General features: G+C 28.4%; 6 protein-coding genes and 1 long non-coding RNA gene across 14 annotated transcripts; 3 read left to right on the top strand and 4 right to left on the bottom strand.

Moving 5' to 3' along the window:
* Positions 1-16,523: 16,523 nt before the first annotated feature.
* On the bottom strand, positions 16,524-24,768 carry LOC112596267 (DALR anticodon-binding domain-containing protein 3-like). Of its 5 annotated transcripts, none has more exons than XM_025341792.1 (8): positions 24,662-24,768; positions 20,600-20,776; positions 20,341-20,517; positions 20,055-20,272; positions 19,821-19,987; positions 19,611-19,744; positions 19,091-19,258; positions 16,524-16,743 (listed from the first exon to the last, which is right to left on the bottom strand). In XM_025341792.1, exons 2-8 carry the CDS (start codon positions 20,729-20,731, stop codon positions 16,636-16,638), a joined length of 1,104 nt encoding a protein of 367 aa, XP_025197577.1. In that variant the 5' UTR covers positions 20,732-20,776; positions 24,662-24,768; the 3' UTR covers positions 16,524-16,635. The 5 variants fall into 5 exon arrangements, with proteins under 5 accessions (XP_025197577.1, XP_025197575.1, XP_025197576.1 ...); XM_025341790.1 differs by lacking the exon at positions 24,662-24,768 and adding an exon at positions 20,862-21,241; XM_025341791.1 differs by lacking the exon at positions 24,662-24,768 and adding an exon at positions 21,088-21,241.
* A 221-nt stretch (positions 24,769-24,989) lies between these two features.
* Positions 24,990-30,642, top strand: LOC112596266 (vacuole membrane protein 1-like). The gene is made up of 10 exons (XM_025341789.1): positions 24,990-25,193; positions 25,523-25,622; positions 26,719-26,873; positions 27,595-27,685; positions 27,749-27,939; positions 28,014-28,245; positions 28,312-28,392; positions 28,457-28,729; positions 28,795-28,969; positions 29,825-30,642. Exons 2-9 carry the CDS (start codon positions 25,524-25,526, stop codon positions 28,933-28,935), a joined length of 1,263 nt encoding a protein of 420 aa, XP_025197574.1. The 5' UTR covers positions 24,990-25,193; position 25,523; the 3' UTR covers positions 28,936-28,969; positions 29,825-30,642.
* A 1,810-nt stretch (positions 30,643-32,452) lies between these two features.
* Positions 32,453-33,371, bottom strand: LOC112596269 (UPF0184 protein C9orf16 homolog). 3 transcript variants are annotated; one of them, XM_025341796.1, is made up of 3 exons: positions 33,224-33,371; positions 32,945-33,158; positions 32,453-32,873 (listed from the first exon to the last, which is right to left on the bottom strand). In XM_025341796.1, exons 2-3 carry the CDS (start codon positions 33,033-33,035, stop codon positions 32,737-32,739), a joined length of 228 nt encoding a protein of 75 aa, XP_025197581.1. In that variant the 5' UTR covers positions 33,036-33,158; positions 33,224-33,371; the 3' UTR covers positions 32,453-32,736. The 3 variants fall into 3 exon arrangements, with proteins under 3 accessions (XP_025197581.1, XP_025197580.1, XP_025197582.1); XM_025341795.1 differs by having other exon boundaries at positions 32,945-33,107; XM_025341797.1 differs by having other exon boundaries at positions 32,945-33,075.
* A 3,117-nt stretch (positions 33,372-36,488) lies between these two features.
* Positions 36,489-40,204, top strand: LOC112596454. Its single transcript, XM_025342142.1, has 15 exons — positions 36,489-36,650; positions 37,115-37,224; positions 37,294-37,414; positions 37,504-37,571; positions 37,643-37,777; positions 37,907-38,196; positions 38,277-38,381; positions 38,522-38,570; positions 38,645-38,795; positions 38,881-38,957; positions 39,046-39,180; positions 39,303-39,592; positions 39,666-39,770; positions 39,953-40,001; positions 40,080-40,204. The coding sequence occupies exons 1-15, from the start codon at positions 36,571-36,573 to the stop codon at positions 40,202-40,204; spliced, it is 1,890 nt and encodes a 629-aa protein (XP_025197927.1). The 5' UTR covers positions 36,489-36,570.
* Positions 40,205-44,834: 4,630 nt separating this feature from the next.
* LOC112596453 (ATP synthase subunit b, mitochondrial-like) lies at positions 44,835-48,080 on the bottom strand. The gene is made up of 5 exons (XM_025342141.1): positions 48,053-48,080; positions 47,725-47,994; positions 45,352-45,518; positions 45,084-45,272; positions 44,835-45,017 (listed from the first exon to the last, which is right to left on the bottom strand). Exons 1-5 carry the CDS (start codon positions 48,078-48,080, stop codon positions 44,835-44,837), a joined length of 837 nt encoding a protein of 278 aa, XP_025197926.1.
* Positions 48,081-59,780: 11,700 nt separating this feature from the next.
* LOC112596399 lies at positions 59,781-70,714 on the top strand. Its single transcript, XR_003114769.1, has 3 exons — positions 59,781-60,047; positions 60,659-60,854; positions 69,776-70,714. It is a non-coding gene; the product is annotated as an uncharacterized LOC112596399 (long non-coding RNA).
* Positions 70,715-72,821: 2,107 nt separating this feature from the next.
* On the bottom strand, positions 72,822-129,768 carry LOC112596295 (RNA-binding protein Musashi homolog 2). 2 transcript variants are annotated; one of them, XM_025341888.1, is made up of 5 exons: positions 129,011-129,768; positions 96,593-96,693; positions 96,211-96,446; positions 74,471-75,035; positions 72,822-74,352 (listed from the first exon to the last, which is right to left on the bottom strand). In XM_025341888.1, exons 3-5 carry the CDS (start codon positions 96,237-96,239, stop codon positions 73,528-73,530), a joined length of 1,419 nt encoding a protein of 472 aa, XP_025197673.1. In that variant the 5' UTR covers positions 96,240-96,446; positions 96,593-96,693; positions 129,011-129,768; the 3' UTR covers positions 72,822-73,527. The 2 variants fall into 2 exon arrangements, with proteins under 2 accessions (XP_025197673.1, XP_025197674.1); XM_025341889.1 differs by lacking the exon at positions 96,211-96,446.
* Between the last annotated feature and the right edge of the window lie 14,411 nt (positions 129,769-144,179).

Below are 144,179 nucleotides of genomic sequence, written 5' to 3'. Positions count from 1 at the left end.
TATCCACGAATATTCAATTTTGAGTAACACAATAAAATAAAATTGATATTGTCAAAAATTGGATTTGCGTAAAAATTTGCATTTAATATTTGTTTGTTTTTTTCAGTTATAAAAATAACTTATCGAGAATATTTAATTTTTGTATCTTTAAAATACAAACTAGATTCGATTTTGTATCCAAAACTAACCCCATTTTTTTAAAATAGAAACATTTTGTCGATAATTTGTTGTTTACTCATCCATAAAAAAATACATCATAGTAAAGTTAATGAATGCATCGTTCTGTTGACAATCTAAAATAATAATAATAACCAATTATTTTTAAATATTATTTAATCGTGTAGATTTATAATTAACATTTTCTTATAAATTTCTCTAAATTCATTATTTTCTGATGTTTCAATAAACTTACAAAATCGGTATTAACTATAATATAACGACAATCAAATAAAACTTTAATCTAATTTTCAAAGGCAAAAAATGTAATCGCATTTACTTCTCCTTAGCTCTTACATTTTTTTCTCGCAGTAAAACCTTCAAGATTAAATTAAATATTGCAACTCAAATATAATCAAAGATTAAATAAATTATTGTACGAGTAGGTAATATACTTGTGCTAGATGAATGATACATGCAAGCACAGAAAAATAATAATTTTATAATTTTTGTAGAATTATGTTTTAGCTTTATACAAAAATACGTAATAAATAATGAATACAAATATAGTGATATTTTGATTTACAAGGGTATTGCATTTGTAAGCTATAACTCGAAAACGGATTTAAGATTAATAAAACAATTCAGTAAATTATAAAAACTTAATAAGAATAGCTATTCTTTTCAAAAAAAAAATATAATTAGCTATCAGATAAAAAAACTCGAGCAAAATTTAAATTTTGATTCTAATGTAAAACTAAACATAAAAACAATAATATAAAATGTATATAAGTATTTTAAACCCAAATAAAAATAGCATTAAATTTGACTCCTCGTTAAAATTGATGAGCATAATAAATTTGTTACTGTATTCGATATTTTCAGAATTCTAATATTTTTTTCCGTCACTTTATAGCTGACAGTTATATTCAAAATGATTCCACACGGTTTTTGCGATAAATGTCGTATAACCGTATAATGAGTTACGACTTTTCTCATATCTAGATATTCAAGTATAAAATTTCACTTGAAAAAAAACGTATATACTATTTGTAAACAAAAATATGGCATTTTGAAATAAAATTAATTTTTTATCATATTTGTTTCTTTATATATAATAAGAATGAAATGCGGTGTCGCGTAGTTAAGTCACGCCATATTTTTTGATATATGGATATATATTTCACGTGTACAATCAAAGACCGTACGTCTAAAGTATGACTTTTGAATAATTAAACAAATTGTTGATGTTAATTCATCGTTTTGAAATTATATAAAAATATTAAATTCTCCGTCGACCACCGTCGTCAAATATTCGTAGCCCTGGCAAAAATAAATCGTCTTTTTACGACATTCATTATTATAACACTATTATAATATTATATGTATAGTGCATCGGAATATGGAAAACATATATTCTTATATATAATGCATGTATTATACATCTCCTTTTACGTTTAAAATTCCGTTTGAAACGCTACATCATCGTTACATATTACGTTGTGAGACACACGCAGCAATCACCAATGTATATATATATATATTTATATATTTCACATGCATAAAAATATAATATTATAATTTTAAAACCAATGACTTAATTCTCGGCGGTGATAAGATTCTATTATAATAAAAAAATAATAATATTCCTTTATAATTATATAATACTGAGGTTCAAAGTGTATATTATCTACCGTGACCTAGGTATATATTGTATGATTTTAATTTTAATGGGAAATTCGCCGTAGTTACATTACAATATGACACACGGTAAATACTTATCTACTGGTTAACGTTTTATCGACTGCTGCAGGGGTTAACTTATTGCGGGTGTTTAAATACCGATTTCACATCAATGTGCTCGTAGTAAAGGTACGCGCGCGCATATGCCATCATTAATATTGTACTTTCGGATGAATAAATAATGGGAAACAAAAGTTTAAAAATCGCAGTTAAAGTACTTATACATATATATATATATATATATATTAGTAAGACACCACGCGGTGGTTCGAAGAGTGAGACGCAGCACTAGGGCGGGCGATAGTCGTAGTATATATATTTATTTGAAAACCGCGATAAATCATTGTATTTAATCGAAAAACGATTCCGAGTGTAACTCGATTTACACTGCTGCAACAATAACGATCAAAATTTCGTTAAAAACCGGTGATTGCTTCACAGTTCTGTTTTATTCTTTTTACATTCGGTGGTTTTCGCAAAAACTAACTTCACTTCGATACCCCTAAGTTTATATATATATATATATATATATATATATACATATACTGGTGCATTTTATATACTATGGTAGAAACGGTAGAAACTTGTATATATAGCATGTAACTAACTCTTTAAAAGGCGTCACGTCTGCAAAAGAATACTCGCGCATGTCTGGTACAATCGTACCAGATATATGTATATATAAATATACATTTGAACGTTTCGATACGAGACATTACTATATATATATATAAATATGTACATGTGTGTATGTGTCTATGTCTTTGTCAATCGTCGCCTCTTTTACTGTAGTGTCTATGATTATTATAAATGTGTATATCGTGTACATGATATAATATATATTATATACATTAAACGACTTTGGTAAAACATTAAAATAAAAAAAATATATATATATTATATAATAATATATATTTTTTTTATAACCATTTGTAATGTTTAGGGTAGCTTGATGGGTTAACCGACTATGTTTAAACATATATATATTTATGAGAGAATGAGACATTTTAGAGTCGACCCTGGCGCCGCCACTGATAACATCCACCATATAATGACTGAGGTGTACCTCTTCCCCTCTGCAAAACTGCCGCCACTAACCATTATACGAACCAACATCTAATTGCGTATATACCTATAGAGGTACAAAGTGGTCCACCATGTTCTGCCGTTAACCCGATACGTGAAAATGCCATTATATTATTACATGTAGGTATTATGTTGCATTATTGAATTTTATACTTTGAAGTTTAAAGCGATATTATCCATATTCGAAGGAGAAAATATTCGTCTAGACTGTACAGGCTATAACGTATTTATATTACGAATTATTCGGGTGATTCTGATTTTTACTTAGGTAATTTTTATTTAAAACCAATTAAATTGTATTGTTTCTATTAGCATTGTTAAAATTTTAACCACCTATATAATAAATACTCCTTTTAACCCATATAGGTTACTATAAAACAAAAAATGTAGACATTAAAAGATGTACAAAACTTCAACTTTTTCACATATAATAATAATATTTTATATAAGCTGATTTTAAGCTCAAAAGAAAAGGATACCAAATAAAATCATATAATAAAAATAATATGATCCCGAGAGAGGGCCAAAAATATTATGGATATTAACTGAAAACATGCCGCTATGATGCCATCTGACTTTGATATTCCCACTGGAACAATCCTCCTCTGTATAATGTGTGAAATATAATACAAACGAAATAATGTTGATTGTAAAACTAACGCGATTTACTGACAGGGAAAAAATCTTTTTGGACTACATAATATATTAATGCAATAAATATATTAATAAATAATAATGATATCTTAAAAGGTAGGTATAGGTGGTACCTATATTATGTTCAATAATAGCAAGCGTCAGAAACAGTGATTAAAAAATTGAAACCTGTCAAACCTTCCAGACTTTTCAATTATTAAATCAGATGAAAAATTTAATTCCTTGAGCTTAGAGAAGAGTTTGGTATAAAAAATTTAATTTTGGTCATAGATATTTAAGTAGATTAACTATACAATAAAAGTTTTATTTTCAGTGTCTCATTTCACAGAGCTTTATGTATATAACTCACTCATCTGAACGCTTAACCAACGACAGTGTCATGAAAATGTCCTTCTTTATTTTTTATTAAATTTATTATTTAATGCGCCACTTATTTTTTGTATTAACAGTCGACAATAGAAATCGGCATTCAATACCAATTAAACTATGCAATATTTTTATGTAAACCACTATTTTCCACATGTTGTTATTTTATTGAATTAATCAATACCCTTAAACATGAAAATACTTCAACAATACCGTTTGTGTAATAATTGACTAAAATGAATCATTTCGTAAAAATTAATGTTACAAAAAAATTTTCTTACGATTCCATTCAATTTTATATTTTTATGTTGGTACTTACCTAAATGTACGTGTGATAATATTTATAAAATAATGTATATAATATTATATACTAAATCAAATTTTTTTTTTTAATTTTTCATACCTATTAGTTTGATCACCTAAAAATTGAATATTTCATATTTATCTTATTTTTTTATTGGTATTAAAATATATTTATCGGTTAAATCCATCTGTCAACTTTTAATTTTTTAATCAAACATTATATAATTTTAGATTTCATAATATTAAGTACATTATGTATTTTTTAAAACTGCTAATTTACAAATTAATATTATTTCGAATATCGAGCTTAAAGATTAATTAATTACCTATTTAAAACCTATATATTATGTCCCTATGCATTGATTTAATATTAAAAGATTATTTAGTATTTAGTACTATTTACACCTATAAATTTTTGGTTATTATAGCAAAATCAAATTATAAATGTAAACATAGGTAATTAATAAATGATGCCTATAATACAGAATTATTAAATTTAGTGATTATAATGTAGTTTTATTTCGTTTTCATTGACATCTGAATAATATACTTTTATTTTTTAAATAGAAAATTAGATCTAGTGTGTACTTTAGAGAAATCAAAATTAAAAATTCACAGTACTTTTTCTATAATTGAGAAAAACAAACAAAATTAAGGAAAAACATGAATGTTTAGGCAAATCCAATTATTATTAATGAAATAACTGTTTTGTAGCCGTGGTTACCAAAATGTAGAAAAACATTACTCAGAAACGTTTTTCATCGTATACAATTGATTATCATTGAATTAAAATTTAATAAAATGCATTGGAGTAATTTAAATTTATAACTCGACACCTAAAGTGCAGCAAAGCGGTACTTGCCTACTTTTTCATAATTTTATGAACATTGTTTACAAAAATTCAAATTAAAAATTGTATTCAAAAAATAATAACTTAATAATTGTATATTGATATATAATGGAATATAATTATTAAACTTCAAACGCAAACAGCTAAAATTTATCTAATCTAGAGTTTGAAATTCTATAAATTAATACGAGTCAATCTATCTGGTTAAGTTAGTTTAATTTTATGGTTACTGGACACAAAAAAACTAAATTCTACATAATGAAATCAATAGGTATATCACCAAATTATAGAAACAAATAATTAAAATAATATTATTTACTCGTATATCTACAGTACGCGTTAATTTTTTTGTTGGTAATACCCTTCCAATATTTTTTCGTAATTTTTATAATTTTTAGTGCATTTTAGAAGTGCATTGTTTTAATTAGCTATGATATTTTCTTAGTATTTATTTGGCAATACATTTTCAACTTTTATTTTAAACTGCCGACTAGTAGCTTATTATCACAAAGTATATACTATATATATTAATATATTATTATATAGTTAAATACTACACTGCTTGACCAATATTATTTAGATGTATTGATTACAATTCTCATTCATAAAATTACGGTGTATGTACAGCGAGGGGAACGTATTGATAATAACAATGTTGGCGTTGGCATAGGACGCTCGTGTAAACATAATAATAATAATAATAATACATAAATATATTTATAAACGTACTCAGTCGTTCGTGTGTGCTTTACAACTCTCACTCTGCACAATATTAAATTAATTTAATTCGCGACAAAATATTACATACTGAAGCGTGTATGTTTATTTATAAGGCCAAAATGTATGCGTGCGTTAATTATATATAAATATAAGTATATGTAAATAAGTATTATTTTTTAATATTGTCGCTGTTCTTTGCAACATTCCATTTTTGTATCTTTGTAAACAAACAATATAATTTTGAAAATATTCTAAAGGTACATTTTTGAAAAATATGTTACTAGTATATATAAATCACCAAAATCAAATAAATACGATTCTAATTGATACTTAATTAACTATAGCAAAATGCTAAAAATATTAATATATATAATATATAGTGAACTATATTGTCTATATTATAGGAAGATAGAATTTTTTTTTAAAAAAAAAAATAATAAAAATAATTATAGATAATATATAATATTATCATTAAATATAAATAAAATTGTATTCAAATATCAAGTCGTACCAAATAGTTAATACGCAAAACTACAAAAACCATTAATGTAATCACAAAAAAAAAAAAAAAATGCCTTATAATTTTAAAAATGTATTATTATTCAAGCATTAATCTAAATAGTATAACTTGCTATTTGTAATATTCTTCATACTATAATATTTCAGTCATTGTATTATATTTCCAATTCATAAAATTATTTAAATGAAAAATTTGATTTTATCAGATGAGGGGGCTAATTTAAATGCTCCACGCATACGAAAATGAGTGCCATTCTCTTATAATATTACATAAACAAGGAAGCTAATAACTATTAAACATATAATATAAATTTCTATATTTTATATTAAATTTCTAAGTATTTTTCCAGCCTTTATCTCATAAATAGGTATACAAGCACTTAGATTATTATCTACATTTACGAACACCGCAGCTTCATCATGTGTCGTTTAACGAAATTACGATATTTAAAAATATCATTATATATTCCAAAGAAAAATATTCATAGTTTAGTCAAATAATTATATAATATTACACAGTCTGGATTATTAGGCATTTGTTTGGTTTGATTCGAATATTTATAATTACTATAATTACTAATTATTTATTTGGATATTATATTACAATAATAATACTATCTAGGTACATATTTTTTTATATATTGTATAATATTTATTTTTACAGACCACGTAAGTTACTTTAATATTCGAATTTATATGTATGCAGTTTTTAACTAAGATACTTTATATTACATTTTAATTTATAATGTATCTGAAAATTATTTTTGAGTATTTCGATAAAATTGGATGGAAGTGTCGACTTATAGCGGGTTGTCGGTATGAGGTAGGATAAGGATTTTTAAAATGCTTATAAATGCCACTGCCAGGGACGCTCGAAATGTTATATTATGCAAGCATGTATTATTAACCTACCGGAATACCGAAAATTTTCTGGTAGGTTCTTAACCACCGTACAGCCACTATAATTTACATATAGGTTGCTTCCCTCATTATACCCTCACAGTAAACCGTCGTGCATATTATTATTATTATTGTGGTTAATATAGTATCGAATAAGTTCACCATAATATTTAATAATAGATTTTATTTTTATAAATTTATAAGTTAGTTGCATAAAAAAGTACTCCGATCAATGTTTTTAATACATAGGTATTATATTCGTTCCCGTTATCATAACTATTAACTATTACCTTAGTGCAATAAATTATGCGCAATACATATAATTTATTTAAATAACTGGTAATAATAATGAAACATAATACGTAAAGTTAGAATGAGTAATGAAGTGCGTCACTAAAAAAAAGTTCAATTTTTTCTTTTAATTTATAATTTTGCTACGGGTATTATAATTTTCCTTAAGGTCTTAAGTTAAACTGATAGCTTTTGATAATACTTATATTCGGAATTAAATTGGCTTAACATTGAATTTATTGTAAATTTTGTTTTAAAAATATTCTTGATGACGTACTTTTTCCATAACTCGTGGTGGGGGCGTGGGGTATGTGCGTCATTTTATTTTATTTCTGACATTAAATGTTTAAGAAAAAAAAAGAAACACGAACATAAAAATACAAAAAATACACATAAATCGGTTTTTTCTAAAGTTAAAAGTCTTCATTATTATTTTTAATGTAAACATATTAAATTGAAACAAAAAATTATACATTTTATTAGTAATTAGTAAGTACGTAGACTACAATAAACAGATTTTATCAGTCGTGTATATTTTTAATCTTTTATCAAATTTTTAAATAAGTAGATATTTATTTATAATTTAAAATAATCAATAATAAACAATAATATTCATGTTATATTTGGAAAATTATACATCATAAAATGCTAGTTTAAATAAAAATGAATTTCTAATTTATATTTTAATAAACCTATTTCCATAAAATATTTCAGTGTAAAAATCAATTATGTTTTTAAAAGTTATTCACTAGTATCTACATTATCCAGAACTCTAAAAATAAGTTGCAATGTAGAACATCTAGAACTCATTTTATTTTATAAATATATCTAGGGTTGTTAGTACAAAAACACTAATATATATTGTATTGTATAAATCATGACCATATGCAAATTCTGCATGTATTTGCGTCACAGAAATTTGTTTATACTCAAGTAAAAATATATTAATACGTCATTACCTTTAATAACTTAATATTAAATAAAAATAGATGAAAATCTATACCATGAGTCAAATTTATCTATACATGAATATCTATCGAAAATAGTTAGCCTCCATGATATTTTCAAAACTTAATGTCTAGGTACCTAAAGTAACATTACTGAATGCTTTCCAAATTATTTTGTTCCCCTCATCCATTTATATTATCAAAATTACTTACCTATTGTACTTTTTCTTTAGTATAAATTGTGTTGTATTTTTTAGTATTTATTTTAAAAATAGTAAAACTATAAATTGAAAAGGAGGCTTTATAAAAGTTTAAAACTTAAAGAAAAAAATGTGTGAATAGACCTTTAACTACTCTTAGAATTATGTTAGCGTATGGCAGCTGTAATGATAAATCTATGGATAAATCTTTAAGATTCTATAATACATATCATTAAACGGGGTACACAAATTTCTAAAAAAAAAAATATTTTATAATTTTATAAGCTTTAAATTTGTCTATTTGTATACATATTATTATATTATACACGTGTATCTTTAATGTAAAAAGCATTTTTTAATAAGTAAAGACACATAAAAAAAAAATTCCATTAAATTAGTTGACTTGTACAGAAAATAAAACCAATCAAAAATGTTTATTTCACTTGCAGATACAAAAATACTTGTCATCATTGGCTTAGTGTTTTTGATAAATAAATACTGTCATAAAATTAAACCCATAATTAAAAATTTTAATTAAATAAAGCTACTAATACATTTTTTAAATGTTCTTCATTTTTCGCTACATAGGTATTTCTAATATCTCATCATAGTATAATAAAAGTGATGATCGACTTCATTATTTTTTGAGTGATGCCCATTGAAAACTATTATAATGCGAACTTTCAAATAAATCAAAGATCTTTTTGCCAATGGATATTAAAAAATAAATTTGAACTTTGGAACGCAATAATCATAATCATAAATATCCTAATTTAATATTAAGAAATGTGAAAAATAAAGGGCGGTGGTCGTTTGGGCTGAGGTAATAAGTTTATTATACACTTACGTACTATAAAAAATACAAGAATTCTAAATGTACCTCTCCCCTATTTAAGAATTCTCAAATTAGATTTCATAAAGACATTTTTGCTTATACTCTATAGTTTACACTTTAAATGCTTTAAATGTTTCTTATACTTAAACCAAATATTAATATTAATATTTATTTAGCAAAAATGTTAAAATCTGTAAACAAATTTTTTAAATAATTTTCTTAACTTAGAATAGATATTTGTACCATCAACATTTTTCTAAGACTCAGTTTTAAAAATTGGATATTTTAAATTTTTCAAAAATCAAATGAATCAACTTTTTTTCATTTTTTTTTTTTAAAAAAAATAAAAACTGTTTTACTATTTTTCATGTACGAATATGTATAGATTTTTCATATAGATAATTTTTCATAAATTATCTATAAAAATACATTTTAAAATACTTATTTGAACAAAAGTTATTTCATTTATTAGTTAGTTATTTCTGTAATAATACCATTTATTATACATTTACGAATTATTATTTAGTAAATTACTTACGTATAGGTTATAAACGTATAAATGTTTTAAAATAACGTACTTATCTTATCTAACTATATTTTAATAATGACAAAACTTAAAATTTATGTTCAAAATGTTGATGTGATATCTAAATTAAATAAAATTCAAACAAATTAATGTTTATATTATTGAATTGAAATAGAGGGACGGGTCAATAAAAAAAAAAAATAAAAAACATTGATTACACAAATATAATTCAATGTTTATAAACTATGTGAAAAAAAAATGATATCAATAAACCATAACTCAACCTTGGAGCTTAGGAATTATATTTTAAGGCTTAACCCTAAGGTTACCTAACCTAATCTTAATATACCTTATGGAGATAGTATCACACAATTTGTAGACGGTAGATTAATAAACGGCGATATTATGTATTATATTATGAATTATAACAAATAATAATATATTTCGATACATAATATCGGTTTCCACAAACGTGTTATGACATGCGATTGGCGTATAAGTGCATATAATATACCTAATAATATTTCGAGTGCAGAAAATATAACATATTATCCGCGTCGGTCGACGTTCAGCTATCGTTCGTGATCATTGCGAATGCGCACGCACGAGGTCACGCGACGCGATGACGAGAACTATTCGTTTATTACGTGGTGAAGAATGAAGGATACGTTTGACTAAAATAATATATTTTATATATTTTAGTTTTTGCGCGAGAATAATAGTTTTAATGTAAAATTACGAAGCTTTATCGTACCGTTTACATTTATGTTATTTTTATTTTTTGTAAAGAAAAAATATATTATCTACGGAGTAATCCATTTAACGACACCAATTAAATTAGAAACATCGAACATTTTTGAAAATATTTTTTTAACATAATTTTAATTCGTTATAAATAACATTTTTAGGAAACAAATTATATATTTCAAGTTTTTCACTTTTTTGAAAGACATGATACAGTTTTAATTTCATACTCTGAAGCCGAATATTATTCAAAGCTTATATAAAAATCAAATTTCGAACCAGCTGTTTATTAGTTATAAACTTATAAGTATTAAAAGTTTAGATGAGCAGAGTAATGAACCAACATTTTGCGGGATACCCATGTGCCATTTCCCTCCTCTCGTCATAACTTTAAACACTTATATTCCATAAACTACGAAATTCGACTTTTATACATCAAAGTACTTCAAAAAAGAATTTTTCTAAGAGATTAAGAATTAAAAACTTGTGTTCTCATTAAGTTTAAAAAAGTCAAACATTTTAACAATAAAAAATAGTATAAAAATATATTATTTTAAACAACTTAAAATTATTTAAAAGTATATAGTTTTAAAACATTAATAAGTAATTTTTGAAATAACAAGTATCTTATGACGTCAAATGAATCATTCGGTATACATAAATTATTATGTATACGATAAGCACAATATGTAAAAAATATTGGCATTTCGTGTGCAGATAATGTTTAAGAAACTATGGTATATGTATAGGTACTAAAACATAAATAAACAGGGTAATTCATCAGGCGTACTTTCCCAATTTTTTTTTTTTTTTAATTTATTTGAAATCAAGTTTTCTGAATTTTAGGTTTTGAGAGAAGCGTATACAGTATTGAATTTATAAATTGTTTTATAAAACAATCTGAATTTATTTATTTATTTTTTGATTTAATGTGCCATTATTATGCGAGGCAGTAAAAATAATTCAATTTTCAAATTTAAGATTGGTATCTGATAGCAAATTAGGTCAAGGTTATACTTTGTAGGGTTTAAAGTGAAATTTCTAATGCTTTTTTAAATACGTGTGCAAAGAAAAAATTAGGATAAGCCAAAATGTTTACACAAATCCAGTTTTTGATAAAATCAATTTTGTTTTTTTTATGTAACTCAAAAACGAATGAGCATTTTAAATTTTTAATCGAATAATATAAATATCTATAGCAAAATTTTCACTAAGACAAAAAAACAGCTTTAATATATTTAATACAAAATTCAGTTGTTAATATACCAATAAAAGATAAATAAAAACAAAAACAAAAATACATAATCACAATAATTTTTATGAACGTTTTACATAAGTTAAAACTTTCAAATCATGTTATGGTTAGGAATTCATAAAAAAAATTCTTTTTATATTTAATATTTGAAAATTTAATACAAAAATTCTCATAAGCTTCCCACCCACAATAAAAAAAAGTTTACTGAAAAGTCACATTAATTTTTATGACATTGGATATTCAACCAAAAAATAACTAAATATTTCTCCTCAACCGATTTTTAATATTTTGTTTACAACAAAAGAATATAGGTACTTAAAATGTTTACCAAAAAATGTTATTTTATTATTTCCTACACATGGTAAAATTTATTAAATATTTTAATTTTTTTTTTTTTATCTACTTAATATTTATAGACAATTAACATTATTAACTTATCCTATCTATGTTTCTATAAATGCCAATAATTAATTTTTCACTAGATTAAAAAGCTTGAAAATGCGATACAAAGATTTTCATAAGTTATAATTATAAATTTAAATATATATACAAACTATTTTGTTTATAAGCATTTTAAGGTTAAATTTTGACAAAATCACGAAAATTTGTAAATAATTTTTTTGTTAAATTTATATTATGTTCCAATTTTAAATTTAAGGATTGAAATTTAATACAATGTTTTAGTTAAGTCACTGTAATGGACAGTGTTTGAATGACGAGGACGGAGACCTTTTTCTTTATATTTAAATTTACGCGTAGGTACCCCTTTCAATTATCTTAATCAATCTCCTCTAATTATAAACATAATACTAGTTTGGATAGAAATAAAAAAATACTTGAAAATTTTTATATTTAAAAGAAGTCTTTGATTCTTTATAATTTTTATTGAAAAATTAGAACTCTGTGGCTATAGAGGGAAATTAAAAAATTGTTAGACGATAATTTGATAAAATTTTATATTTTAAATAAGATCTAGGTTATCTAACCTACAACCTACTTATTTTCAAATGTAACATTTAATATTATAAAACCATTAATTATTCATGAATTTAACTATTCACGCAGTCAGATAATTATTAATACATATACATTCAAAATGTAAATTTAATTAAGTATTTGGGCGTTATGTCATTATATTATATAGTTGATGAAAAATTTAAATGGGCTTATCATGTACAGCATATATAATTAGAAAACTTCTCTATGTTAATAAAAATCAAAGACAAATTCTGAATTTCTCGTTAAACGATCAATAATTAGTTATAGACAGTTTATAGCTCATCTTGTGAACTTATAACTAGGTATTATAATTATGCGTTGGTTAATAAAAATAATTATGTACAAGCCTAGAGACTAGGTTATATCCTAAAATTAGCTTGCGTAGTGAACTTATAGTTGATTTAAAAACCCTTTATTATATAAAGAAATTGTATTAGATTTATGTAAAAATATTTGAACTACTACATAAAACTACATAGTATATGCTTATAATGCTCGATTAAAACTGAAAATGATCTAAATTAAATAAACGTAAACAAAAGTTTTGAAAAATTTTATACTGTTAATATAAAAAATTAAAGATTGATATTACCAGATTTAAAATTAAATCAATGTTTATTATTTATGTACAATGCACTTTCGATTTAAATAATGTTGATTTAAAGTAGGTTATAATTAACATTAAGAAAATAGTGAATAAAAAACAGGCAAAAAGAAAAAATTATAATTTTAAATACTAACTATATAGTTTGTATTTAGTATTTATTTGTACCTATTTAATGTTATTTCTTCTCTTCCATAATTAGTTACTAATCAGTTATAAACTGTAGTTTAAGCTTGACTTTTTGAAGTGGAGAGAGCGTCATTATTTTGGCATAATATTTATACTATGTATGTATTTAAATAACGTAATGTATTTTTATTTTCATTATTATTAATATCATCAATAATAAGACATTTAAATATTTAAGTAGGTGTACCGTGCACACTTTTTTTTTTACATAAATTATTATTTCATCTAATTGTTTTACTAACACTAGTAATAGACACTATATTCAAATAAAAATCAATGATAAATCTTTGCGATTTTAAAACAATCCTGGACGGAAACAGGATGAATAGGTTCACTATTTTCTAAGAATATTTTATCATAAAATTATTTTAATAGAAGTTTAAATACAGTAGAATGTAGATTATAATTTTTACCAAAATCATTGTACAAACAAAATATAATAATTATTATATTTTTGTTTCTAACTTATATAAGTTAATTAGAAATCAAATTATAAATAAGCTAACTCCAAATTTTTTCAGAAAAAAAATTTTATCAATATAAGCTGAAAAAATTAAAACGTACATTTGTAATTGTAAATTGAAATGTCTATAAATAGTTCAAAAGACCCAGAACATTTTAAAAATTCTATTATTTCTAAAATATGCTAATATAAATTAATCTGTAAAAATTCCAAAGATCTAAACATAAATCAATTTTTATTTACAACAAAATAACTATTAAATCCAAGCTAATAACTTTTAAAATTAAACTAAAAAAGTACCAACTAAACAACAACTACAGATTTAATTTTCTACCAGAAATAGGGTGGCCAGATTAAATTTTAAGAAATCTGGGACACCAAAAATATAAATTATTATTTATGTATAATAATAAAACTGTTTATGTAAACTGTACATTAAAATTGTCAGTAGACTAAAGTTTTGCAAAAAAGTGGGAAATCATTTTGCAACTTCTCATTAAAATGTCTTTTAGACAGCATAATATAGTCACTACGTAAAAAAACGTACTAAATAAAATTACGACACTATAAAGTATAAATACGTACAAAAACTGTTAATACATACATATCACACTTGCACACGACTCGTAATTTCGAAAAATAAACGCAAACCTACTCGTGTATAAACTAATAAACTATACTCGTACATTATATTAAGTACATATTAATATTATCTTTCGTAATTGCAGTTCTCGAAATTCAAATATCATGGTTTTTACCCGAATGCAAATTAATAGTAGTTAGAAGTTAAAGGCAGTAAGTTCGCTAAATTTAGAAAGCGATTATTACTGTCATTAGCACACGTTTCGACGTTCATTATCAAATATTGTTATAATAAGTAATAACTACTAATAAGTAGTAACTTCTAATAAGTAATAACTAATATTTACGAATTTACGATTAGGTTTTGTTCAAAATAATACCGATAATCGAGTACCTAAGTAAAAAAATTATGAAAAAAATTCCAAATTCATTACTATGTAACAGTTCAAAATCAGCACAAATCAGTATCCCAAGAAATTTTGTCTGGGACGCCAGGATCATGGGTCCTGATCGGTAACGTCTCAGATTTCCCGGGACGAATATGGCAACCCTACTGGACCAGAGACCACACTCAAAATTGAAGCATATTAACTACTCCGAAATGCGAAAACAGAGGAACACATAAAATCACCGTAAATCCAAATTTTATTAAAATTGAATAGGTAGAATGTTCTGTTCAGAATTCAAAATTAAGTTTTATTTTGTTACTTAAAATATTGTACCAACGATGCAGTATATTTAATTTACTTGATACCTACCTATATTTTTTGTACGACGTCTACGTTAAACTTAGAATCCAAAGTTTAATTAATTCCTAGGTACTTTGATGTACAACTGTACCTATCTATCGGTTTATCAATCATGCATGTATACATAATACGGTATAATTATAATACTGTATAATATCACCTAACTATTATATTAATATAAGAATATTGTCAAATTACTCACATTTGTGTAGAATTTTGATTTCCAATCATTATCTTCGAATACTTGTCGTTCGTATATCGAGCAGCTAAACGCGAACAAACTTTAAACTTGGTTTATTGTTTTATCTAACCGGCGAACACTTAAATTGAAACAAGTTTACAGAAGTAATGGTTGCAACAACTTTTGATAGTCAATAGGTTTTAGAAATGTAAAAGACCAAAAAAATAATAGAGAAAAAGGTCTCGCTCTCGCACAAACTTACATTCTTATGTAGCAGACAATGCTGTTATCTCAACGTTTTGAACATGTGTTTTTGAAAAATACGGTCGGCGGAGTTCTAAAAGTCAAGACTGGGGAAAAAGTTTGTCAGTTTATTATTGTCTCGATTCTCGGTATCTCCAATATTATATACATACATTTTTTTTCCAACTACACGTATGACGCGTGTAGAATTTATAGAAAAAGACGTACACACCGTCTGGTGGATGGTGTGTCATGATTTTTGATTTACTTTTCCAGATGATTAATAAATACCAAACAATAAATAAATAAAAAAAAAATAAGACATTTGAATTATATGAAACGATTTCATATTATTTAATATTTTTAGGCATATGTAACATAAAAAAATTTAGTAAAAAAATCATTACAATACAACGTAGGTATAGGTTAATTAAAAAAAAAAAAAAAAAAAAAAAAACAATATTATTTTACGTCGATATTGATCAACATTGGCATTCGCCTTCCATAACGCCTTTGTCTATTAGTACCATTTACATTTCACGTACAGCTTTAATGCCCAATAATTGGAAAACATTTTCATACACCTGTATTGACGTTTTGACTAAATATATTCGAGCGTTCATCAACGGCAATGGACTCTGAGAATAAATATTAAATGCATTAATATTCAATATGAAATTTAACAAATAATATTTAGTTGAAGTATATTTAATTATATTTATATAAATTTATTATGTACACATATGCTAAACATTTGTTAAACAACATAGTATAATTAAATACAAATGTCAAATATTTATCACTTATCAGTGATTGGATACCATATGAGTACATTTACAAATTATAACAAGTAAGGTATAAACTTAAAATAATTCAACAAAAGAATTTAAAAACAATTCAATTTTTAAATTTTATATTATCAACATTAAGTTATTGAATTTTATTGCATTTTATTAGTATTAAAATATCATGAAAAATAATAGCAACTAACAATAGTATGATATTATATTTATAAACAAACTATAAAACTCAATAGATTATAAATTGTATACCATACTAAATTAGTATATACCTGCTAATTTGATTGTTATTCAATTAATTTATTATAAGTATGTAAAAAAAAAGAAGTAATATTTTTAAGTATAATATTAAATTTATTAGTTATTAAATGATTACTTCATTTAATATTCAAAAAGAATATTATTTTTAGTCGTGTAGGTGCTTTTTTATCATAACATTTATTATTTATGTTTTTATAAACTCAAGTAGAAATTGTCTACATATTTTATTACTTAACAATTATTTATATATTGAAATATGAAAATATAACAAAAGAAAATATGGTTAGATATTAACACAAATAATGACAAATTTCATTAACAAGTAATAGGTAAACATCATTATGAATCTATCATTTGTTAGTTTTCATTAGTCTATGCTTATGAAATATGTATGTTAAGTTTTAATTTATTTAATGGTTTGAACTTATGTATTTTTTATCTGTGTACAATATATAAATACTATCCATTCATTTACCTAATTACCTACCTTTTTATACTTTACACATTAACAAAACACACACTATTGTTTTTAGTCTTTTAAAATTTAAATTAACAATATTTTCATTGTTACAGATACATTTTTATAAAATAAAATATATTATAAATATATTTAATAAATTATAAAATTTAGTTTTCAGAATTTTATCAAATATCAAATCTTTTAAGTAATGAGAAAAAATATTTCTTATTTAAATCTAGGTATAAATACATATAACTTAATGATAATAGGTAAAAAATAAAAATACTACTAAAAGTGGATAATTTATGTTTTACTTAAACATTGTTATTTTAACATAATACTCTACCAAACAAAATGTATTAAAGTATTGCACTATAAGAAACCAACATTTAACTTAAAAACTATAAAAAATGTTCTTAAAAATAATACAGAAGGATGAATAATAATAATTTTAAGAAAAAAAAATATTAGTTATAAAATAATAAAAAAGTAACAATGACAATAAATACCAACACATTCAACATTTAATTAAAATTAAATATGAAAAAATATTAATGAATGTGTTGTTAGGATAAATAAAATTATAAAATTATAAACTGAGTGTTAATACTTTATAAATAAATTACAACTCTTTATTTCATCTTTAAAAATATTAGAATATTCATAAAAAATATATTACACCCACACATGTTGTATCTGTTTAATACAGATATAACAAAAAATCTGTTAATTTTAAGTTAATATTAAAGCAAATTTACTAAGCAAAATTCTAAAATTCAAAAACAAAAAAAAATACACCTTGAATTAACTTGCCATCTACAGTTAAAAAAATATTCATATCCATAATTTTCACATTAAAATTAAAAAGTATTTAGGTAATTTTGATTGTATATAATTAATCAATATTTAATTTTAATAATGTACTAAACTATATAAAATATACATTTTGAATGTTATCATGATAGTATAATGTATTATATATTAATCAAATAAATTTTATTTTGATATAAAAATAAATATAAATTATATAATTGTATGTAACAACCATGCGTTGATTATCAAAGTATAAAACAGATTCACAATTACTTGGTTGGGTTGATGAAATTTAAAATAGTTAGTTTAATATCTAATGAATTAGTAATTATGAAAAGTTTGGTAACTTAATATTATAACTTTACATGAAAAATATATGCTTTAGTAGGTAATTAAGTAATAATTTATATACTTAAGGTTTAAAATTATTTACTTTAAAATAAAAGAATTTTGGTTTCAATGAGTTCTGTGCTAGTGCAAAACCTGTTAATATAACTCAATATATTTTATTACTATTTTTTTTAATAATTTATAGCATTGTATAAAATTAAAATGTTATTTTATGCAACACAAAATTTATAGTTACCAATTTGTTTGAAAAGTTGACATAAAAAAAAAAACTACTGTTGCACTTTTCAACAGTATACTTACTGATAAAATATGATACCTATGATAAAATAGGCTAACTGCTGATGACATTTCCATTAAAAACTTGCACAATCTATGGATATCCACATTGGCTGACATCAAGTGTTTGACAGATTGTTGAATAACCAAAGGATACATTGATAAATAGTTGAAAATTAAAATCCATTCTTCCTAGATGATACATATAATAATAAAATATTATTCATTGTAATTTAATTTCCCAACAATATTAAACCAATGATAGCAACATTAGAAAACATGTAATGAATCTGTCAGATGTCAATAGCCTTTTATTTTTTTGATTTTCTATCAATGAAAATATAAATAATATGCATAACAAATAAATTAAATATTTTATAATTTTTATTATATTATTATACATATGTTTTATTTGGATAGAAACACAAAAAAAAAATAATATTTTTATAAATGACAAATTATTTACATTCCAGGTAAGCCAAATATGTAACTAAAATATTTTAAGATACATTAATGGCACTATAATTTAAACAATAAAACTCACATTACTAGTCAACAATCCAAAGTTAACAGAATCAATGTCTGGTAAATAATCATGGTAATTGCCAATAACATCTTGTTGATATGCTTTCCATATTTGACATAGTCTAGAGTAATTATACATTATGAAAATACCACCTAAAAAAAAAAAAAATGCAGAAATAAATTTAAATTGTACATGTTAATAAGCATAAAAATAGTTATTTTAACAAACTGTCTTTATTTGATGTATCACATTCTGTATTAATAACTTTATTGTGGCGGACACTTAATAATTCATAGACGATTGATGCATGACATAATTTTGAAATTATATCGACCGGATATTCATTAGACTCAATACGATTAGCTGACATTTTAGTAATAGAGTCTTGTTTTTGCCTGAAAATCCAATAAAGTATAATTTTTTTATGAATATATTTAATTAATAAATTCATTATAGACTCACTGTTTATATTCTTTGACTGGCATATTACAAACAACATTACCACACAATATAAGATTTCTATTAGTGGGATTGTTTTTTTTTGACACCAATAAATTCAATCCATCATTTCCTATTATAAAGCCATTCATTTTGGCCAAATTTTGAATCGCCTCTTTCAACAGTACAATGCGCAAGCATGTAACTGAATCATTAGACTCATCAGAACTGACTGAGACTGCCTATATTTACAAAAAACAAATTTTAGAAACTCACTCATGTTTTTGAGATTTGAGATTATATACTTTACAGTGTCTTTGTGATCATCATTGCTACCATATTTACAGCCAGACATTAATATCTCTTTCATCACTGTGGATGCCCATACTTCTTTTTTTAACCATATTGATAAATAATTTGAAGACCAAGAGCAACATTCAACGATTATCAAGTCCTCCACTAACTTTTCAACAAGATTTTGTAAATTCTAGAAAATAAAAATGGATTTATTTTTAAAATAAACGCAAATTTCAAACTTTTAGCAAATTTATATGTTTGATGTGACTCACTTTAGTTGAATAGAAACGGATGTGCCCATTAATGTGGTGTTTTGACGTTGGAAATTTAATATCTATGTCTAGCTCCGCATGGGTTTGGACAAACAATCTTAATGCTTTGAAGAAATCATTCAAAATGTACATGGTCAAACTTTAAATCAGCAGCTGAACTAGATTTGAATGATTCAACTGTTTTATAAAAAAAATAATAATATTATATTTATATTGTAGAAGTTATATTCAGCCAGTTAGAACTAAAATAAAGATTAACTACCTTTTAAATACCTTATTATTAGGTAGTGTACTTTTTTTTTTCTAGTATATGATACAATGCATGTAACTATAATAAGTATTTAGTAATTGAATAGTGTATTTGTATTTACATCATTTTTAACAAGCAAAAAACTAAAAGCACCAATTAAATACGATACATTATTGTACCTATTTTAATAACACGTATATTTTATTATTATACAGCTACTATGCGAATCAATGCTTACTTCAATGAATGTTAATATAATATAATATTATTTTATTTAAATTAACACAAAGCAGCATCTCAGCAGTCAGTAGTCACCTGTCAGAGGCACTTGTAAGTCGTACAGTCTAATTCTCTAATTCATCAACCGTCAAGTCTAAAAACTTATCACAGAACTGATAAAAATACAAAAAAAAATAAATACATATTGATAAAATGATATCATACTATCACATCGGAGTACTCACAATGATAACTCGATATTCTAAATATTACACTATGCATTATGCATTTAAGACTAAGATAGAGGGCGCTTGTGAGTTATAAATATCATAAAATATTCAATATTTTCTAACTTCTAAAACCACATATTTTTAACATGAACTCTAAATACTCTAAATCTACTAAATCATATAGAATTTAGTAGTTTTAAAGTATTTATTATCGCAAACAGTGCTCGATAATAATCATATATTATCTATTGTTCTATATCATCACATTTAGCGTTTAGTGTCTTTATACAAATAATCATTTATGATTATGAATAATAACAAACAAAATTTATTTTATTTACTTAAAAACTTAAAAACTGGTGTTAAGTGAAAATTCTGGTTTTTCCTTAATTTTCTTAATTATTAAAAAAAGTATTGTACATTTTTACTTTTGACTCACCAAAGTATCAACTAATTTCTTTTATTTATTAATGAAAATTTTTAAGTCTTAGATATAAAAAAAAAAAATAAAAATTTCAAACATAATTTAAAATTTTTCTAGATTTTCCTTAATTATTTTAAAAATAACTGGGCATTTTCAGTTTTGAGCTTTTCGAAGTATAAGTTAGATCTAATCTATCAAAAACCATCCTTAACGTTAAAATCGAGTATACATAGTAAAATCAATAAATTCGTTCAGAGTTATAGGAAGGTCCATTAGTGTGCTTCTAGCCATTTAACATATTTCCGCTCTTGTACATTTTCTCCCCCCACCATGTTTTTACTTGGTTTTAAATAAAATATAAATGTTTAAATAGTAATTCAAATTTTTTTTTATGTGTTAACAAACTAAATTTAATAAATGTTTTTACATTATTTGAATTCAAATTTATTCAATAAAAAAAGAAAAACAAACAAACAAACAAACAAATAGTAATAATGACTTCTTAAATACCTATTAGAAATTTTTATTTTTAAATATAATTATCTTATTAAAACCTAAATAAAAACTTATGTTTATAAAATAAATTCGTTTTTTAACGAATGAATTTTTATTAATTCATTTTTTTTTTTTATAGTGACAATCGTAAAATTTCTTTTAGAATTTTTTTTTTGTGAATTTATAAAATATAAATTGAGTAAGTATTGAAATATAAATAGGCATTTATCAATAAATATGAATATACCTATATAGACAGGAATTGAAATTTAAATCTTTTTTTTAACTTTAGCACGTATCAATGTATCTTAATATATTTAATAAATATTTTGATTTCTATTTATCTTTTTAAGTTATATTTTCATTTTTTATTACTCTAATCGATGTTTTTAATAATGATCGTTAATAAAATATTTTACTTATATCTTATGATTTTACTTTTTATTTATTCAATTTTCATCATAAATATTTTATATTTTTTAAAATATGATTTTTAATCGTTTTTCTAAAAATTATTTTATGCTTTTTTTTTAAATTTTATAGAACTTAACTTACCACTAATGGCACTAATATAGATTTTTAGTAAATTTTTAAAAATGTATCATATGTATTATACTTTATTTTAAATTATTCTTGTTTTTTATGATTATTTTTTCGTTTTTTCAATTATTATGAAAAATACTAATGACCAGCAAATTTGACCAACTATAGGTAAAATTTTCTTTTAGAATCACCCTCAAAATTGAAAATTTTACTGATTCTAAGATGACGTCAGATATTGCCATATTGGAGAATATAAAAATTTTCAATCTTGTTATGGCAGGGTAACAAAAAAAAAAAAAAATAAGTTTGAATAGGACACTATATGAGACACGAGTATTCTAATATATTATAGATTATTTACATCATACATGACTAATAAGTAATGAGAAATGACTAAACATAAAAATATGATTTTATTAACTTGTCATCATCTTATAATATTATATAAGGCGATGAGTAGAATGAAATTATTGTATAGATTTAATATATTTATTATAATCAAATAAACAACGATAACCTTTTTAACTACATGGGTTATTACGTCTTAATTTTATTTGATCAATTTACAAAATATTTAAAGCAGAATGAATACAATATAAAAAATGAATAATAAAGTTATTGGTAATATTAAAATTAATTATATATTAATATATGCAAATTTAGGAACCTTTCAAAACATTATTTTACTCTAAAAATAAATAGGTTCTAGTCGATTTATAAATAACTCTATGTAAGGAATTTTAAAAATAAAAGTTATTAGGTATATTCAAAAATGTTTTTACCACTTATTACTTAGCATTGAGTTTGGATCTGGATCTGGTATTGCTATACCATAGATCAGAAAAGCATATGATTTTTATTTAAAACTCTTAACACCCTAACCTGAGTAGAGCAATAAATGCCTTAATTTTACAATGATGTGTGATTTTTTTTTTTTTGACTGTTAATTGTCATCCTTTTTTTCGGTGGATTAAAAATGCTTCGGTTTTCAAATTTGAAAGTGGTTTCTGGTAATAAAGTAGATCAAGTTGACTATTGAGAGGTCAAAGTAAACAAAAGTCAAGGAAGTACAAAATAAAAAAAAATTAAGGAAAAACTGGAATTATAACGCAAATCTCGTTTTTGACAAAAACGATTTTATTATTTTCTTTTTACTCAAAAATGAATAATTGTAGAGATTTGTTATTGTTACTGAATTATCTGAAATATATTAGCATATTTTATTATTTTTATTAGATATGAAATAATATTTAAAATGACTTTGTCCGTGCTATTGGTATAGGTAGGTATTTTAAATTTTTGACTATTTAATTTATAATATTGTATTTTAATGAATGATGATGCTTTTGTTTTTGAACAAAAAGCTTGAATATTTAATAAAATAACAAGGTTTCTTATAAGTTTTACATATATACAAATACTTATATAGAATATGCATATAGGTAGGTAGTCATAATATTTTTGTATAAACATTTTAAGTTCCAATTATTAGAAAATAAGGTTTAAGACAAGGTTCCGTGTTAGCTTTTCTTATAAAAATTGTGTAAAAAAAAGTTCCACTAATATTGTTTCTTATGAGCGTGGAGCGCCTGATAACTTTAAATATTGACTAATGAGTAATAAGTAACTAATATGGATACTATGGATACTGTAGGGAACATAAGAATAAAAACGATACCTACATTCTAATGTGTTTACTTTTTTTTTTTTAGACAGGTTAAACAAGGGTGACGACGCGTCATGACTCATGGGAGTACCTGTAAGCATTTACGGGATTGCTCAAAAACTGTATATTCCACTCCCCCTCCACCAAAAAAATAAAAATTTAAAACTTATAAATTAATTTGTGCCTATGCACCCCTCAAATAAGTTACTAATTCTATTGTTTAATATTTAAATACTTCTTATTTCGATCGTGTCGGATGGATGACGGCAATCGAACAGCTACCTCCCTTTCTCACAACGGATACGGACCCCGCCGATCACCAGCTGACCGACCACCGACTACGGCGGCCAATACAGTACGTTGTAGCACTACCGGTCGGACACGCGGAGGTTCCACGGCGACGGCACTATCTATGTGGATCCACGTGGTTTATCATCGGGCGGCGCTTATCAACGGCGGCGGTTGATAACGAATAACGAGGCGGCGGCGACGGCACAGGGGCTGATAACAGGCCTACGTCACAGTGCGTCAGTGCAATTATTATAATTTGTGAGTGTGGTACAGCGACTCGCTGCCGGTCCACAGTCGTTCTGCGTTTAAAGGCGTCGATCAGTCAGTCTGATCGCCGGTCTTTCGCACGTCGTCCGTTTCCGCCGCCCACTGCCTCCGTGGCCACGATGCGCACCTAAGGGCGTTGGGCTTCCACCAGCGATCGATACACGTGATCCACCGTCGGGGACGCACACGGAACCGCAAATCCGAGCAAGGTACGTCCAGCCGAACGCCGTTTCCGGGAGGCACTGCCGCCGAACGCACGGCAGCCCCCCACCCCTCAAATCAAGGCTTCCCCTGGCCGTTCGCGAGCCCCCTACTTTTTCTCCTGATTCCAACACATACGTGTATCAATGTTGTAATATTTTCCTGTTTGCAAATTTTGATATGACCGTGTATGAGTAATAGTAAAAATAATAATGCAAGTGTGGTCTGATTGAGAAACGAGCGATCGGTTGTGCATGTCAGTTTTCATTAGAGATATTTCATAAATTTTAATTCCGTTGTCCGTTTTATGTTCTATGTCATGATGTTCTCCACAAAGGATGCCTCACAAAGACCGGACTGTGACGACAATGGCTTCACGCAACCGTCTGCCGACTGATTCTAGGTCCAATAAATCAAGACCGAAGAAAATAGACAAAGTAAGGCACCTGGACGACGGCAGTGCTGTCGTGCGTGTTACTCACCCGCTCGATGTCTTTATTACTGTGCAAACAGTGGCTTTTATGGTTTTATTAGTAGACATATTGCATAACACGAGGAACACACGTTGGTGCATTTTAGACTTGCCATTATCTCTGTCAAATATTTGTGCCAACACAATTTTTGCTTTTTTTTTGTTCTACAAACAATAATGTTGTAAATCTATGTCATGTGTTTGTGATAAAATAACTGCATCCCTATTGTTATCTCTGTAGTCAAGATCTCTATCTAAATTTCTCTATTAATTTTTTTTTTTTTTGTTGGACAATTATGCTTTATAAGTACTTAGTAATTCTTTTTACCTTGAGCGGTTATGACACAAATGGTAGGAAGCTACATGTATCACAAAACTGTGTGTCAATAAACATTTTTCTTTGTATTTTATTATTGCTCAATTAATTTTTATCATTATGATTATCCAATAATATTATTTTTGTGTAGTTAGTGTCTTACTAAGTGCTTGGATATTCATTTGTTTAGATATTTCTCCATTATTGAATTACTATGATTAGTATTAATAATATTTTATATTAATAATTGTTATATCAGCTGGTAATAAAGTAAGACAAATTTATCTATTTCACTTTCATAGTTTTACACATTTGAAAATGTAATAACGTCTAACTAAAATATCTACCTAGTTATAGAAAAAATATTTTATTCATTAAAAGTATGTCAATGGATGTAATAGTCTTCATTGATTTATTAAAACTTACTATAATATTTAAAAAAAATGAACCAATAAATTAAAAACATTTTTAATCAACCTTACTAAAGGATACTTTTTTTGAATATTAATAACTCACAATATGTACCTAACTCTTTATTTTTTGTATTTAACTACTTGTTAGTTATAAATATGTATTTTCTTAGTAATATTACTTCCTAAATTAATTTTTACAAGTACATTGTTGTTTAATTAATGCTGAATTATTTTTTCTTACTAATTTAACATTTTATGTATTGATTAATGTTAATGTTAACCAGTTTTAATCATTGTTTTAGTATACTGCTTTCACCTAACATTTTTTTTAGGTATCACAAAACGGCCAGAGTAATTCTAAATTCAAACAACTTAAAAAATCATCAAAAATGGATGCCCATTCAATTGTGATATGGAAACATCCCATTTTAACTTTAGATTATTTCTTTAAAGAAGTAGTTTGTTTATCCAAATCATTTGTTAAAAAGTAAGTTACATTTAAAACTGTTTTATAATTTTTAATTATAAAGAATTTAAAATTTTTTTTTTTATTAAACAAATTTCCATTGTGTTCACCAAAAAGTAATTATCATAAAATTGTTTTCAATCTCACATAGTTTTATAATTTTTTTTTTATTTACCTACATTAAGCTATGCCTCTTTGGCTGTGATTTTAGGAATTGATTTTTAAATATTAAAAAATAAATTATATAATTCTACATATGTGATCCTAAATATTTTTCCAAACTTGGTAAATTAATATTCCTTTTTTCTCATAGAAATTTTTTTTTTAAATTTTATTATTTAAACCGTAAAAATAATTGAACAGAACTTGTTTTATATTAAAATATATTTATCAATTACATATTCAAATTTAATATAATGTTGTACAATTAGTGAAATTAATTATTTATTTTGTTATCAATAATATTTTATATCAGTAATGATTATTAACTATCTTTTTATTGCTTTTCCAATTATATGCAGTTAGTTGTCTAGTAATTTTGTTTTATTTTAACTTTTATTTAAATAACACTATAATTTCAGATAATTCTTAAACACATTTTGTTATGTTATTATTTATTTTATAAGAACTCATATGATTTTTAAATTGCATTAAATTATTTTAGTAATATATTCACTAAATGTCATTAATTTGAATAATATTTAATAGTAAGACTAATTGTATTCATTTTTTTATTTTTCAGATTAATTTGTTATAAGTTATATGTGCTTCTGGCACTTTTAGTAATTATTACTCCAATTATTTTACTGTATATTGAAGGTCCTCATTTATCAGTAAGTTATATAGTTATAATTAAAATAAGCTAACGTAAATTAATTAAATTATTGACATTTTAGATATTAATATGGGCAAAATCAAAAATTGTATGGTGTCTCTACTGGTTAGGTTTAGGAGTTTTATCATCTGTTGGTTTTGGTACTGGCCTTCATACATTCCTTCTCTATTTGGGCCCGCACATTACTTCTGTTACTTTGGCTGCCTATGAATGCGGAGGACTTAACTTCCCTGAGCCTCCATATCCAGAACAGTAAGTTATACACATGTTTTAATTTATTCATTTAGTCATACTTAATTAATTTTATTAAATTTATATATTTTCAGAATTATTTGCCCAGATGAGGTTGACAGCGCTTGGGTAGCTAGTTTGTGGAACATCATGTTGAAAGTACGAGTTGAAGCCATGATGTGGGGTGCAGGTACTGCGCTTGGTGAATTGCCACCATACTTTATGGCTCGTGCTGCTAGACTTTCTGGTAGACCACCCGATGAAGACAAAGAAGATTTAATAGAATTTGAAGAACTACTAAAGAAAGAAAAGCATCCTGAAACAATGGTACAGTTTTAAATCTTAATTTATTGTATTAAAATGTTTGGTACCTAATTCATATTTCTATTTTAGACTCTAGTTGACAAGTCAAAATTATTTGTTGAGCGATTAGTGAAAAAAGTTGGTTTCTTTGGAATTTTAGCCTGTGCTTCTGTAAGTTAATATTTTATTCTATATAATAAATCATACTGGATTTTGAACAGTGAACATATTTTAGATTCCAAATCCATTATTTGATCTTGCTGGGATTACATGCGGACACTTTTTAATACCGTTCTGGACGTTTTTTGGAGCTACTCTTTTGGGTAAAGCTGCCATTAAAATGAGCATACAAGTGTTATTTGTTGTGGTAGCTTTTAATGAAACTCTGATTGAAAGTGTACTTGATGTTGTTGGCAAAATCCCAGGAGTTGGAAAAAAATTGCAAGCACCTATTACAACGTTTTTAATTAACCAAAAACAAAGGTTACATGCCAAAAAAGACTCAAAGGTAATTAGTGATATTGATTTTTAAAATTTATATACTTTATTACTAACATTTATATACTTATATAGGGTACAAATATTGCTGTGAAATTGTTTGATCTATTTGTTCTATCAATGGTTCTATATTTCATTGTGTCATTAATCAACTCTATGGCACAAAATTACTATAAGCGAAACCATAAGACTTCAAAAAAACGATTAAGTGACTGACATACGGTTGTCAACCGTTTGAAAAATTCTTATCGTAAGTCCAAACGGCATTGAATAATTATTACTCATTCATTCAATTATTTTCATATAACTTAAAAATTATTATTTCTTGATACACAATAATAAGTCTTACATTATATATTTATTATAAAATAATAAATATTACAGGGTTTTGATTTATGACTATTATATAAAAGTAAATAAAAAATTAAATATTTATAAACTTAATATTACTGTATTAGTATGCTGCTCAATAAACTAAATGAAAATTGTTACTATTGTAAAATATGGTATATTAATATTTTAAAATGTATTAGTTTGAACGGTAATTTTGAGCAGCTAAAAATTTTTCATTTGTATTTTTATTAAGTTAAAAATAATAATTTTTTGTCCGTATGGTATATTTTATATTAAATACATTATTTTGCTCAGCAAAATAAATTTATTGTAAAAATATTTTTAATATATATTTGTAATCCACGAGTGTTACCAATATTTAATTTAAGGTGTAATTATTATAAACCATACGGGAAAGACTTTATTATACAGTTTTAAAATTGTTTTGTTAATTTAAAATTAAACATTTTTAGCATTGTTTTTTTTTTTTTTTTTTTAATTTCAATTTATGTTTAAGCAAAAATAAACATTTGCCTAAAACAATATTATGTATGTCTGTTAAAAATAATTAGGGCGATTATCAAAACATGTCGTTAAGAATTACACATATACCCAATCAAAAAAATTTTTTTTAGATTGATTTTGTAAATTATGTTTATATGTTTTTAACAATAAACTATTATTGTTGAAAAATAAAAATAATGTTATTTGATAGTCGCCATACAACTGTGGAAGCTTGTGTAAATCCTTAAAATGTTTGTGATTTTTATAGGTATTGATAGTGTAATATGTGTTAAATTTAGTGGTAGAAGACTGTTCCTCTTCTGAAAATTTGTTCATTCCTGTTTTGAAAAGTAAAATCTAAATAATTATAATTACATGAAAGAATGTTTTAAATAAATAGTATTATTATAATTTTTTATTCTTTGTCAATAGTTTTGTTAACAAACAACATGTTTAATTGTTCATTTGTGTATTCTGTGAGCGTGCCAGAAATTATGTATCTTTGGCAATAATTAATTCAATATTCCATTTCGTGTGTTTTAGTAATTTGATGTAGTGTTAAAGACTATTTTTGTTTTCATAATATACTTAAATGTTTTTCTGATATTGTGTAAAATTATTGTTATTACTCATTAGATTCTTGAAAAAATAATATTGTAGTGTTTAGGATGTAATGTATGTATTGCATTTTAATAATAAATGGTTCAATGGACTTGCAGTAATACAATTGTCCTCGAAATGCATTGTAGGAATGTATATGTATCTCATGTAATATTATTATTAATTATTTTATTTTTTTTTCAATTTATGACGCAATACTTATTTGTGTTATATGTTGCATTGGTCGACAACCAAATTTATTTTTGCCAACATAATTGTATGCATAGACTTGTATTGTGTATACCTATTGTGAGCTCCTGTATGGGCGTGTTGAGGTTTTAAATATTATTATTTACATGTACACGTATACACATACATATAATATGCAAAATATATTGGATGTGTGTATTCTTACTTTCAAATGAATTATTTGTTTAATGTATTTATTTGAAATGAAAACCAATAAAATTATGCTATGTTGTTTTACTCCTTGTTGTTATCACTTTTTGTTGTACATAGTGTTATAATAGCATTAATGTGTTTAAAAACAAACACAATTATAAATTATTGTCATTATAGCCGACAATTTTTATTATATTTTTCAATGGGAAAATAAACTTGTTTAAACATATCAATAGCTATTAATTTATATTTTGATTTAGCGTTTATATGTGACAATGAAGGAGGTTAATTAAACATCATAATCAATATTCTATTGTAAAATATATGTTTTTTTTTATTATTATTAGTTATATAACTAATTGATTAGTATTAGTAATTGAATATATTTAATTTGTTCCTCATAGATTATACTTGCGACTAATCTCAAGTAATATGCATAATTTATTGATTAATATTTAATATATCTCCTATATTCTGAATTTGACAAATGTATTATTATTATTATTAACTCAACCATAGATTTTAATGTTTTTTGAAAATACATCATACTTTAGATTACGTTAAATCACAATCGAAGAATAAACTGCTTCTGTCGATCACACTTTTAGAAAAGACCAACATATTTTGTGTCATATTAGACATCAAATTAGCATGTTATTATGCATTTTAAAATATTTTATGTTATTTATGATAAAAATATGGGTGGGTTTTTTTTCTTTTGGTAAATACTTTTCATTAGACTATTAGCTTATACTTTATAGAATAGACTTGTTGAAAACAAAACTTGTATTACTTTATCTTATAATAAAATATTGGCGAGTAACCTGTTTTTACGCACATATTCATATTGTAATACTCAAATTTATCTAGACTAAATACAGAATAAATATGTTATCATTTCTTTTTTCTCTCATTCATTTCATATTCCAGTCATTTAAATTAAAAAATGTTCAATTGTATATTTTACATTTTATATAGATTATTTTTACCAATTATCCATTAATTATTATTGTTGAAAAATAATTTTAAGCCGATACATTTTTGGCGTTTAATATCTATAGACACCATATTATTATCAAGGGTATCTAATGTATTTTGTAATACCTACGACAATTTTATTTTGAGTTAATATAGTAGTGTACTAGTGTGTATTAAACATTAGTATATAGCATAGCTTAATGAATGACTAATGAGTAGGTACTTAATACTCAATATTATAATTAAAAACATTTTATCACGCTAAATCCATTGCCCAGCACACCATTGACCTGAGTAATAAAAACATTACATAAAAAATAGGTAGCTACAAATACAATACAATAAAAAAAAATTAAAAAAAATGTCAAAATAGATCATTAAATAATAATAGGAACTATGTTGTTAATTCCTTGTTATTTTACTTTAAATAACTATTGTTTGACGTTTGTTTCCTGATGAAATAAAAAGTCGTAATCTTATTGATTAAAAATAAAAAAATGTATTGTATGGAATGCAATTTTATTACACATAAATTTCTATAACATCATAAAAAGAAATTTTAAAAAGATATTGGAAACTATAAATTCATTATAACATAGATATATTTATAGATATATCAAAATAAACATAAGATTTAAATTCAATTATTACGGTAAAATTTTTATCTTAAGTCTAGACAAAAGTATTATAAGTATACTAAAAGTAAGGATACATTATTTATTTAACAATTATAAGTTGTATAACTCCGCTATCAAATTGCTCTTGTAAACAATATGTATAGAATGATTATTGAATATTCATTATTTTCAAATTTTTAAAACAATATTTTTTTATTTATATTTAGGTACCTACTTACCTAACTATAATCAAGCAATACTTAAAATGTATTTATTTTATTAAATTATCAAATTCTACTATAGGAATCACATAAAATAATACTACCACAAAAACAACTTTAAAATATTAAATATCAATGAGCGCAAATATTGTACTATCACATTCATGTACGACAGAAAACTAATATTATTAGTGATAACTAAATAACAAAAATTGACTATTTACAGGTATTTTTTGAAAATGAGTCAAAATATAGCAAATTTATAAGAATGAAAAAAGGCCTATGATTTTACACGACAGAATAAAAAGTAATTTTTCCTAATATTAATAACGCAGCACTTCTTTGTCAGCCATACCACTGACTTATTCTTCTTCAGGTTTATTATTTTGAAAAGACGCTAGCAACTGTTCAATTCGCGAATAAATGTCACCGTTCTTGCGCTCCAAATGGTCGAGCACCAAGTTTAAGTTGTCGATTTCTTCGTGTAACTTGTACACAACTACAAGAACACATAAACATTTCATTGTCATTTTAACCAAAATAAAATCGCACACAACATTATTTACTAACCGGTATTATCTTCATCGTTCTCCCCTTGAGCCGAGTCCATGGACGGATCAGTAGTCTCTTCTAGGTCTATCCCGTTGACTTCGTCCGCCATATTTTCAGGAATCTTGTAGAGAGTGAATGAACTTTGTTAACTGACCACAAAAATAATGATTTCGTTGTAAGACTAAAGCAAATACCCAAGACACAACATCAAGTAGGTATTAGGAATCGAGAACTGGGCGTACATAAAATTAATTTATTTCATAAACTATTATTTTAATTATTAAACGTGTAGCTTACCAGCAGAGTGACGGTAACGCGAAATCTGAATATCCAATTTAATTCCGATTTGAACAAAAATAGCAGAATAGAACGAAATAAGCCAAACTAAGGCGTCTCTATACGACTATCTAGGCTAAAACTGTGAAGTGTAATCCGCGGCCTTGAAAACAATATCAATTGTTAATATTTACTAACTGATAACAGTTGTACTGTTATCATTTTATTTCTGTTAATTATCACCGTGTATAATAATACATATGACGTATCGTAGCTGCTCCGTCATACAAAAATACAAAATAAATCGGTAGGCATGTTTTTTGTTTAGATCAGCGGTTCTAACTTCTTAAGTCTTAACCTTTTATAGATCACGCCGATCACGGACCACTGATCAAAGGTATTTAGGAATCTCGTACTCGCTTAGGTACCAATTTTTTTCGAATATTTTTTTTTTTTACAAAAAAATCTCATGTTATCGTAACCAAATTCATGATAATTTTTGTTACCTACACTTAATTTTTCATAAAAAAAGTAATATAAATAAAATAAAATATGCATATCTTTTTACATGATGAGATATAGTATACGTGAAAAAAAATAAGAATCCAACAAAATTGTAATAATGAACTAATTATTGACGTGTGTTATGTGTTAAGGTTGTCGATGACCCCCCGACATGGATATCACGGACTCTTGGAGAGCTGCGGACGACAGGTTAAGAATCGCAGTTTTAAATCATGAGAACATCGTGCAGTACAATATTATGACTATAGTCTATACTCTATAGACATCTTAGGAGTAAGAATGTAGGTACTTAAATACTTAAAATCTTTGTTGCAGTTCATGTCAAGTATAAAACGTGCTTATATTAAGCGTGTTTTCGTGGAGTTGTCGAGAGGAAACGATTTATTAAAAACCATTTTGTCGATATTTTAATGTCAAAACTATTTAATTATTTAATAGGCACTATATTTAACTAGGTATAGAATGTTTATTTCTATAAAATTCTTATTACCAACCGACTTTTTCAACAGTTTATTAGCGTAGGTACATACAAATCTCTTTTCGGTTCGTTTTGTTGACGAACAAACGTCATGTTGAGTAGTAACAATTGGAAAATCGTTTACTTATGTTACTTCTGCAAAAAATACACTTTTTGTTTTCTACGAGACAGCGTAGGTAATAAAAATATGTCCACAATCGACTTGTTTTATCCCACCCACACGCCATCCAATTTATTATTTTATGCAGTATACTTACTAGTATACAAATATTTAAGTGGTCATTACCATAGATAAAGAAATCGTAAAAATCGAAATGATTTATGAAACTTTTAAGTAGTCAGTAGGTAGGTAATACTTAAACGGGAAAAATCACTGTAGTAAAAAAATCAAATAATCATAAGCACAGTTTATGACTTTTAGCCAATTGTGACTTGATCATATTTTTTTCATTAAAATTAACTTCAAAATCAGTATAATTTTGTTAATATTGATATACTTACTGACCAGTTGTAACGTTTATTGTTATATTATGATTACTGTCATAACTGAATTTATGATTATTATAAACAAAAAAAATTACAATGTACAAATTTAAATTAGAAAATTTGTTTTTTTTTTTTGTCTTTCTGCAGTAATATAATTATCAAAATCAACAATTATTTTGTTTTGGATTAGACTCTGAGCGGAGTGAGATTATATTAATTTTCTAATAATAATTATGAAAAGATAGAAAAGTGTGTACCACTCATGGCTCAGCTGTAGGTACCTATATCAGGTACCGAGTAGCTCACTGATATATGAATGTGTTAAATTAAAATTAAATGATGTACGGGAAAAACAATTCTAAGCGGACACAATTTTTAAGACTATATCACTTAGTATATTTCATTATATATATATTTTTTTATTTAACTATTGGAGTTATTATTACAATAGGATGATATAATTTTTCTGAAAATATTGAATTTCTTAAGTTATCAGTATTTCATTATTTTAATGATTTATATTTATACCATATTATATCAATAATATAAAACTAAATAACATCATTTTGTAAATACTATAAAACAATAAAAATAGACTTAAGTAATTAGTTATAGTGGTCACTAATGTTCCCTGAGAACGATTATTTAGCAAAGCTGGAACAATCATATGCAAGAAAAGAAATAGATTATCTCCTGAGCGTCTCAATCAACTGTTATTTTTGAATTCATAATTCAAATCGAACCCAAGTTCTGAAGCATTGATAAAAAAACAGCTTGAAGAATAAATGTTTTGATTAAATACATTGGATAACTTTCAGTTAGTACAAAATAATTTATTGAAGTTCATAAAATTTAATATGATATATATTCTATACTTTTAATATGCTTTCAATAAACTAAATTATATAAAATGTAACTTATTGTTATGATGTTATTTAAATCGATAATTAAAAATATATTTTTGGCTAACACTACTAATTATACATTTGGTATAAGAAATATAATTTAGTTTGAAGCGCTGGAAGGCAAGTACCCCCTCTTGTCAACCCTTGCAACACCATATACGCGGTTACTAATTATTATCATATTATTCATATCACATCGATATTATCGATTAAGTGCATAATATAATCTAACAAATGATGGCAATTCAGATTAATATGCAATGAGGTCTTGTCATTTGTCATCAATCATTGTGATTATATTTCGGAGTTCAAACAGTAATCATAAGCGGAATCCAATAATCAAAACATGCATGTCGGTGTGGCTTTAAAAAAGGAAACCGGTACAACTGCACGAACTGTACTAATGTAAGAAGAAACAAAAAATAAATAAATAATATGACGTTTGTAACCTGTAGGAGTGTACAAAATCATTATACTATGCATTTTATAATACATTTTTCAAATTTACTTGAATATTTTGGATATGTCTAAAGTCGTAAAAAATTTTGTTATATAGGTACCTAATACTTAAATAGTTAAATACTTCAATGTATGTTATACATATTATAACTGTCCAGTGGCGGATTTAACGAAGTCCCCCCCCCCCCAATCCTCTATTAGCCTAAGATTGGTTAATTTAATGTAATAGTCAATATAGACACCTAAGTAATTGAGTGTGTGAAAAAATTATACTTCTATCTGGTAGTCGTGGGTTGTTTCTAAAAAACCAGATTTTATAGCCTCTAAAAAAAGTTCTAATATTGTTATCGTGTAAATAATTTTTTTCTATATACATCATTTTTTTCATGGATTGATTTTCATATTTCTAGAAATAAGTATTAATCTGGCTAAAGTAACTTAATTACATAATACACATGATTATTTTCATATGGTAACCACCACGAGTTGTTAAATAAACATTTAGTTAGTCAAAGATGTTTAAGAGGAGTAAGGATCGTTACGAGAACGCTGAAATTGATATACAAATGGAACCACCGTTGCTTACTAAATCCAAGTAATCATCTAGTTTTAACATTATTTTGTATTGTAATAAGGAGTAATAGAGTAGAAAAATATTTTAAATATTCACCACATAACATTATATTCATGCTTGCAATCAGTGGCGTAGCCAGAATTATTGAATGTGGGGGAGGGGGTTTAAGGTGGTTTAGGTATATACCAGGGACTACACAAAATATGCATTTTAATTAGAACTATTTTGATTATATTGTAAAAGTATTTGAACTTCATTACATAAACTATAATCTACTTGCTTTGATTGATAATTTACTTAATAATTAAAAATATTAAAATAATTAAATTAAGATGGATGAGGGAAGTTACAACACCCGAAACCCCCATGGCTACGCCACAGTTTGCAATCCTATGATTACGTGTATTTTACTGGAATAACCATGCCATAACACTCAAAAAGATCAGGTTTCTTAAAATAACTGCTTGTAATATTCCATTTTATAGATGCAGTCACAAACAACTAAAACGATCATCTATTCTTGGCATATTTAGGAATGCCCTAAAATGTCAAGTGTGTCATCGTTTTCGTTTCAAAATCGCTAGAAAATGTTTGGGTATACACCAATTGAAAATTAATTATATTAGAGGATTAAATAATAATAACTTGGTTTCGTTTTTAACAGATTGTAACATCATAATCCATAAAAAATGTCTACCGTTGTTACCATCAGTGTCGAAGGAGGATAAAACAGCAAACTCCACCAAATCATTCTCGTCAAACACAGTTGTTACACTCTCAACGCTGTAAGTACCAACAAGTTAAATAAGTGATTACCTATTATGGATCAATATTGCATTTTTCTAATTAACATATTATTTAATTGTCTAACTAGTGATGACACGTACAAGGCGAGGATGAATCAATTTGATAGGTTTAATGACGGAAACGTTTTGGACGAGGGTAAATTTAATTTAATATATAATTACACATATATATTATAATATTATATTTGTATGTCATATTTTTTGTAGAAAGTTTTAACTCGGTGTTTCCAGAAATTATTAGTCAACACATTGCAAAGCAATGTATGGGAATGAAAGTGGTTTTAGATCCATTTTGTGGAGCAGGTAGAAATGTTATTCAACTTGCTAGAGTTTGCGATTCAGGTACTATAAAATATATCATTATTTTTTAAGTGTAGATTTCTTAACTAAGAAATCGAATATAGAATATTATGCTTTTTCCTGAAAAAGTAATAATTTAATAATAGTTATTAAAATCTTTATTCGATTTAGTTATAGCAATCGATATCGACCCGGCGAAAATTCAATTAGCAAAAAATAACGCGAAAGTTTATAATGTCTATCATAAAATAACGTTCATTGTCGACGACTTTTTTAAAATTGCTCAACGACTAAAACCCGTAGATTGTATTGTAACATCGCCGCCTTGGGGTGGTTCTAATTACGAAAATAGCCAATCAATTGGTGCAACCAATATTTTAATCGAAAAAATTTTGGAATTAGGAATGAAGGTGGCACCAAAGATTTTATTACACGTGCCGAAAAACCTAAACACAAACGAAGTATATACATTATAATAAACTGTCCTCGATATAAAATAATGACGTTATATGAATTGCTTGACTTTAATTTATTTCTATAGTGCATCTTGATTGGAAAACGGCATAGAGTAAGAACTTTCAAAGAAGAAATTATTACAATTAACTGCGATCAGAATTCCAAATTATTGTATTTCAATAAATTGAAAGTAAGTAGTCGTAGCTAGTGTATCATAATATGTTAATTGATGACGAAAAAATAATTTATATTTTAATAAAAAATAAAAACTATTTTTACATAACATTATCAGAATAAATTAATCATTTTATACCTGTTTAAATTTGTTAGAGCGATGGAAATGATCATACAAATTATACAATGGTAAATTTCCATCGATGTAAGTTGAAATAAGCGCACACCATAAATTTATTATACGATTTACAAATATTACGATGATTTCGTTTTCAACAGATTTCAATATTAAAATAAATGACGACTGTCGGCCAGTCATCACAAAAAATCCGATAAATGTGGTGGCTGAAGACGAAGTCGTAAAACCGAATAAAACAGTAAACTCCGCCAAATCATTCTCGTCAAACACAGTTGTTACACTCTCAACGATGTAAGTACCTATAAGTTAAATAAGTGATTGTTATCGAACAGAATTGCATCATTCTAATTAATGTATTATCTTATTGTCTAACTAGTGATGACACGTACAAATATTGGAAAATAAGAAGGACTCTATTTGATAAGTTTAACGACGGTATCCTTTTGGACGAGGGTAAATTAAAATTAATATATATTATTACAATCACGTATTTTTGATAAGTATATGTTTATTTTATTTGTATATGTAATATTTTTTGTAGAAAGTTTTTACTCAGTGTGTCCAGAAGTTATTTGTAAACATATCGCAGACCAATGCATAGGAATGAAAGTGGTTTTAGACCCATTTTGTGGAGCAGGTGGAAACATTATTCAACTTGCCAGGGTTTGCGATTCGGGTATTTTAAAAATATATCATTATTTTCTTAGAGTAAATTTCATTGTGTTCTTTCTTTTCGAAATAGAATTCCTAAACAAGTAATAATTTAATACTAATTATTAAAATCTTTGTACAATTTAGTTATAGCAATCGATATCGACCCGGCGAAAATTCAATTAGCAAAGAACAACGCGAAAGTTTATAATGTCTATCATAAAATAACGTTCATTGTGGGCGACTTTTTTAAAATTGCTCACCGACTACGACCCGTAGATTGCATTGTAACATCGCCGCCTTGGGGTGGTCCTATCTATAAACAACAGCTATTATTTAGTCCTAAAAATATTTTAGTCGACAAAATTTTGAAGTTGGGGATAAAGCTGGCACCAAAGATCTTATTACACATGCCGAAAAATCTAAACACAACCGAAGTACCTATATACATTATTTATAGTTAGTCTTGTTTTATATAAATTGCTTGACATATTTAATTTGTTTGTATAGTGCATTTGGATTGGAAAAAATTACAAAATAAGGACCTACAAAGAAGAGACAATAAAAATTAACTACTATCGTAATTGCAAATTACTGTATTTCAATTTACTAAAAGTAAGTCATAGGTGTATTTTATTTTGGTAATTTATGACGAAAAAATAAACTATGATTAATCAATATAATATTAAATATAAACTACATTCAATATATTATAAATATAATTCATGTATAAAAACTACATTTATATTACATAATTTTATTGGTATAAATTCATCATACCTGTTCACATTTTTTAGGATAATGGAAAAAAGCATACAATTTACTCAATCAAAAATTTCAAGCAATGTAAGTCGAAATAAGTGCATACCATAACATTAGTATACAATTATGTGTGAATTTATCTTTTGAATTATTTTTCTTTAGCTGTCCACTTTGATACTTTTGACTCCAAAAAAGTTTACAGTAATTACCTTAAAAAAGTTGGCTACGTTTTGGATCGTTTCCATAAAAACCAGCGTGAGATGTGGAATGGCAGTTATTATGCTTAAGGAAGATTAAAAAACCAAAATTCAAATACCCGTTCCTGATCCTGCCTACTCTCTGCTCCTGCCACCACCACTACCTCTGCCCACTTCCTTCCTCACCCTTGCAATTCTCTCTACCACCCATATATATAGTATTTTACTATATCGTTTTGTGAATATTTACAATATGTTACATCGTTTAGTGATGAAAACCTATTTACTATAAAATTGTTAAATACTATTATAAAATTTAATAAACCTGTTTTTTTCTTTTTGTATTTATTTTATTTTGCTACTAATATTAACTATGATAGCTCAACAATTACATTTTTAACAAATAGTTTAAATTACATCATACATCAGGGGTGATCAGCAAAAAGAGACTGGTGAGCTGCTCGGTATGTGAATAAATATGGAAGAGCCAAAATGAAAAAAAAAACCATATTAATGTATATATATATATATGATTATCGTAAAGAAGATAATTAGTTATAAATTTTAATAAAATGCGAAACAATATATCTATAGGGTAATAATCAATAATTAAAAATAATAATAATAAACATATTTAAATATTATATCAAAAACACTATATTTTTTGTACTCTTGCATAGATTTAAAATTTTTGAAAATCTACTGTTTGGTCGTCCATATTTCTGTGTCTACTATGATCGACATAATATCTTTAATTATGTATTTATTGTTGACTCAAGTACGCATTGTACGTCTAAGATAACCTAAGACATTATGACTTGTCTGTATAATAAGTTTAATAGTATTGAGATGACTTAGTATATTAGGAATTTTTTTTTAATATCGTCTATACTTTCTTTGGTATATTGTAATGGTGCTTCGCCTTTTCGATATTTGAAATAATTCTATTTGTTTCATCAGACTTATACTACCTAACACGTTCACGTCTATAATTTGACCGAAGTTATTTTCTAATGACATGTATATTTATCCAACTATTGTGATTGCTATCAAGCCAAACCATTTAACAAAAAATTGTTTCCTCTTTCAATGTATAATTTTCTCTACCTAATATAGTTGTTTGAGTTATTTGTTTTTAATAGTTCTTCAGAATAAAAGCAACCGGCAATCGGTTTACCGATGTAATTATGCAATTGATAATTAGTGGATAAACCTCTCGTTTATTTAAAAAAAATTAAATATTTTTGTAGACCAGCTCGGTAAATATCCTTTTGGAAACACACCATTTTGTATATTAATACGAACGTTATCACCACTTTTAAATTTAATTTTTCCATTAAAAAGTTTTCGTTATTTTATTACTACTGCAGATAATGGATTGTATCAGCTTGCAACAGTGTCATGTCTATTTTTATGTTTTGAATTATTATATTTGTTTATCAATGATGGTAAGTAGAAACCTATTCGTACGATCTTCGTGCTGTAAACCCTCTATTATGTTTTTTCTTTTAATATACAGTTGAAACGTTGTACTATACAATACTTCATGATACTGTACGTTGAATATTTATGTACCTATGTTGTATTTAGACATTAACGCGTCAAATGTTGAATTGTAAAATTCTTTACCATTGTCGAGCTGCAATAGTTTTTGGTGACTGTTTGAGTAATAATTTAGAACAATAGGTACATTATTTGAAACATTTTAGTAGCTCTAGATTTTAATGCTGTTGCCTACTTCAGTAGTGTAGCTGAATTGCCTGTTCAATACGCCGTGTGATCAGAATATTATTGTTTGATTTATTAATTATTATTTATTAAAAATAAACTTTAAAAAGATGGATAAGTTATGATTCTGAGCGGAAGCTATCAGTCTGTATCAGTGTGTTCTTTTTTTCCCCCACCAAGTTTTGTAATTTAAATAATATCAACCCTACATAGACTATTATCAATATCAGGCATGTAAAACACAATGTCAAAATCAAAGAACTGTCTGATCCAAACAATTAGAATGAATTTCTAATAATAATATAAATTATGCGGCCTCGTAAAAAAAAAAACATCAAATTCTAAAGTTTTATTTTTTATGATGGTATTATTTTATTATATATCTCGAATTCATTTTTATACCAATCACTAATCAGTATGTTATATAACTATATTTTTAATCTAAAATATAAATAATCACAATTAAATCTATTTTTGCGAGCATTGAAGACTTTAACTATTTAAAAATCTTAAACTATGGCGAGGTATACTCGACAATCGACGCACATTATAATACCAATCTAAGTGCAAAGAATATAAATTACATTATAATATCAAGAGTGGTCAGCAAAAAGAGACTTGCGTGCCGCTCAAGGTTAGGTATATACATATTTTTTAATTATGTTACAAACATTAAACATTAAACTTGAAGATGATTAAAATGTTAAAACAAATTCAAAAATAGACCTGAAAATAGAATTTGGATATCAAAATGTCATTTAAAAAATAATAGATTTTTGTTGGATTATAAAATAGCACAAAATTTATAGGTTAAACTTTATTTTAATAAAATGACTTATAATAATGATTAATAGTTTAGTCTATTTAAAACTAATATTTTTATATAATAATAAGTTTAGAAATTATATACACATAAAACACTAATAATAATAATGATAATAATGATCAGGTAATATATTGTCATTATGATTGCAAAAAGGTGTCTTTTTCAACATATACATATACATATTATTAAAATTTTGGAATATATATGTTAACAAGTTTGTATAAAAGAAATGTGGGGAATTAAAAAATACAAATAATTAATAATAGTTATCATAATAATAATAGTTTTTTATTATTATTATTATTATTATTATTTATTATGATAACATATACGAGTTAAAAAAGGTAAAAAAAAAAAAATAATAATAAAAAATAAAAAATAATTAGTTTTTGTTCGATTCATCTAAATGTTAAAAGGCATTCTATTCTAGTATGCATACAAAAATACAAAACATTAAATAACAAATTTTGAATGTTTTTCAAGTGTAAATACGCATGATGAGAACAAATAATATTTACAATTTTTTTTTTTTAATATTATTTATTTATTAGTATAACCGATAAAAATATTGAAATCCAGCGTGACGGGTAGTGGCGCGAAGCTATAAGTAAAAAAAAAAAAATTTCTTAGTAATCACTAATGTATAATATCAAGAAACCGTGACGTATGTGTCCCCAGCCCCTTCCCCTACGGTATTTCTTACTTTTCGTTAGTATGAAATTAGTTTGTACGAAATTTGCATGGTTTTTAATTAAGTATGGTATCAAAAAATAGGTGAGGGGCTGTAGACACGTGTCTCCGATCCCCTCTCTCCACAAGCACATCAAAATCACTTATTTTCAATTTTTTTTTTAAGTCAATAATTAGCATATAATAAGCATATATTTGGACGATTGATTCCGCAACTCTATCGTCATCCGTTGATTCGCAAAATCCTTTTTCCTTATTCGCACGTGTCCCCCCTCCCACTACATGAAATTCTTGATCATAAAATCCTAATTGAGGTTCCATAAAAAGCTGAAGTTGGGGAACCCATATGATCTTGGTTCAAATCTTATCTATCTAAAAAGTAGTTGTGTGCAAGTTTCCTCACCACCTTAGTACATTTAACGACATCATTAGATGCCGTTTAAAAACATGAGGTATTGCACATGGCGCGTTTTTTTTACCGTGGTATCCCCGTTAAGGCCTAGTCCACGCGTACAAATAAAGTGTAATTCATATCATAAAATCCGATTCAAAAATCGGATACTAATCGAATATTAGGAAAAAATAATATAATGTAGGTATAATATTATTTACTATCACTACAATAAGACAAATGTAATCGTCGAGATAAAATTGCAGGATAGGTACTGATCTTAGTCTGAGGTAATTTCCAAGTTTTAAGTTATCGATATAATGGTTGACAAGAAATTATAAGAAATTAACTAGTGTGAAATCAGTAAAAATGAGGAAAAGTGAACTAAAAATATCAAAAAATGACTTAAAAAATAATAATCACCAAAAAAATGCAAAATAAAAATTAGTGCGTGTATTGTTTATTAATATTAATGTATCATTTTTCGAGCTCTACTTAAAATAGAATAGATCCAATAATTTTTTAAACTATATTATAATTAAGTAGATTTAAATTTACACTTTATTTGCACTTAAGTCCTTTTAGACGAATAGAAACATTAGAGGTTTTATAACTAAATATTTAAAAATAAAAAAGTAAAAGTGAAAAAAGATTTTTTTTTTTTGGTGGAACGTAAATTCATCGCGCGTCAGTTCATCGTAGTCAATTTATCGGCTGGTCAACTCAATATAAATTGACAGACGATGAATTGACGTATATCCTCTTCTATAACTATTTATATTATAACTGAACGGACTCACATTTTAGAAGACTGATAGGACTACTGATAGGCATTGAACTTGACTTCGCAAACTTCGTATTCGGCAACAGGAACGTTGATGTGGCATTGTACCTCGTACTTCGCATAGGGATGAGCTAGCAGGATGAATGGTAGGCGCTTTCTTTTCCATATTACTGACGTGATCGATTGTTTAAGGTTAGGCGTTTGAGGTAGGTGTGGGTTGCCCAAACTAGTCGGCGATCTAGGTGCAGATCCAGATATCGGACGTTTGGAGCAAATGAGGGGGACGTTATTGGGATAAATGTTAGATTTTTTCTTTTGCAGCTAATGCTTCTAAACTAGCCATGCAGTTTTTAAAATTTTGCTTTTCTTGTTCATTTGTTAATGGCTTATGAACATTTTCAATGATCCAGTTCACCATGTGCCTTTGTTGTACTGAACGTGTCAAGTTAGTCAACTCCACTTGGTAATCCAAATGTGTTTTTATCTATAAATAAATAAATAAAACATTATAGATACTGGTAAAATACTTGTGTACTATTAAAAATGGTACTCGGTTGTATTTTTTTTGAGCTCGTTCACGGTACACAGCTTCTAACTGAATGGCTATGTTTTCTCGTTTTGCAAGTATTAAATGTTTTTGAGCTTCAGTTCTCCATATTTCTCGTTTTTGCCGTTCAATGCATTTATTTAAATTGTCAACTTCATTTTGACGACTATCATTACATGATTTTTCGTATTCCTACATAAAATAAAATATTTTATTAGAATACTATATTATTAAATAACTAATTTTCAATAAATTAAAAAAAAATAATTACATCAATTTCTCTATCGAGAAAATTAGCTATAGAAGATCCAATTTTTTTTTTCCATCCCATATAAAATAGGCCTATGGTTGCAAATACATAAGAGAACTCATGGTCCACTACCCAAATCTCTTTGCTGAGTAAAAAAGTAGTCACACCAGCAGCTAAAACATATGGACCTAAAAAAATTTTGTTTTCATCAAAACATAATATAATTTTAAAAATTTAATAATAATTAAAAATTATTACTTAACAATTAGGTAAGTATTAAAAAATAAATAGTTATAAGACAATTTAAAATGTTTAGTTAAATAATAAGTTATTAAATATTATAAATTAATATTGAATAATAACTTTGTTTAGTATGATTGTTTTGTTATAGAATATTTAATATACCTCACCCCTCCCTGATAATTTATTTTAATCTTTAACTACACGCACAATTTTTCTTTCAATAATTACACACTCAGAGTATTTTGTACACAAATTTGATTTACATAGAAATCAACGTTGTATTATATATATTAACTTTATTTATTTATTTGACTATATATTATATAAGAAAAGGTTAGATTAGGAAAATAATTGAAAACAATTATTATAAACCAACATAGATCAAAATAAATAAAAATACTGGTATATAGAGTACACCAGCGTTTAGGTTAAACGCTGGTGGTTTTTTTAGGTTAAATTCATTAAAAAACTCATAATATCATTATTTAGTTTAGATTTATAATTATCTATCTGCTTGTATATTTATATTCAGCCATATGCTGTGAACACGTTAATGTTTATGAATAATTAGTATGGGATAGTAATGCAAATTTATTAAAATTATTAAATATTATTTTAAAAATAACTTCAGCTATATTGGAATTACTATAGAACATAGAAATGTTTTCACAAGTTTTGTAGTAAAAAAAAAAAAAACCACTAAACACCTACTGTACAGCTAAGTGGTTATCTACATGAATATTTTTTATTATATTTTTAAGCTACTATTTTTGTTTTTCAACTATTATATTTTTCTAGCATATTACTTTAAAAGAGCAGTTTTTACATAGACATAATATACAAAACATTGATTTTCTTCTCTTATATCTAGAGGATGTCAACCTGCTGTTTTTGTCTAACGTGGCTAATTTGCATTAAGCAGAAACAATTTCATAATTTTAGCTTTAATTCAATTTAAAACAAATATTTAATTGACCAATTATCAAACTTAAATTAAAGATTATTATTTGTTTTAAATTGTTAATGATATTTTTATTATTAAATGAGTTATACATTTAGTAAATATATAAAATATTAAAATTCAAAAATTTTCTTAGATCGTTTAAACTTTAACAATTTATAAAATATTGACCAGCAAATACAGTTGATATTTTTACTTTGAACTTTAGTATTAGATTAATATACTTTAATATTTAAGCTAGCAATATAAATTTACTGGGTAAAACATATATTGTTGTAATATCCTTTAAATAAAATAATTTTTTTTATAAGTATTACTTCTTGTATATTATCCAATAAAGATTTAAAATTATTAAAATAATTAGTCATAAGAAGCATGACAAGCGAGTAAATAAAAACTGCGGGTCTAAAAAGTAAAAAAATGTTATAACTATGGCTCAGAAATTGTAAGAATTGTATATTGTTCTGTATGCTCTGAACTTATATTAGACCAAGTTAGAAATCTGAACTATACAATGGATAGTTAAAAAATTGAAAATTGAAAATTCATATTTTGTTAATTTTAGCTAAAAAAAAGTGTATATTTCATTGATTTTATACGCATATTATGCATACCTATTTTATACTTTTCTAGAAAAATTGATTTTTTTCTTTCTTGACCTGTATATTTCAATTAATATTGAATATAAAACTCGAAATTTTAACCAAGGTATTTATTGTTATCGTCACAGTCAACAATTAAATAAATAGCAACACACTGCAAGAACTTAATATGTAATAGAAAACATTTTTTTTCTTGATTTCAAAAATACTGGAAAAATATTTTTAATTATATCTTTAGCACAATAATATTTCAAAATGCCAACTATCTCTAAATTTTTTTTTTCGATTATAAACAGTTTTCATGTTTATTATTACTTTATTAATTTATTAACAACATCTAATGTATTTTTTTTTTTTTGAAATTCAAAATAATTTTTTTGTATATTTTATATCATTTTAATGCATATTTTGTAATTTTTTCGTGTATATTTTAAATTTTTTTTAGCTCTTACAGCTCCGAGCCCTAGTTATAACCGTACTATAGAAAACTCAGTTTTGGATAGTATATGTTTTAAAATATTTATTTAATTAGTTTGAAAGTTTACTGGAAAAATAATATAAAAAAAAACGTAGGTTAAATATCCTTACCGGTAACTCCGGTTTTTTTATAGAAATATTCAAACCATCCTTCCGGTACAAAAAGATATCTTGTTTTGGCAGGTTCTTCTAACCTCACCATTCTAGGGAAATTCTCAAGATCACGTTCCGGTCCGTCATAGGGATTCTGTTGAGGATGTCCATTGGGTTTAGGAAACCCTGATACTATGATTGACTTATTCAACTTGGTAGGGACTGCTTGTTTGGTTAGGTTACCTAACCTAACCCTATTATAAATTGGTGCTGCTACTCGGAATAGTTCTGTAAAAACCACATTTCAATCAAAACTATTAAGATATGTAATGTAAAGTAAAATTACTTGAATGTAGAGCAAATCTGGATAACATGATTTATAGTTAGCGGAAACAATGATAACAGATGAAAATTATGTACGTTTGAAATGGTACAAGAAATGTTGCTAAGGTCAACAACGATACGATGTTACAGCTGTTTAAAATTTAAGCCAGCAATAAAATTCTGAGATCATTACAAATGTTGCCAATGTGAGGTGGTAATTTTTATTATTAATTATTAAATATAAGGAGGTTCCATGGAGCAATATTTTATATTAGTCTGTACGGCGTATTATTATTATTATTTCAAGTAGTGTGGCGCGCAAGCAAACAGTCCGCCCTTGCTGATCGGTGTCAAAAAAAAAATTATTACTGTATGGTATAAAGTATATTATTATGTTTTGTCATTAGTAATAAAATAGTCAATTCTAATTTTGTAATCAATGGTCTTGTACAACTTTTTAAAGGCATTATATAGTTAAAATAGCATTTTTTGGTAGTTTTTAGAATCTCTAAATGCAGACTCTAATTTTATTATCTTATGATTGTCAATTAACTTTATGCTACAAATTGTTTTCAGTTTTTTTGTACCAGCGGTTTTTCCCATAATTTAAGAGTAATTTTGAGACAAAATATAATATACCTCAGTATATATAATGAAGATTAGAATCACCTCAACCACTTAAATATAATATAATTAGTAGCAGAACTTATGTAAGTGTGTTTGTTAATGGTGAGTTAGTGTTTACCCAATTATTTTTGAAGTTTTTTCGTTTTTGAAATACAAAAATCATTCACACTTATCTTTAATTTTAATGTTTGTTTTTATTTCATATAATAGTTTGATACTAATCTATACAATGTAAGCTCTAAATTTATATTTTATTTTTGATTAAAAATTTAAATAAAATACGGATTATAATAATTAATATTATACATGAACTTCCATATGTTTTAGGATTAGATCAAATCGTATCATGATAACATCCGGGTAATAAAAAAATTACACTATTTTTTTTAGAGTTTTAACATTACAATGATAAGAAATAATAATGTAAATATTGTAAATACAACTGTAGCTAATGACCTATAAGAGAAAAAATAGCTGTTAAAGCCATAATCTTAAATTTAAAATAAATCATGAGGAAATATTATGTTTCTTTGACAATTTAGTATTATTTGAAACGGTCAATTAAAAAAAAAAAAAAACTCGTCTACGTACTTTAATATAATCATCTGTATGTACTCATAGACCAGACTCCACGGTACGTTTCCTCTAAGCACACACAGATGACACGAACACCACAGACCAGCGCTGTAAAATGAGTTTATTTAATTTAATTATCTCATAGTTTGTAGTAGTAATACTTAAAATCCGTAAGTAATAAAATATATTCTGCGTGTATTTATTATCATACGTAAAAAACAAACAATTGTTGAATACGTTTGTTAGTTCGAACATAATTGATTTAAATTATATTTATTATGATTTATATCATTACTTGGTTCTATTTAGACCCTCTTTTTTTTCTACTTCGACAATTATTGCTTACATGTTGATTACAAGTTATTATTATTTTCCTACCACCACATTATATGTTTCTATATCTGAGTTAGGTGTTATAATTTTTAAGTCCACCAATTTTAATTTTTTTTTTAAGTTTTCTCAGATCAGAATAGCATTTTTAGATTTTCAGGGAGCGATGAATATTGATTTTATCGTGATGCGTTATATTTATTTTTGAACGTGTGTATGGGTACAATATAATTTGTCGATAAAATGTTTCGATTTTAAAAGATGATAAGACGTAGTTTTAGATATCAAATTATATCTAGTTTGTGTTAAACCTGAAACTTTTATGTATTTTATATTATTATAAATTATTTTACAATAGGAAAAAACATTTTTAATTAATTTTAAAGTGTTATTTATTTAAAAGTACCATTACTGATTTTGAAATATATTATATAATCTGTTATAATATATCCCAAAATCGGTGGTACTATGAATCTACTTTCTAAAAAAAATTTGAAAGTTTTATTGTAGGGGAAGGGGCGGGGACACATACGTCACGGTTTCTTGATATTATAGGTTAGTGATTACTACGAATTTTTTTTTTTTTTACTTATAACTTCGCACCACTATCCGTCACGTTGGATTTCAATATCTATATCGGTTATACTAATAAATAAATAATATTAAAAAAAAAAATTGTAAATTTAATTTGTTCTCATCATGCGTTTTTATAAATTAATAAGAAAAAAATATATTTTGATTCGTTTGGCGATAGCAATCCTCCAAAAGAAGTTGTTAATTATTTAGGGAAAGATAATTTATTTTTTACTACTGATAGATTTCAAAATTTCAATTACCCTCCTCCCCCTATATGTGGTCATTTGTGTTTAGATTTTGTTAAAAATTATAAAAAATATTGTTAAAGTTTTTATCTATTAAATGGAAAGTATTTTTAGAAAATATGATAACGTTATTATCCGAAAGAAAGATAAAGCATATAGACCTAATTCTATATCAAATCTTAATTCTGTTAATTAAACTACAACTTTTAATATAAAAGAAGAGAATAGTTTTTTAAATAATAAAAAATCAAAGTATCAAATTTAGTCAATAAAGTTACAAATCAATTCAAATTCAAGAGGAACAAAAGAAAAAGTTAGAATAAACGTGTATTGAAATTATAGAGCATTTATGAAAAGAGGCGAAGCATCATTACAATATATTAAAGAAAGTTATAGACGATAATAAAAAAAAATTCCTACTATACTAAGTCATCTCAATACAATTAAAACTTATTATAAAGACAAGTCATAATGTCTTAGGTTATCTTAGACATACAATGCGTACTTTAGTCAACAATAAATACATAATTAAAGAGATGTCTATTATAGTAGACACAGAAACATGGACGACCAAATACTAGATTTTCAAAAATTCTAAATCTATGCAATAGTACAAAAAATATAGTGTTTTTGATATAATATTTAAATATGTATATATTTTTATCTTTAATTATTGATTATTATCATATAGATATATTATTTCGCATTTTATACATTTTATTAAAATTTATAACTAATTATCTTCTTTACGATAATCATATACATTATAGTAATATGAGTTTTTTTTCATTTTAACTCTTCCATATTTATTCACATATTGAGCGGCTAGGTTAGGGTATTAAAATGCATATTTTGTATAGTCCCTGGTATATACCTAAACCACCTTAAACCCCCTCCCCCTCATTCAATAATTCTGGCTACGCCACTGATTGCAAGCATGAATATAATGTTATGTGGTGAATATTTAAAATATTTTTCTACTGTATTACTCCTTATTACCATACAAAATAATGTTAATACTAGATGATTACTTGGATTTAGTAAGCAACGGTGGTTCCATTTGTATATCAATTTCAGCGTTGTCGCAACGATCCTTACTCCTCTTAAACATCTTTGACTTTTTAACTAATTACGTCATAATATTGTCTATAGTTACTGTGAGTTATTAACAATGGATAGGAAAAAAATAACTAGAGTCTTCTCTTTAACGTTCTAGAGCTAACTAAATGTGTATTTAATATAATTTTATTTAACAACTCGTGGTGGTTTAGGTGGTTATCATAAGAAAATAATTTTGTGTATTATGTAATTAAGTTACTTTAGCCAGATTAATACTTATTTCCAGAAATATGAAAACCAATTCATGAAGAAATAAATCTATATAGAAACATAATTATTTACACGATAATAATATTAGACCTTTTTTTGATAAGCTATTTTGAGAAACAACCCACAATTACCAGATAGAAATATAATATTTTCACACACTCAATTACTTAGGTATCTATATATTTACTAATACATTAATTAAACCAAACTTAGGCTAATAGTGGGTGGGTGCCAAGGAGTTAGGACTAGAATGGCATCCTGACGTGCCACATGTAATTGGCATTTTAACCCACTTAGTGCCCCTTACTTCAATGGATTATGGAAGGCAGTAGACCATTCCACTAAATAACTCTTAGTACGAGTTATCGGTAATCATATTTTAACTTTTGAAGAATTTTAGACAATTTTGGTACGCGTCAAAGCCGTACCCAATTCGCGTTCCTTTATATCCACCTATACTGACCCGCACGACCTTGACTGACTGACGCCGGAACATTTTTTAATCGACAAACTTTTGTTAACCGTCCCACCCAAGTCAGATCTTGCGTCCGTTCGTGATATAACAAACCGGTGGAAAATATTAGATCAATGCCATCAAAGCTTTTGGCACCGCTGGTCGTCGGAATACCTAACCACCTTTCAGAAAAGATCTAAGTGAACCTCTGATGCTCCGAACTTCAGTGTAAATAACATAATCATAGTTATAGACAACCAGAGTCATCTTTTGTCCAGGCGACTCAGTCGTGTAATACAATTGTTAACAGTGACCGACGGTCGGGTCTGAAATTGTGGGTGTGTGCTGATTTAAGCTGGAGAAATTATTCGTCCCATGGTTAAATAAATATAAATCCATTATAACTTAAATAATCCATTATCTAGGCAATACCTATTTATAATAGAATAACATACAGTATATAACATATTTAATATTAATTTATACGGGTCAAGTTGTTTTTAAAAATATTTTAAATAATGATTGCTATAAACATTTTATGGCTTTAAATATAGTTATGAATATTTTATTAAATAGCAATATGGCCAATTATATAATATATGCTCAAAATTTATTAAACTACTTTGTTCAAACTTTTGAAACTTTATATGGACGACACTTTATGTCTTTAAATATTCATGGGTTAGTTCATATTAGTGATGACTATAAACGATTTGGACCATTAGATAACATTGCAGCTTTCCCTTTTGAAAATGTTTTAAAAAGTTTAAAAAAAATGATACGTAAACACGATAAGCCACTTCAACAAATTATAAGGCGATGTAATGAGAGAAATTTTATCGAGGGAAAAATACCTGACCAAAATTTGAAAACTGTGAACAATTAAAACATAAACATACTGATGGACCACTTTTAGAAAATCTCATAGGAGTTCAATATAAAAAGTTATACTTCAAAAATATTAAAATTAAGGTTGGAGACAATTCTAACTCATTTATAATAAATGATTCTAATGATATCATCAAAGTTGAAAATATAATAAGTCTAAACAAAACAAATGAGATTTTTATTATTGGAAAAGTATTTGAAGTGAAAAAAGCTTTTTATGAAAAACCTATTCCATCAACTTTATTAAACATTTATGTAGTTAATAACTTGTCAGTAACTCATAAATACTGGTCTTATAATCGTATTAAAAATTAAATTATGTTACTGGAATTAAATGAACAAAAAATAGCCATTCCAGTTATTCATGATATTGATGGACAGTAATAGAAAATATTTTTGTAAGTTGAATAAATTTATAGCAAAACTATTTAAGTACTTTATAAATTGAAATTTGTTTTATATTTTTAGATTAATTTTAGAATTTTATTTTATTGTAACTGGCAAAATTTATTTTAAATTATACTAATCATTTAATAATTAACTAAAACTTATGATAATACCTTACCCTAATAACATATAATTTTTTTTCGACAATTGATTAGGTACTTAGTTGGCTAGTATATTGAATAATAAATCTAATTATTAGACAATATAGTCTCAAATGTAGGTACATTTCTTTGTTAAATGTTTAATTTATTTTATTTTAAATAAAACTATATAGCATATTACTTGTGAATAAATTTTTAAATGTAAATTTATATTTTTCAGATTTGTAAATATTCTAAATGTTTTAACAAGTTTTTAAGTTATTATGTGGATTATTATTTGCTTTGAAGAGGAAAACTGTGTTGAAGTAGTGCCTAATTATTGGTTCAAAAATAGTTATTGTGCTTGGCCAAAAAAAAAGTATAAAAAATTATAAGAAATATATTGATCGCCGTATTAAACCTAATGAAATAGATTTTGATTATTTCAAAGCAAGGGCTATGTCCCGTAATATCGGTAAAGCCTATACTATTTATTTACCTGATTTCACTTTTTTTAATGTTGATATTATTAATATTTTAGTTAATTTAAATGATGCACGCTCCAAACTAAAAATTGCTGAAGAAACTTCAGAATTATCAACTTTTGAAAATGAAAAATCTACTCGAAGTGAACGGCATCGTGTACCTGACTACTCTTATAGCATTAAAAAAAACTAAATTGCCAAATTATAGCAGAAATCATAATGATTCTTCAGGAATCATTGAAGATCCTCCTCTACTTGGCATTAGTGATGATAATAATACATTTTATATTTTAATTTGCTTCTTAAATGTTTGATACATTATTTATAGTTTGATAGAAAAGTTTGTGAATGAATATGTCATAATTATGTAAATAATATTTTAAATTATTTTATTCTTCTAAAAATTTGTTATTTCAATTTCATAATTTATAGTGATACATTGTAATGAAGAGAACGTTGCAGGTGACTATGATGATAGTGATGCAGACAAAAGTTATGTTCCTGATAATAATCAAAAAAATCTTTATTCAGGTATAAAATCAAATGTATAGTACAAAACTATGTTGTTTTTATTATTCTTCAATGAATTGGAAATGGGCTTATTATTATAAAACACATTTCTTAAGAGAGGTACATGTTCATCTCAATCGTTTTCATTAAAAATGAATTATAAATAATCAATATCTGTGAGTGTACATTAGTTATTTTGCTGTTATACTCAATAATAAATATTCTTTGTAATTAAGATGGTTATAGGATTAATTGGTTGTCACAATTATACAACTTCAGTTTGGACTATATAATTCACAGTTTTTTTTAGTTCTTTTTAGTGCCAGATAACTAGGGGGGCAGTAATGTGTAGACCACACCCTTTTGGAGTTTTCGACTATTGGGAGAAGGCGTAAGTTGAACCCTATAAACAGAGTAGGAGGGAGGTTTTTTCACCTTTGAAAATGAAATTTGCCCCTCTCCAAAACTTTGAGATATAATCGCTACTGGTTCTATTAGTATATTGTTTATATTATTATAAATAGTAAATAAAAAAGTTATAATTGAAATAATTTTTTTAATATATATGTATATTTTTTAAATATAGGTGATATGGATGATGATATTATATTAAATTCTCTATCAGGGAAAATTTTTTGAAGAAAAGTTGTCTTCTGATAATATATTTTGTAAAAAAATGGTAAACAATTATAGTATAACATATAAAATAACTAATAAAATAAAAATAAAAATATCTTTTATATTTTTATGCAAAGCTGGTTAATTTTGTAAACTAATTAAAATTAAGTTATTTTGGTATTTCTTAACTTAGGTAATTAAAAGTTAGTTTGTTGAAAATAGTAAATTGAGATAGAGTAGAAAAGATACTATCTAACTAGTTAGTGTCCAGCTTTGTTTTTATGTTACATCAATTTTTATTTTAATATTTATATTTATAATCATATTTCTATGGCTTCTTAATCAATAAAATATAAAATATATATTAATGCTGAGACGAAAAACATTTTTTTAATCAATAGTTGACAAATGATTTCTTAAAAATGGCTATTTGTTCCATATTAAATGTTAATGAACTATTATAAATTAATCGACATGTTTTACAATTTATTATATGAAGTTCTTAATGCACATAAAAACATTTAAATAAATAATATAGGTACTTATAAAATATTTATTTTCTAATATTCTTATTTATATAGATCAGTGAATTGGCAAGATTAGAAAGATCGGCTATTTCAGAAACAACAAGACAAATCATGTACAAATTCTTGTATAATCGATGTAAGTATATAATATTGTTATGTTTTTCCAGTTATTTGTAACTGGAAATAATATTGTTAATAACAATTTGTTACGTATTTTTTTTTTTAGATTGAAGATAATTATACCGTAGATGTTAAAACAAAAAAAATGAACATGAAATTCATTATATTAGTTTTATTTATTTTTTTTTTTTTTATTTAGTTGACCCGCGGCTACTAAGGCCATTGGGTTTTTTTAAGTAAGGTTGGTTCGGTAGGTTGTATTTTTTTTTACGATTGATACGGTTGATAGCACACGTGTATGTGTGGCAAGGTTTTTAACCACTATGATCCCGAATGGTCACCCATCCGAGAGCTAGTAGCTGTGGCCGTCACTTACTCCCAGTGGCATTCCGCAACTGAAAGCAGCCAACGCGCTACGCCAAGCCACATTAGTTTTATTATAATTTAGTTTAGCTGGTAATGTATATTCAATTGCGAAATTAGTAAGCACTAAGTTTAGAATGTATAAAAATTATTATAATTTTTAATTTTTTTTTTTTTTTAACGAATCCAAGAATAAAACGACTGTAGAAATTAACAAAGTAATTTTAAAAGAAATTGATGGGCTGAAGAAAACAATTAATGAATTGGAAAAACAACCCTTATCAACTATAGAAACTAAAAACTATGCCAGCATTTTATTGCCCTTACTGAAGGGTACTCCTTAATTTCCAAATTGTATCATGCCAATGGACAAAATATTCCGAAACACAAAGAACGTTCTAATATAACAAAAATTCCAATGGATCAGGTAATATTATTAACAATTATTGACATTATTGTTAACAGTACAATTCATCTTAATAAAATAAGTCCATAATAACCGCTGTTCATGAGCCACGCCGTTTAGTGAGTTCCTAAACCCAACAAGCATCGCCAATCCACGTCAGTGCTCAGTAATATGTTTTAGTATGTTCTGGATCCCCCGCAAAACCGGTGAATCCGACTATCCTGCCAAGCCCACAGTTGTATGTTATCATAACGTACGTACCCGGCCATGCTTAGTTTGGCCCGGCCCCTCCCCCCCCCTCCAATTCATGTCTATCACTTACGTGCTCGACTGTGCCCCCCCCTTTCCACCCATTAAATCGTGTGGTATCCATCCTTCTAAGTACAGTTGTATTAATAACTTATGTGAAATAAAGACATGATATACATAAAAATTATTTTTTATTCATTGAAAATAATATTAAGTTTTAGTGTTTTACAATAAATATTTACATTGTTCTTACTTCGCCATTAAATGGGTTATAAGTAAGATAAAATATGTTCTTAATAATATTATTAAATTCACCCAAACATATTTATATGCAGTAATGAAAAAATATACAAGACACTATGTAAAATTAAAAAAAAAGTTTCCTGGATACTCGTATAACCCATTTCTGAACAAGTACAAACAAAATAATGTTTTTAATGTGCTTAAAATGTTTTTAATGACTTAATTATAAATAATGTTTAGATACTTTTTAACTTATAACTGTTGTTAAATAATTGTATTTTATCCTGCAGTCATACCATGTCCATTAGTTATTTATATTTTTAAAGTTATCTCGGGTAAAAAGTCTAACTTACCTAACAATTTACAATAATTATTTATTTGTTGATTTTTTATCTGCCATGGAGCTGTTATACAAAGTATAATTATATTGTTATTTACTTGGTGACGACGAACAAAAAAGTAATCTTATTACATAATATGAAAAAAAAAACGTGTATAATTTAATGCAGTTAAAACAGACCTCAGTGGAAAAGTGACACAGTTATTTAAATCAAGGATTATTTATAATTTATAGTCAATGCCAATAAACACTATAATGCCTGTTATGAATTCATTAAAAATAAACAATTATATCGATAAAGCAAAAATTAAGGGATCTAACTGATTTTTTTGGAAATTATATTATCTCAAACTATTCCACATTTTTTGGAGTTAATTATTCTGTTTTTAAATAATTTTAAGTTTAAAACATGTTCAATGAAATACCCTACTCAGTATTGATGGTCATATTGCCGCCTTGTACGAATGCGCTGCTCGCACATGCCTTTAACTAGTCTTGGCGTTGGGAACTTCTTATATTACATTGATGTGGAGTGGAAGGATATGACGACATATATACAAATTGTTCACATCTAAAAATTGTGAAATATAATATATTCATACACCAAAAGACAAAAGTGTCCCAACCAATCAATCGTCGCAATGATATTTGTAAAAAAAAAAAAATAGTAACATAATAGTGATAAGAAATATTATTAATTATAATATTTATTTCTTATTTCTATAAATATAGTATTAATTATTAAATAATGTTACAGAGTTGAGTGTGTAGTTTTGTCAGAAATATAAATATAATTATTATATGAAATATATAGGTTAAATATTATATTAATTTAATTTTAATATTATTAACTATAGAAAAATCAGTTGGGGGATACAATATTATTCTTATTAAATTAACAAGTCGACTAAAAATAATTAAATTAATTACAATTAACAGCTGTTAACGGGATACTTTGTATATTGAGCAGATTTTTTCTTTCCTACTTATTCTAGGCTATAATGTAGGTAGAGTTATCGATATTATTTTACTCAAATGCACTTGATCTGGGCCTAGATATGAATTGTTTTTAGTGCAGAAATAGGACCGATGATATTTAATATAATATGTATATATGTAGCTTCACATATCGTGTAACCCGCAAATGTTGATTCCTACTGTCGATCAATCTGATTAATGATTAAACTGAAATGTGTATTAAATAATTTTTAATATCGCATTATTATATTCACATCAATACTATACCACTATGCTATTATGTATCTAGTAAAAACTTATAATTAATATTAAATTATTACTTTATCGTATAGATCATATTAAATTTTAATAATAATTTATTGACCATTTAAATAATCACATTAATGATGTGTGATATTATAGTCCGTGAAAGGATCTTATCCTCTTATCGGCGAAGTTATGAATACTATTAAAAATAAAATAAAAATGTTTAAATATTATTTTCTGTAGATAGTATATGACGTTAAAATACAGCAAAAAAATATTTATTTTATAGTAATTATATCAACTTGCAATGTATACATTACTAGTTTTCCTAATCTAACATCTCATAACAATATATTATCTGACGTTATATATATATATATTTGTATAATACAATTTAACATGATATAATATTGCAACTTGCAAGCTTAGCAAAATATAATATATACGAGTAGGTATAAAGTATGTATTAAATACGCGTGCAGTTCACAATGCCCGTCGTGCGATGTATATAACATGAGAAGGGGCCTGAGCTTGCAGCAGTACCCCGCAGGGATTCCGCCGGCAAAATATCACCCGACGAAATCTCGCCCTCCCCTCGCCACGTCGGAAAAATTAATTATGAATAATGGAAGGGACGGCCTCTAACACCGCCGATGACGACGACGACGACGGAAAGTGCCCACGGTACAGTCATAATATTTTCATTCACGCCGAGTGCCCGCAACAGTGGAACGAGAGACTCGGCAGTGGCGGTAGCGGCGGCTACGATCGTAAAGCGGAGGGGTGGGTTTATTCGTCGAGGGGAGGGTGGTGGCGGGGTGCGTGTGTACGAGGGTCGCGTGTGTCCGAAGGGTGTGGCCGCCCTATCTACTACGGCTAACCCTCCCTCGCACCCGCACGCCACGACGACTCGCCCGGCGGCGGGGAAATAAAAGGGAAAAGTACCACCACCGCCGCCGCCGCCGTCTTCACCGCCGCCATTTCCACCCCTTAGAGTTCGGCTATTGATTCCACCTGCAGCGGCGTTGCTGGGGCGGTGGTGGCGGAAAGCGGTGTGCGAATTGTGCGTTGCAACGCGGCGGCCCTCGCACACGCATCCGCCGCGCCCGCCCCGAAGGGCGCGAACGACGAGCGACGGCGACGGCGACCGGGCACGACATCTCATCCGCGGTGAACCAACACACACACACACGTCGGTCCGCGAGTTTCCCTTTGCAAACGTTTTCAGTGCGACTCGAACAACGGCCGCGGATGCAGGGACGGCGGACTGCTGGTGCGCCGCACAAGCCAAAGAGACGAATGTAAGCCGACGACCGGACTCCGAAACAACTCTGCACCTCGTCGGTTCGACGTCTACGCGAACACCACATTCGAGATCAAGTACGTATTATGATAAAACGTTTTTTTAGTCGTGCGTTAAAAAAACGCCTCACTGTGATCGAATAGTAAGTATATAATATTTTGGGAGCCCTTGTTGTTTCGTTTTGTGTCGTATAGCACGCGTGCCGCACCCGACGCACCCGCGATACCCAAGCATTGCGTTTACCTATACAGTCATAGTAAATTACGCCACAACGTAATTCAATAGACGAAGACAACTTCTTGGCAACCGCCGCCGACCGATGACGACTGACCGTCGTACACAAACGTCACCTGCATAATATCATACGCGTAAATGAACGCGTCCTATAATACCTATTTAATGCTCGCGACGTGACTCGTGCAGTTCCTGTAACGGTCGCACGACTTCAATAATTATCGTTATTATTTACAATAATTATCGTGTCGTGCGATTAGCCGGCAACGATCCCGACGATTCGTGTAATATCACAACAAATTATCGCGCTTAGTATACACTTATTATGTTACGAGACAGGCGTCGGCAGTCGCGCGGTCAATGCCAGACGACTGCAGCGAGATATAGCCAATGTAGTTACTGTACGCACTCATAGCGTAGACAAAATTGTACAGCGTGAGAAATTTCATTTCAGGAACTTGACGCGTATTGGACATACCGTCGTTTCACGATCCAAGTACATCTCACGGATGCGGCGCCGACTTATCACATAGTGTCATAGCAGCGGTTCAACAGCGGTATACGCGGTACCTTAGGTATATTGACCTATACTCGTCCGCATTCGATCGAGGCCCCGAGTATACACGCCGCATTCAAACCTCAGGTGGAAGGTAAAAACGATTTACGAAAAAATATACAATCGGTCTCCTGACGCGCTTTCACAGCGTGGAAATGCTTTGACGGAAATGGCGATAAATAGGACGCTTGTTGGGAGCGAAGGGTTCACTTTTGGGGGGTGGGGGGCCGACTTACGACTGTACCGGCGACCGCGAACTTTTCCAACACACGTACAGGTCCGGCCACCTGTTTTCAAAAATATAATATTATTTTTCCTTATTCCTCCAATCGTATATTATACTTATCGCGTACTTACCTATACATAATAATATGTAAGTATATAATATATAATATAAATAGGTATTATTTATATGAGTGCGACGAATTAGGGTAATGAAAAAACCTTGTTTTCCCTATCTCCTGCGGCCGACCAGGTCACACCCTTTTGTCGTATTATTTATTATTTATTTTCTGTTTCACACTCGTAAAACTCACAACGGGCGTCGGTCGAGAGGACTTGTTAAAAGCCGTTTCACAATTGCACCGCGTAGTCTTTCGAAAGAGGTCATTGGAGGTTATAAAACTTATATTTATATCAACAGAGTGCTTTCCATCGGTGGCTTTTTTTTTTATTTTCCAAATTAATTTGATCGCACAATTAAAACACCAGGAAAATCCATAACTCTTTGCTTCACACAGGAAATCGTTTTGCACGCAATTTACGCCTTTATTATTATTATTTTTTTTTTAAATTAATAAAATTGATCGCATACGACATAATACTATTCATGCTTATACCATTACCACGAGTCGTTTAGTGTATTACGGGTGTACAGGGCGAATGACTATTAATAATAAACTTAAGAGAGAACACAACTTTTATACTTTTATTTTCCTCATTAGGCTTTCGTTTTTGATCAATAAATCGGCATTTAATTGCTTTTCCAAGCGTAGATTTTTACACAAGAGTAGACCTAAAAATATAAATCTGCACTTCCACTGCTTTCGCACAGGAATTATGGTGGTTTGTTTCAACGCGTTGAATTGGAAACCCATATTTAACCAGATATACGAGTTTGTTCGTATATATTTGAGATTTAAAGTTGACTTGCTTTCGTTGGAGGTAAAGTGAAACAATACAATCACATTTGCGTGATATTTTTCGAATAATGTAAAACGACAGGTACAATGGGCACACATAATAATAACGCTCTGTCTCAGTCACACAGTTTAAAACTCGTAGATAGGTACCGATTGCACATAAGTCACGTTCACCGTGACTCTTTATGCCTATCAAGCAGTATTTTGACGAGTAAAACGTTAATAACGCACTATACGCGATATTATTTAAAAATTAATGAGCGTACACAGTAATCCGTCCAACGTTGAACAGCATTCGTTTTACTGGTTTATTTTTGTGATTTCTACAAGTAGGTTACCTACCTAATAAGTAATACGTTGGTATTAAAAATCTGTACATCAACAATAGTTTAATCAATACCTTTCATAAAAAAAATGTCATGACAAATTCTAATTTTCATTGTAGCACACTAGCGCAGGATGTTTTAATTATTATCGGGGTTTTCAATAAAAAAAAAAATATATATAAGACCGCAATGTAACTGTTGAGAATAATAGAAAAAAAGTAATTAATGCCATTCATATTACGGTACTCTACTCATTTAATATTAGTTTTTCGAAATCATTCGAAGACATGGTCTTGTAGGCACGTGCAACCAACTGATCGCTTTGTATGAGACTGCCGACTCTTCCGAGCTGGCGTCGAGGAATTCCTTTTAAAATTTAATTTCTCTTTTTCGACGGACGCACAAGGCTCAACGTACAGCTTAATATAAAATAATGATAATATTAATAGTAGTGCGCCGCCCGCCTCGGTGAACCCTTAATCGCGGACTAAGGCTAACGACCCCGCAGCAGGATTCGAAGTTGCATTTAGTTGTGGTCTGTGGACGATATAGGGGTGCGATATAGCAGCCCCGGCGGCGGATGGGTGGGAGAAAAACTCGACGATTTGAGGGGTTAGTTCGCAGCCTCGTACGGCTTGTACGCGATTTTCACCGTCAGAACTGCTACACATACGCATAATATACCGGAACACGTACACACACAGCCATACGGGGGCATGGTTGAGGTTGATCACAGTCTTTGAAGTATACACAGGCTGTATATACAGAGTGATTCACCAAGTATAGTCATCTCTAATTTTTCAGTTTGTAATAAATTTATTCGAATTCTGACTTGATTGGTATAATGTTTAAATACACTCAAATATCATGTTTTAAAATTCTTGAGATTTCTGTACCTACTTATAAGGAGTGTCCCGTATCGATAAAAACTTCGGTTTTTTCAAATCGTAATCCTCTTTTTTCGCTGTAAATTATTTAGCGAACAATTGTTTTGAATTGATTTTGATTTTGACGGTTTAAAATTTTCAGAAAAAAACGATTCGCCGTAAATAGTTAAGGCACAGTAGAAAATAGAGGTTCTCGTTTGAAGAAAATGAGTCTATATAACACCGCACACAACGCTCCTTGCGAGTAGTACGAAAGGTCTCTGCGAAAATTCGGAAATTTCGTCTGCAAAAATGTAGGTATACAAATTTTCCAATAATCGGATTTCGAATAACTGCCTCATCGAAGAAGAAAAACGGGGAGGAGTGCACGCTCAGTGAATCACCCTGTATGCACATCATGTACATGTGCGTATTTTGCGGCGTTACGTCGCCGGGAAATCCATTTGTGACGGAATAGGGACCGCGCGACGAGAGTTACCGGCGGCGTTGTCGTGACGACCGTTGTAGCCCCAATCGCTGGCCGCGTACAAACCGTGTATTTAGCATTATATAGTATATAACATAACGCACGTCGTGTTGGTGGTGGCCGGGGTTCGGTTTTAGTTGTGATCGACACAAGAACCGTGCCGGATAATTTTCAGACTTGAGGTAAAACTACCATTTAACCACCTACAGCTTTTGATTTACATTTTTTTTTTTTTTTTCATTCAATAGTAGGGTACAAATATCATTATCAAAAATATTTTATCGCACTAAAACCCCGTTGCCCGGTACCCACGTATCCGTTTTGGTCTTTAGGAAATCACCTCAAAAAAAGGTTACTTCAGCACGTAACCGATCAACAATAATGTTAGGTATTTAAATTTTAAATACATATTATTATTTATTTATAAATATATATCATATTATATAAAATCGTATACCTATATATGTATATATATTTTCAACACATTAAATTATCGATTTTTTACACCATACTAGGCACGGGTATAGGCACGTTAATTCCCGAGAATATCAAAATATCATAAATCGTAATACCTAGATCATCTTAAAAAATTTAATATTTTGTACCTACCACTGGATTCGGAGCTATATTATTTTGATTTACGTTTCATGAAATAACACGGTTATAGTTTTAATTGCACGCGATTAGTTTGCGCACTGTATAACGTTACACGCCAATCAATAAGAGTAAAGTCGCACGTTCTATGTATCGATAAAAATCGATTTTCTTCCAACGACCTAATCAAATTTAAAACGGACGTGCGTTGATAAATACAATCTACCTCGGCCTATCACAGCGATTTCCCAACCACTACAGCTCGCTCAAATCGATGATATCGTTGCACGCAAAACAACACATCGTCTCCACGATAATGCACATACTCCATAATGATATTATGATATGATAGGTTCACCCCGGTTCGTCGGCCGATGTCCGTTATAGGTAGGTACTGAATATATAGTTTGGGTCAACGCCACCGCGTCAGACGCAGCAGCAGGCGCCGGCGGAGATCGCGTGCCCCGCGGCTGTTCAAAATTCGTATTTTCATTTTGACCCTTTGACTTGCCAACTTCAGCCGTTCACAAAACCCCCGAAGTCTGGTCGTGTCTGCGTGCCGGAATTTCGTTATAATATGGAGTTATCATTTAAATGGTTTTTTTTTTCTTCGGCAAACTGCAGCTCATACGTTTTTAATAATCACGTTGACGGCCGTGCAATTTTTAACAGCTTTGACGGATATACATATTATGCAACAATGTGCGAGACGACGTCCGGATACTGTTGCAGGTGTAATATATTATAAAATATTCTATCTTCCTACACAAGTCAGAGTAAACTAGTCAAATATTTATTTATTTCGCTTTTTAGATGGTTTAGGTTTACGATTTCATTTTTTTTTTTTTTTTTTTTTTTTATATCGTTACCATCGATCACTATAAGTACACATTATTGGGTACCTTATTATTACCTTCTTTTCGTATTGTGTTTGTTGTTGTCGCACGTATACAGACGTACAGGCGTACCGATGTCAATTGGATTTCCGTACCATATACCTATTTATGTACATTAAATGTATTGTCATTTATCACGTAGACTTACACAAACAAAGTCCATATTGCATATTTGCAACGTTGTATTTGTGACTCGTATTATCTATATAGGTACCTATCTACACGCTTTCAAGTCTCGCTATCTGCAGTCACTTCACCTCCGTGTTCAGAAATGTATAGGTATACCCACTTCTGTTTACAATACAAATAGAAATATATTATACATTAAATTTGTATACGGATTTAATGACGAACGAACGAACAAATAACTCGACAGTAACTTAAATTTATATTTTCTTCGCATTCAATTCGTATCATCGTTCTTATTAGTGTTTTGGCCGACGCATAGGAAGTTTTTCTTCCTGCAGTAGAAGTAATTTTAATATTTACCCACATACAATTTAATGTGCTATCTAGTTCGTGCATAAATCGATTTTAAAAGGGATATCATGGTATACTTAGATGAAGGTTAAAATTTAACGTTGCATACGAAAATAAAAATTTTATTTTAGACTTTAATAATTTAATACACCGTAGTAGAAAACAATCAATTTTCACAGCCCCCAGAAACGATGTGCCTTTTATTATATATTGATACCTTTTACAAGCATATATCTAGTTTAGAGCTAAAACGTATAAAACGAATATATTTTATCGGTTTATAATACATTTTTTCGGTAAAATTAATCCTAATATTTCTGAGGAACTCTGCAGACTTGACCTCGTAATAAGTGTAGATCGTTTTAGTTTAAACACATTTAGGACGCATCGCGTGTGACCATGTACAGGCAGAAGAAACGGTGCACATGTCTGTAATGTCTGTATACATATTTTATATACCACTGGGAAATACCTTTTTTTTGTTTTTTTTCAGCTGTTATCAATATTTGAATTTAATTAATCTTTTTTTTAAAAAAAAAAACAATTATTATAAAGAATAATAATATTATCGTTTTGGGAATTTCGTTCGAAATTATAAACGACTAGATAGCATGTCAAAAGTTAACTAGTTAGAGGGAGGGGTTATAATATATGTGTCTATTATTTTGAATTTATAAGTTTTAATTAAATTATAAAATAAATATAAATATAAATTATATTGAGTTTTTAAGCATGATTACTTAGTGGGGTAGGTAGGAACTAGCTTTATAATATAACGTGAACTATATCCAACCGCAATCGTAGTAATATCATTAAATAATTTCATTCTGTAGCAACTCTCAAGATAGGCGAAACTGTCCATGATTATTCGTATTATTATTGTATTTTATGAGTTTAGAAGAAAATTTCAAAGCGATTAGATTTGTTGTTTGTATCCAATACAATTTGCCGTTTGAAGTATTTATCTACGACGATAAAAAGAGATTTTACGTTTAAGACGACGATGCCTACCTTTGTTGTAAATTGTTTAATCGACCGCATGATTTCGGTTCGGTAAGTAGGTACATAGTCGTTTAAAATAACATAATTAAGTTTACATTTTATAAAAAAACGTTTCATTTCATGAATTCTTAAGTAGCCTGAACAATAATATTATTGCAGACTAGGATTTTAAACTTAATAATATAATATAATATAATTAAGCGTTTTGTACGTTTGCAGAGTCATAAGTATAAAGAGCCGAAATGCGTTTTAATATATATTTAGTATTTCAAAAGATCAATTTATTTAAAAAAAAAAAAATATGACATGTATCGAAAGTATTATGAGAACTGTTTTCTTCGTTCCTTTGGGTTTAACGGCGACCACTATTATGCATACGTAAAAGACCCTGAAAAATTCATAAAAAAGAAATGCACAACAATACAAAATAGTATCAATGAAAAAATATTTAGTTATAAAAGTGTAACAGCATTAATATAATTTATTTACTTAATGATAATTTTACGTGTATACTAAAAAACTGATTTCTCGTCGATTGAACGCAATTCTGGAATAAAGATCATTCTATTATAAAATTTATTTCATATTAGTCACACTTTTATAAAAACTCGTTGGTCTTATTCGTTATGTTGGTCTGCAGCAAGGTAAAAAGTATCCGGTTACAATAACGTTTTCTTGAACTTACCATTCATATTGTTGGATGTTAGACATACATAAAAATGTTTAGGTACATCGTACATCACATTATCATATTAAATAAAATATAATATCATTAAAAAAACGCAAACAGATATTATGTAGGAAACATTAATGTATAGATGAGTACGTTTTTTTGAAATGTTAGCTAATAATCTAAAAGTATAAGGTAAGATGTAGCACACAATATTATAATTGCAATAAAAAAACCACGTTTATGTTTATTTTTTATGGGGTAAAAAATGTATTTTAAAGTAATTTTTTCGAACTAACAGAAAAAAATAGTAATAATAATAATAATAATAATAATAATAATAAATACAAACGCTAATCACATCATCTACGCCTAAGCTAACCACAAATACGAATATATATATGTATATATATATTTTATATATTTATTGATTCTAGGCGACTAACCAAACATGACTAGACCTAGCCTAAAAAAAATTGTTGTACAAAATTTACACAAGTTATATTGATTAAATACACGTCTAAATATATATCTTGTTATATAAAAAATAACATATTGATTTACATTGTTTAGACAGTCATGGTTTAGGTGCTACTCGTATACTCACTAATGATGTTTCGTATTAATTTATTATTACAAAGGAAGACTTACAAACGACGAATATTAAGTTTGAATAATATGTCACGACATTTGATATATTAATTAAATCCGTAAATAATTAGTAAAATATATATACTGATTAAAAATAAGACTAGATCAAAAAACGACTAGTACAAGGTTCAAATATCACAAATTTTACATATTTCAAAGATCGTATTAATAATAATAATAATAATAATAATAATGATAATAGTAAAAAAAAATTGTTATATATATAAATAATAATATGTATAATACATATATATATATATAAATATATAACTAGGTAAATATCTTACAATTCGTATTATTGCAGTGAAGATATTTACACACATATATATATACATATATAGATATATATTATACGTATTATAAATATGCCTAAATTTTTAAGATTGCTATAAAAATTACACATTGAACGAGAAAAAATTCTAAAATATTACTTCCGTCCATTACATTATATATAAATATATATATATTAGGTACGTAAATTAAATAAATTAATGTTTTAAACTAAATAGGTTTCTGTACGCTATGCCACTAGTTTGGCATTAATAGTAACTAAGTGTTTATATATACATACATACATATTTATATATATATATATATATTTTTTTTTGTATAAATATATAATATGTAAAAAAAATGGTACACCTAAATATTAATTAATTACACGCTAAACTATTTGAGCAATATATAATAATATAATAATTATGATGATAATAATAATTATAATAGTAATAATAATAATAATAATAATAATAATAATAATATATAATATATAATATAACATGATTTTATCCATTTTTTTCTCAGATATAATGGGAAAGGACGTGAATAGTGATTTCCCCCCGAAATATTACAATATACACGAGTGAAATTGAATAAAATTCATAATACTAAAAGCGCACAGAAAAGAATGTGAAAATAAAACTGGCACATAACTAAATATATTATAATGATAAAACGAAATAAATACGAGACCCGTTGTTAGACTATATTAACATAAATAATTATTATTTTGGTGTTAGTTTATAATATGTAGGTATATAATATATGTCATGTCTACTTAAAAACTACTTCCAACAATGGTGGAAACACATGCAATCGGCATCAACTACGACTTTTTAAGAGCTACGGATATAGTTTAGTATAGTATAATAATAGTAGTATATTAAATTAGGCCGGTTTTTGAAAGAAAAAAAATTTCTAAAATTTTTCAATTATTTTTGATTAACAGTGCTCGTCACTTTTCACTTTATTTTTTTTTTTTTTTATTATTATTATTTATAATTATATGTACAAGCGATGTACCGCTTCGCCAACGAATCTGTTGAACAGAGTTAAGGTTTCATCGCGGTTTCAAAGACGATCGTCGTAATGCGTTATGTTAAAAATACCTCTCCATAATTTATATCGTTTTACGGTGGTATAACAATGTTATTGCGCTGTCCGGTCCTGTTGTCTGTAAGAAAAAAAAAATGTATACACCATACTTACCTATGGCACACACGTTTATAAACTTTATATATCTGAGCAGGGGAACCAAAATCGGCGGTAGCTGCTGTCGCGGTCGGAGTTGTCTTCGTAAGTAGTTGAACCGTCGTAGAACTAAACACAAAATCGTAAACGTACACACACACACACACACACATCCATCATGAACACTAAAATATTTAATAATGAAGAAAATCGGTAGCAATTTGACTTTTTTCCGTTTTTCGTATTTTGCCAAATTCGCAGTAATATAATATTATTATACGCAGCAGATAATATGTATATTATTGTGATACGAGTCTACAAAAAGCGTCGACTAACGATGATAATAATAATAATAATAATAATAATATTATGTGTATTACAATTATTATGTACTGCAAACGTTATTAATGTTATTTTTTTCTGTTCTACAGGTGAAACGTGGGCCCCGTCGATGTCGTATCTCCGGAGAGCCGTTCGGACATCGTCGGTCGTGTGTTCCACGCGGAAATCATAAGTAATAATAATACGAATAACGACGATCAGTAATATTGAGATATTACGAACCGTCGTTATTATAATATTATTGTTATTACTCATCACCTGCAGTCAGTCGTGCGGGCCGCATAGAATTTAAGGCGACAACAACACAACAGTAATAATTATTAATTTCTACGCAACACATCATCAGAATCCGTTACCGCAAACGCAACAGTTATAATATAGTGAGTAAAAACAAAAACAAATTTAAAAAAAAAAAAATCTCTAGTACCGTACCAGCCGAAAGAGTAATTATTGATATAATCATTAATTGTATCATATTATATTATATTAAATGTGTGTGTGTAATGTGTATATATAAAACTATAATTTTTTTTTTGTCGTTCTCGTCAGTTGTGTGACCCGAGCGCGACACCACTGTCGAAAATAGGCGAAGGTATACAAAATATGTGTATAAATATTATTAAAAAATTATTTTTACTTAATATTGTTGTATATGCGTGAAAAAAATTAAACTTTTCGTTCAACACGTTCTGTTAAAACCAAAATGTCGTTTTCATTTTTTTTTTTCTTTTTGTTTTCGTTTGCTCGCAGCACATTACACGTCATAATAATAGTGTAATAATACGCTGCATAACGGCCACGAAAAATAATGCATATTAATAATAATACACGAATACTGCATTATCGATAATAATGTAACAACCACAACGATAATACGACTACGTATTAATAATATAATGTTATATACGTGTATAATATATATATATATATGGTCCGGGATTAATTTCAGCGGCACGTAATTATTATACTATTTAATATTACGACACAAATATTGTATAAGTCCATATTATTATTATACTGAGCAGTCGTTTACGTATTATATACTATATATATATTATATATGATATACATGTTAGGTATATTTAAATATATTGTATTCTTCTAATGGGTTAGTAATATTTTTAACTACTTCAAACAACAACAAAAAAACAACAACAATAACAACAGCAACAACAACGGTTATAGGGTTAATAATGATAATAATATGTAATATCACTCTACTGTCTAAATTTTAATATTATTATGTAGCTGGTGTTGATGTACAACAGATGGCTTCTATGGTATAATAGAATAATTGTATATGTTTAGTGTGTAACGTACACACAAATACTCAATTGATGCTGAAATCAGGAGAGGTTGAGGGAAAGAGAGAGAGAGAGAGAGACAGAGAGACAGAGAGACAGAGAGACAGAGTGAGAGAGAGACTAATCTCACCCCACGTGGAACGCGGACGGACCGTACACGGCGATATATACCTACATATCACTCGTACGGTCATACGCATGCAATATATTATAATAATAATAATAATAATAATATATGTATAATAAAATTTAGTATTAGTACATAGGTAATAGTATACATATATCTATATAAAAATATATATGTATATAGATAGATATTGGTAGTACAACAACAATACGGTAGTGTGGTGTTAGGATGAGAGTATAGTAAGATTGTTTTTTTTTTCATATACGATTATTTCCTTAACTCGAATACATAAATGTGTGTGTATATACACACACATGTATGTATATGGATTAAATAATAATGATCTAAAAAAAAAAACAAATCTAAAATTAAATTAAATAACCAAAAGCGGATCGGTCGGATTTTCTACTGACAAATACTACTTTTATTTATTTCCGTTTTATAATGTAAACAACACAGCATTTTTAAACATTTAACTACTAGAGTGCGTAAAGAACTAAATTGTTAATAAAAAATAATAATAATAATGATAATAATTGTAAATAATAAAAGATACGAAGGATCCACGTATATAGAGGTATCTAAAACTACTGTTAATAATTTTTTTTTTACGATTTTTTTTCTATATGTAGGACTACACACGAATATATTATAGTAGAGAATGTCTACACAGAAACTAAATAAATTAATAATAATAATAATAATAATAATAATAATAATAAAAAAAAAAATGTCAAAAAGTGTACACTTAAATACTCTTACAGCTATATATATATATATTTAATAATAAATAGTAGTTAATAATATTACGCTACAAAAAAAAGTACTAAACTAAAAAATACTGTTAAAATACACACCAAGTCTAAATGACTTCGACATTAAAAATATACACCTATAATAGGTTTTTAAATGTACTAAAAAGTCTAGGTCTAGGATACGACACAAAACCGGAGTATGTAAAAGCATCGCTAACCCTCTTTCGTATAATTGCTTTGTCTTCCTTTTTATTAACTCTCAAAATATTACAAAAATAGAGGGCTTACCACTAGAGTAAAACTATACTAAAAAAAGATTTAAAAAAAAAAATATATATAAATAAACAAAGAGATCAATAACCATTTAAGTATTATTGCTTTACATACATATAATAATGTTCTAATTAGTATTGTCCAGTCGAATCAGTGCTTTTCGTAACTTTTACTTGTTTAATTCTAACAAACTAAAAACTAAAACGCGCTGAAAAATTAAATTATTGTATTCATAGTAGATAATATTATACGTTTTAACTCTTTTAGTGTCTAACTAAATATTGAACTCGTGAGATTTTCATTACTTAGACAATAAAAAAAAAAAAAAAAAAAAAAAAAAAAAAAAAAAACAATGTACGATTGATCACTAAGGCGGACAGCTAAAATTAAATTGTTGAACAACTCCAATGTCTTGTTTTCTACTGATTTAAGTATACAATAAGTAGTGAGAAAATAAACAAAAAAATATATATACATATTATAAGAATTATTGTTTTTGTTATACATTTTCGTACTTTATGATATCTCTCTAAGTTAAACTACTATAAAACTAGAGCAAGTTAGTAAATCTGATTTTAAAAAAGCATTTGATATAAGAAGCGAAAGATTTATAATTATCATGTATATGCATGTATACACATATTATATACAATATTTAAATATACGTATACATGCATAATGAGAGAGAGAGAATGAAATATATAGAGAAAAAAAGAATATAATTTATGAAATGGTATTTAAAAAAAATTGTCATGATGTATGCTTGTGAGCTTTGGTCCTTAATGGAATGTATTTTCTCTACTGATCATTGGAATTTTTTTTTATTAAAGAGCAAAATAATACATTAACTAATTAATTAATTACACGTTATTTAGACACTAACCACACTACTATTAGAAAGTTGAGAATTATTAAAAATTAATAATAATTATTGATAGTAATAATAATACATAAAAAATAATAATAATTAATTAATATTAATGATAACTCTGACTAGAAATCGTTAGTTTTATCCGATGAAAAAATAACTCACGACAATGAGGCAGTGGTATGGCACACGCGCGGATTGATCTCCGAAGATCTGGCTGACAGCCTCGTCGATTTTGAATAAAAAAAAAAAAAAAAAAAAAAGATAATGAAACGCGGTTGGGTTTGGGCTGGGATGAGGAGGATTCAGATGGGGGATTTTTTTTTTAGATTTTTTTTTTGGTTGAATATTAAAAAAATAATTTCAATGATAGAATGTATCTGAGCAACAAGAGAATGTTTTTTCGTTTTTATTTTTATTTGTTCGGTTTTCTCATTTACGCGAAAAAAATTGACCTGACCAACACACAACATACAAACAGCACAGGACGCGCGCAATAAGGGTTGAAACGGACCTAAACGTACATGCCACCCATGCCATACATGGACGACCAGTCGATGCCTTGGAAGCCACTCATGTCGATGCCGGACAGGCTGTACGCCGGATATGCGGCCTGCGTGGCCGCGGCAGCTGTGGGCACCGGTTGCGGGGCGGCGGCTGCTGGCTGCGGGGCCGCGGCTGCGGACACCGGAACTGGATACGGGGCGTAACGGTAGCTGGCCAGTCCTGGGTACGTGGCGAACAGCTTGTTGTAGTTGTGCGCGGCCACCGCGGCCGCGGCGGCTTGAGCCTGGGCCTGGGCCTGTGCCTGAGCCTGTTGCACGGCCGCCAACTGGTGGCTGGCCTGTGTCACTGGAGCGGCGGCCACACGGACGCCGAGCGGTCCACCGACCAACACGGGGCGCTTGCCCAGCAACAGGCCTGCGGCGGCCGCGGCCGCTGGCTGCACTAGCTCCTTGGGCTGTGCCTTCTTGCACTCCACCTTCTTGTTCTTGATCGTGTGGAAGTGAATCTCGCATATTGTGTCCACTATGTCGTCGTTCTCGAACGTGACAAACCCGAAGCCGCGGTGACGCTTGGTGTGTTGGTCCATCAGCATCACTGTTTCCTCCACCTTGCCGAATTGGCTGAAGTACGCCTTCACCTCGTCAGCGGTGGTGTCCTGGCTGACGCCGCCTACGAATATCTTTTTGGTCTTGCTGCCAGCCTTCGGGCGATTCTTGGGCGTCGCGTGCTTGGGATCGATCTTCTTGCCGTCCAACGTGTGTATGGGCACGGCCAACACCTTTTCCACAGTCTCAGCGTCCGAGAACGTGATGAATCCGAAACCGCGACTCCTCTGCGAGAAACAAACAAACGAAAACAAAAAAAATTTTAAAAAATACTCATAAAGACAACAATACTTCCGTCACGTTATCCTGTGGCGGGACAGAGATATAATGACAAGTCGTCCTCACCTGCGTGATGGGATCCTTCATGATGAGCACGTTGGTCACGTCACCGAACATGCCAAAGTACTGTTTGAGCTTGTCGGCCGACGTCTGCCAACTGAGACCACCGACGAACAGTTTGGCCGACGTGCCCTCTGTACTGCTGTTTGGCGTGGACCGGCCGCTGGGCGAAGGCGCCGAAACCATCTGCTCGACCGGCACAGCGCCGTTTTGCTTGCCGCCGCCGATGATGGCCTGCTGCTGCTGCTGCTGCAGTTGCTGTTGCTGTTGCTGTTGCTGTTGTTGCTGTTGCTGTTGCGCGGCCACCACGGCCGCTACGTCTTGAGCCGACTGGTTGCCGTTTTGCAGCGGCGAACCCGCTTTGTTGGCCGCCGACACGGCCGTCGGTTGTGGCTGAGCGATTTTTACAAGGCCCGGCAACGGGCCGCGCACCGACTGATGGTGCGGGTGCAAGGCGAGCGGCACTGGGGCGGCGGTCATCGGCTGCGGCATGCCCATGCCGCTCGCGGCCAACATGCCGCTGAAGTCAGCCGCGTGTTCGGCCAACGTAGCCATTTGATCCACTCCCAAACTATACACACGAAAAAAATATATAATGTTAGAACGTTGCGTTGAACGACACACGAAAATAATTGTATACGCGCTAAATATAATATATTATTCTTTTTCGTTATTATTATTATTATATTATTAATAATACATTTTTTTTTTTTACGTAGGTCTACGAGTGAAGAATTGCGATCGTAATATCGATTACATAATCATATCAACGCAAGATGTACGCGATGATAGACAGCAACATTACGGCGACATATACAATCATAACCAACAACAGCTACGTCAAAACAACAACAGCATAAATGGTAAGTCTACAAAAACTTTGCTCTAATAATATGTAAATAATAAAAAATGTATAATAATAATTATAATAATAAAAACCATCTAAAAATCGTTTATTACAACAATATATGATATAATATCACGTATGCGTGTTTCGCAGGGTTTCGCAGACTACAAAATGGCGCACAAAGCGACACGGCTCGGAGAGACGTTCGACAGCGAAATACTCATTACGACGACAACGTTTAATGGATATCACTCCGATATTGTCCTGTCACAGCAGTAATGTCACGTATCCGAATCGTACTGCTGTCGCGGGACATTTTCGGAGCTGTCATCCGCGTGAGCAACATTAATCTGTCAATGACGCATATCCACAAGAACGAACAACACCGTAATCGCAACAACGGAATTCACAGTAGAAGAAAATAAATAATAAACATTTTCTTTTTTTTTTTATATTAAATTTTTTCGTTATTTCTTTATTATTATTGAAATCGCAATGAAAACCAAACAAATGTATATTATTAAGTATCTATTATTAATGTGTACAATAATTGTATCGTGTTTTGATAAAATGATTTTTTTTACATTAAAATGAAGTTTTACTCTACCTACCAAATCAAAATACAAATTTATTTTCGTCCAGGTTTATACGAATAACGTTTAAGTTTATGTATAGATGAAGAAGTACAATATTTTTAGAAACGCTTGATTACAATATTTTCACTTATCATTCGAACTTATACACTCATTCATTGACCGTACTTGGCTCTTAAGCTTTTAAATATATTAAACTATATTTTATAGATATTTCGATTATTATTAATCAACGACGGAGTTCATCTATCACGATTATTTTGGTTTATAAGTGTTTATAAATTATTGATTATTAATATACATTTATTGAAATTTTGTACCACAAATAAATTTGTTATAACTATAATTTGTACACTTTCTTTAATTTCAGGGGTGAGGTAGCAAAGCCCTCTTAAGGGTTTATTTACTAACGAAATATTAGATTACTAAAAAATAAAAATAATTTTGAATGTATTTATATTTTATTATTTCAGTTTTTTTATGTTCAAAGTTTTAACTCGAATGTAACAAAAAACAACAATGACTTTTGGAATAAATATTTAAAAATTTGTAACTTTTTTTTTGTTGTTTGATACAATAAAATAGTTGTGTTGGCTTTTTTATTCAATCTCAATCATGTATTTTAAGAATTAGGTAAATTTATGAATCGTGATTTAAAAATATGAGTTATTTTAATAAAAGTACATAAGAAATAATATAAAGTAGTATTAAGTTTTCTGAATTATATTAACAGTACATTATATATAGTTTTTCAATGTATAAATAGCTGTACATATATTTAAACAACTGTAGGTAAGGTATATTGCATATGTATAATATAGTTGAATCTTAACATTATGTAGCACACGAAGTTGTCATGAATATTGATTAAATATTAACTATGTTAGGTATTTAACAATATGTAGGTATACAAAATAATGTATTTTAAAAATTCACGTACAGGATAATGTACTTAAAACCTAAATATTACTTTTTGAAATTCCTCGAATTATGATAGTATGTTAAGATTAAGTATTTTTTATAACTAAATGAGAAATGAGATGTCATATAAAATAATTTTAATTTTCACGAAGTTTTTATAATTATTTTATGTCGTTAAAACATTTTAATTTTTTATAGAATAACAAAATAAGTGTTAAATCATAATTAATACTTTTGCACATTCTGTGGATAATTTAATAACAGTAAAATATCTGAAAATAAAATGTTAACAGTTTGTTTAATATTTATATGGCGTTGTGGTGCATGAATGAACATCATATGAAATGACGGTACAAAACACATACAATAATTCTCTTTTAATATTGTCGGTCATTAAATGTTCTAATAAAATGTACATAACTGTAAACTTTCTGTAGAACTGTATAAATAATGAATTAGCGTAAGTTGAATAACAATGTAGCTAAAATGTATATCTGAACATATTTACGACTATTAATAATAAGACATGTAAAGTAATAGTACTATAACGATACCATATATTTGTACTATACACATAGAAGTAAACTACAATAATAATTTTAAATTATTTACGTTTGCAAGTAAAATTAAGTACAAGGATTAAATTTAATGCTAACGATTAAAATTTAGTTTAAGCAATGAATCATATTAAATATTAAGTAAATTTGGCTGTGTAATTAGGCATATTATATAGTCAATAGAAATATGTTATACATTATTTTTTTTCACAAAGTTTATGTAAAAAAAAATTATTACTCAAGTTGATCATACATAAATGACTGAGTTAATGTTTTTATTGTATTTATAACTATATGACGTGAGATTTTATTTTTAAATGTCTTATACGACGCTATTACAACACGAGTCGAGCGGATACACGATATCGTTTATTATCTTTTTACGTCTAAAAGCAGAACATAAATTGATAACATTTAGTTGTAGACACTCTCTTTTGGCATACATTAATCATTTTGATGTATTATATTTATTACTTAAATGTCCCTTTCCTTAGCATCCATCTATTCGGTACTTGGCCAAAGCACCTATACACAACTTTGCAATAAAGCAAAAATGTATTAATCATCCGTCAGTCAATGTTAACCTTAATAGACACTCTAGTATACTATTGTGCTTCACGAATTAATTACCTATCACGATTACAACGATACAACTTGAAGGAAAAAAGAAAATCAATAATTTGATGATGACACGTCAGATCAGACCATTCAAACCTTTTTAAGTTTATCACCAGGTCGTACTTAATAAATTATTACAAAAACGTATTCTATAATTATTTTATATAATATATACATAAAATATAATACAAAATTATTACTCTTATTTTTTTGTCACGTTCAAACTGTACAGTTTTTCAATTAACTTAGTCGTCACTCGTCACGTAGAGTAATGAATGGAAAAAAAAATTCTATACAGCCATTTTTATAAAGGCTAAAAAAAATTTAATTTAATCGACAACAAAAAAAAAAAAAAACACTTTGACCGAGAAAAAGAAACGGAAATGGCAAACGCATTTTGACGTTGAAAAGGAAATATAGTTCAAAATTATTAATACTTCAATACGTTCCAACAAACCTCAAACGTCAATGATTCCGTTTAAATCATATGAAACCGAGATAAAAAAAAAAATGAACATTTTATTTTTTACACTTTAAAATCGATAAATGTTATTCAGTATGCAGAGCTGACAGTGAATAAGGGAGGGAGGGGAGATGCATTCTGTATTCAAGATAGTACATCAAAGAAAAAACCAAACTAACTACAAGCTAAAGGATGATAGATATACGAACCAGTTTTAGACTGGTTAGTGTTTTTTTTTTCAAATAAAATTACGACGATTTATCATATTTCTATTCAATAAAATTCATTGTATAGTTTTTATTTATATAACAATAACATATTTTTATTATTTCTTATTAACTGTTACATTCTTAAAAGTGCTATAAGTCTTGAAATATTTTGTATATTATAATATATTTTATATAAATATATGAATGCTTTAGCCAAGACAGAAATAAAAATAAAAGTAATTATCAATTTGAATTATTTAATCATAAAAAACAATTGTTTCTCATGAAAAACACTCAATACAGCAGTTCAAATTAATTTGTTGACATTTAAGTTTGATGAATTAGTATATATATATTATATATACATATTATTTACATATAATATTATTATATTAATTGCAAAGGTTACTTCTCACATTAGTATATGTATAATTAGAAATAAAATATTAAGGGTGTACGTTGTATTGATAAAAGCTAGAATAAAATTTAAATGAAAATAGAATTTTTTAATATTTTAAAAAGGGAGTGTTTAAAAAAAGTTTTAATTTTGTCATTGTTGTAAGATGTAGTAATATTTATAAAATATTTTTGAACCCATCAAGTTTTATTTAAAAGTTGTATATTATTATAGTAATATGAACAGAAAAAAAAATAATATTTTATCACGAAATGATAGAATTCAAACCTACGATGACTACTAAAGTATATATTTCCCTACAAAAGTGTATAATACAAGTTAAAATTATATTTATAAAGTATCCCTTTCAAATTAAATTGAAAAGGTAAATTTTTTTTTTAACCTTCAAATGTCAGGAATACTTGGCCATGCATATAGTCTAGTGTTAAAAGCGATGCTGACTCTATTTCATGAATAATTTATTTTTAATAAGAAAAAACAAAAATATTTGTATATCTGCTAACTAAAATATAGCCTTTCAAAATAATACTTTTGGTGTAATGACTAGTTAATACCCGAGTTAATACCTTACTACTTTTAAATGGAATATCATATACTAACAAAACTATCCACGCAAGTATATCATATTAATTAATAACTGATGTAGAAGTATAACCGATGTTATACGTCACACAATTGATCGATCTTTATCGACTCTGGAGGTAATTAAAAATAAAATACAAATAAAGTACACTTAAAAGTTAAAATACAATGTTGCAAGTTTTTGCGTTTTAGTTAATTATCGTTTTGACGTAGTGCATAGAAATTTATAGATACAAAATTGCAGTTAAAACACACATTATTACTTGAGATTTGTCATATAAAAAGACGTATAATGTGTAACAACATGTTAAATATTGATAATAGTTCTCCAGTGCATAATTCTACTCTATCTGCTACTATCGCGGATCAAACGATTAGGTATAAACGTTTCCTAAGTCAAAGATGACCAGTAGCGACGTAATAATTTTTTGGGAAATCTGTTCAATATCGACGTCAACGACACGTGCCCAACCCACGCCATGATCACGGGGGCATCTACGTCTCCCCGATTGATTGGTGGCGTGCTGCGTCGTATTTCGCAGTGACGGCAGAGTTTAAGTGCGCATTTTCACCCTTGTTCGACTTGGTTTGGAAGGGATGAGTAAATACGGTTGGGTGAATAAGAGTTATAGGCGGAGCTTACAAACTAATATAAGGGGATACAATTTACACATTAATTTGTCAATTTACTGCGTTTACCAATATTATATCACCTTCGTACATAATTAATAATAATAAATATAAAAATGTACCAATATTTGTAGTGTAGGTATCTACTTATTAGAGAATATGCTTAACAGAGCTACGTAAGAATATGTATATTTTGCTTTCTGAAACGCTTGGCAATGCTTTTATTATATTAAAAACGTCGAATAGAAGTTACACTATTATTTGAAAGATACGTGCGTCACCTCATACTCGTCTATGTAAAAGTGGTATGAACTTGGATCGCGAGAAAACGGGGATGGTATGGAAAAAACGTTCTGGAAAAGGGTGCGCAGTAGCTTTAGAACAATAAGCGATGAGGAGAACTACTGTTGGCAATGAAGAGAAGGGAGCACGAATAAAACAAGGCTCATTGAAAAATAGTTGCTGACATAGTCATGAGTGCTTAAGACCATCTTGTCATCTCCGGTAAAAAGCCCATCGACCAACGATCGGAGTTGTTATCGGAAACTATCTTCTGATCACGTCTTCGTTTAATAATACTTAGTAAAAATTATATAGACTACGTGTACGAGTAGATATTATCGCACGTACTGAAAATTAAAGGGGCTCGAGTGCATGCGCCAGTTAAGGTTTTAGAAACCGCAAAGAAAACAAATAGTAAAATGAAATGAAGGTTTATAATAATTTTAGAGGTCCGAAGATGAGACATATTATTATTGTTGTTGTAGTTGTACATAATATAAACTGTGGCGTGGGTATAAAAACGAAAAACCCAGATAAGAGCTGACAATAACGCGTTGTATATTATTATGGTTTTTTTCTTACACAGTCCCTTTTTCTTATGCTTCTTTTCGCCACTATGTTACCATGGTCGTAAAATGAGATAAAATTCCCGTGTACAAAATAAAAAAAGAACTTAGCTACCTACTATTAGGTATAATAACTATAGCAGTAGACTGCTGCTGGGTCATCGCTGGAATAAAAATTAATATTGGGTAGTCGGGATGACGATCACGATAATAATATTATGTACTTTGTCGTTTAAAATTGCTAACAACACGCACGGCTTACTAATTGTTTGCGTTATTTAACTAAATTATACACGTGTTGTACGAACACCGTTTCACGAGATAAAAATTTGAAAATGCATAATATTCTATAATAAATATGAGGTAATCGTTTAATATCTATCCCTAAACGTATGTATAATTAAATTTTTTAACGCCCTGTTACAAATACGACCCTAAAAAAAAAAAAAAAACTATAAAAACTATAAAATTAAAAATCGTCATTTTGATGAACGATATAATAGAGTTGATAGTATGCAAATTTAGAGCACGCGCACATAACATCATGCATACATCACTCACGCTCAGTATTACCTATTCGATTTACGCTTGGTATACGTACCTAAATAGTAAATAATAATTTATACCGAACGCCCGATAAAATCGCAAGTTTCAAATTGTTCAAACAGTCGGTTGTTATTTTTCGTAATATTACGTAATTTGATTTTTCGCACCTTAACCGCGTATTATACAGTCTCAACGAATATGATATTTGTACGATGATATACCTACTATACTATATTAATTGAAAACGTGCCGAGAACGTCGCAGCGACTGTGTTTACAGATTGCGGCGAAAACGAGCAACGAATCATAATACACGCGATACACCGTCTAGGCGAGGGCGGAGCGCTACTTTATTTTCCGTAAAATGTTACAACAGGAACGGTACAACACGAAAATCGTACCAAAGTTAAACGCACTGTTATTACTGTCGTAATTTTTTACCACATAAAATATTTATGTGTTCTGTGATTAAAGTAGTCGCGTTTTTATTATATTATTAGGTAGTTATATTATGATGATTACATCGAACATAAGGTTAGGTTACTCACATATTTTCGAACATCGAACGGCGAATAATCAATCAAGTTCGTAAGGACCGATGGTGGTTTGACGATCGTCCAAAAAAAAAAAACGACGGCGATCGCGATCGGATCAATAATAATTATTGTGAAAAGGAAACGACGAAAACGTCAAAACGAAATTATATTTATGCACTATTAATTGTTGAACAGTCGGAGCGCACTGTGCGGGAGGGGCAGCGGCGGTGACGGTGGACGGGACGGACTGTTGAAGACAACGATGACAATTACACAATTACGGACGAGCGGCAGACGATGGATCTGCGACGTACGCAGAACCGAACCTCTTTGACGAGAGGAACCGCGGTTGTGGCGAGAAAAACCGAACGCGGTCGGGTCGGGTTTGCGTTTTACTGCAGCTCCCGTTGACGTAAAAATCGCATTAAACCATACTCACAATTATTGTAATATTTATAAGTTTTAGTAACACGGTTTATATGGTATCGGTGGCCACGACATCCCACCATTAAGTAAATTGCCTTTAGATCCTATTTATATTTCATTATTATTATTTTTTTTTTTTATTTTTTAGACGCGAAATTCCCCGTAGGCGCGTTAAGAATAAAATTATTTATCCGAATGGCGCGGCCAAAAAAACATCGTGATATTGCGGTACACTACGGTTTCGATTTATTTCAGAGGATTTCAACGAACTTACATATATATATCAGTATATTACAGTAACTTATTGCGTTGTTCTTGGCTGCCGTAACGGCGAGGGATAGGAGGGGGACAGGATTTCGAACAGTTTTTCCGGCGAGAGGATTACCAGAACTGGCGTGGATTTTATGCGGTGGTATACAGTGTGCACTTAATTATATTTGCGGCCTTTTAAACGTCTATGAAACACAATATAGCCGTAAAGATTAACCAAAAAAAGCGCCAATTCTACACACACACACGTAATATTATTCTACACCACGGCAACCGAATTACTCGTGTATGCGATCAAAACAAATAGAGGCAATTAATTTAATTGCATACCGTATAATAATTTTTAATATTATTATTATTTTTTATATTATATTATTACTTAAATGGCGTTTTTGTAATTAATTTAAACATATTAATATATATTTTTATTATTATTATTATTATTTTTTTTATCAGAATTTAACTGCGCCGTATAACTTGTGAACGATTCGAACGATGCAGCAGCAGTATAAACTGCTTACCATCTCCTATAGCGTAATTAGGATACTCGGGTTGAAATTAAAATACAAACAAGTATATACTTTATAAGAATTATAACTTAGATACTTTGAACGGAATTTGTATGACTTTTGTGTAATTATACACAAATGAGTACACAAAATGTACCTACCAGATGGCAATATATTTATTTACAATTTTTTTTTTTTTTTAATTTAACAAATCATTTTAATAATTGGCGTGAACAAATTTATGTGTGCATCGAACAATCGTACATGGGCTAATCCTAAATAACCGGTACCACCTGGGAATTTCTTTTATTTACGCAACTACGAATTATTGCATATGGTAATGTGCACACGCAAATGACGGACTCGAACTACGTTTTGGTACGCAAAACATATTATCGTATCCTGCATTAAACCTAATTCATATATACGCGCACTTTACAATTATTGAACAATATCCGTCTATTGTACGACTAGCAAAAAATAAAAATACATACCTACTGCGAGTAGTTAGTATTGTGATGTACTTAAGTGCAGATGTTTAGATTTTGCGGAAGCAGCGAAAATTGTCAGAGAGTTAGATATGTTTTAAGGATAATGGGAGGACGATATATTATGCTTATACGTAGGTATTATAAAACGCGCAACAAAACGAAAAAAAATTCTGTGTACATTATAGGGCCCGAGTACCTATTATTCAGTAATAATAGACTTCGGTGAAGTACCTACTACGTCGATTATTTATATGTGCCGTGTAAATACGATACAGCTTTATTTACACACTGCAGCTGATATCCAAGCGTACTTGCACATTATAATGTATGTAAGGACAACGGGAAAACTGTGAGGTTTTAATTTTTATCGTTTTTGACGGGCCCAGTTTTGTCGATGGAAAAAAAAAAAAAAAAATTCAAACAAAACAAATCACAGACGTCGTAATCTGGACTTATTGTTCTTGTAGGTACACTCTAGCGTCTAGCAGTACGAAAAACGTTCAATAATAATAACAACAACAACAACAACAACAACGATAATAACGATATAACGACATGAGGCCCGTGACGCATCGGGTCTGGCACGAAATCTATGTAGGGCCAAATCTATAGCGTGCGCAGGAAAATGTTATCAATGCGTAACACGCGGCGGCGGCAGTAACAGTGGGTACACTGTACGCATTATGCATGAATATAGTATTACGCTACTATGGAAGCTATAAAATTGCGGAAGTATACATAATATAGGTATATTTATATTACATAAGTTGTACGTACATAAATTAATCTAGGCATGCGTTAAATTTCACGTCAGGTGCAGCAACAATATTTAACCGGCCAATATTCCGTTACACGAACGGTCCACAATAATAAATTGTTATATTTATTCGTAATTAACCGCATCATTTACAAATTAATATAATGAATAATGAGCCGCCACAATAACTCTTTGTAACATCTGAATCGTTATAGGTAATGTTTTCGGGGTCCTGCCGCCCAACCAGTATTAATTGACCGATATCAAAAAAAAAAAAAAAAAAAATGAATAAAAAAATAAAGGTCAATCGTAATAAAAATAAATTATGTCTGATACACGCCGTTGATGGTCGTGAGTATTATTTGCGTTACGTAATACACAGTACCTACGTATAATTTCAAGTGTCAAAAGTGAATTATCCTGATCCACTGCAGATCTGCAGGTAACTGACTCGAGTATGTGCCTTCTATCGGAGTCAGAATGGCAAGACTAAGCCCGCCGCTGCTGCAGCAGCAGTTGCCTGTGCGGATATCTTATAATAATAATTATGAATTATACGTATCTATAATATTAAGACGTAGTACGTACTACAGAAACAGAGCAACCATCGATGGCGTTATATCATTGATATTATGCGTCTTAAAAATGCATATTATTATGTACGAGTATCGTAGAAAAAAAATTATAAATCAGAGGTGTGTATTATTTGGCCGTGTTTGAGGTTTGAGAGCCTACACGCAACACAAACCGCCACACACAAACACTACGCACAGTCGCGCCGCCGCCGTGTACACGTGTTTCTCGGTTGAACTCATCGCGGGCGTACACTATACAGTGGAAATGACGATTATGATATTATTAATACTGCGTAGCTCGTGTGGCGTGCGTAGGTATTATATATGTTATGTAGACGGCACCCCTAGCCGAACGATCGATACACGATGATACGTATAATATGAAGGGGGGTTGTAGATGGTACTCGAAAACCGCGTGTGTAAAAAAAAAAAAAAATGAAATGATATAATATTATAATATAATAAATAAATAATACAAAAGAGGTTATAACGGTTATGTAGCGATTGATTGCAGTGTATGTATAAGTATTATATTATATACGCTGTGTAAAGATTTGCGTCAAAATAAACCACTATTTATTATTACTGCTAGTATGGTCTGATAATAATATAAACCTGTAGTCCAATATATATACATTATTTGAATCGATAAACTATTGTATAATGTTATTAAAATAGATACACAAAACTTTGAAATCAACTCTGGCCGAACCGAAAAATAAATAAACGAAAAACTACACCCTCACTTAGTTATAGCCTATAACTATATGGCCTCGACCAACTAGTTATACATTATACACAAGCCTATACATTTATAATACATTATTATAATACCAAAACATCGAACCTTTGCTGCATTTACTTAGTATTGATTTATTGCTATTCATTTGTGGTGGTGCAAATAACTATTATAATAATTTTGAACATACCTGGAACTTTTAATATTATTATCATTATCATTATCATTATCATATAATATGATCTTGCATTTCGTCAAAAATATGGAGAAGCGGTAGGTTAAATATAAAATCTTGTAATTTTCTAGGATAAAACGAAAGTTGCCGAAAAAATAAAAATAACCAGTCTGTGACGTACACGGATTATGAATATATTATATATATATATATAGGTATTTTCTATATAATATATACGCACAAAATGTAATCCTATGGTGTCCGAATGTGCATTATGAGCAGTATCCTCCAAGCTTAAAATACTCAGAAGATTACGCTAAATTTGAATAGGAAAAAATGTATGATGTGTAAAATATTTTTTTATTTTGGACCTTTTGTATTTGCATAACATATAGGTACATACAGCTAAATCGAAAACTGAATTTTATAAAACTAGATGGAATGATTGCTTAAGATTATCTTAATGTAATCCGCACTATTTTTTTAAGATGAAATTCTGATCACGTTATTGTAGTACATTACACATTCTCAAGATAATCTGTAAAATTAACGAGATAAAACAATGGCTATTTCCGATTTTAACTTTTAACGCATGGGTGAAATATAAAATTAGCAAATACTTTTTTTCCAACAACATTCGCCAAGGAAACAGAATAAATACCTCGAGAATGAGGAGGAAACGAAAATGCTAGAAATGAAGTTAAGGTTCTAAAACTTAATTTAACGTAACTCAACTGGAAAATCAATTACAAGATATCACATTTTAAAATTAAAATTTTTGTATTTACTATTGATTCCTTACATTTCCTTATAAATATAAGGGATTATTGTCAAAGAATACTTTTTAAGTATACAGGTATATACATATACCTATATATATATATTTTAATATATTTATCTGGATAATGTTTTGACGCACAAGTTAAATTAATTTCAAGTTATGTTTTATTAATATATTTTATATAGTTATTTTTTTAAATAAATATTATCATTTAAAATAATTTGGTATAATTTATGACCATAATTATTGTACTCAACACATAAATTTAAAAATGTAATAATACTTTAAGCAGTACTTTTAGCCTGTATTGAGTAATAAATCATAATATTTTAATCTTTTATTTAATACTAGTTTGAATAACCTCATTTACCAAGCTGTACAAAGAGTAATGTTTTAATTTTCAAAAGATATTTTACACTGGCTTGATATTAAGTAATAATTACTTTTTTGATACTTAACTTTTACATTTAATACAACATAGATTAAATTAACTAGTACGTTAAAGACAAAGACGTGAAAGTATTTAATTTAATTATCGTAAAATAAAAATATTATAGTATAATCATTTTGAATGTTGGTGAACCTGATATAAATATATATATTATTAATTATTATTACTATTTGCCGTTTATACATTATGTATTTCGTATAAATCAACCTATGTATTTTTAATTTAATTAAAGTTAAACATATCCGCTCATTAGCTAACTGATTTTCTGTGGACACAATTCAGTGCATATTCATTAATTTTAAATTTAATATTATAAAAACTAATTTATTAAAAGCTATTTTATTTATTTAATATTTTATAAATAACATTTTTACAAAAATATACATATTTACTTTAACAACCAAGTATTACAATAACAAAATACACAGTGTAAGCCATAATACTCAGAGCATTGGCAGAAACTAAGCTCTTCCAAGTATGAAATTAGCTTTCCATCTACTGACACTAGTACTATACCTACCTATTATTTATGTATGGAATTTTGCAATATATTTATAATTTTTCATAATATTTATTAATTAAGAATTTAATTTAATTTATAAGAGGATCTATAAGTGCGTTGAATTATTATATTTAAACTAGTTAATTCCATTTTTTTTCATTTAAGTTATAAATCTATGTAAATAATAAAGCTTATAAAAAAATAGAGCCGGGGCTCAACCCCTCCAAATAAGTTTATCAAGCTCTACATATGACAGTAAGATTAAATAATAATCATATTATATGTGTATTATCATTTGTTGTGTTTAACTATATGATTAATTATACAAAAAAAAAAAAAGGATTATTCACATAGGTACTTCAGAAGAAAAGATAATAATATATTCCTTTTTTATATATTTCTGAATACCTGGATGTATTTAAATTACAAAAGCATGCTATTTTATCATATTTGTACTTGACTTGTTTGAGTGAATTTATTCATTTTTTATATATTTATTATAATTGATTTAGTTCTAGAGTTAAGTTTGTTTGTCAATATCGGTATAAAATATAGCGTAGACCGCTATAAGGGGAGATTGACGAAGTACCATTAACCATGTTTAACCCTCATAAATTCAGTCACATACCGAGCTTACTGTCAACAGATCCACGCGTTATGCGTGAATATTCTAAATGTATTTTACCTAAATGTATATTATGTAATGCGTATTTTTCCATTTAAATTTTAACTATCTCTATGTATGTATAAATATATTACACTATTGACAACCCTAAATTATTCACGCCCGACTAATAAAAAATAATTCTGCGCATGAAAAGTAAATAATATAGGTACGACGTATATAATATTATAGTCAGCTGGTTGCATTTTATAGTATATTAAAATGATTATTTATTTTGTTTTTATCATTCAAAATCGATGTTTACCTATAGTGCGACGAGATTGTAACTAAAACGTATCTACAGGCTAAACTAGCATACTTTATAGATATATTATTATAATTTATTCTTAAAGAGGTACTTGGTACACAAAATCTAGTTAAATGTTATATATATATATATTATATATTTGGGATTTAGATTTTAGATGTATATACACATACATATATTTATATAATATATTAATGATGTAATATGTGACAAGTTCCGGAATCCTTATGTATAGCATTACCCACGAGAGCATGGGGCGGTTTTTATCAGCCTATCCATTGCAGGTATTCCTTCCGGTCCTGATACTTTGCGCGTTGTCGTTGTAGTCATCTGTGCAGTAAAGTGTGTTTGTCATTGGTGTATAATATATATTATGTACATTATACGGTTTGTGTATCTTTGCATTACGCTAGTTTATATATATATATAGAAAGAGGTACATATTACTACTCGTATATCGTCGAAAATCTATTGCCAAAGTGGATTATTCGTTCCCGCTCTGACCCACCGTATATCAACGCCATGATATATATTTTACTTTGACTTGCGCGAGAAACCCGTAGGATGTCCGGAAAGGCTTCCGACGTCTAGGAAATCGTACAAAACCGTTGTTAAATAGACACACGTGCGCGATCGGTAATGCTATATATTATATGTATTACGTGTAGGTCGGAATACGGCTTCGGACGAAAAATATGGGGCGACCGATCGTTTGCGTCTACATGGAAAAGCGTTTTGGTGCATTGCAGGTACCCCACATATACTACAATAACAAGTATATATATATATATAAACACAATCAACGAGTACTGCTAGTTGAGTTTATCATATAAAACGAGACAGGCACATATTTTTTGGCTCCGGTTTTTCGTTGCGGAAAAGGATTAATAAAAGCGCTTTTATATATTATACGCGCACACGCATAATATTATTCGCTGCATACTGACGCTGGCGAAGGATTAGAATGTATATATAATATATACTTGAATATGTACCGAGTAACAACCGAGGGCAGGGGCATCCAACTGGAAAGTTTACATTCTATATAATTTATATATACATGCAAGTCGAGACTTGACCCCACTGCATTCCCGTGTCGCCCATCATATCATTTTTTTCCTTTCCTGTTCTTAAGATAATATGTAGGAGATGCATTATATAAAATGCAACCGCAGCAATTTCGCGTCATTATATTCCGCCGGGATGTATATAGCTGGTGAATTTGCCAAAAGATTATACGTAGCAGTCCCCATCCCTCCACAATTTCCACCAAATTTTCCACCTACCGGAGTATCCTATATCGTTAGTTACCACCCTCCAAGTCACAACTTGCCAAAGAAATCGGAGTGTAACATGATACGTCTTATATAATCATACTAATAATAATACAATTATATACATCGCAGTCGAGCGGTACGCACAGAATTTTTCTAGTATATATTATTGAGTCGAGTGCCTGTATAGGAGATAATGAACACACCTTGCAAGTTGCTCCGTTGAATGCCGAAAAGATTCTTCAGAAACGCTATTATCGTATGCAACTATAGTATATAGAAGTACTCGAGTGGTAGATAGACCCTTATATTGGCACGAGCAACTGCCTTCGAGCGTGATCTCAATAGAGATTGAACACGACTGGTGCACGATAAAGAAATGATCACGTAATCAATTTGCAGAGGTTGAACATTACTAGGTCTCATAGGAAAAATTAAATTATTGTGAATGGGAGCTTACTCTGATTAGTGATAACCGATTATAGTAGAAAATATAATCTCTAAAGGTACGTCATGTAACGTTGAGACGAAATACCTTTCCTAAGTTCCAATGTGTCAAAATTCGGTATTATTTTTAACCAATTATTTGGAAGTTAAACAATTATGTAAACAGTATCTATTAATTACTAGACCTAATATCTTTTAATTTATGTTTTTTTTTTTGGAAAAAAACAAGTAATTTTCTATTTTTCTGTTGTTGTTGTTGTTGTTTTTTTTTAATATAATACAAAAATAGCTTATAACCTATAGATTCGTATCGATAAAAATATGAAAAAATGATAACATATATTTATCTTTTTATTGAATAACTTTTTTTCTGCTATAAAATCGAATATTTAAAAAGAAAATTGAACAAATTTTAATTGTTACAGTAATTAATAATTATAATATTTATTATGATCGGTTTATTTTGTATTGTTTGTTTAGAAAATAAAACATAATATGCTTTTTTTTTTTAATCCAAGAAGTATTAAAAAATAAAAGAAGCTACGCGCTATATTTATTACCTATTGAATGTTTCATAATTTTAAACGATAATAACCATTAGGTACACGGTATCTGCCATCTGCATAGAATTGTATCATACATTTTAGTTTTTAATGATGGTAACACATGTTTTTATAGTTATTTGAGGTAATTTCAGTATTGTTTAATATGTCATTACAAAGGCGATTATAATGTTTCTATTTTTTTTTTTTTTTTGTACACTAGCAAAACTTTAATGGTGAGTTAAAATCAAAACGTTTATTATACTTGGCACTCACTAACAGAACGTGCTTTAAAGTAGCTTGGAAAGTTTACTAAATGAAAATACTTAAGACCTAAATAAACTAAATCGATTTAAAAAATATATTTTAAAACCGACTTAATAAAATTACGCATTTGTTTTTTTTTATATTTCTATTTAAGTTTAAATAAAAGCTATAATGTATAAGTCAAAACTATAACTTATACAATTCATATGTAATATATTTAATCACTGTATGATATTTTTACAAAAAAACATTTAATGTTTATTAACTGAATAAATTTCTTGTTTATTATTAGCCTTTGTATACTTAATGTTATAGTATATTACATTAATATAATGTCATGGAATCCAGTCAATTGTGACGAAACCAACCAATGACAATCACTTGTTTTATTTTTTTTTTACTGTCAATCAAAAAATATTATTATACATCAATAATAAACGGTAGGTACGAGTAGCTCAAGGTACAAATTTGAATCAATGTGGAAATATTTCTGAGAATTGTTGAGATGTTAATTATCATTTATTATGGAACACGTGTCCATGTTCGTATAAATAAATATGCATAAATATAATACATACTAGTGTTTGTTTAATTTTTTATTGTATATTCCAATGATTGTGCGAAAAAATCAATGTTGTAGTGATAGCAAGAATTTTGCTTTTATTTACAATATTTTTTCACTAAATCAATTTTTTTATAAATACACATATACCTGTAATAAAATCAGTAATAATGACAAATATATTAAATATGCATTACATAATATGTACATTGCACCCTACAAAACAAAATTCAGCATACCGCGGTCGTGTGCTTAATTTCCCATATAAAAATTCAGTTATTACAATGTGCACCATAACACGAACAGAAAATATTGATATTTAAACCCTATTGTACTAGGTAAAGTAACTATAAAATATATCATATATTATATAAAACATATATATTGTGAGTGCCGTGATGTATTGCGGTACAGAATTTAATTATACTATAGCAATAGTGGCGATGGCCGAATGGTGGGATAGGATGAGAGATGGCTATACTAAGCGATACACATAAAATATATATACACACATCTACGTGAATTACGTATTATAATATATTATACATTTCATATTATAATATATATATTATACTACTTCATCATCATAAAAAGAGGAAAGAAGGCTATATATTGCAGACAAACCCCGAAATCGTATAATATACGCTTACACATATTATATTGAACGGGTCTTTCCTGTCCGAAACAACAACTACCGAACTTACAAACGACGTAAATAAATGTATTAAAATAAAATATATTACATACTTCGTAATATTTACACAGTCATCGCGCACGGTAAAAAAAAAAACGTGTGTTTTGTTGAATTATGGAACACGATTACCGTTTTTTAATGAAAATGGCAGGGTGGGGTTCAGTGGCGACAGACGCGTAGAGGTGGGTCCATTTTTTGGTGACGTTTATCGAAAACCTTTATTAGGTAACCTATATATTCACGTTCGCGGTCTACGACGTGCGTACCGGTCGTTTAGTAAAAATAGAACTCTGCTATTTACGACGAAACTCGTGGCAATGGCGGGCTATTAAAAAAAATAATAATAATAAAAACACTAAACGGCGCTCTCGCTCATATATATACATATTTATATGATTGTATTCAAGAACGATGACTATGGTCGCGGAGGCCGCGAGAGAGGAAAATACCGTTGAAGTGCGGTGATGTATAAAAACCATCGCCACCGCGAGTGCATTGATCTCGATATTATTTCAGTATCCAGATATATAATGGCCTGAATTATAAAATATTATATTATCAAACATAAAAAATTAGAGCTGTCGAATATGAATCTATTTTTGCATCTTCTCGCATTTTACCCTGAAAGATTTAGTCATTGATATTAGTTTAAACACACAATTCACTTACAATTATTATTGATTTTACTCAATTTTGGTAGTTTGAAATATGTGCAATATCATATTAATATAATATCAAAAACACCTTTACACCCCGCGACTCTGAATATTTACGTCCCGTGAAACCAAAAGGACGAGGACCCACCTTCATCCTTTAAATGTGCCCGAGGAAGGGTTACTCATCCGGGGATTAACCAGAGTTAACGTCATGTTCGTCGAAATAAAATAATACTTGACCCCTAGAGGAGGGGGTGTTTGTGATAGTACAGTGCACACAGCGACGGTAACGTATCCGTTTAACGCACAGCAGCGAATGAATTGGGCGGGTGTAATAAATCTGCAGCGGGTTAAAAGTTGCGAATTGATTAACGGCCCAACGGACAACCAAGGCACACGGATGTACATTGTGTACACGAATATATATATTCGTTTATAATATGTATATTGTTAGTCGTTTGTTGGAACACACAAAACCACTACTTCGACAACCGCCCTCTCTCATACAACGTTGTTCCAATGAGAAATACAACGCGACATAAATTTTGTGCAGTGCATTGCATACAACACTGTACTAGTTATATAGATATATACAACATAGGCTACATTTACGGCCTTTTTAAAAAACGAATATTATAATTTTATTATAATTTTTGTGTTCCACAATAATAATAAATAAATAAAAAAAAAAAACATAAGAATTATTAATTATATACCTAAGCCTGTGATATAAAGATAAATTATTGTTATTATAATGTCTATGTGTATGTGCTATAAGCAACTGCTTGAAAATAAGTTTAAATTGAATATTGCAATAGATAATAATAACCTATATGCAGTGCACATATCTACTGTTGCACACAAATACGCGATAACCATACAAGGTACACTTTACTGCACGTTGTGACATAATAATTTTATTTCTATTAGTATAACTCTGTTTTAACAGATTAATTGACCTTTTTTTTACTTTTATAAAGCCATTTTATACGTTTGTTTTTGACATTTAATATGTTATTCAACAATTGGAGATGAAGTTTGTTAACTTTACTAACAAAAAAACCGTATAGTTGACTTTATAGTATCTACACGTTTATAGGGTTAATTCTATTTCAATATCCATCATAAAAATATTAAATATTTTAAATATTTACAATAAACATGAAGTATACAACACTTGAAATTTAGAAATGTAGAACACTCGGCTAACATAATATATGTATAGCGTTTCCATAGACCTTATGCGTTATATTATTTTATATATATATATATATTTTACTTATATTTTCGTATAGTACATGAGTTTGTGCATGTGTATCTAATTCAGACTATTATAAAACTGTATCAATTTCGATTAACGCTGGGTTTTTATTTATTTATTACATATTATAAACCATTTCTTTGCGGCTTTTTTTTGCAAATTGTTTATCTGAAGACCCTTTAGCTAGGCCAAGATGAACATTAATTTATCGCTCCATTGAGCCATAACACCAAGAAAAAACTACCTTTATTCATAGTAAAATAGAGGATCCGTTGATCAAACAGTGAAAATAATATGCAAGAGATTTCATTTTTGTATGAGAAAATTATGTGTAAACTAGACTGATAAATAATTAATAGCGTCATATGCACTTGATAAAAAGGGAGTGGTATTTTGTAAACATGGCTTATATTTATCGGTAACATTTTTTTTTTTTTTTAATGACTATAGCTAGTCTTTAATGTAAACGAGTATATATGTATTACCTATATGTATATGGAAGTAAAGGCTCAATTTCAAGTGGTCTTTCTTTTGTCCCGTATGAAATAAAAACCTATATAGCTTTACTCATATAGTGACCTTTTACGATATACATTAAATATGTACAGAAAAAAATTGCTTTTGCCAAAAGGCTGAATGCGTACATGTATTAAATGTTTTTGAATAATGCATAAGTTTAAAACGACTATATATTTATTTAAAACATATAGTGTTCGTAACGACAAGTACAACATTCGATGACTTTACACTAAATCATAGAATACCGATAAATATATTACAATATTTTAAATATTTTATAGATATTAAAATATATAATACTCGTAATAATAGATACATATTGGAATATAATTATTATATATATATATATATATTTTTTTTTAACACGATTGTTTGCCAGTAATACCAATTAATTTGACTTGATATATATATTATGTAAGAAACAAAAAATCCATTAGAGTAAATTATTGTCCGTAATAAAATTTTATAACCATGCAAGAAATACCATATGGGAAGACTATATATATTAACCAATCTAGAGACTTCAAATGTATTTACATAAAAATTAAATCAAATAAAAACATATCAGCCTTTTGTGTTATTTTTAATTCTAAACACACTAAAAACTATACATTTAAACACGTTAAGTAACAAAATAATAATAAAACAATGAAGATATATATGTATATAAATAGTCTAAGCAGAAGAGAGAAAAAATATATTTAATATATACATTAATATAAATGTGTTAATGCAAGAGAAAATTAGCGTCCATCAATCGATAAATGTCAGTATTAATTAATAATTATGATTATAATACGTATAGTATATTGAAAGCCATGTGCACATTTCAGCTGTTTGAACGCTGCATTTGTGGATTAGTGAATTTTTTTTTAATGATTCTAGAATATTGATGTACTGCACAAATCTATATATATATATATATAATATTATGTATCAACTTTGATTAAGCCGTTTTTGTCAAGTTATTTTAAGAAGTATACAAAAAACAATATAATAAATCAAATAAAACAATTAAAATAAAATATTTTAAACGGACACTATCATAATATCAACCGCAAACTTCTACTCATACGTCTACACATCTACGAAGTTATTATTTTTTTTTTTTTACAACAATAGACTCCTCAGACTACCCATATGACTTACTTAAGGCTGAAAAATAGAGGGTCTGTCATGAACAGGTATGAACACGGCCGAACGGACGCGAATGTCGGGTATGTTCATGTAAGTAGGAGGAATAGTATTCCCGTCCTCCTTCGGGCCTCTGGGGTCGGTAAATTCTATCCAACCACATCAACGACACGAAAACGTTAAATCCGGCATTATAATAATTTGTGTTCAACTTTGAACATGGTTCGGACAAGGACGCTCATAAGTATAGCCTAACAGAATCACGATACATATGAGAATACATGTGTGTGTATATTTATATATATGCATATGAAATTTTTATTGATTGTTAATTAATTTTGAATTAAACTAAAATAATTTTTAAACCACTATATGCGTATATGCTTTATTTTCTTACCTCGTTGACACTCGTAAAGGAGCCTGGGAATACAGTTTGGAAGTAGCGATAGCCAGTTTTAAACCTTTTCAGTAACCCTCGTAGAAGTGATCCCTTAGAATCTGCGGACACACATGAAAAAATAAATTAATTAAAGGACAAGTATATTGTATATATATATATATATATGTATTATATGATGGGCATGTGGTGTGCTAGGTATATTACGGTTTGTGACGAAAACTGGATGCTGTGAGAAAAAAGCTCAAAACTCGAGACACATAATATATATTATAATCACCAGCAGGTTGAGCAAACAAAACCATTTATCTCGTGCGAATGACCACCCTGAAAGGGATTATTATTCATTGTTTTTATAAAGAGACTTTTTGTCGAGTTTTTACAATAATGTCCAATCCTCGTGTTTATTGTATGGTCATTTGTTCGACCACGAGGTTATATCATCCAGTAACCGACTAATCGAGTCTATTACGATAGAAAGAGGTGATTCTTGTGAAATACGTATATTATAAAATTAATGTGCGTGTAATTATTTATTATGTCCATTAATAAATCAAAACGATTGAATAAAATAATAGATAATTAATATGTATAATAGGTACCCATAATATAGGTTAAATGGTCTAGACATTTTTTGTTTGTTTAAAGAAATCATTCAAGCATTTTTTGATAAATTAAGTATTCATCATTAATATTATTATTATTATTATTATTTATTTTTTAAACTTAAGTTATGAAAAAATGGACTTTGTAATTTTCAATTTTTTGATAAAAATTATACATACGTATAGTTACGAAATACGTATTAATATATTGTCTGTGTGATAGAATAGTTTTGATTGGTAATGACGTCAATAATCTCGTTAATAGTATATTACACTGCATAAAATATAAAAACGTAAAACACTTTTAGGACAGCGTGCACTATTATACAGTTTCGAGTGGAATTTGTTTACAACCTTCTATAATCTGCAAACTAATTCCATTTCGGTTCAAGTACATTAATAACATTAATGATGTTTTTCCAGTCTAGTTGACTTACAGAACATTAACGTGTATCAACGTTATATCTTAATATTATATTCCATTACTTTAAGTTGACTAAAAACTTTGTTTACAAAAAATATAATAATATTATTTTTTATAAATGATAAAATTGTTATACAACTTCATAATATATTCATATTATAACTCACTCAATCATGCCGAGTTGATTACGAAAGACCAAAATGTATGATATTAAAACTCCTAACCTAATTACATAAAAAGTTTAAGAATTTGAAACTATATAGGTACGAGAGTTAATATTTTTTTTTTAAATAGTACGTTTTTAGATACATACGAGTCTCTTAATTATTACGATTGCATTAGATTTCAGTACCTGATATGTTCTGATTTATTTCATATTGTCTATATTATTAATACATACTAATTATACGATACCTTAATACCTGTTAAGTACATCGTACAATAATGTACAATTAAACAATTGTTATGATATAAATGTTGAACCACATAACACAATAAAACAAAACTCTAGGGAATTTGACTGAGATATCAACATCGACGATTAAATGCAATACTAATTGATTTATATTTAGTGGGAAATTTACTATCGTAATATATAATACATAATACCTATCCAGCTGAAATTATAAGCCATTCAAAAGTAAATTATACACATCTTAAGGTTTAATATAATTGTTTAAATATAATTTTTATAATGTGATGTTAGTAATGTATTCAACAGGAAAAAGCAACACATGCGCAGGAGATAAAATAATACTTTTGAGTACAATTTAAGACGATAGTTTTTTCTTATATATGCATGCAGTAGCTTGATAAAAGACACAATTTATTTTTAAAGAAATAATATTACTTATAATTTGGATGTGTAAGCAGCAAATTGCCAACTTTTTGGGTTAAAATATTAATTACGGAAAATGTATAAATAATTAATTAAATAAAATCGATTCAGTAATTCGATTACATTCGATTTTGTTTAATAAACTACCTAACTTTCTGGTGTTGTAAAATATTTGCCGAATGGGTTTATACGTGATATTATACATAATATATTTTAATGTACTAAAAAGTTTGCTTCGTGCGAAAAGCAACGTTGACATCAGGTTGTTATCATGTAAGTCAATTGAAAAACTTTTTCGGAAAGGATCCTTCGCCGTAGTCACCGCGACTTAATACTGACTGCCGCTATGGCGTCTAATTAAAACACGCTGCCGAAACGGTGACATGTGATTGGCGTCGGCACACGGTTGTCTGGCAAAAGCAACAAACGCCAAGTGTGAATAGGTTACCTACTGCACAGTGCACATACGGGGCCACCAGACATATGTTTACTTTTGGACTAAAGTTTTTTTTTAAATTTTTATTCTTTTTACTATTTCTTCAGAAATTTATTTTTATTCACCGGCCACGGTAATGCGACTGCGGCGGCGTTCGTTAGCCATCCAAATAGCCGTTACACGCACTATACGCGCGGCTATAAATAATGGGGACCATCACGACGTCACTCTGCGCTACACGTCCCCGCAAATCCATCCATCACATCGCGCTAACTCTCTGTTCTAGTCGACTTTTCCGTAAATTATTATAATATATTTTACATATTATATTTTATAATTTATCATATAAATACATGTATCAAGTGGTGTATAATTTATATCTACTAGCTAGCTGCACAGGAGTGTATGATTTTTGTTATGTCGATTACATGTATGTAGGTACTGGCACGATACACATTATGCACACACACACACACACACACACACACACACATATTAAATATAATGCATGCCTCTTTGTTTCATTAAAATATATTACGCACATACGTCGTGTTTTTGGCTCCCAACTACGCGGTGGTGATAAATAATACAACGTGTACACGAAATATCGGCCAACGAATGCGAATTGAAAGCGTATAAAGTTAATGTTATAATGATATATTATAATGTTTGGGTATACCTATTACAACTATATGGCGGCGACTCGTATTAGTAATCTTTGCAAGACAAAAATCTGCTGGTGATTTATAAGCCTCACACGACGACGGCGTTTTTATTGGCAAACGGGCGTTGCTGCTGCAGGCGCACGACGTTGTAAAGGTACACGGTACACCCATGGTTATATATCCTCCTCGCCACCCGTATCTCGATATCGCGCATTTTCTGCAGCCGTGGTGACAAACGAGCCGAAATGAAGCTTTAACGCCAATGGAGCAAAATCGTTGAGACATTTTCGTAAGTTTTTGACGTTTTCTAGGCCATTAATCGTGGCAGTAGAGGGTGAGCAAGAGATTGATCGGAAGTGTTGTATATTCGAAACGCGGATGCGACCACCTCTGTCGTCGACACATGCAGCGTCTGTTTCTTTATATACATATATGTGAACGCAAGTACGAAGCGCTCTAATGTAATTTGGACACGTCACTGTCACACCTTCACGGCGGAGCAGCCGGTTAATTTTTCAACCAACTCTCTCGGCTACGAGAACTGCTGCTGTACAGGTGTGCGGTTTGTTCTATTTCAGGATACGACTCGTCCTACTGCGTGGGCCAACATGTGCGTTTATAAAATGGCCAAATAAAAAAATTACCCTAAGAAGTGTCGTCTATTTACCCAGACCCAGGGTGTCGTAAATGGTCGGAAAATGAATGGAGATAATACATTGGTTTTAGAATAATAATAATATTAAATGAGAGTGGTTTTAAAATGCACAATAAAAAATAAACATATGTATATAGGCACTACACTAGGAGGTAGGTAAATAGCATTTTTTGATTAAAGCTGTGTATTTTATGTGCGTGACTTACAAACATGTTATTAATTTGTTTGAGATAACGCTATTTTAACCGTCGCGTTTTACTAAGTTTATTCAAAAAAATGTTCAGTACATAATTCATTTTGTGATTGCAAGGTTGAAAAATCTCAGGAGAAAAACATCACATTTTTAAGTACCTTATACTCTTAATGTAGAATACTATATAAGACAAAATAAATCGTTTAGCTTTTTTATCACGCTGCAAGAAATGGCATAATTAATATTTTAATGGTACCCAATCAATACTAAACGTAATAGGTTTATTACGTTTACGTAATTAGATACATCAGAAGTTTAGTACATTATTAAATCGTCTATATAATAATAATGGGCTATAGAGGGCAATAGCCAAATAAAATTGCGTAAATAGCTGCTGTTGAACAACGTTCGAATAATATCTCAACCTAAAAGTGCACTGTGTACCTTGCAGTATTATATTTAAGTATATAAATAATCGTAGACAACCGTCTAATAACCTTAAAATTAAAAAAAATCCTATAGGAATATAATAAAAAAATAACAAGCGACATAGTTTCACCATCTATTAATTGTCATAATTACTTAGACGTTCGTTTTAATACAATTATTATGTCAAGTAATAATATAATACGCATCATAGAAGCGATCACATACTAAAAATCAGTAAAAATGTAACCATTTTAATAATACAATATTCACCATACATAATATTAGCTTTAACCTATGCTTAAATGTTTATATATTATGCAAGTACGCATTTCTACCGCAGTTATGTGGTATTATACATATAAACGTGATTTAATCTTTGTGGTGAATTTGAATAGGCATACATAATATCTTAACATGATACACTCTTAAACAACAATATATAATGATTCACCAAACTAACTTCACCCACCTCCTTTATAATTTATAACAATATATTTATTCAAATTCTGGTCTTTGTAATTTTTAAATACTAAGATTTGTATAGATACCATATTTATCATAATGAATTATTAAGTATTATTTTTACAGATTTACCTAAAATGGTTGAACAGATACCTGTTAAAAATAGAATTATTCAAATTGAAAAAAGTAGTGAAATAATTGCTATTTGCAATAAAAAATATAGTATCTTTTTTTCTATACGTTATTAGAGCTATAAATCAGTACGTTGTTTGTATTGGTCCAAGAAAAAAATCGTGCGCAACTATATATTAACATTACTACAAGTACTATTTTCAACTACTCAAACTACTGTAAAATTACAACTAATCAGCCACCGGATTTTGATTTTTTACTTATATCTACTAAATTAATCTTTGCATAGTAAATTAATAACTTTGTTCGATATTAAAGTAAAAATTATAAACTATAAAGATAGTATATTATTAGTAGGTATATAATATTTGTACGCTGCAATAATTTTTTCGAACTACCTATATGATATTTACGTATATTGTATAATAATAAATATTAATTGTCTAAATTTTTGTGTTGTCAAAGCTCTCATATTTTGAGCTAGTCATTATGGACAATATATTTATTATATTAAAAGTTGAATAATTCCCAAACTATCTACTCGTTCGAATTTAGGATCATTTATCTATGGATGATCTATCAATATTTTTAAAATAATACATTATTTGCCGAAGTTAATATTAAAAAATAGTAAATCTTTTTTTAAAAGAAATATTGTATCATCATAGGACATTTCTTAAATGATAAACTTAATTAATTAGTATCTGAAAATATAATCTTTCAACACATTTAATAACTCTAATGATTAGAATTGCGATGAATGCATAGTAAAAATAAATATCTGGGATGATCGTGTTTGATGAATTACCACACAACCAAATGTGAAAATAACACTCCTGTAGGTACATATAATACTATTATGGGTTATAAACTCAGAGATTTACGTGGTGACACGATCGCGGTAAATCCGACGACAACGATGACGGTTTTTTCGTCGTCTACACTATTTACTGTTGTCGTATTATTATTATTATTATTATTCTATTATTGAATAAACCGATGATTCCCGACCTAGGACTTATAATAACGTACCCCGACTGGCCTGCCACGCGGTTAAAAGGTGCAACTTAATCCTTGCGCTCGATGTCGGGGCGATGGCGGCGGTGTAGGGCTGGCGGACGGGCGGGTAGGTATATTATATAGGTAGATATAGTCTGCGGGCCGACGGGGTGAGGAGTGGGACCCAGACAAACACTCTTATAGTGATAAAGCGGCGGTGGCGTGACAGGCAGTGGTAGGGGTGAAAAGGGGTGCCCAATCAATACTCGACCCCCGCGGCACGCCGCCACCACTGTCCTTACCACCATCAACTGCGGCCGCTGTACGCCACTGCGCCAATATACCCCACGCATCACGCGCACCGGCGTACACAACCATCCTCATACCCTCCCCACGGGACGATTGATGGTCAAAATAGTAGTTTTTCCCGTTTCTCATGCCCACACGCCGTGTTCAGCGTTACTATTATTATTATAATTATTTTACGTTGTATAAACGCGCTACAGAGATTTCACGAGTGTCTGCGGATAGTATTTTTATAAGTTACTAAGAAATAAATAACGATAATAATATTCTTTACGGCGTGCGCAATTAAACGTTATTATTGTTATTATTTGTTTTTTTTTTTTTGCGAGACCTTTATTTGATGCACAGTTGATACAGACGACGACGAGGAACATTTTTCGTTAGCGGCGACGACTGTTTACGTCGTAGGGACTTTCGGTGAATTCGACAGCGGCATCACCGATCGATGACGCGTTGTCAAAAAGACGCGAAAAACTCGGAGCGGCTGCGAAATATGCACACACAGCAGTATACAGCGCGATATGTTTATAATAATACCTTTTATTAAATTACACAGCACTGTATGTATGTATACCACATTACCACGTTCACGATACCAAATTTTGTAGGTATATTAGGAATAAAATGTAATCTGTATTTATTTGTAATCTATCGTTAGTCGTATAAATAATAATAAAAAAAATAGATACGACTATCTACACATAGTAGAAAAAAACAAGGTAAAACCACAAGGAACGCGGGTTAAACCGTTGCGGATTCACAGGTACAAGTCATTAACAGTGTGTTTTGTCTAAAAGTCCAGCATAATCTAGAAATTTCTCTGTAGACCATAATGATATTATAGTGAATACTATGATTACAACGACTAGTCGAAATGCGATCACATACTGCATACAATACAACAAGCAACGACATATAGTTGGTGATCCTGCGTCAAACGAAAGTGCGGGGGTTGTGTAATAATATATCTAAATATACAGTAACGAAACGTGCTTTTAGAGAATAACCATAATTTATGACGGATTAGATAGGCCAACAAATTCGCATAAAAATATATAGGATTTATTTCGTCATAACAGTTGTGTGATGGCTATAAGGTAAACATAGTGCTTGAATCGGAAGACAGACATAAAGGAGATGCATAGACAAATGTGCGACTAGAGATTTAAATTTCTTATCGACTAGGATATAATCATAGAAGGAATATACGCTAAAAGATTTTTTTTTAAACAAAAAGTTCCAGAATTAAACATTTAAACATGTACTGTACACGCAGTGTGATGGTGCGTTTGTTCAAAGGCGTTGTTGTATAATTGTTGTACATATCTTATTATGTTGTGGTCAAACGCCGAAACTAAGTGCCCGTTCTGTATCAACGCGATACAATGCGATGTCCCGCAACAATGTAGTTTTAGTAATGGAATTTTTTGACGATAAAATTTCAAAATACGTGACTGCCACTGTCCCCAGGCCACTTGTGCCGTCGCCATTGAAACTTTCAGGGACGCGCTCGCATTAATACACGCACGTCGCATATACGCACAAAGAAATATTGCGCGGCGGCGTTTAGGCTGTCACGCTGAAGCGGAACCGATGACGACGCTGATGGAAGGACGAAGAAGAGTTTTTCGCCGAGGTCAACGTCCCGCGCGCGCATACATATAATATTATAATATAGTGTACGAGTGTATTATGATGAACACCCATTTTGGTATGAGTAATAATCTAATGAAAATTGCGAACAGTGTCCATCATTTAAACATAAGCGTCGCTCGAATAGGAACATGAATTATAGGTATGCCAATTGCAAATGTGTGGACTGCGTGTTGGTCATCGTTATCAGCGGTTATGGAGGAGAATGTATTATATATAGTTATCATAACTACACACAACATATTATAACTTAGGTGAAAACATTGAGTACAAATTTATTTGAATCTAATAATTACGACATGGTGTGATAAGACGTCGCTCTGAATATAAACGAAACACATTTCGAGATACATCACGTCATCACCTGCGTACGTTACACGTTGACGATGTCCTTATTGATATATTTCACATATTCATAAAAATAGAATTCCGAGCAGTCCATATTATAATACAACAATATATATAGAGTAACATTATAATTTATAAAATCATACGCAAGTTTAGCTACCGTGAAGGTTACCCAAGAAGCCTATTGTCTTATACATAGGTACACGTATGTATGTGTGTATATTATAATATTATATACTATAAAGAAATTTCGTATATTAATTAAACATTATATATGCATTATGTTGTATGTGCACAGATTAATACGCAATGTAAGTGCATTATTGCAGTAGGTGCATTTAAATCGTGAAGATTTCACGTTCGTTTGAACGACATCCACAACCGCGCTACAAACAGCAAACAGGAAATTTTATTATTTTTCGATGACATAATTAAATACAGATGTAGTGTCGTCAACATTTCCCGCTACAACAATAATTATTGAAATTGCTTATGATTTTCCTCACAGATTGAGTAATTATTATGATGTATCTCACACATATGTGTACCACGAATCCACAACGAAATTGATTGTGCTCGACAATGACGTAAAGTAAATTGCTCGAAATATTTGCTGAATAAGACGTTGATTTCGTTATTCGTACGATACATTTTTTTTTTAATATTACTACAATAATTTTCGGTGAAGACCAATAATAATCACGTTATATAATCTTATATGATTTATAATGTTCTGTGTTATTGTCAGCGTTATATGGCTTTTGGTAAGTAGTTGAATATAAATATTCTGCAACCACGTATAACACAAAGTATAATATTATTTTAGTTTCCATCATTGCATAACACTATAAGTGATCACTATAACAAAGTAAATATACCTAAAATAATATTGTTCACAACCAGTTTCCAAAATCGTTAATCATTTTCGGTCGTCTAAAAATACAATATAATAATAACACAAAAACGAGAGTAAAATATATTTTAAATGAGGCGGCAAACTTAATTTGATCACAAAAATGTAAGAAGGGACATTATATTTTTTGTATTATTTTTATACACTGCAGTTTAATTAGTTTAATGTACCTAGGGTTAAAGTAAGCTTTTTTTCTGTCGACTGAGAGACTCTAAACGTTTTTATACGTAAATACATCATCATCAAGTTTATCAGCGATTAATTTCAACAAATGCGTATTACCTGATGTTTTTTTATTAAACTAAAAAGAACAATACGAGAGAAAAAAAGCGCATTGCGTCTTATTTTTCGAAGTCCAACTCATAATTATAAAACAAATACCACTAAGTTGTAAAAATTACGGTTATAAAAGAGGCTTATGTTAATATATTGTTTGAAAAAAAATAATATTTGTATATATATATATAGAAATAATTATAGCTTGATAGTATATTGTACACCCTTCCCAATACTGTAGACTGCAACTACAGTGCATGTTAGGATGCAGCAACTGCAAATTGTATTATTATAGTATTATAATACCGCAGTTACAGTCAGCGAGTGTACAAATGGAGATTTTCATTATCATTGAGCTTAGTCTACGCTGTCCTTAAATAATTCGTCATGTGTTCTCTACATAGTATAATATTTATTATATATCTTCAGGCGTCTGAGTAAACTATGTGAATGCGAACACATCCTACATTCGAAGTGCTTAATATATATATATATATATATATATATATATATAAACATACTTAAACACATAGGTACCTACGGGTTTTCAAGGCAGATTGCACGTAAACTCGTTTCACTAACCCGATTACGGTGGCGGCTGTAGAGTTTTTAATTGAAACCCGACAGAGCGTGTACGCAAAAAACAAATAAAATATAATAATAATAATAATAATAATAACAACAGGGTTCACTGTTTGCCAAAACGGCTGTTCCCCCTCCCTTTACGCGAAAATCACTTGGTAATTTTCCAGTTCCCCTCCGCCCCCGGAGATAAAAATAACGAGCAAAAAAACATATAGAGATAGTTGAATGAGAACACACGGCGATTGTTCGAAAATTTATTTTTAAAATCATCGCGCATTAGTCTATGTCGTCTATTCACTCGACAACTGCTCTGGCTGTGGACCCCGTCACAAATATGATATTAAACTAGACTTTTGAATTTTTATACGCACTTACACGACGCATACTCGGTAATTTAATTTTTTAAATTTTGTTATATAGAAAGAACATATATGTACGTAAATATGCTGCAAGAATTAGGCACCGTATAGTATGACAATTTAAGATACTTGCGAAAAAAAACCATATTACTTTTTAAACGATGAAATTAGATCTCAACTAATAAATTACCAAGAAAGTTTAAGTAGACATAATTGTATTCTTAAAATACGTATATTTGCATAAAAAAATCTGTTGACGTTTATTTATTATTATTTACCTTAAGAATAACAATAAGGACAATTATTACTATTGTTAGTTATTTATGGCCATTTAAAATCTAATTTACATTTTCATAACATATTCAATAATAATGAAGGGGTTTAAATTTTATGGTTATCTATTATTCATTTTTAACGTTGAAAAATGTAATTCTCAATAGTTTCGAGATATTAACTAGCTACAGTACCTATAAATACTTATGATAATATTAAATTATTACATTATAATTGTTAAAAAATATGTAGAATATATATAATAACATTTTTAAAAATGTATAGGTAGTAATAGTACCTAGTATATAATGTATATCTATGTTTATACCTGGTTATTAACACAAATCATTTTGTACTTAGAATCGATTTTTAGTATTTTTTAACATGGTAAATATTCCAGCGAGAGTTTCTTTACGTGTTTATTTGTATACATGTAATATGGTAAGTATTTAGCCACGGTGAAATGAGAAATGAATAAAGTGAAGGTTTATAGTAATAATAAGATGATCGTGATAATAGTAATAATAAAACGGGCGGTCCACTTGGGTATTTAAAAACGAAAACATTTTCTACCGCAGCTTTGTTTGCTCGCTTTCAAACTACCTCTAGAAATGTGATATACATTTCGTGTACACGAATACTAATTACGCAAATTTTAAAATATCACATTTCAACAGGCGACAGAGAATTTGGAGTTTCTGTATACCAACATTATAAATTACAACACGTTTATTCGCACATATATACTGTGAAATGTTAATTTTACGAGCAGTTTTTATTAATATTTATCTATCTTCCCCTGTTTTTGATAAGTTTGGTTATATGAACGTATATATCCCACGCATGATACCCATATCTTTTCCATTAATATTACAGTGCATTATAGTACGGGAGAAGCTCAATTATAATCACGACGGTTATTGAACAAAAATGATTAAAAAATCATGATACATGGACCCAAAAGTTTTACTAATCAGACGAGCAAAAGTTAAATTTGTTTAATAGCCTCGCGCAATATATATAAATAAACATAAGTATACTACAACGAGACGTTAGAAATAATTGCGCTTTTACAGATTAATATTATATAAAAAGTCGATTTCAACCAACACAAAATACTTCTCTATGTTATACATAAAATAAAATGTTACGGAAAATTGTGTTTAATATTTAATCAAAAAACAAGTGTAACACCATAAAAAAAAATCTCATAGAATATATAGGTGTTGTATTACGCTTGGGAAATTTAAAAGTTTTTACATGAAAAAGCGATTTCATGGTGATGGTGACACAAAATAAAGAAAGAAAAATATATGTAATAGTTAATTTTATATTTACAATATAATACTTTCACATGCAATTAAATCCTGTAGGTACCTGAGCTTGTATGTATATTATTATTATTATGTTCATACATGTGACGACCGCAACGACGTCGTATAAAATATAAATTGTATAAAAAAGAAATAACAGCAATAAAACATTATTTACAAACGCTTTTATACCTATACATTATCGAGTCAACTGAGTCAAATAATATAATCACTACAACACGGCAATAGTAATGACGGAATCTCAATCCGTATAATGATATCATAATAATATGGAAAAATCAAAATTTACCGTGCGCAAAGACGACATATTATATTATAATTTACTTGTCAGTTGTCTTATAATATATCCACAATATTATTATGGCGTGTAGGTTATTATATTAAATTTTATGAAATTTTACCGTGACGATTAATTTGATTGATATATTAAAACATTATTATTATTTATTACACGTTTGAGTGAGAGTCAATAATAATATAATAACACATATATTGATATATGCATGTGTGCACAATGTGGTTTTAATATGCCGTGTTTTCAGTATAATATTATATCGATATTTTATTGGTAGTAGGTACGTTAACTACGGTTTTAAAGCCGTATGTGAGTAGAAGTGCTTTCTCGGCTAGCATGCTCCGAATGCGTAAAATAACAAATTTGTCTTAGGCATATGTGATTTATATAAGCGAGGGCATTATAATACAATATAGCTTATAAATGTAAACATAACGTATATCGAAAGTGAATTTTAATATTTCAACTTTCAGGGAATATTGACGCAGACGTTTAAAACAATATATGGTAAGTACTACTCAGTACTAAAATCCAAAAATGTACACAAAATAGCATACCCTAAAACTAAATATTCATAGTATTCATTAATAAATACTAGACGAGGCAAACCAAGAGGCAGATAAAATAAATGTTTGATTTATTAGAACAAATAAAGAAAATTTAGTTCAGTGGAGGCCCCCCTCTAAAAATTAGGTTATTTATTTATTAATTTTACCCGCTGTTTAGAAAATAAAGCCATTATTGATTAATAAAATACAAAAAAATTATTAAATTCTTTGTTTTTTAATGTATTATAAATACATAATATTATAAATGTATAAATAGTAATATCTATGATATGGATCGCAGACTACGATAAACTTTTATAGCTATGAATTATTGTCTTATTCATGAATGTGCAAGTAATAAACAGATACGTATTAACAACTTTTGTTTTGATTTTGATTAGTAAATTGAGGAGAAAAATAAGAACAGTCTTCTTTTGTCAAATATTATAGGAAACTTCAGTTACTCGTTTTATTTTTAATTATTTGGGTCTATTTATAAATCCAAATTCAATAATATTTAAAAAATAACTTTTTCGTTCATTGTTTAGTTTTTTTTAAATATAATACAGTACTTTAAAAACCATCTCTCACAGTACTTATCTACAAAATATTTTATTTTAATATGGTTTACGGTAAAACCAATTATAAAACGATACTAGTATTATTTTGAATAATTATCATCAGATAAGGAGGAACGAGTTGAAACATACAAACAATTTATACACTTATACGATAATAAAATGCGAAATCTAACGGCGAATTAGATTTAAGTATAGTATAATATATTAAATAGAAATATAGTTGAAATTGCACTACGTGTGTATGAGTGTGAAAGACGAGGGAATTATCGTGGGAGACCTTGAAAAGTAACGATTTTCGACGTTTTCGTACGACCCGCTGCCGCCGACGCCGTTTGTGCGGCGAACGACTATCGTGTGTAATCTACATGACTATAATATACAAAATATATAATATAATAATAATATACGTGCAAGAGTACAAGTCTGCAGTGTTCACATAACGACTGTAAGAATTAGTAAACTATATTAAGTGTATTATGAGAAAATAGCGGCGTTGTGATTTTTACTTTGTTTGACCAAACAAATATTTATCTGTCGAATCAAGATCCGATGATCCGGTGATTCATAGCAACGTCGAAAGAGGTTTTTCCACTTAAACGTGTTTATTTTAATATCATTTTCGGATATTATAAACCACAGCGATATGTTTAATACTTACGTGATATACTTTATTTTTTTTTATAATTTATTGTCTATAGAAGATACTGCAGGGAAAATACCAGAAAAAACTATTTTTTCAGAGGGTTACACAGCTATAGGCGCTTACTATACATTATTTTTTACGTAAAAACTATTTTTCTAATCGATCAACGTGTATATACTTCAGTGTAATGTGTAATATACACATATATACAGAATCGTCGTGTACGTAACTTGTAAACGTTGGTCGAAAAAAATGATTAATCAGCATAAATTCTAATATATTATTCTTGATAAAAATTAAGAAATATTTTTATGGGGTATAATATGAAAAAATAAAACAACAATATTACATGCATCATTTTTTTATCACTGATAAATCATATTGAAAAATGTTCCATAACGAGTAAACAGAATACAATATATTCAATGCCAAGAAATTAATTTTGATAGAAAATTATTATAGTCTCCCTACTGCAGATCAAAAAAAAAATAAATTATTTTATTTGAATTATTAATTGATATTTATTATACTTTATTTTACAACCATATTGCCGTAGTGTATACAAATGAACGCAAATATCATCCTTAAATCCTTAGATAAGCTTACTGGTACTAATATAATTAGTAAATAGGTATCAAGGAATATTTACAAAAAATAAAATAGACTCAGTCTTCTAGCTGGTCAGAAATTAATGTAATACAAGCTATTAGTAAAATGTGAAATCTTGGTTAGCAAATCCTAAGGCTTACACAGAAAATTATTTCCAGTCACTCTGAAATCTAAGTGTGTAATATTATATATCAGAAAAATACTCGTAAAACATTTTCTATCATTTTGTTTAAAAAAAAAAATAAATGACGTTTTGGTCAATATTTGATCAATAGGCGATTTCTGGGACTTTTTTATTAAATTAATACATATGCATAAAGGTATTTAACCTGTAATTGGATGAATTGCTATAGATTGTTAATAAAACAAACACGACCAATTCGATTTGTATTTATTTTTTTTTACCACGACAATACTACTATTAGGTCAACAATCATTAATTTTAGACATACGTTAACATTCAACAGTCAAAACCAATACTAAGATTTTAATTTTGCAAAAATAAATATTTTACAAACCAATGAATCATGATTAATAATTCAATCATAAGACACGTTCGGTTTGTTATCAGACACAACATGTTTGTAAGTAAATATTTATGTCAACGACCTTTATTGTGTTATATAGGTAGGTATGAGTAGTTTTTTAGAATCATCATTTAAACATTGAGGTTTATTTTTTACCCGTAATGAGAATTATTTATAAAGTTTCGATATTTGATAATAAATTATAAAATTACATAAATTATTCTGATCCATAAAATGATAACACACATCAGTATAATAGAAGCGTAAAAATTAAATAAAATAATTTACAACTGCTTTGTGTATATGCCACTAGGTTAGGGGGGCGCTGTTACTACATTTGAAACAAAACTATTGATTTTTCCAGCTCCGCCCGACCGCCCTTGGGAACCCTGCCGTCTAACAACAAACCCTCTTTTAGTCAAGGGACCCCGGCTTTCTTATTATTATTTTTATTGTTGTTATCACTGTTTTCAGTCATGTTGTCATGATGATGCCTGATATAACCCAAAAGCACAACAACACGCGCATGTCATATAGGGCTAAATTCTTATTATAATGTGTCGAAGAGACCTCGATGTATTCATATTTTATTTCCCCCTAGTCAAAATAATAAATAAAAAATAACATTTATAGTTGTGTACAAAAAAAATACTTGAATTTTTATTTATTTGATACAGTAACACTAAATATGACTTATTTGCTCGAAATAGATATTATATAAATACAAATATTAGATGTATGTCATAAAAATCGAAAATTTTCCAATTGGTTAAATGTGACATTTTTACGCTTGATATAGCAATGCGAAACAGGTTTAGGTCGAACACACATATTATATTTGCTACGGCTACATAATAATCATTGCTATAAAAGGAAGGTTGGTGTGCTTAGATGACGAGCATCAAATAATATTTGAAAGGCTTTTACTATATATAATTTTAAACAGAAAAAAAGTGCCTAACATATCGTATGATAACTAATTATTAGATACCTAATAAAAATTAAAAGAAAGATTTAAATTCAAAAATATATCTAGATTTTATTAGGTACATTAAAAAATTTAATGTTTTATCGTGTCGTGGTAAATAAAATTTTAACGCAAAAAAACACATTTTCTTAGATAATTAATTTCACATATCATTCAACGTTTATGTATAATATGGTTTATGTTATACCAAAACGTTATGCGTATATAAAAAACAGTTGATTTTAATAGAAAAATTAAGTGTTTTCGAGCGTTTCAATGGGTATTCTATATATCTATAATAAACTAACGAATCAGATAAATATTGATGTTCAGTAGAATTTAAATGTTATTTGAAAACCTATTTTTCTTTTTTAAACACAAGATTTAGATATCGTGGAATAGTATATACAAATACTGTTATTTGATATATGTAATTTTTCATTGTCATAATTCGTCGTTGGTGGCCAACCCACAATGACGGCTCTATATATTATATTCTAGAGTAAAGACTTTTTACCTCATGTGTATAGGAAAATATTATTCAACAGTTTCTAAACCCAAAATGTCTGAATGATTATAAAAATTCAGTAACATTGATGTCAATTAAATGTTAATTATAAAGTCAACATTTCGAAGGAAAATCTATCCGTGACGTAAACATTATGTGTGTGTGATACTATAAAAATTGAATTTGAATGACATTTCCACGTTATTATTTAAAAATAGACGTTTGTGTTGGGTATATCTTGATGTGACATTTAATACGATATCGTCAAGAGCATACAAGCTCATGAGTTTTTTTTCTTTTAGGTACCGCAATCCGAGTAAAGCCGGAGATCATTTTTCATAACCTATCGTCTATGTTTACGAGCACCGATCCGATTACCAATCGGATCGACCGTTATACATCCCGACGTGGAAGTGGAACAAACTAAGGCAAGAAGGGATGATAGAAATGGAATACACACAGGTTTAGGCTATTTTCGTTGACAGGAAACGCGAGAGTTCTATATAAGAAAGTATAATAACAAGAAAAAAACCATAAGAAAAGTCTTGTAGAGGTTGAATTGACAGGCGATGGGTGTGGCTCACCCGGTTAAAGTAATTTTCTAAAGCACTCGTTCATAACCCTCTCTAGCTGCACACCCGCATCCCATAACCTTTCAGCCGTCTTTATTTAGACTTTAGAGAATGGAGACCCGTGTCATAAGCCCTAAAAAATGTACGCCGCGGACGGCAAAGAAAGTATAAACCACGTTTCACGTTGATGACTTGTATCGTGAATGGCGCACAAGCTCGGCTAGTATACTGTTAATATAAGTACAAAATAGGAAAAAACCATTCGTTTTTAAAACGATGAATATATGGGACAATATTTATACATACTGCATAATATGCACTTGCTATATATAGTATTATATAATATTATATAATATATATATAGTATATAGTATCTAACTATAATAACATATATAATATATATAAGTAATTGTGTTCAAGGTCAATGATGTCGAACGATGACGATATGGCCATGATATGTAACAACAAGAAGTGTATAACTGGACCAAGTATATAAATTCACTTTTTTTTTTCGTATATTTATATATACATAATATATACGCGTCTTATTTTTATATTTTTTAAAGAAGAAAGACAGATTACTATAATGATGACGATCATTTATTCTTTTTGTTTTTATTTTATTGTCTCAATTTAGTAAAAAACTTATAGTATATAGTAATAAAAAACGAAGTTCAGTTTTATTGACATATATGTGTATTCATGGAAAATATTTGCAAAGTGACCCTATATGCACCTAATATAATGGTGCTCAGAACTTATCGACATGATATTTCCGTATACATACAAGATAGAATTTAAAACAATAATAATATTATGCATTGTAAATTGTTCATCTCTTTTGAAAACTGTTTGAATGAGTTCTATGAAAATCGTTATTATTTGAATATCGAAGAATATTCAATACACCATAATTTATTACAAACCATGTTTCAAAAATAATTGCACGTTTATACAACTTTAAATGGTCAAAACAATGTATTAAGTGTAATGTGCAGAGTTTAGGACATAATTCATAGTTATTACCATATCTTGTGGCGAGCGGGAAGACTTTTAAGGATTCAAATTTCTTTCGCTTACCCCCCCGCGGCAGCCGTCTAGTAAAACGAATTATATTAAATCGAAGTATAATCATCGAATAAATGTATTTTTTGATAGCTCGTTAACTCTAGAACCATAATTCAGTTAACATATATTTATAATGTTTTTTTGCCGTCTATATCGACTGTTATTTTTTACTGTCTTCCATTTATAGCGTTAATGTCCTGAAATGTCTTAGCTGAGTCAAAATGGCGCTATTTTTGAATACAATTTTTTTGACGTATTCCAACATTTTTTTCACACATTATTTCATAAAATTATATTTTTGTTAACGGTGTACGTTTTATCATTATTTTTTTTTTAATATTAAATTATAACCAATAACCATATCAAACCAAATATTTAGAAAGCATAAAACAACAATTTTTCATTGAGCTTATGACATAAAATTTCACATTGAACAAATTGGGTCCTGTCAACGTCTTGTATGTACACCTGCACCATCGCCAACTGTCCGCTTCAAGACAATTTCGTGATCAAGCAAAAATAGCATTGCCAAGAAACATTAAGAATAATATTATGTACAAATGACGACAGCAGTTTTTCTCATAAACCCCGACAACCAATACCATTTTCGTGATGTCGGCCACTGCCACCAACAGTTTGGATTTATATCATATTTTATGTGTATAATAGAAAGAAGAAAAACGGAGAAATCAAAAAATCGACAAATCATAATGCATAATATAAAATATATCGTCCAAGGCGTTCGTGTACAATGCAATTCGTTCTGCGGTCGTGTCTCAAATTTAACATACGATCGTACACGACATACACAAGCACACGTTATATGATTATTATTATAGGTAGTGGAAGTTGGTAGCTTTACGGTCTCTCTCTCCCTCTTTTCAATATATATATATATATATATACATAAATATAATCTATATGTATATGTGTATGTGTTTCTTGTTTGCCTTTCACCCACAACATCAACAACAAACAGTTTTCTGTGAGTTCTATGCACGTACTGCTGTGCCGCACTATGGATCTATACCTAAATAAATTATAGTACATAGTATATCCGTATAGTGTATTATTTTTGGTTATAAAATCTGTTATTTTTTTTTTTTTTTTTTTTATTATTATTATTACTTTTATCGTCAAATCCGACCCTTGTCGACGTTTTAGTTTTGGAATTTATTCTTTAGAGCATGCCTTTAAAAAAAAATATGCATATACAATACACGACGGCGCTGTTGTGTATAAAATGAAAAATAATAATAATGATGATAATTAATTAGCTAACCCGCACGCGAGAATGTATAATGTTGAAATCCCAAAGTGAAAGAAGAAAAAAAATATTAATTAATATCGTCTGAGCGCCAAGTTTTTGTTATTTATTTTCTGCTGGATTTCCAGTACCCTCCCTAGTTACCTCCCTTTTTTTCTCCCGACATTCAGCTATATATATATATATATGCATACATGCATATATTTTGCTTACTAGATATTATGAGGTTAAATTCGGTCCGCGTATTTCGTTATCTGTGACGGCGGTGGCACTATTAATCGTCATAAAATAATAATAATAAACGATGATGGAAACACGGGCACGCCTTATCAGCACAGCGACGCGGAATGGGCCGTGATAAGATATATCCCCCAACTTTAGTCGTAGTGAACAGTCCATTATAGGGACGGCGCGGATTAAATGGTCCGGAACGTATTAATTCCGCGACGACGAGCTCGTACTCTACAGTACAGAAAATCACCAATCTCAACATCACCACTGTGGTACTAGTATAAAATAGTAGAACTAGTAGAAGTAGTAGTAGTAGTAATAGTTAGATTTTCCCAATTGTAACGGGATTAGTCAAGCAGTGTTTATAGTAAGTAGGAAACCCCCACCCCTTTTCTGATATAAATGTGTGAATACATAGGTCAGGTAGTAACTTTAATAGTCAACACGGTTATTTAAACATAAGACATATTTTACTATGAAAAAAAATTATTTTACAAAAGTATAAGTATAAATAGTATACCACATAAGACTATTCTTATTGTGTAATTATTGACGCGAAAAAAGTGAGATATCTCATTGCGACTTTTCTAAACCACTCCTGGTTGAAGAACTAGTGAAAGCCAAAATGAGCTAATAATAAGATGGTCGCAATAAAATGTAAGCCCCAATAGATAGGTATACATAATGTTGGTCATCAAAATAGCTGAAAAGCCCTCAAGAAAGATTGTATTATGACTGGTTAAGTGCAGAAGCTATTTGAACAGTAAACAATACACATAATATATATATACCTATATATATATTCTCTATCGCTCGTCACAAAAACTCCGGCGTTATCTCCGTTGTAATCGTCGGTTTTTCTTTTTTTCTGCTATTTATTTAATAGTACCTACGCAATATACTATAGTGGTTTCTGGCCGTTGTCGTAATTAAAGTTCAGTGGGGACAGTCGATATCCGCACCCGCACAAAAGATTAACTTTTTTTTTTGGAACGATTCCCGTGAACAACGTCGTATACTAGTTGTTAATCGAAGATAAAACTCTCCCGCGCGTTCTATTATTATTATTATTATTGTGCGAAGGAAATCGAACCAAAATAATGAATCTATCGCGGAGAATGATTTTCGTCAGTTTGGATTAGACTTTCTATATTGTTTGTACTTACACCGAAAGTCAACGTGTATGATATTATTGATATTACATTGTGTATACATTTAAATAAAAAGTAATTTTGAAAAATAACTATGTTTAAGTCGTATTATTAACGGCTGTTCAAACACTGATAAATGACAGGAATTTAAAGGCATTTTTTTTAAGACCTCATTATTTTGACGATGTTGAATCTATTTTTAGTCGAATAAGATAATCTGCTGTAGTGAAGTGTATTTGTTCATTTCGATTTTTATTGTATGCGGAGCTACTTTAACGCTGGTGTATGAATATAAATAATGTGTTTTTAAATCACGAATCGATTACAGACAAACTGAAAAAAACCCGCAAAACTCATCAACTATTCGAAAAAATAATCCAATAGTTCCGGTTCAATACGCAAACACGTGAAATTTGTGCAAAAACATTATACATATTATATATATATATCGTTGTGTATTATATAAATGTAAGAGTAGAACAATGTTACATGAATTGCGGGACAGTGCCGGTGAAAATCCATTAACCGATTTTAAAGCGAATCATTCGCGTATATACGTTTATACATTTTGCTAGCACGATAAATTAACGATTGTTAATAACACTAGAGTACGATTGTATTTACATCGAAATTGCCCTCAATTTTGTACACAAAACCTTTAGGTATAGTATGGCGATATTATATTATACTTATATAGATAGAGCTTTCAGATTTACAGTACACGATCGAAACTAAAAGCAGTATCATTTTAGGTGTTTAATATAGTAATGTGGTGTATACTCAAATTGAATTCCACGTTTAGCAAGTTCTTTTTAGTTTGGTTGGTTGAATACATATATATGCACAGAAGTATATTAAATTTATTTAGAAAAGCAATTTGTGAGCAATAAATTATAATAACATGTGTAGCTAAACACACTACTTACTTATGTCTGATTCCTTGAGTATATAGACATAATATTATTTATTTAATATAACTTTAAAATATTGATGAAACATTTTTGCAGATTAATTTTATAATACAGATAAAATACACTTTCTAATATTATTAGAAATGCTGAAACATTTAAATAATAATAATATACTTATAGGTATTATTAATACTATTTTATTGTTATTATTTTCTTTACTAAATATGTTAATTACTACTATCTACTTACTAATTAGATACATTTTATAGGGCTGTGAAAATTATGTATCAAAGAATCTGCAGCCTAACTACTTTATTATATAAAACAGTTTTATATTAATATTTAAATTTAAACACATCCTAATTAAGGATCGCTTAATATGAATATCTACATAAAGAAATCATAAATCATATACCTCTGTCTATAAATCACTAATTGTCAAAGGTGTAGACCATAATTAAAAACAAAAATATTGTTGAAATGTTAAAATGTATTTTAAATATTATATAATAGAATGGAACTTAATTTAACACACATTACACAGTTAACTTATACAAGAATTTTAAAATAATGTTATAAATTGACTCTGCTTTTAAATATAGGAAAGGATTTAATGTAATGCCATGAAGAAACTAGTAGAGTTAAGAACGAAAAAAGATGTAAGTGAAAATGATAAGTACTTATACATAATATACTATTATACATATATATATATATAAGTATTGGTTTACAAAGATTTACTTAGAAAAAATTAAATGAAACATAAAATACAGATAAAAGATAAAAAGATTATTGAGATACATAGAGTAAGAAATAGTTTCACAAAGTATAGTATAAGCTTAATCAAAGTAGATTACGAAAGAAGAAAACTGAATACATTTTTCTATTATTTACATAAATTAACCATGTAGTTTGTAAAATAAAAATAAAATAAATATTTTTATCAGTTAAATTCTAGGCAACAATATATAGTACGGTTAAAACTTAAAAGAATATCTCTATAGTGTCAAAATATAGTATTTTTTAATAGGTACGTAGTATTAAAAAGGAACAGTGTACTGTTATACTTAAAAGAGAAAAATATAATACACTCAAAGTGAATGTTCGAAATGCATTACATTTCGATGAATAAACTGATATCATAAACTAAAATATAATAACGATATATTAGCTACTTTCTAACGGGTTGTTTATTTCTTATTAATTTGGCGATACTACTGCCATGAGTACGTTTGCCACGAGACGTCTGAATATAATTTAAAACAATGTAGGTACCTTACCTACTACAACAATATACAAAGTGTAATTTATTTTTTTTTTTTATAAAAAACCAATTCCAAAAGCATATCACACAAGATACAAGCCAAAAGTCACGAAGACAGTTTGGTCGATGAAATGGAGCAAGAACGGGAAACGTTTTCAGCTGTAGCGAGCGTCACGCACTGTTTGCGCAGTGGAACGGTCGGCCGGGGGCAACGTCGGGCCGATGGTACGCGGAGATGCTTATTGAGATAGATAAAAAAAAATAAGAGAAAAAGGGTTTACGTACATTCTGTCTTTATGATTACATTTTTGTTATTTTGGAGCTCGGCCATAGGTTTCAACCGTCTACAGATTGCAGTGTGCGTGGCGTGCGATGACGACATAGTAATACAAAACAACGATATAAAATAAATAAACAATAAAAAATCCGTTATCGATAAATTATAATATAATGTAATGTACAAAAATATTATGGTAGGTATAATTACGACTGATTTTTTTAAAGACAATCGTTATACCAGACATATTGGAAACCTAAACATATATTATCACAGAATCCATTCTTAAATCTTAGTGGGCTAATCGCGATCGTTTTTTGAAGTTTTAGTCTTAGACGTTTAGTATTTAGGAATTTTAGACCTGACAAAAATATTATGTGTTTTTCGCCTAATTATATTTACCAGGTGCTGTTGGGTTTAATAAACGCACTTTATATTTACATATTTTTAAGTTCTTTAAAATAAATATAATGATAATGGTTTATACGTATTTTCAAACACTTTAATTTAATTAATGTATATAATTAGAACAATATTATAGTTTTATTCTTGACGTAAATTTATTTATTCCTTATACTTAATAATTTATTAATTGTATTACGAAGAGTATATTAAAACTATGAAATAGCATATTATTGTACTATTTTGGATTATCCTTGTCTAAAATTAATACTATTTAACTATTGTTTAAGTATAATACATATTATTAGGCATAGTATTTATTTAGAAACCTAACTAAGAAAAGTCCTTAGAAGTTTTATAATACACAAACATTTCACGTAAATTTATTCTTGTTGTGATATTATGCATTAATCAAACAGAGTTGAACTGAAAAAATGTTGATCGACAACAAAAGACAATTTATTTGAGTAACATCTGGAACTCGTTTGAGCCGGTCTAAAAATGTTTAAAACGTTTACAATTTATGTTGTTTTAGCGCTGTCATTTTGTTTGAGTTTTTTTTTCACCAGTGTACCTATAGGCCATCTCTGATTTTTCTTTATAAACTATTGAGTATTGGTTTTTAACGTAAAGGGGTATATAATATAATAAACACATTATTGACAAGAAATAAAAACCAATTAACACCTCGAATCAAACTAATCAAATTCCTTAGTGCTTCACAACATAATATCCCTATATTATAACAAAGTCTATGACATTTTTAAAAGCAAACAGGTAAATGATAAGTAGAACATCTCCATAAATGACTATATATTTATTATTGTTATTAGGTACTTATTATAATATTTTAACTTACATTAAATTATTTTTGACTAGCTAATTATCCAAACTAATAATTATATATTTAAATAAAATGTATCATAATTTGTATTAATATTGTAATTATATACCTATTCTGTGTGAATAAAGTGCATAAAAAAGCAGAATGAAACTTCCTGTAGGTATCTATATTTCTTGAAAATAAAAACGTATAGCCAGTGACGTACAGTATATACCGTGATACAAATATACAATTATGGATATTTGTAAACTAAAAAATATAAATCACGCTATACAAATGATAAATGAAGCCAAGCGGGAAAAATACTTAATTATTGCTGATGTGTTTACACAAAGAGACGTTATGATCGCTTAAAAGTATATACATAATACACTTGAAAGTCCATTGAATAGTAATTAATCATCAAACGAAAAAAAAAACGATTTGTGAGGGTGAAAATCGAATAGATAAACATATAATAGGTTTTAATATGCCCTTAGAATGTATCAGTAAATATTTGTTCCATTGGAAAAGAATAAATACAACATTTATGCAAACACGAACAAATGTGAAAAATCCTTATTAAATAACGATAGGAGAAGCAGGAATTTTGTGTATAATATGTTCAGAAGTCTGTTGTGGTAGTGGCATAATGTACCGTTAAACCGTATTTTCATTCATAATTTTTGCATACGGAGTTTGGACCCACGATCAATATATTATTACATTATTATGGTTTTATTATTCTAGAGTCGTGCCAGCCGGAGACAGATACACGCGGTTGGTGAAATCATTAAGAATTTATAGACCTAATACTTCATGCTGCAGAATATTCCAGGGGTTGGTAGATCTGCTAGCGTTGAGCTAGGGACATCTGTTCGGGTTTGCGTGGAAAGGAGCCAGGTGGTGAGGAAACAAAAAAATTAAAAAGAGAAAGAGAGAGGGTCGACAGAGAAACACGGCACGCGTCTCTTCCACGTTAACCATCTGTCCCCTCGGAATATGTTTATGTTGTCCGGATAACGGACGAAAACGCATACGCGAGATCCCAGGCGAAGACACATTTCATTCCGAAAATCGATTTTACCTACGCACTGCAGTTACCAATTAGTAATTATCGTTAGTTTAACACATAAATATTATGTATATTAAATTAGTTCAAATTCAAAGCAAAATGGGTTTAAGGATTTATACAAATAAAGTTTTTTTTTTTTTTTAATTTTTCATTATAACATGAAATATAGTTTATTTAGGAGCATTATAATTTAATGAAACCATATGGAAAAGTAAAATAAAACATTTATTGATTTTATTCATAATGAATTGTTTATTGACACTTGCAAAGGTGAAAAAATATTTAATTACGAAAGATAATTCAAAAGAAAAGCTTATATTGTTTTTTAGTATATAACACTCATTAATACTCAATATAAAATGAGTACAAATTGATATTATGTAATTAAATCGAATTACATTTTTTAATATTGCGTCCAATGCATAGCAGTTAAATACTCAAATTAATTTATAAAATTTGAAATTTTAACTAAAAATGAAAACGTATAATATAGTTTCAAATGCAATATTTCTACAAAAATATTTTAATATACATCAGAAACATCTATTTTGTTTTAATATAGGTCACTGCAATTTGTAAGCATATTCACAGGCATTGTATATTATTACTTAATATTAAAAAGTAAAGATTAATTATTTAAAGAAAAACTGAAAAACTAAAGATATATATTGCATAGATTATTTGCCAGCGTCTATAAAAAATTGATTACGAGACATCTACTGGGTAGGGTAAATTATTTGAGTTTAATATAGAATAAATATCGTTTGTTATATTTTATATACAACGTTAGGATTTTACTAAAGAGATTATGAAATAAACAAAAACTAAAAAACATTATCCAATAATTTGTACGAGTACTGGTATTTTTTTGAGAAATTATGTTTTTTTTTTCATATCTGTACTTAATACAAATATTATATTTATAAGACAACGTGCATAATGAAACGCAGCTGTAGACTAACTGTCATCTGGGATGATGCTTGAAAGATGGATAATTTATTTTAGGTCCAAAATTTTTGCGCCAAATGAAATCTACTCTTCGTTGTCCTTGTTACGAAAAAATAGGAGAAGTCTGAGATGAAGAAGAAAGAGAAAAATATACACATACCGTTTTCATTGGATAACACTAGCCGCTTTACTTGGCCTCGTTATTGTTCTCTTTCTCTCCGATCCCCCACTCAACTATGCCACAACCTCGTGACGATTCAATAAGGTTAACCCGCGAGAAGTTTCCGTACCCAACAATGTGTTATTACATTATTCTCTCTACTTTTCTTATTTATTTTATATCTACCACGAATCACTGAAACGAACGTTAAATGTACGTCGAAAATAACTCGATCAGACACCGACATATAAATACCAAAACAACATCAGAGTGTCACCATTCAGTTCTGGAGTCCTATGATCTATTACATTTCCGTATAATTTATAGAAAAGAACAAACAGTACAGAAAAAACAATGGGTTTTTCATTAAAGTACCTAACAGAAATATTATATTATATATATTTTTTAATATTTATAAATTATGTGACAAGTTTTGTTGTTTAAAAATATAGTATTTTTAGTTAAAATTAATACTAGGCGTATTATAATATTATAGTCTTTATTATTATTATTATTATTATTATTATTGATAAGTACGTGATACCCAAATGTGTTTTTTCCGTCTTACAAAGGTACAAGGTAATTCATATTCATCAGAATCCATTTTGTGTTATTAGTTTTAATATTGCTGTTAATTGACCCTATTATAAAATTTAAAGGTATACTTAAGAACATAATCTCATCTCTTTTTTATATTTTAATTTTAATGCTGGTTATAGGTATACAAAATATTAAAGTTTAAAAATGTTTATAAATCGCTTTAAAATAAAAATATAAAAAACAAAAAATAAGACGAAAAATAAGATGATATTTTTATCTTTACATTTGATAATTGATCAATTTACTGAGACACATTTAGTTTTATTTTCTTAGTTGTATCCGCATAAGTATTTAATCTTTCGATAATGTTACAATCATTGCAATAACTATTTTTTATTTAGTATACTGTAATAATAAAACTAATGATACAAAATAGAATTCACCATATTGTATATTTGTAAGATGCATACAACACATGCGGACAGGAACCACGTCCTGTTATTACTAATAATTCATATTACGATAAATCTATTAAATATGAATAGTAAAATATCTTAATAAACGGTTTTTTATAAATTATAATACGAATACTTTATAGTTTATTTAAATTATATAATTATCTTAAGTTTATGACGTATATGTATTATGTAAGAGAATATGACGTTTCAACAATTAAATATTTAGTTTTGCGATGTATGATTTTAGATTCATCAGCGATTACTTTAATATTATAAATATGTCACATTTAAATATAAATAGAAAATTATTCATTTTCGGCGAACGTAAATAACAGAAGTACAGAACTACATACATATTGTTTCACAGGCGGCAAGCGTTTCGTTAAAAAAAAAAAAAAAATAATTTACTGCTTGGAAAATCATATCAGTACTATTTTTTATGAAGTAAATTTTAATAGAAACTCTTAATATGTAAGTGAATCTAAATTAAATTTTTCACGCAGTCACAGCAATTCACTCTCATTTCACTTACCTAGTAGTGAAAGTAAAAATATAAAATAAATAAAATATCCCTTTCGTTTCGTCTATAATGTTTTTTTCCAATCGTCATAGTTTCAACGTCTATCTCTTCAAAAGCAGTTCAGTACCGGTTTCAACACACAATACACATAATATTAAATTATATTACATGCATTATATACTAACATTTTTTTTTCGCTATGACAAAGCCTTCTTTATAGTAAAGGACAACGTGCCAACTACGAACAGAGACTCGATTTTCGATATCTAGGCACAATAAATAGCAATATATACTATACTCTATTATACATTAATATTATGATCTCCAATAATATACTACGTGATAATTACAGCAGTAGCGTTTATTCAAGTGGCATTTGGCAGTGCGGCTATCTGGCAATTTACCGAACCAGTGGCGAGATGTAATTATTGGACTGCCTGTTTTGTACGACCATTAGCATAATGATGTACCTATATATATATACAATATATATAAATGCTGTTCTCTGGCCCGATGACAAAATGATGTGCCCCCGCCCCTTAACATAAGCTACTCTAGTTAACGCAATAGTTAATTGAGTTACTATTCAAACTATATAATAACTACGAAAATCATCCCGAACAAATACATGTACAAAAGGAGACAGATAATATAATATTATTATGTGAGTAAAAATAGAGACTACCTATATAACAGTAAATCAAACAAATTAATTACGACGAGTACAAATTTATATTTTTTTTTTTATTTTTTTACGAGTTTGAGACATATTTATAATAATTTTATATTATGTATTATTAAATTATAAGATACACGGAAAATTAAATAAATATAAATGTGGTTAAAGAATTCGAAAAAACATAACCATATTGTATATAAGGATATTTACTATCTATAATTTTTAAGATCTTTACGATTATTAACATTTTTAAATAAATAGGAAACTTTAAAATAATATTTAGAATGTAATGAGTAATGACCTTTTCAAAATGAGGACAATTTTAATACATAATTAGTAAAATGCAAATTTAGATCTTAAATAATCTACCAGAGCAGGTTTTCATAATTACTACAAGATCTACACTATCTATAATTTGAATTTCATCATGTACCTATTTATTATAGATATAATACAAGTGCGCTAAACATTGAAATAATAATACATAAAAAAAATACATAATATAACCATTATAAACTTTTACCGGGCCTTTTACTTATAAATTTGTATAAAACTTATTGTATATGAAAATAATAGTTTATATATAGGTACGTAAGTCAACAATAAAATTGTTATTGCACATTAAAAATGCACTTTAATAGGTATATCATTGAATATTTAATAAATTTAGATTTTTTTTTTTTTACACATTCTATGAAAATAAATATATTATGTTGATTTGATTGGTATTAGTACTGAATAGTGAATAATAATGTTAATTTTAATTTAATTGATTTTCGCACAAGTCTAGTAACAACACATGATATTATAGCGTTATGAGATTTTACATTTTCATACCTTAATACAAACGGAAAGTAAATAAAATTAAAAACTAACGATTAATAGTGTATATAACATTTCAAGATTGCGGACGTCTGTGCGTGTATAATACACGGCGGTTAAATATACCTATCGAACGACGTCTCGCGGCACGTTACAACACGTTTAACCAGCATTCGATATTGCTTTATAATATGCACCTCGTATATAATATGTTCCTCGACAAAGTCGTTGTCGACGTTTCGGATTGAATTGCGAGCACAAGTATACACTACATACACGATATAAAAGTGTGACGGTGGCTTTGGCGGTGGAAACCGTGGCGGTTTGCTTTTGTTCAACGACCTATTCAAATTACTCCGGGTTGTAAAAGTCAACGTCGGAATTTCCAAGTGGCTCCCGCTTCAGCCACATATATAACCCCCACCGTCTCACACGAGATGACGAGGTGGTGTGTGGAAACGTGGGTGGTATATAATGTATAGGTACGTATATCGGTCGTCGTTACGATGCGGAGGGAGCAAAAAGCCAACACGAGGATATTTTCAGAACATTTTTTTCTCTTCTCCGTCCTTACACGTCCCCTTCACACAACCATTTCCGAATACACACACTTTAACCCCTGTTTTGCATTTTTATATTCACCGCGCGGCTTACACCATGGCGCGGTAAATCACAGTAGAATTATATTAAATATATATATATGTATACGTATATTATGTAGTATATGAACGTACTACTGCGTTACACACACACAAATGACGACGATCTGCACGACCTCTGCTCCTCGTCGTCTAAAGCCAGAAGACTTCCCGAAAAATACTCTGCACGTTTTGTAGAACCCTCCCCCCACCACACACACACACACACACTAAAAGGTTCCGAGTGTGTCGGCCATCTATTGAATATACCTAAACCTACCTATAGAGCGGCGGCGGCGTACTATTATGTCACACAGTTAGTATTACATTTTATTATAACGCGCTATAACCCAACATACAGAGTGTAGCTAATACCTGTGTAATATTTTGTATACAGAGGGAGCCAAAGGACCGGGTGAACTATACTGCGAAGGACGACCGGTTGTCGCGGCTAGCCGGCCGGCCGGCTGGCTGCTGCGTTCGATATCACACAACCACCACTAGCACCCCCCCACCAACAACTACCAACCACATCAACACCACCGGGCAGACGAGACCGCAGGGCCCGCCGACGCACATCGTTTATTTCACTCACGGTCGTGTATGGCGGTTCGACAATAATGTTATTTACAACACGCGCGTTTCAAAACACGAACTCTATGCATTAATATTGTAATGTGTATGTGATTTCAAGTCACTTTCGCCAGATTTCGGTAAATTCCGAGAGACAGACGAAACGATGAGAATTCGTAGAAAAAAACACGAACAGATTTGGCATAAACATCATATTATTATGTTAATCTTCCTACTCGAGAACACAATGAAATTGATAATATTATGTTTGGATATTATTATATTACATTTAATAAATACAAATACGCAAAAATAGCGTATACCAAAATGATTAGAACGCGCCGAGAAGAGAGACTAAAATATACGATCTCTGACGTTCTCGTTATTACACGGACTGCAGTTTAAAAATATTATAACTCATAACTGTTGTTAAACACACTATAAATAGTAATCGCTGCAATATTAAACACTTATGTAGCAGAAAAATTATTATAAATAACAAAACACAATGGTTTATCTGTAGGAACCTCTATTTTCTAGTCTTCAATAATAACAATAATATTACGACTTTATGATTTATTATGAAAATTATGAAAATTAGCCGTGTTATATTACACGTATTATACTACAATACATATTAATTATTTACAAAATTAAAACAATGGAAGTTTAACAGTTTTGATTAACAAGATATAATTTTTTTTTTTTTTTTTGTAATCGATGGAAAATTGGTCCACGTGAGTGTTAGTTAATTTATAGTGATTTTATTACAGATAGTTTTCGAAACGCGTGTATAATGTTACATACTATATTTATTATTTTGGCCGATCAATTCGCACACCATGCAAACAAAATATAATATAAAACATGTTCCAATACGTATTGTACAACCGCCGTTGTAGGGTGTTTTGCTCGCCACGAGGGTCGACAACGAGAGGGTGAGGGTCGGTGAGAAAAAAAAGAACGCTGTGTTTCGACAAAGACCGCGTGTATAGAATATTCTCGGAGTTTTATTGTTCGCCGTGATACGGTTGTTGTACCCAGACATTGCTGTTGCCTTTGTTTAGTTATGATTTTTTTTTGAATTTTAACAAAGTTATCGAACTGCTGTTCGATAATCGAGGGTAGTGGGGGGCACTGACAAATCCTTTAGATTTTTGAATACCTATCGAACCTCTTGTGTAATGGGCTACCAACGTGGCGGAAATTCGCGCGCGCGTTCGGTCGCTGTGACAACAAGCCGACGGGAGACCATCACACAATCGGATAGTAATCCAACCAAGCAAATTGGGTTAAATCCTATGCGACAACACGGGAAAACAGTTATTGAAGTAGGTACCTGTGCAATATCGTGTGGTCGATTTGTGAAAAAGTATATTTTCAAATGTTTCTCAACAACGCAAGAACGTGTTTTTTGAATTACCAAAAGCAATAATGTTTATACTTATTCTAGTATACAAAGTGTAATTTACTCACCCTAAATAAATTTAAAACCGCGAAAACGGTTTCAGCAGCAAACGCAGACGACCTTGGTCATGGACGCGTGTCGGCCGATCGGGGGTGAAATGCCGATAACCGAAGTATATTATCAATAAAATAATATCCCGTAAAACACTCGGAATCCGCGGTACGACGCGTAAAGCGAACGAATTTTTTATTATTATTATTATTATTATTAATATTACTATTAAAATTTCTTTCAACTGCGGCCTAGCGGATTTATTGCCGAAAACGAACGCGAGTGCATGTATTTAACCGACAGTATACCGAGGTATAAACACAATATTATTAACACGGTATATTATTATCGTACGGCAACAACAATAATTAAAATGTGTATAATATGTTTGGTGGTGGTGTAAGCGGTGTACAAAGTGTAGTGAAATGTGCGGACAAGAGCGAACGACCACCGAACTTATGCGGAGCACGTGAGACACTGAACGCTGAAGGGGTATGTGCGTCGAGCGACGGGCCGCAAAGCGTTCGTCAGTGCGTGTGTGTTTGTGAGCGTGCGCACGCGCGCGCTCTCTGTCTTTTGTATGTAGCAGCTGCAGCAGCAGCAGCAGCAGTCGTACGTCGCGACGGCGCTCGGCGACGGCGGCGGCGGCGGCGGAGCGAGCGAGCGAGAAGGGTGATCGAGAGTTCGGGAAGCGAGAGCGAGATAGGAGGACGGAGTGCGGAGCGTGTACCGCCGTCGTGTGTACTGGTTTTTGTGAGTGCGTGCCGACCGTCGTTCGGTGGTGGTACGAAATGCACTGCGCCGCGTCGTTCGGCCACAGTGATTCGTCGTTACCGCTGCCGTCGAGTTCACATGTGGTACGGGCGCGACGGTGCGTGCGTGCGTGGCCGGCGTTCTATTCTTTTGTGCTCGGCGGCGGTGGTGGCGAGGCCACAGCAGTCGAAGGGCGAAGACAGCTGCCGCTGCGAAGACTGTGCGGCGTTGGGTTGGGGGGCGGGGGGCGGTGGGATCTGTGATGTCGAGAGGGTAACGTTGGAGGCGGTGGAGGCTATAGCGCGAGAGAGCCGACCAAGGCGCCTGTGCAACTGCGGTGATGCGATGTTTTCGTTTCGGCGTGGTGCGAGTCTTATTTATTTATTTTTTCTCTTTCCCCCGACGCATCAACTGCAAAACGTCATCGTTGTCCCGTCTGCTCTGCACGTTTTTGAAACCTCTGCACCGGTGGGTTAGCATCACGGCCGTCGACCGGTGTCGTCGTTGCGGTAACACTCGAATTGCCTCCAACGATTTTTTTCAGTTTTTCAACTCGCTCGATTGTCCCATATGTTATGCCGTTTTAATAATTTTGATCGCTTGTGGTGCGCATAATAACATTATATTATAAGCCTATTTCTCTAAGATTTAATCACGAAAATATAAATAATAATAAATCATATTATTCTAGTAGGTATACTTCTTGTTTTTTCGCAGCGGTTGGGCCACTATGTTTTTTTTTTTTTTAATAACATGATTACAATTACAGCTACCTACTTCCAAATAAAAAGTAGCTAGCCATAGCCACTGTGATTATAATATTGTTTAATCGATGGTTATTAAACCCGAAAAATACCTCAATCATTATCGTAGTATACAATAGATAATTATCATGTGCTATATAATTTATTGTCTTCCATTATGGAGACCGTACGCTTTCTCTTTCTAGTTACATAATTGATAATTTTAAACCATTTTGAAATTTAGAAGTCCATTTTAATCATAGAACATATTTTAATTATCATCAATAGTAGGCGGTGATAATTTTCGTTGTGCTAGATTTTACAGTAATTCAGCGCTTTAGTATTTTACTAGACAGTGCATGTGTTATTATATCGATGCTATTATGTTTATCGTTAAAAAGTACAAACAAAGTACGTGTGCTACAATTAGCGTATTACTCACGACTGTTACTTTGTTGTGCCTATAATCGACGTATAAAATATAAACTATACCGGATAACACTTTAAAATATGTACATTTTTATTTATTTAATCAACTTAAGGTTTTGACTTTTTGTATACCCTTCTCAGAAAATTTTTTGGAAGAATTTTGGTTATTTTTTTTTTTTTTATTTGGGATTCCGCCGAAGTTAATAGTGGTTTTAATAACAATATATAAATACATTTTAATATGTTTTATTGGTATAGTGGCAATTCGAGTAAAAAAAAACAAACCAGCCTAGCTAGTTTTAGAAGGTAATTCGTGTCTCTAGTTATCGGAGTAAGGGTGCTGGATGCAGTGAAGTCTATGTGATAACGATAATTTTTACATATGATTCTCATAATAATAATAAATACCATTATTATTTTAAACGTATATACTTTTATTATAAATCAACAAATTTAAATTTTATTTCGTCATTATTAAAATTCTTCAATCCCTTTGTTTAAATAGGTATCGTAATAGGCACAACATAGGTACATACTGTAATTGATTGCATTTAAGACATTGGTAAATAATATATGCCTATATAGTGTATAGTAATTAATCAAAAATGATGTGAACTTTAACATATTATATGGTTACTAATTAGTAAGGAATTTACAGTTTACAATAGTTTTACAAAAAGACAAATAATCATTGACGAAGAGATTTTTGCGTAGGTATATATATATATATGGTGAGGATTCATATAAAAAAAAAAAATGAATCGAATGATATCGTTTTATAACTCGTGTTAGCAAATAAACAAAAAAATATTTTTTGGTGCAATGTTCACTGGACTGGTGCAAAGAAACCCTCACTTACGGTATTTTTTACTTTTGTAATTTTCTTAGTTTATTTGACCAAAATTAATGTCACACAATCATTTTGTATCACTAAATATTTATATATATGTATACCTATATTATATATAATACCTATTTAAATTAAATAACCAGATCACATCAAATGTAGTTACGTGACATTGCTCTCGTTATAATTAAACACGGAACTAATGAGCACAAAAATATCTTATTGTTTTGGAATATCACTATAATTTTATATAGTAGTATATATTATTTTAATAATAACGAAAGGCCCTCTTTTAACTTTGTTAATTAATAATACGTAAATAGATATTAAAAAATAATAGTGTATGGCAATTATTAGTGTTTAATGGTAAATATTTTAAAAGTTTAAAAAAATAATAATAAAATAGGGTTGGTTGGAAGATCTTTGAAAATAGAATAAAAACATTTTTTTTTCATATCAGATTTTCTGTCCATGATACTATAAGTTCATCTCATCTTACTTTTGAAATTCATCAAAACCACTTCTGGTAAATGTGAAATTATATACTCGTAAGTTATTAATTAAATATATACATACCTATTATTCAGATTACATTTTATGTTTTTTAATTAGTTAATTTATTTTATTATAATTATAATATAATATGTATATAATATATAAGATAGTTGTTTTAAATAATAGTAATATAAATTTTAATAAGTTTATTGTATACATATTCAATATACTCGTAAGTATAGCTAATATAATGTTTACTTATCAACAGGGTTAAAATAAAGATAAAATACAATTGGATAATATTTATTTAAATGAAAATAAAACTGAGAATGTTGCTTTGCTATATATTATTCAAATTCTGATTTTTGAAATTTTTTAATATAAATATAATATTTATATTTTAAAAGTTTTAAGATTTTTTACAATTTAAGGATGCCTTATGGCGATACAAATTACTATTTTTCAAATGAGAACGTCCCTTTTTACTTTGAATGATTTAGTGACTGCGATTATCGATCTATAATTTTTATTTTTTGAATAAATAGTTGTGTAATTATAAATCGTCTATAGAATATGTTTATTGTGAAAACTTTTCAACAAAACTAATTTTGGACTAGTCTTCATATCGCCTTTGGCCCCTAAAAGTAAAAACACACTAACCGTTTTAGAGGATTACACGCCTTAATGTTAGGATTCCTTGAAAAAATAGCGATGATTTTGTACCCGTTTCATACGATGCTTCTATTTTATAATCTCTAGTATTTACGTTGTATCGTATGTTTATCGCATATGCGTATACCACCGAGACCGTATACCGAGTAACCCATTCAACGATTGAAAATTACGAAATAAATCGAGAGGTATAACGAGGTTATTAGCTCTCCCTAACTGTATAAAACTTTATAGGATTTAAAATTGAAACTAATATAACGATTACATTTTATTTATAAAACGTTGTTATTATGTTTTATTATAATCCTAAGTAAAATATTATGTCTTATTATTTATAATGATGCAGTACTAATATAGTCATTTTATTTTGACAACTATGAGTTATGACCTATAATTTAAAAACCAAACATTTTTATAATTGCTGTTAATAATATTATCAATAAAAAGGTTTATTTTATTCCCAAGAGTATTTATTTTTTTGAATAATACACTTCATTGTAAAAATAATTTGAAAAATATGCTAATAATGTCACTAACAAATTTAAATTTGATAAGTATTAATTTCTTCTATGCATAATATGATACCAGTCATATAAATAAATATTACGGTTAAAAAAAAAAAAAATGAATACAAAAGATTAAATTCATTTAAAACAGTTTGCTTTAGATAGAATTTAATTAGATCAATAAACATTTTTTAAAACTATACATAAACAAAAAATTAACATTTATAGTAAGCCAATTATTTATACTATTCATTTAAAATGAATAGTGTTCAAAAAATCACCGTTGGCTTCACTGTAAAAAAAAAAATGACGAAAAGCGCTGGAGACCACTATAGCTGAAAATAATTATTTGAATTAATGATTTATCAATAACTATTAATATATATAGTTACAATATTAATAGATCTTGCAAACAATTAGAACAAATTATAACTTTGTACGTAGTTGTATTCTACGCATATGCGGGTTTCCAAAGTTTTCATTATACATTTATGTAACTGTAGTAAATAAATTAAAGTTATTAAATACAAAGTTTTATACTTAATATTTTACTTTACTGCATGTACATGATTATTAATCAAACATATATTGCTTATCATAATTTTTACTTTTATGATTGTTGATATTTTTAATTGACGTTATATTTCTAAATACTTTATGTGTTATGCAATTTATTTATTTTTTTCATGATGATGCAATAACTTATTGTTACCAATAAAAACCACAATTTTTACTAAAAGTTGATTAGCAAACGATTTTGAATAAATTAATTAAATGTTGATAGATATAAACTGAAAATTTTGCAAAAAGTTTTTGATTTATGGAATATTAGATATATACCTACTTTGGATAATATTCAGTATTTGAAAATATGGTCTTGATTTCTTGAAGCATACTTTAAAAATTGTGAATTTGAATAAATACATTGTTAAAGTGTTAAAGGAAAAAGTTGTATAAGCATATTATACTTGATTTTACATTATTATGAATAAAACAGTGAAAGTATCCTTATTTTATTACCTTCTTATGCGTATCTATTATTATTTATTATGTTAGATAAATTTATTTTTATGTTTTATTATATGTTTCGAATTTATATAAGCATGATTATACCAAATTTAATTAAGGAGTAAAAGTAAAAGTTACAAACTTAACGTATTCACATAGCGTAAAATAATATTTCATTATTTTTACAACTATTGATTAAAAATATATACTATCTGCAATTTAATTAACTTTTAAACGTGATGACGTTAATTTGTACAAAAAAAAAAAAAAAAAAAACTAAACCCAATAAGTTGGTTGATTAATGAAGAAACTAACTAACAAATTTAATTAATGATTTTATTGCGTTTTAAACTTAACTTTTAGACTTATTTAGTATCCATTGCTTTTATTATAATAATTGTGTTTTTCGATATTGATTTTAAAAAGTTTTAATTTATTAGTTCTAATTATATTGAAATAAAATAAACAATACATTATAAATTGTAGTATTAATTTATTAAAATAATTGGAGATTTTTATGTCAAATTTAAAGCTGTAAGTATATAATATAATTTTAATTCGAAAAACAATAATAATAGATATATTGCTTAAAATGACGATATATATTTTTTTAATGTAACTGTTGTTTTAAATAACGATATTAAATTTTTAATTAAATTAGTTATTAGGATTGATAAAAATTCATTATTTACTTTTTTATTTTTTGATTATTTGAAGTCTTGAATTTAAAAACTAATTTGATTTTGCCAAAACAAATTTAAGTGCATAATATTTTGTATGAAAATTATATTCATTGACTTATTTAAAGAGTTAAAACATAATGATTTCCTCTTTAAATTAAAATAATTAATAGTATCAATAATAATACAATAAATACCATGATACAATAGGAAATAGCAAATGATTATAAACTACTATAGGTATGGGTATAAATAAATGTGGTGTGAAAATTATAAAATTGTTATTTTAAATAAATAAAATAATTATTTAAAGGTACATTTAAATAATAAGGTATAATAAAATATATAATATATTCAAAAAGTATTAATGTTTAAAATTGTTTGAAACAAAAGTATTTATTTTAGCGTAATTTTCGTAACCATTTCAAAGTTTAATTTTACGAGGCGCGATTCTATAAAGGAGCTTTTAATTAACAAATATGATATATTTTAATGCGTTAATATTCAATGTGCTTAAAAAAAAAAAAATAATTTTCTGTTCTTATTAATGGCCATTACAATTAATTAAATCATAAATAATTATAGTAAAAACCTATTCTGAATAAAGCAAAGTAATATATATTATAGTATACTATAAGTAAGTCTTAAAATCAAATATTGGGTAAAAGTTATATATATATATACGTATAATACCTATGCATTAATACTGGATAAGAAACATTAATGTTTATGTTTTGTTAGTTATTCGACTTGCTTTGGAAATGTATAATAGTTTGTTATGATTATTATTTGTTGTTATATTTAAAAAAAATGGTTTTAAACAAAATTCAGTCATAATCAAAGCTAATGATAATTCTTATAGATTTTCTAGTTACTGTCGATAGTTTTTATTTATGATTATAAAAACTATTGAGAAAATCGATAAAAGACCTGTACAGAGTAGTCCTATCCAGACTCGATTTCTCATCTCTAGAGGGGGCTACATGAAACTTTTAAAGCACTCCAACTGTTCGAAAATATTTCATAGAACAAGATAACAAAATAATAATAAATAAATTATGTTTAAATTTATATGAGTAAGTACTTCTTAGTATTTTTGTAAAATTAAAAAATGTCATTGTAATAGCTAAATTATGTATGTCAATTTCTAACGCTTAAAAGCATCATTTTTTGTAATGATTAAAAGTATCCAACTAAACAGAATAAAAGAAAATTCCTCACTCTTATAAACCGATATGTTATTATAAATTCAATGGTAATACGACTATAATCCATAAGTATAGAATAGTGTTGTTATTATAATACTTTTTAAAACACTAAGTATGATGACATAATTAATTAAATTAATATATATATATATATATATATATTTTACATGCTATAAAACAACCGTAAAATGTATTTTCAATTTGATTTCAAGTTTTAAAAATGTAAAAACTAAAACCGAAAATTATTCATTTAATTAAATTTGTTATAAAATAGATAAATTATTTTAATTATAAGCAACAATATTCTTGAAAATAATAAAATTCATCTAAATTCAAACTTAAAAGTTTAAATGTTTATAAAAACATTGAATAAAAAATAGTAAAAATATTTTATTGCAGATATACATATGTTTATGATTAATGAGTATTGAGTAAGCTTGTTTTTATTTTAAGGTCTTATCCATTTTAATTTAGTTTCATAAATGTCTCAAAACTCATCATTTTTTATTAATATTATTTTTTTATTTATACGATTCTAAGCTAAATATCAATATAAATAAATAACATAATGTAAATATTAAATTTCACATTTTGCTACAGGTCGTATATAATAACTTAAAAGTATAAAAAAATATATTCAAATTCTTACAAAAACCAATTTTTCTACATGATTACGTTATATTAGGTATATACAAAGCCAATATATAATAATATTAAATATTTCATGATATAGAATGTAGATTATTGATTTTAATATTATATAATAATACTAAAAATGTACATAGAAAATGAAACAACATTTTAGTCAGACCATTTAATCTTTAAAAATAATAACATGTATAAACATAAGTGCTAATACTCACTTAGTTCTCAAGAGGTATATAACTATTGAGACATTAAGCCCTAACTATAATATAATTATACGTACATCACTTTAATAAGTGATTTTAATTATTTGTTTGAAAAATAATTTTTTGAATCCGTCGTTGACGTAAATTGGACGAAGACTTTAGTGTTAACTTATTTAAATTTAGATGTGCATTTATAATACGTAAATATGTTTCAACTATTTCGCAAGGAAAATACAAGTAATTTAACTATGCAAAAATAATGCATTTTAAATTTTAGATTATTTTACGTGCACGAATATCATAATTTAAAACCTAATAATTATGATAAATAATGTATTAATTTTTTTTTAATATTTTATAATTTTATTATAAATAATGTTTTATAATAGATTTATGTACCTATAATGATTATTTATCATTTCTTAACGATTACTAACGAAGATTTTAAGTAAATTTGATTATTTCAGTAATATTATAGAATTTTATAAGCATTCTATTAATTCATTATCTTTATTAATATCTGTGATTTTAATAATTATAGTTATTTTTAAATTACAAACAATATTTTAGATTTTGAAGCAGAATATTTTTCTGATAATTTTGATGTATAAAATACACAAAATACTTAATAATAATTTATACGTCATAATTAAAAACATTGTAATCAAATCATTAAGTATTTTTAATTAACAACAATTTATACTGATAATATGATTATAGCATGCTGAATATAACATTGCAATATGTTGTATCTGTTTTCTTTATGAACACAGATTTTTTGATACTCATGTAAGATACAATTTTAGATTTTTTTTTATTTAGGATATTTTGTAGTTTATTGATAGTGTTATGACAATATCAAAACATCAGAACTAAAAAAGGTGAAGTAGTGATCGACGTTTGGAGAAAACCACAAAAACTTAATTTTGTATTTTATTTGTAAGTCGTAACTGAAGAATATTTTTTGAATGGGTGAAATTTTATAACCATCTTTGATATTCTTTGTATTAATAACATAAAAAAAACAAGCTAAAGAATTTTTTTTATTCTTTTAATTTTTTTTTTTTTTGACCTATCAGTTCGTCGTTAGCGTTAATAGGCATAAAAAATTGATAATTAAAACACAACCCTACCATTTATCCATATGAAATTTGTATAATAATATATAATAGCAAAAACTAAACATGTCTCAGGCACGCGCATTAGCAAATTATGAATAACTTAATTTTTTTATACTTTGAAATAATTCACAAAATGATTTCAATTTCAGTTTTTTTATGAAATAGCAATATATACTATATACATAAATATTTATTTTAACAACGATAAGTCATATAACGTGTTTTCATGAATAATATCCAATTAAAAATTAATTACTATAAGTTTAGGGTTAAAAATGGATAAAATATGAAAATTGGGGATGTATCGCTTTACAATGTACACATTGTAAAACAAGTTAAAAAAAAATCTTGTTATTTTAACAAAATTCATAATTATGCATGTATAATATTTCCATATAAATAAAAAATATTTATTTTTAGTTATTTTAATTCAATAATAAAAATTAAAAATTTTATTCAAAATATTATGGTGTATAATTAAATGTATTATGGTTAGTAGCACTAACATGTTCGCGTTAACTACTTGGATAATAAATTATTGAGAATCATAAATCATGATAATATTCTGTATGAACAAATAAAGCCTTGACGTATAAAATATAAATAATTTTAAGTGCGAAAATAGTAACTAATATTAATTTTAATTGTCGCAATAGAACCGTGATGATATACATGATATACGTATACATTATACAATACGTAGTATTCAGTATTTATGTGTAATATATATACATAATGGTTTGAGTAAAGTTTACTGATTCTACGAATGTGTTATATGTCCTTAATGTCTTTATTAAATTCATTTTTTGACTAACTTATTGATGGAATTTTGTAAATCTAAATAGTTAATACGTTTTTCATGCATTAGTTATAGACCAAACAGTTGAAAATAGAACAATAGTTATAATACTCATATAGTATCTACTTCAAGTAATTTTTCAAGTTTTCCTCAAGTTTTTACGAAGCTTAAAAAATTCTAAATTTTAAATAAGATTATTTCTTTTATATATCCTTAGATTAATTCGAACTATCATTGAATCCCTTTTCTCAAAATCTTGGATAGCCTACATAATTAATTTGGTACAAGTTTAATTATTATTCAACCGGCGTCTTAGACTTTAAGAAATGTAAACAATTGTCCTTAATTGTATGGCCAATTTTGATTTTTATAGTTAGAATATATACGTTTAAATAATTTATTAAACAAAGAACTTTCAATCAAATGATGAGCCACATTAAAGTTTTAAATTACTTTTATCCATCTAAAAAGTTTGAGCAAATACAAAAGATTTCATAATACGTCATACTATTGTAATAATTGTCCATGTTATATTTTATTTTTTTCTAAAGTATCAGTATATATTAAACGCATAATATGAAACTTTTAGTGATTACTTCTAATATTTCTTTTGATGAACCATGGATGTAAAACAAATAATAATAAATCTATTTCTATCGTTCTTTTTAGAATCTAAAATAGATATACGAAAGAAAATAATAATATTATATACTAAGATAAACTAAAATATATATCAATATAAAATAGAAACATATTATTATATACATTATAAATGCCACTTATAAATCATAGTTTGCAAAAAAAAGTTTAAATACGTATTGTAGAGTATATAATAATATATTCTACATGTTAATTTATATTTTATAATTATACAAAATAAAACTGTTTACTTTTTTCAATATATTTTTAAACATTAATTAATTTTTTTTCTATTATTTGTTATGTAACTATAATTTCAAAAGCTATGATTTACGTAATTTAGAACTTAAAATCATGCTATCATAAATTAAAAAAAAAACATCTTTTCACTCTATATAAATTAAACAATTTTCGTATTCGCCAGACTGTTCGCTCGTATTACAATTATTATTTATTAATCGTAGTATTATATATTTTTGTATTATATAGAATGCATATATAAAATATAAAGTATACAGACGCCGAATCTCAGAAATTAGAAAGATAAGTTTAAATCATCTTTTTTTAGTTTGATGGATTATACCTACTTAAGTTTTTAGAGATACACAGTATAAATTATACGTAATATACGTTTAATTATTAAATAAAACTCAATAAAAGAGCAGTATATTTTGAGATTTTGATTACATTATATTCATATAATTTTTTTTGTCAAAAATATGTTTATTTCGTTATCATGACGACGACGTTATAAATGTTCTCTCAAAATAACAATACAATAAAATATAATTATGCACTGCGCTGTAACCTAACGTATATACCATAATAATAATAATAATAATAATAATAATAATAACAACAATAATATATTATATTGCAGTGACGGATCTGAATATAAACAATATCGCGTGTCTCGGAAACGCATAGTGTCCAAATGCCCCGGACAAACACAATTTCCGAAACGCTCTCGTTCACTAAGGCACCGGGAGACGCGAATAGCTATAGTACGAAAATGGTCTCACTATTTCCTGCCTTTGTATTTACGAAAACAAAACCCTATCTTTTCTTCTCACACAAACACTTTCCTTTAAAGTGCAGTAAAAACGTTAATGGGAGGCGTAAATGGGCCGCGAAGAGTATACATGACGCTATGTTATGGTTGTGTATGTATTAAACAAGACTAGAATTGTCATGTTAATATTTAAATAATTTAGTAGCATAAATATAATATTAAAAATAAAATCCAATTTTTTTAGGAAGATCGAGGTCAACTTGACATTTTTTTTTATTTTTTTTAGCTTTTTTTCGTGGTCGATGGCGCTTGGTAGGTGCTTAATTACAAGTAATTATAAATAATGTAGTGAGGTTCAAAGGATCATTTCGTTTAATTTTAAAACTCTTTGGAAGCTTTAGGAAAGAGATTTAAATGCTAGTTTGTTTGTAGGTGCACTTGTAAAGATGTACTGGTAGTTTCTTAATACTAGCAATAATTGCTTAATACTAATTTGAAATGGCATTCCATGAGTTTAAAATTATTTAAAAATTATAAATTTATCCTTTATAACAAAATATTTGAGGTACAAAAAAATGTATAACTTTGAAATATGAATAATAAGAACTATAGTTTATTTTATTTGGAAAAGTATTTAAGTCATTTACCAATAGTCAGATACTTAAAATAAATAATTATAATCTAGATTATTATTTATTATTTTATATATAAGATTATTGCAGTTTTTACTCTTAAATTGTATTATATATTGCTAGGTCCAATAGATTTTGGATTCTGAATAGTTCGAAGAATGTAATAATTTTACGATAAAGTTTTTTTTTTGTCTGATGATACATCTTGGACAAAAATAATGCTTCAATCTTTCATGTCGAGGGTGGTTTCTAGTAAAAAACATATCTAATTATTGAATTATTCAAATTTAACATATAATAATTAGAACGATTTACTCAAAGATGAGGTGCACTCGAAATCTACTATAGAGTAAAGCAAATTCTCTGTTTTTTTATGTTTTAGATGAAATCTCTAATCGCTATTAAAAAAATTTAAAAAGATTTCATGACATAAAAATATAACAATATTAACTATACCCCGGGCGTTCTTTTTATTTACCAACTTCTCTACGATGACTGTTAAATATCCAGGATAATACATAAAATTGGATAAAATCGCACAGACAGATCAATTTTTAGCTATATCGTCCATTCTATTAATACATGTATGCTGTACGTACTTACCTATTGTTTCCTGCCCCCCTCCTCGTATCACTCTGGCATCTCGAATTGCCCGTCGCACGTGTTCTACACATGTTTTCCACACTTCAGTCTGTTTCGGGTGCTCGTGTGATTTATATATAAAACGTCCTACCTTTACTGTTGTCGAGCTGTAATTTTTTTTTCTGTCTGTTTCGACTGTATTTCCTAATCAAACTTTTCTCTTTTCATTATAAATTGGCCCACATTTTTCAAGTCACTCTAAGGATATTGAATCGAGATCATCTATCTTGAAACGTTTTTGAAATAACGCGCCAAGTATACAAGATAATTCTTTTAAAACCAAACATTTATTTTTTTTGAAAAAGTATTAACGCTTTTGGAAATATTTTTTTTACATAAGTTTTAGTCCTAAATAACTACATTTAAAAAATAAAAAATATAGATATTTTACCTTTCCTTACCGTTATAATAATTTTTGAGTTAAAATATTTATTATTGAATGATAGCATACATTTTTAATTTCATATTTAAAAACAAAATATCATTTTTATAATATTGATTTACAGACATAAAATTTCAAACGTGTAGTTAGTAACTTATAACTTTACAAGTATTTAAAGTTTAGATGATGGGGAGAATGAACTAACATTTTGCAGAATAACTCAGTGCTACTCAACTCAGCTTATTATAACTTTAAATACTAAATTCTTTTAAGATAACTTATTAACTGATTTTCAAAATTTGAATTCTTAGTATCATAATAATTACAAGAAAATTATTTTATTAGGAATATTAAATTAAAAATGTTCTTATACTGTTATTCAAACAAATATGAAACTACAAAAATTTATGATAGTAAAAATTATAAAAATATCATAGTTTTTAATGTTGTTTTATAATTACTTCAAAGTAATAAAAAAAAAAATTTCAATTATGTTAATACTTAAAAAAAAAATAAGTGCTTATCTTTAAAATATAATATATATTATATAATATTATTATATGTATTTATAAACATTTATAGTTTGTATAATGTTTTTATCGCACAATAAACATGTAATACATCTAACAGTCTAAATTGACTAAATCAATCATTGATAAAGTTCAACTAATGTATAATAAATTATAATTTAAAAACTTCATTAATATTTTAACGATTTTAAATAATAAATATTAAATATAAAACCGATAAACAATTTAAAAAATTTAAAAAAAAAAGACAAAACAATGGATACGATTTTCTATTATTGATTGTTTGAATGTCATTGTGTTGCAGTACTTAAATCGAAATTCTTTTATTAAAGCACGTATTTTCAATAAAGATATTATTCATACAAAACTTCACGTCTACACGACAAGTCTGCTTGGGGATTCAAGATTTTCCTTTAAAATGCCCTTGACCAATTGTCATTTGAGTAGGCAATAAAGAATTGAAAAACAGGATTCTAGTACTTGTGTTTTACAAAAACACACTTGTGTCACTCTAACTCTTCGAAGTATAAAAAAATATGTATTAAAAATAAATAGGAACCAAAAATATTCAACTTCCACCGGGGCTTCTAATGATTAACACATGGCTACATAGTTATAGTGGTATAAATAATAACCCAGTTAATAATTAGAGACTGAAATCCTGAAAAATTTATTTTTCCAACATATTAGGTACCTATGAATTTTGTATAATTGTTGTTAATTTTACGAAAAATCCAATTTTTATTTATCGTTTAATAGTCTATCAGGTATAGTATTTAATTAATTTAGAAACAGTTAATAATCATTTTATTATCTAGTTTATAATAACGATGACCTTGGCGTTATGTTCTATAACAGGATGCAATAGTATATTATATTTATATACATACTGCGCACTATTAATAAAAATATGAATTTGATTTAAGAATGGATTGACAGCACGTGAACAGTACCTATATATTTAACGCACTTAAAAAAATAATTATTAACTATTACTTAATTTATCACTTGCGATAACGTCCGATCTGTCGTCTTTAAATATTAATTAGATACTTTTAATTGTTTTTTTGTTACTATTTTATTGAAAATATAATTAAATTGATTCTATAATTTATTTCAGTCATATTATACTGACATTATGAAGCATTAGGTATACAAATTCATTAAAGAGCTATATCATAATAAAACGATTAAGATGGAAAAAATTTAATTTACCAGCTATATAAAATGCCGTTAA

This window comes from Melanaphis sacchari, unplaced genomic scaffold (assembly GCF_002803265.2).
Source record: "Melanaphis sacchari strain LSU unplaced genomic scaffold, SCAv2.0 Contig31_pilon_pilon, whole genome shotgun sequence".
In the NCBI taxonomy this organism is placed as follows: Eukaryota; Metazoa; Arthropoda; class Insecta; order Hemiptera; family Aphididae; genus Melanaphis; species Melanaphis sacchari.
This window is presented reverse-complemented; position numbering and strand designations above follow the sequence as displayed.

Coding starts and splice junctions, on each gene's coding strand:
- LOC112596295 (XM_025341888.1), bottom strand. CDS start 96,239: ATGACAGACCCTCTATTTTTCAGCCTTAA. Junction 75,036..96,210: donor CCTCTATTTTTCAGCCTTAA/GTAAGTCATATG, acceptor TCGTGTGTATAG/TTTGGGAGTGGATCAAATGG. Junction 74,353..74,470: donor TGAAGGATCCCATCACGCAG/GTGAGGACGACT, acceptor TGTTTCTCGCAG/AGGAGTCGCGGTTTCGGATT.
- LOC112596267 (XM_025341792.1), bottom strand. CDS start 20,731: ATGTACATTTTGAATGATTTCTTCAAAGCATTAAGATTGTTTGTCCAA. Junction 19,259..19,610: donor TTGGATTGTTGACTAGTAAT/GTGAGTTTTATT, acceptor TGTATCATCTAG/GAAGAATGGATTTTAATTTT. Junction 16,744..19,090: donor ATAGGTATCATATTTTATCA/GTAAGTATACTG, acceptor ATTTATTCTCAG/AGTCCATTGCCGTTGATGAA.
- LOC112596269 (XM_025341796.1), bottom strand. CDS start 33,035: ATGGCGGACGAAGTCAACGGGATAGACCTAGAAGAGACTACTGATCCG. Junction 32,874..32,944: donor GAACGATGAAGATAATACCG/GTTAGTAAATAA, acceptor GTGTTCTTGTAG/TTGTGTACAAGTTACACGAA.
- LOC112596453 (XM_025342141.1), bottom strand. CDS start 48,080: ATGTTATCCAGATTTGCTCTACATTCAA. Junction 45,519..47,724: donor TAAAAAAACCGGAGTTACCG/GTAAGGATATTT, acceptor AAATTTTTTTAG/GTCCATATGTTTTAGCTGCT. Junction 45,273..45,351: donor TTCTCGATAGAGAAATTGAT/GTAATTATTTTT, acceptor TATTTTATGTAG/GAATACGAAAAATCATGTAA.
- LOC112596266 (XM_025341789.1), top strand. CDS start 25,524: ATGCCTCACAAAGACCGGACTGTGACGACAATGGCTTCACGCAACCGT. Junction 28,246..28,311: donor AAAAGCATCCTGAAACAATG/GTACAGTTTTAA, acceptor TTTCTATTTTAG/ACTCTAGTTGACAAGTCAAA. Junction 28,393..28,456: donor GAATTTTAGCCTGTGCTTCT/GTAAGTTAATAT, acceptor AACATATTTTAG/ATTCCAAATCCATTATTTGA.
- LOC112596454 (XM_025342142.1), top strand. CDS start 36,571: ATGTTTAAGAGGAGTAAGGATCGTTACGAGAACGCTGAAATTGATATA. Junction 39,181..39,302: donor TGCCAGGGTTTGCGATTCGG/GTATTTTAAAAA, acceptor TGTACAATTTAG/TTATAGCAATCGATATCGAC. Junction 39,593..39,665: donor AAAATCTAAACACAACCGAA/GTACCTATATAC, acceptor TTGTTTGTATAG/TGCATTTGGATTGGAAAAAA.